Source organism: Camellia sinensis, chromosome 9 (assembly GCF_055761805.1).
Source record: "Camellia sinensis isolate YWXY chromosome 9, ASM5576180v1, whole genome shotgun sequence".
In the NCBI taxonomy this organism is placed as follows: Eukaryota; Viridiplantae; Streptophyta; class Magnoliopsida; order Ericales; family Theaceae; genus Camellia; species Camellia sinensis.
This window is the reverse complement of record NC_138969.1, coordinates 87,333,682-87,477,860: the sequence shown is the minus strand read 5'-3', so window position 1 is coordinate 87,477,860 and position 144,179 is coordinate 87,333,682. Positions and strand designations below refer to the sequence as shown.

Sequence of the window (144,179 nt, the reverse complement as noted above, 5' to 3'; positions counted from 1 at the left end):
AAGAATGGTAAAATGAGGGTATGCATTAATTTTAGAAACTTAAATCTAGCAACTCCAAAAGATGAGTATCATATGCCCTTGGTTATGTGTTTTTTCTTTTCGTTGGTCCCTCTCCAACTTTGGGGTGCTAGCAAATGATAGGATGATCTCTTTGGTGCCAACCTAGTTGGGATCAATTTGCTCATTGTGATGCGTTGCACTCCCATGCCCTTTATTGATGTATTTAACTTGTTTCATTGTACTTGTTTGTTCATCAATAAAGTTTTATTTTGCCGATCAAAAAAAAAAAAAAAAAAAAAAAAAAAAAAAAAAAAAAAAATATGCCTATAGTAGATTTGCTAGTAGACAGTTCAGCAGGGCATCAAATTTTATCAATGATGGATGGGCACTCTGGTTATAACCAAATCTGCATTGCAGAGGAGGATGTTCACAAAACAGCATTCAGATGTCCTGGAAATATTGGCACCTTCGAATGGGTTAAAATGTCATTTGGTCTGATGAATACTGGGGTTACATATCAGAGGACTATGAACACTATCTTTCACGACCTCATTGGAGGGTATTTAGAGTGTTATATTGATGATATTGTAGTTAGATCCCAATCCATGGAGGAGCATTTGTTTCACTTAGAAGCAGCTTTCGAAAGAATGAGAAAGTTCAAGTTGAAACTCAATCCTCTTAAGTGTGCTTTTGGCGTATCATCTGGAAATTTCTTAGGCTATGTAGTACACAAGAAAGGAATACAGATTAACCAAAATAAAGCCAAAGCCATCATTGAAGCCAGACCCCCATCAAGTAAGAAGGAATTACAAAAGTTCCTTGGACAGGTTAATTTTCTTCGAAGATTCATTTCTAACATTGCAGGGAAAACTAAAGTATTTTCTTCCTTGTTGAGGTTAAGAGAGGAAGAGGAATTTGTATGGACAGCAGAACATCAAATTGCTTTCGAAGAAATCAAAGCCTACTTGGCTAACCCTCCAGTGCTAATGCCACCAAAGGGCGATAAGCCCTTGAAGTTGTACATAACTGCAGTAGAAGATTCATTGGGAGCTTTCTTAGCCCAAGACAATGAAGAAGGCAGGGAGCAAGCTGTTTATTACCGTAGTAGGTTTTTAAATTCTTGTGAATGTAAATATTCAGCTGTAGAAAAGCTGTGCCTTGCATTGTATTTTGCTGCAATGAAATTAAGCTATTATCTTTTGCCTACAACTGTCTTGGTAATTGCAACCACAGATTTGGTTAAGTGTATGTTATCTAGACCTATATTGAGGGGAAGAATTGGCAAATGTGTATTAGCCTTGTCAAAATTTCATTTAGAATATGTTCCCCAAAAGGCAGTGAAATGACAAGTTTTAGCCAATTTTTTAGCAGACCATCCATCTCAAACAGAAAGCCAAGAGATAATGGAACTTGGTATGGCTAGTGTTGAGCCATGGCAAATGTGGTTCGATGGATCGAAAGCCAATGGCCTAACTGAAATTGGTATAGTGATTAAGTCACCATAAGGAATAGAAACCACACATGGTTTCAGAGTGGATGAAATTACTTGTTCTAATAATCAAGCTGAATATGAGGCCTTAATAGTGGGATTAGAAATTCTTATTGGATTACAAGTTCATGCAGTTAACATATTTGGAGATTCTCAATTGGTGATTAACCAAGTGAAAGGGATTTAAATGTCAAAGTATAAGCATGTTGCCATACTACGTTGTTGCATTACATCTGCTTTCTCAATTTCAAATAGCAAATTTAACTCATGTTCCAAGATTCTTGAATAATAGAGCTAATGATGTGGCTCAGAAAGCTTTGAATTTCAAGATGAGGGATAATACTCAAAGGGACATAAGCCAAACAACATACCAGAAATCTATACCACCCTTAAATAAAAGGAATGTGGTCCTGGAAGTCAATCATAATGACTTATAGGAACAAGATTGGAGGCATCCAATAATGCAGTACTTGGCTGGCCCATCCTCGAGGGCCAGCAGAAAAATTAAATTGCAATCTCTGCAATACATCATATATAGCAATGCTCTCTACAAAAGGAGGGGAGATGGTTTATTGCTGGAATGTTTAGGCCCAAAAGAAGCATTAACAGCTATGAATGAGGTTCATGAAAGCATCTGTGGTGCTCATCAGCCTGGTGTGAAAATGAGATGGTTGCTTCGAAGGCATTCCTATTATTGGCCAACTATCCTTAAAGACTGCATAGAATATGCAAGGGGTTGCCAGGCATGTCAAAAGAATGGCACAATAAGGTATGTACCCATAACTGACCTGCATGCAGTAGTAAAGCGTTGGCCATTCAGAAGATGGGCCATGGATATGATGGGGAAAATACACCCACCCTCTTCGAAGCATCATTGTTTCATTGTAGTGGCTACTGATTACTTCACCAAGTGGGTCGAAGCTAAGCCATACAAGGCTGTAGACTAGACTGAGGTCATTGGATTCATCAAGGATTTAATCCATAGGTTTGGCATCCCACAAACTATAACTGTTGATAATGTGACTGTGTTCGATGGAAAAATGGTGAAGTCTTTTGTGGCAGAGTTTGGAATTAGCTTTGTTAATTCCATCCCCTATTATGCACAAGCCAACGGCCAGGCTAAATCATTCAATAAGTCCTTAAAGAAAGGAATACAAAAGGTTGTGGAAGGCAATCCTAGGGATTGGCATAACTTATTGTTGGATGTATTGTGGGCTTATAGAACTTCCCCAAGGTCAAGCACAGGAGTTACTCCTTATGCCTTGGTGTATGGGCATGATGCTGTGTTGCCTATGGAAATTAATGTTAAGTCTTTGAGGGTAAGATGCCAAGACCAGCTAGATCCTGAGCAATACCATCAGAGTATGTGCTTGGAATTAGAAAGAATAGATGAAGCCAGAATTCTAGCATTAAATAGCATTCTTTTTCAAAAGAAGAAAGCAGCCAAAAATTACAATAAGAAAGTCAAACACATTAGCTTCGATAAAGGTGATTTGGTATGGAAGACAATACTCCCAATAGGAGTTAAAAGCCATAAGTTTGGTAAATGGTCACCTAACTGGGAAGGACCATATCAAATTCATAGAGTCCTGCCTTTCAGAGCATACCATTTAAGAAATTTGAATAGATACATACATCCCAAAAAGATTAATGGCAGATATTTGAAGCCTTATTTTCCAACTATTTGGGAAACACAAGGAATAGAATAAATGTCAAGCGGAAGAGCACAAGAGTACTCAAATGATAAATCAGAATTTATTTTTTCATACAGAGTTGAGTACATTTTGCCATAAATTGGCCCAAAAATCATTACAATGTCTTAATTGTTCTTTTATAACAGATTTTCTATTGTTAAATGATGAAAACAACTGAATAGTTGCAGTCATTTCTCCCTTTCGATCGGCCAATCCTTGGTTGGTGATTTGCAATTTGGTGTCAGTTCGGATTAAGGCATGGTTCACTGCAGATAGCTCCTCCTCAAGTTGAGCTTTCCTTTCCAGTAGTTGAGTTCGAAAATAGGAGACAGAGGAATGTTGTTCCTTTAGCCCTGAGACTTCAGCATGTACTGTGGAAACAAAGCTCTGGTATCTCACTAATTTCTCCTATGTAGCCTTGGCAGCATGGCAAATTTTGATGTAGAAGTCGATGGTAGCTGCTGCCTGAGATAGATGATTCGAGACATTCATGCCGGACTGCTCAGCAACTTTGCAGCACTGAAGGAACCCATTTCTTATTATAGGCCTTTGTAAAGCCTCAAAAGGGATCCTCGAAAAAGAGATTAATAATTCTAGGCAGGTGTCTAACTCCATTAGGGGTTCAGAAGGCTTGCTACTGGAGGAAGATGAGCTTTCAAGAATTTCTAGCAAGGAGTTAGCCAAGACTAATGGCTCAGCTTCATCATTGGCTATTGGAGAGGTAGAGGGTATGTCGAATAGACTAGCTAGTCTTGCTTCAAAGGTATCTACCTCATCCGAAGACATGAGGGGCGCAGAGAGAGCTGTGGTGGAAGGCACAGAGGACTGCATAGGGATAGGAGAAATGGGTAGAGTATCTTCAGCAGTTTCTATGGTCCTAGCCACCAATAAGTCAAGGGAAGAGGGGCTGGAACAAGGCAGAGGCAATAAACCATGGGTTGGAGAGCTATCAATACCCTTTATAGGAGAATCAACTGCCATCAGAGATAGAGTAGCAGTTGGAATTTCCTTGGAACAAAGAGGAAGAGCAAGGTTCGAAAGAGAACCGAATTGAGGTGGGTCAAAGGTTAGATGGGGAAGATATGGAGTCAAACCAAAAAAAAGAAATTTAGGAATGCTTGGTCTCAAGGAGGGTACATCAAATGCAGGCTTGGGAAGTGGAAGGATGATTTGAATAGTCCTCACGTTCTGCAGCTGATCAACCTGAACTGAAACTGAGGAAGTCCTCATTGGAAGAATAGGCTTAGTAGTTATTGCTGCAAAAGAAACAAATGTAAAGTAATGTCAAGTTTCAATACCAAAATTTGACAAGGAAAAACAGCAAAAGCATAAAAGAAATTACTTGTTTCAGAAGTGTTGGCAATGATAGGAGAGCTACGAAGGGAGTAATGTTCGGCAATTTGTTGCCTTCTTGCAGTTTCCCTTTGTAATGCATCAGCAGTAGCAACTTCGTCTCTCAGAAATTGTTACTGTCGTCTTTTCTCAGCTCTCTCCAAGACAATTATGGCCTTAGAATGCTCTTGTTCTACTGCCTTAACAGCTACTTCATGAACAGGGTCTTCGACCAACTCAGAAGGAGAGACAATCATCTTATTTCTCTTTTTTCTATGTACTAATGTCTCATGAGTGGGATCTTCAATCGAAAGAGAGATAATCATCTGTTCCCTCTTTCTCCTCTGTAATGGCAGTTCCTATTCTTTCTCAACCTCTTCCTCTTCAACCTGGGATTCGGATTCCTCAGGGGTGAGTATCAGCTTCATTTTCCTTTTCTGCTTTTGTTTGTCCTTGAGAGTAGCTAGGATTTCAGCCTTCTTAGGAGATTCTTCTTGTGGAGACCCTGCACCAAGAGGTATGAATGTAAAAGAAACAAACAAAAGAGTCTAAGGGGAAACCTGAAAATACTTACCCCTCTTTGAAGCAGCTCTGGTAACTCTAGCAGGAGAGGATGAGGCTACATGAGCAGTTTTGGCAGCTGTGGAAAAAGAGGAGATGCTCTCAACTGTTGTTGATTTGACCTTCGAAGGCACTCCTAACCCTATCAGTAAGTCATGACGGTGTACGGATAGGCGCACTTCCATATTGGTTGTCCACCAGTTTTGAAATCTTTTCAGAGCTAGGCCAGAAGGGAGAAAGGGGATAAATTTGAACTCGCTCATTTCTTTCAACAGTTTGAATGTTGCTTCTCCCAGTTTTGATTTGGGTATTCTCAGGTCTCTGGTTGTAAGATGGACATTCGAGAGACTGCAGAGTGGAATGGGAATCCCCTGAGTTAACCCAAATTGCCTGGCAAATTGAGAAGGACAATACACCTCAGCTATACACTTATAAGCTTGAGGGTTTAAAGTGCCAATGAACAGCTCTCTTATCAGCAAAATAGAAGCCCACATGCCTTTGTGGGGTGGAGAAGAGCACTCTTTACTAGCTAAAAATGTTTGTAGCCAAGCAGGTCCTTTGTTGTCATCAAAGCGGCAGAAGAAGGTAGCAGGTGGAGAAATAGGAAGTTGGTGAAAAAAGGTGAAGTAGTAGGCAAAGGAGGCATGATAAAGAACAACTCTGGCATATTTTTCCCCATAAGTGCTAGGGTCTTGAACAAGGAATCTTAAGCATTTAGGATGCAAATCAGTGAAGTAAGCAAAGAGCCAGAGTTGGAGCACCCAAAGGGGACCCCCTTGGTTCACATGAAGAGGTTTCTCGCAAAATTGGGAACATGCTCTATACACATGGCCTAAGAGATAAGGAGCCAGGGCTGTGCGTTTTTTCAAAACAAGTGCCTTCGCAAGTGGAGCAAACTCAGGCATAATCCTCTGAGATAATGTACAAAAGAGAAATTTGCACAACCAGTACAAAATGAAGGAAAAAAGTTCTCTATCTCTTATGGGACCTATCCTTTTATTCTCGGCCTTTACAAAATCACTGTAAGAGGAGTTTAAGGGTCGAAGGGAGAACTTGACAGAAAGGTCTGGGTAGCTGGGAGTGAAGGGAGAGCCAATGGGTGAAAGCACTAAAAGATGACAAATATCAAGAATGGTGGGGGCCATCATGCCACACCGAAATTGGAAAAAATTGAAAGCCATGTTCCAAAAACAAAGAGCAGCGGGAATCAAGAAAGGGTCTTCAGGAATAATAAACCTGGAAAGACGGAGGGCATCGAGAATACAGAGCTCTTACAAGTCGTCTTCTCGCACAGGTACAACTCTATCATACCATTCTTCCCATTCAGCTCTCAATGTCGGCCAGTAGCGATGAGGTCGGGTCACCCTCCAATTTCCCCAGTCAAGCCCTCCTTCATAGAGAAGAAAATGGTCCTCCAGACGAGGGTATAAAGCTGGAAGTTGAGTAGGAGCCTCTCGAAAGATGGGACCCAAGACGTATTCTTGTTTGTTGCTATGACGAGGAACGAAGAGGCGGGCGTTTATGGCGCTTGACTCATTAGATGTTAACTTGGCGATCTCTTCATCAATACATCTTTTCAAAGCCATGGTTGGGCTTATACGATCACCAGCATGCACTTTCAAAGAAGAAGAGTCCATTGGTAGCAAGTAGTAAGGAAAAGGTAAGGAAGAGGGGGTTAACAGAGGAAAAGGGTTTGTGTTTTAAGCGAGCGAGTGATTTCAGAGCACGAAATGAAAAGGGTTTTAAAAGAAAAACCTTTGTGTCCGGAAGATATGTCGCGTAATTCGTTAAGTACTAAAAGTACAAACACGAAGAGCTTCCTCCAATATTGATACTTTTTGAGGGAAAAACACATCCCAGATGTTGAAGCCAGCTTCGAAATATAGTATTTGGCTTCGAAACCAAATTTTGGCACCAAAAGTAAAATAATAAACGGCTTCGAAACTAAAGAGCCAGCTTCGAAGTACATTTCATACTTATGGATGAAAGAATGCTCAAGTATTAGTTTACTTCGAAGAAATTAAAGACCTGTTTTAGGTTTCTCAAGGAAAGTAATGTCCTTCGAAGCAAGACTTGAGATCGCTTAAGGATGGGAATTGCTGTTCGAAACATCAAAACCAATAATTGGTTTGTATTTAAGAAAGATTCTCTTTCTAGACTAAAACAGTGCAGCCCTAAAAAGGAGCTTTCATATTTTTAAAAGTATGGATTGTTATTCTAGGGAAAAATGGCCAATTTAAAACTGATTGATCATACTGAACATGACCATATGTTGGTTATGATCGAAATAAACTTTAAAGGATAGGACTGTCGAATTCGAAGTACTGATTCTAAATGAAAATCAGCAAAAATTGTCAACTATCATTCCATAAATTGGAGAAGTTCATGTTAGTTTTTAGTGTTTCATTTTAAGCAATTGAGTCCAGATTCAAAGGATAAGGTTGTTCAGTTCGAAGCCCTGAATTTGCTTTTAAAGACAAATGGAGACAAGATCAAATAATGACAAATAAAGAAAAAAAGTCTTGGTGGTATTAAAACAAGAGCAATTACATCGAATGACCCTATTTGGGTACAAACTTAAGCTCATAAAAATAGGGAATGGAATAAATAACAAGATCATGAAATTTACTCCAATTATGATCAATGAATTTCTGTTCTTTCTTTATTCTATCATCTATTTCTTCTAACATTAGCTGCATGAGTTGATGTGCTCTCATTTCGTAAAAGAGCTCTTCAGCCTTTATTTCGAATGCTGTTTCTCTCAATCCTTGTTCCAATTCATCTATATCCAAGTCATCCCAGTACGCAGAATCTTTATTCTTGAAATCATTAAATTCTTCAATGAAGTTCTCTGCTTTGTACTGGGCATGAACTCGAAGGGACGAGAGTTAGTCTAAAGATTGTATCGCAGCCATGGAGGTCCGATGCCGGTGGAGAAGAAATGGAAGTTGGTCCAAAAACATGTGAAGCTCTGCTTGGGTGAGGGGATTGAAGACATGACCCTGAGTCAGAATATCACAAGCCCATCGAAGGTTCTTGAAAGAAACTTTGTCCTCAAGAACATTGAAGGGCAAATGGGAGAAAGCCGCGAGCAGAAGTTGAGCTTGCTTCCGCTCAACTGGAGTAGGGGAAGGTGGAGGCTTGTAAGGTGGAAAGATCTTATTTGCGGAGAGGGCAAGCCTCAATCTCTCTGTCCAGCAAGGATTTGGTGGAGGGGAAGATGTAGATGCTTCTATTTCAGGAAATGGAACAAGGGTAGAAGGAACAAGGGCATTAATATAATTGAGCCAGACAGAAGAACAAATCTTTGCCTTCTGCGCTAAGAATGATGGATGGTACCCTTGTGCCTCTTCTAGGCGTCGGGCGGCATGCACTATCTTTGTAGATATGGAGGATGTATACCATGCCACAAGCAGATTCTCTTCCAAACTGCGTCGATGGTCAATGGGCAGGTAGAGATAGACCACCGAGTTTCGCGCATAAGAAGGGAACTCTAAGGGATCAGTAAATTTGACAAAGTGATGGTTGATTCGTTCCCTCAAATCACAGGCCTCAGGTTTTGACCAGCTTGTCCAGTCAGAAGCCCAGAATTGGAAGAAGTCGCAGCTTTGTCCCATGCAGAGGGTTGTGAATAAGAACTTCCCATGTCCACATTTGCAACTTTCTGAATCAAAGGATTGAGAGCAGTTTGTTCATAGTCCAAGGGTGAGTCAGAAGAAGAACTTCCCGTGTCCATATTTGTGAGTTTCTGAATTGAAGGATTAAGGGCAATATGTTCGAAGTCCAAGGGTTGATAATTTGCAAAGGCATCCATGACCTGAATATATAAAGGTGGGTAAAGGTGGCTAATTAATGCATGAAGGTTCTTTCGAGGAAGAATAGCATCATCATATGACTTTTCGTGTGCTCGATCAATGGAGGGAAAAATTGATTCGGCCATAAAAAATGTATCAGTCTGTTCGAATATTAAGGTGGTAGGGGTGTTCAAAAGATCGAAGGAGAGTTTAATGTAGATGATGAATGACAGTTGCATTTTTGGGAGAATGTAAAATCCATGCACGTTCTAAGACGTAGGAAAGAGACCTTAATCCACTAATATCACTAAGTATTGGGTATATTAGTGCGGGGGATAATATTGGCTACATATTTTGTACATGCCAGTTACAATTCGACGCGTGGCAAAATAAGGGTAATATGGGAAGACTATTTAAGTCTTCAATCCTGATCGTACACATGGCAATTAGTATTGGTTATTACGAGATCTGAGTAGCAGTGGATCAACAAAGAGATGCAAGGTGATGTGGCTTCAACAGTTACTCACATTTCAAATTCAAATTGAAGAGGGAAGCCTAACTACAAGTAATGGCGTAATGGAGCTAATCTTGAGGCAACATGATCAGCAATCATGGAGGAGCAGTTCAACGGTTAGAAATGCAGTTCGACAGTCATCCTTGAGCAATATAAATAGCTGAGAAGGCTCCAGAAAAAGCCCCCAGACTCAGATCCAAAAAACCAGTCTTATTTTACTTTACTTAGTTTCTTTCCCCAATTTTACATTTCATATTCTTTACATTCTAGTACTTTAAATTCCTGCACTGCACTTCATTCATAGGAGTAGTTTCAAGTAGATTGTCATTATAAACCTCTACGAGGCTGAGTTTGAATCATTATAAGTTTTTCATTCTAATGAAATGCTTCAGTTGTTCTTTATTTGATTGACATTTTGCTTAATTCTCCTAAATCAAGCCACCAGTAAAAGTCCTCTTCATTAAGGCTGAGAGAACTAAAGCACAATCGTCTGATAATTGGTTGGCAATTAAATTTCTGTAAGGACTGATTGATCCTTGCTGGCACGCTCGCAATGACAAAAATAACCTTCGAAAGCCAAAAAGCCAACAGATACATTTGATCCTAAATTTTGCATCTTGTTCCAAATAAAGACATTCAAAAATGTTTCTTTGCAAACAGCCCATTTCAAGAGCAAAATTATCATACAACTTATTTTGTGTTGGTTAACTTGTATGCTATTTGTAATGTAATGGCTTCTTTTTTTTTTTAATGAATAATGTTGGAACTTTCTTTGTTATAAAGTTCTGATTTGTTTGATTTCAGAATCTATTTTCAAAAAAATTTCCTAAGAAACTTAAAATTAAATTGGTGAAAAAAAAATTTAAAAACACATCATTTTTATGTAGTTTTATCTTTTGGGAGGGTAGAAATAATTTTTTTAAATAATTTTTTTTTATATTTATTTTCCTTAAATTAGTTTCTATTTTTTCAAGAGTTAAATATGGCGACAACTTTGATATCATTATTAAAAAAATCCATTAAATCAAAAAATATAAAACTAAAAATATTTCATGTATTAAACATATCATTAGACATTACAGTCTAATAACCATCTATTACATAATAACTATCCAAAAAATTAACAAAAACAATTACCCATCACATGATCATTATCTAAAACAAACTAAAAATTAATTTGGTAAAAAAATAAAAATATAAAAGAATTACCATTTTTATATAATTTTATCTTTGGCGGATAGAAATAATTTTTAAAAAATCAAAAATATTTTTTTAACATTTGTTTTCGTCAAACTAGTTTATATTTTATGAAATTGATGACTTTGTCCTTGGAATAGAGCAACAATGTTTTCAATTGTCCTTATTTGGAATGTAATTCAAAATCTATGATCAAATGTATCACAATTGAATTATCGAGGACTAAAATGATACAAATCCCAAATTACAGAGACTGTTAGTGCAATTTTCCATAGAGATGCTAACCTACTACACTAGTACATATTATTATCATGCACATACTATGCCTTCTCTATTCGCATCAATTAGATATGGTTCCCTATCATTCCCCTCAAGCACAAGGGTAGAGCAACAACCTTGAGCTTGGAAGTAAGAAAAGTAAACTGTGCAGTGGTCAATGACTTGGTGAAAATGTCAGCGAACTGGTCAGAAGTGGGATAAGCATTGTAACAACCCTCATACTGTTTACCGATTAATGACTGATTGATTACTGATAATCACCGATTACTGTTAAACGGAACTGATAATAACTGATAACTGACTGAGAATTGAACTGATTAAAGTACTGAACTGACTGACCGAAATTGAAACTGAATTGAGTGAATACATCTGTTTGAATTGCATTTTATCTGTTGACTGTTTGTTTGATCTGTTCATGTTTTATGTTTAAACTATTAATTGAAGGCCTTATCGGCGGCCGAACCGGAAATGGGTTAGTGTATTATGATCGTCATATTTAATATGATTTTATGGTATAATTATCTGAAAACTGATTAGGTATGATTAAATTAGATTAAATATTGATCAATTGCAGAGTTGGCCTTATTTACCGAACTACCCCTAGTGGACCACTATCTCGCATACACACTTGAGCCTTATACATTGAATCAAACATTTCTTTGGCCTATTTGTGAGACCCTTAGCCGACCATAGAGAGAGAGAGACTTGAGGAGTTGAGTTCATCTCAATATTGCTTGGAAATTGAAGAATTGTTGAAGGGTAGATTGCATATTTGAGCTCCCTTCTTGAACTACAAGACTAAAGGTAGCTCCATTGTCTTCTTGTTCATGTTTTAAGTTGATTCTTGCATGGTTCATGTCATATTGATGGAGTGTAGAGCCAAAACATGGTTTAGATGTTGAATTGTGGCTTAATTGTTGCATGCATGTACATATATTGAAGTTTTGAGGTTGTAGTCCACGTTTCCTCACATGCATGTCCATCTTTTGGTCATACTCCATGAGTTCATCTTGTTTTTGAAGGTTTGAGCTCTTTTGAAACAGCATTAAAGCTTTGAAAATGATTTAAGATCATGCATGTTTGCATGTTCTCCATGTTCTTGGAAAATGGTTTGAAATTGGATTTGAATTAAACACCCTTGGGCTTTGATTTCTCAAATTGAGCTTTGAACCATGTTATTCTATGTGTTTATAAATGTTTTCTGGAAATTCAGCCCAAGAGGATCGGTTTTGATGCATTTAAACTTGAGTTTGAGCTTGGAGGTGCAATCTGGGTTTTCCAGATTTCGCACTTCCGCTCGAGCGGGGAAGTTACGCTCGAGCGTGGAATCCGAGCAACCAGCATCTCTCTGCACTGTTTTACAGTCCGCTCGAGCGGAGGATCGGGCGCTCGAGCGGAGTCATGTCTCAAGCTCGAGCGGGCGTCGAGCGGAGATTTCACCCATCCAGTACTTTTACAGTACGCTCGAGCGGGAAAGTTTACGCTCGAGCGTGTACCTTTATTGCATGACCGCTCGAGCGGGGAAACTTGTGCTCGAGCGGGACTCTGTTTTTCTGAAAATGCTTTTAAGTGTACATCTTTGCATCCTCATCCCATTCTAGGCATTCTTAGGCATAGTTTAAGGCATCTTGTTGAGGATATAGATGTAGAACACACCGGAGCATTAGGGATTAAGTTATTACCGTTCCCAATTGTGTGGCTTAGTGTGTTCAATCTGTTAACTGTGTAGGGTTGGCGACTGGGGAGACACGCTCTAGCATACTGTAGCCCGAACTCTGTGAGTAACAATTGTGTAAAGATATGTTCAAATGATTATCTTCTGAATACTGAACTGAACTGTTTACTGAACTGATATTGTTTACTGAATGAATGTATGTCCTATCTTCTGAACTGTATTGTGGCATCCTTAGCACCTACTGTTTACTGTTATAGAGATCTCTGTCGGTTCCCTCGTGGAACCACTACTGTTTACTGACTGATGGCCATCATTACTGTTCGGTCTTTAAGACCTACTGTTTACTGCTATGCTAATGGATGTACCACATATGATTGAATAACTGTTCTGACTGAAAGACTGAAGTATTGTTTAATGAACTGATTTCATTATTGTAAGGACATTTCATTCATAACCCCTTTACGCATTATGTTATTCACTGGGCTTTAGCTCACTGTTTGTATATATATGTAGGTGCTCAACCACCAGATCGGAGCTAGGAGCGTGGGTTAGACTCCAGTTTTGTCAGGCCAGCCTTTGTGCCTCACTGCGAGGTTCCGAGTTGCCATGCTATGGCTTTGGGGTGTCTTGTTTTTCCTCCGTCTGTCTCCATACTGTTTGGATTACTGTATAGACTGTTAACTGCTAACTGTACTGTTATCAAGGGATTAGGTCCCTGTACTGTGTGACTGTAAATTTTGTGTAGACTGTACTGTTTGTATATGTGGTTTGTATATGTGAATGCATGAAAAATCTTTTTGGCATACAGACTGACACAGCTCAATGGACACTATTCATTTACTGTATTGGCTTCCGCCAGGCCCTGTACTCTGTTTTACTGTACTACTGTTCTGCAGGCCTTTGGTAATCTCGGATTACTGGCCGGTTACGGTGCTAAACCCATAGGGCCGGGTTTGGGTCGTGACAAGCATACTACTCCTCCTACAGTTACAACTACTCCTGCAATTACAAATACATCTCCAGTTGTTCCAGTTAGTTAGCTGCAGTTACGTAGATAGTTAGTTTGTTATATCTGTTGTAACTCTGTGTGTATAAATATCTGTAATAGTTGATTGAATGAAATAAGAAAGATGAGTTCATATTCTTGTTATGGTATCAAAGCCATTTAAGTTCTCACGAGCAAACACAAGAAAACAGTGGAAGATTTATCTTCATCATCTTCATCACTATCTTTACCATCAAGTCTTACTCTCTTAATCTCAAACTTCAGTTGATTGGTTATAGTGAAGTTTGATTCTACAAACTTTCTCATCTGGAAAAACCAGATGCAAAATGTTCTTCGAGCAACCAATTTTCTTAGTTTTGTAACTGGATCTGTTTCATGTCCATTTCCAAATGTTCTTTGATTCATCTGGTAAAACCATTCCAAATCTTGAATTCGAGAAATGGCAGATCATCGATGCTCATCTCCTCAGTTGCATTACTACAGCGTTTTCTCCTTCTGTGTTCTCTTTTGTTCTTTACCTTCATCATTGTTCTAAGGTTTGGACTGCAATTGAGAAGAGATTCACTTCTCTTTTTCGATCATACATTCATTAACTCAAACACAAACTTTAGAGCCTTACAAAGAAAGGATTTACAATGGAAGAGTATCTTCAACAGATCAGAGAAATCTCAGATCAATTAAGTCTTGCATCTTTGATTGTTGATGATGAAGATTTGGTTCTTCTTACTTTGAATGGTCTACCTGAAGAATATGATGCATTCAAAACCATCATTCGTGCTAGAGCTGAAGCCATTATAATGGCAGATTTGTCTGCTCTGTTATGTTCTGAAGCCATACATATGGAAAACAAGGTCAAACAAGCTCTTAGAGATGCAACTGCTGCCTATACTGCAACCAAGGCATCTGAGTCTGGTCCTTCATCTTCACATTTTTCTCAACATAGAGGTCACTCTGTATCCAATCGAGGTCGCCATCATCAGTTTCATGGTTCTCGAGGTCGTAGATATCGTGATGGTAGTCGATCATATCGTAATGACAGAGGCAGAGGTAGATCTGGAAATTTCTTTTCTGCTGGTTCAGGTTATCAAATCTGTGGTGTTCTTGGTCATAGTGCCCTTAACTGTTGGTACAGAATGGATCTAAATTATCAATCTTACCATTACACAACCTCTTTTCCTAATTCTTCTCCATCTGTTCGAGCATATGCTACATTGACACCTTCTGCTTCTTCTTTCATTCCTACCACTACTCCTTGGTATTTTAATTTGACTACTACAAGTCATATCACTAATGACTTAAGCAACCTTCAGGTCTACCATCCTTATCAAGGCATAGATCAGGTTATAGTAGGCAATAGTCAGATCCTACCTATTCATCACATTGGTAAGGGTCTCTTGCCTACACCTCAGTGCTCTCTTTATCTCAATGATATGCTTCATGTTTCTCATATTTCTTCAAATCTTTTATCTGTTCATAAGCTTACTAAGGAAAATAATTGTTCAATTACATTTGATGCTAACTCTTTTGTCATTCAGGACAAAATTTCGAACTAGGTTCGACATAAAGGCTCTAATCATCATGGACTTTACTAGTTTGCATCCTCTTCTTCTTCTCATCATCCTCAAGCTTGCATTGCTCACTCTCCTTCTCAAGTCTCTACGTCTACTTGGCATCAAAGACTTGGCCATCCTTTTTCTCTGAAAATGCAGCATATTGTCAAACATTTACCTATTGTAATAAAAAATAATAGTGCTAAATTTTCATGCACTCCTTGTAATGTTGCTAAGATCCATAGACTACCTTTTAAACTTTTTACTACTACTGTTACTAGGCCCTTTTCTCTTGTTCATAGTGATGTATGGGGCCCCTTTCATGCTTCTACTTTTGGATTTAAATACTATCTATTGTTTGTAGATGACTTTACTCGATTTACTTGGATTTACCTTTTGCATGTCAAAAGTGAAGTTTTTTCCACTTTCCTTTCTTTTAAAGCTTATGTTGAAACTTAGTTTGCTACTCCTCTTCAAATCTTAAGAACTGATAATGGTACTGAGTTTGTTAACAAACAAATGGATGCCTATTTGACTCACCATGGTGTTATTCATCAACTTAGCTATCCTTACACTCTTGAGCAAAATGGCATAGCTGAGAGAAAACATCAACATATTACTGAAACTGCCATTGCATTATTATCTCAATCTTCTATGCCTGTTTCTTTTTGGTTTGAGGCTATTGCTGCTGCTATTTTTCTTATTAATAGACTGCCTAGCCTATCTCTTGGCCATAAGTCTCCTTTTGAACTTTTGTTTAACACTGTGCCAGATTATTCTTTCTTCAAGGTGTTTGGGTGTCAATGTTTTCCCTAGTTTCACCCCTATGTTTCTCACAAACTTCAACCTCGATCCACTCCTTGTGTGTTTATTGGTTACCATCCTACTATTAAAGATGCTTAGATCCATTGACAGGCAAAATACATTTGTCTAGGCATGTTTTGTTCATTGAGTCTTGCTTTTCTTTTGCACATATTTCTAACACACCATCTTCTTCTTCTTTCTCTAATCTGTCTTCTTTCTTTTGGCCAGAGTCTGCTTCTTCTCAGCCTATTTCTCCTAATCCTCACTTGACTTCTACTTCTACCGCTCCTATACCTTCATCTATACCTCATTTTGGTCCTTCTACTTCTACTCCTCTACCCACTTCTTCAAGTCTGGACCCTGCTATCTCTACTCCTGCAGTTTCCATACCCGTTTTTTTTGCTCCTACAGTTTCCATACCTGCTATCTTTGCTCCTGCAGTGTCCATACCTATTACTTCCATTTCTATTGATTTGCCTTTAGTTCCTGCTTCCATTTCTCCTTCTTCTCTGTAGAATTTTCATCCTATGGTTACAAGATCTAAAGCAGCTCAAGCTCACTTTTCTCAGACTACTTTTCAACCACCTCTCACTGATCTGTTTCTAACTGAGCCCTTGACTGTTGAGGAGGCTTTCCATTTGGGTTCAGGCCATGAATGAGAAATTTCAGGCTCTCCACACACAGGGTACTTGGGATTTAGTTGCTTTACCTATCTCTAAATCCTCTGTTGGTTGCAAATGGGTTTTTCGCATTAAGAAAAACTCTGATGGCTCTATTGCTTGTTATAAGGCAAGGTTGGTGGCTAAGGGTTATCTTCAACAAGAGGGCATAGATTACCAAGAGACCTTTAGTCCAGTGGCTAAGCAACCTATAATTCGAATTTTACTTTGTTTGGTTCTTCAGAATAACTGGCCTCTTAAACAATTGGACATATCTAATGCATTCCTTCATGGCCACTTGGAAGAAGAAGTTTACATGGATCAACCTCAAGGATACATTGATTCTTCTTATCCTACACATGTATGCAAATTAAAGAAGGCACTTGATGGTTTGAAACAAGCTCCCCGAGCTTGGTATTCTACATTTTCTTCCTTCTTGCTCTCTCAAGGATTTGTTTTCAATCATGCTGATTCCTCTTTGTTTGTCAGAAAAATAGCTACCTCCATCACTATTCTCCTTATATATGTGGATGATATCTTGTTAACTGGGAGTGATTCTATTGTTCTTCATGATCTTGTTCATCAAATGCATTAAGCATTCTCTATGAAAGAATTAGGAGATATCTCTTATTTCTTGGGTATCTTAGTTCATGCTTTTTCTCAGGGTTATTTTTTATCTCAACAGAAGTATGCCTCTGATCTATTGCTCAAAGCTGGCATGGTTGGCCGCAAGCCATGCTCTACTCCTATGGCTTTCAAGCCTGCTCTTTTTGCTGCAAATGACCATCCTTATTCTCAGCCTTCTTTCTATAGAAGCCTAGTTGGTGCACTTCAATATTTAACCATCACCAAACCTAATGTTACCTTGGCTATTAACCAGGCCTGTCAACATATGTATGCCCCTACAATTGGACACTTCTCTTTCGTTAAAAAGCTTCTTCGATATGTGAAAGGCACCCTTACTCAGGGGTTGCAGTTTAGCTCAGGTCCCTTTGTCCTTCATGCCTATTTTGACTCCAACTGGGTTGGCGATTGTGTGGATAGGAGGTCTACCTCAAGGTTTGGTGTTTATCTTGGGTCTAACCTTATTTCTTGGTCTGCTAAGAAGTAGGCCACTGTCTCTAGATCCTCCAATGAAGCCGAACACAAGTCATTAGCCCATATTGCTGCTGAACTATGTTGGATTCAACAGTTGCTCAAAGATATCTTTGTTCTTTGTTGTGATATTCCAGTCCTTTGGTGAGATAATGTGTCTGCAATGGCTCTTGCTTTCAACCCTGTTTTCCACTCTCGCTCCAAACACATCGAAATTGATTGTCATTTTATTTATGAGCATGTTGTGTCTAAACAACTTGCTCTCTGCTATATTCCTACAGCTAATCAAATAGTCGATATCTTTACCAAGCCCCTTTCTTCAGCTCGGTTTCACTATCTTAAAGACAAGTTATTGGTGTTTCCCTATCCCATCAACTTGAGGGGGACTGATAAGCATACTACTCCTCATACAGTTACAACTACTCCTGCAGTTACAAATACACCTCTAGTTGTTCCAATTAGTTAGCAGCAGTTATGTAGTTAGTTAGTTAGTTTGTTAGATTAGTTAGTTAGTTTGTTATATCTATTGTAATTCTGTGTGTATAAATATCTATAATAGTTGACTGAATGAAATAAGAAAGACGAGTTCATATTCTTGTTAAACATGCTTTAGCAACAATTTATGAGTAGACACTTTTTCCCATACAAAATGATAGTCCACTTCTATGTGCTTGGACCTGCTATGAAAAAACACAATTGGCTGCCAAAGAGAAGGCGACGTGCGGTCACATCAAATGATTGGAAGAATGGGTTGTGGAATTCCAAAATTAACAAGGAGCATTTGAAGCCAAGTTAACTCTGTAGCTGTATAAGCCAAGGAACGATATTTTGCCTCAGTGGAGGATCTACAGATAATAGCTTGCTTCTTGAAGGCCCAAGAAATGAGATTATCACCTAGAACAATACAATAACCAGAGGTTGACCTCCTATTTAAGGGACAACCAGTCCAATTGGAATCTGTGTAAGCATGTAACTAAAATGAACTTGGAGTAAAAATAATTCTATGAGAGAGTGTGCCTTGATATATCTCAATAGCCTTTTGACAATAGCAAAATGACCTAAAGTAGGGGAATGCATGTGTTGGCATGCTTAATTAACAACATAGGATAGTTTAGGCCTTGTAATTGTAAGATATTGGAGAGCACCCACAATGCTTCTATACAAATCAAGAGCAGTACAATGCAGAGAATCAGCTTCAAACATAGAAGGCTTAAAGAAATTAGTGTGACACAAGGCTTACAGTCCAGCATGCCTGTCTTGACAAGGAACTTAATAGTATACTTGTGTTGATTAAGGTAAAACCCAAAGGACGTAGGCTAAACAGAGATGCCTAGAAAATAAGAAACATCCCTTAGTTCCTTCATAGAAAAGGCATAGTGGATGTGAGCCAAGAGAGACTGAAGATAGGCTTCATTAGTACTAGTTAGAAGAATATCATCCACATAGATTAGAACATAAGTGACAAAGGAAGAAGCCTTATGAACAAATAATGATGTGTCACAAACACTTTTGGTTAAACCTTGAAAAAGTTGAAATGAGGAAAAAGTAGAGTAGCGTGCCCTGGGTGCTTGGTTCAAACTATAGAGGGCCGTATGTAGCCTAGATACAAGGTGTGGTTGAGATGGATCAATGAACCCAAGTGGTCATTCCATATAGACCTCTTCTTTGGTGTGACCATTTAAAAAGGCATTGGATATATCTAGATGTTTGATAGGCAAGTGATGATGCAAAGCTAAAAAAAGCAAAATCCTACTTGTAGGTTGTTTAACCACATAGCTAAATGTATCCTGAAAATCAACTGCATGTTGTTGTAAAAACCCCTTAGCCATAAGCCTTGCTTTGTGTCTAGCCACTATGCCATCTGAATTTCTTTTGAGTTTGAAGACCCATTTGCAACCAATGGCTTGCTGAGAGCTTGGAAGAGGCACCAAACACCAAGTGCCCTACTATTGGAGAGCAATATATTCCTTCATCATGGCTTGAAACCAAATGGGAGAAGTGAGAGCACTTTAGTAGAAAGAGGCTCAGTAGAGCCATTTGTAGATGGAAGCGAATCAGCTAAAGAACCAGTAGAAGTAGAAAAACAATGAAATATAGTTTTCGACTTAGTTTGCATGGGATGAGTGTTAAGAGATGAAGGTGGAGGAAGAGATAAAACTACATAAATGGAATCAATAGGCATATGGGGGAATGGGAGAAAAAAATGGTTGAGAAGTAATGGGTTGTGAAATAATGGGTTGAGAGGAAACATACTAAACAATAGGAGATGTTAAAGGAATAGAAACCTAGGAAGAGACAGAATTAGACTATGGAGGAGAAAAAGGAGGCCGCACTAGTGGAGGAGAAAAGTCTAGACTGATAGGAGACAAAAGTAGGTTGCACAAATGGGATAGGTCTAGTCTACACAAATGGAGAAGGTATAGGTGTGATCGATGGAGCAGACATAGGTGGCTTAGATGAAGAACTAGAATGACATGGAAAGGGTTGAACAAGACTAATCCAGAAAAAATTCTACAACTGAAAAATAATAAAAGCAGAAGAGATAGAAGAAAAAGAAGCAAAAGGAAAATGTCTTGTCGAAACTTGACATGCCTAGAAAGCACAGCTTTACCTATGATAGGATTGAAACACCTATAACGATTAACACTAGGGTGATATCCCAAAAACACACAAGCAGTAGATTTAGGTGCTAATTTGTGAGAAGTGTGCGGTTTAAGCAATGGATAACAAAGACATCCAAACACCTTTAAGTGTGCACAATCAGGGGGCTTATGAAACAATTTTTGAAATGGAGAACAATTGTTAAGAAGAACACTTGGGAGCCTATTTATCAAGTATGTGGCAGTAGCCACAACATCAAACCAATAGGTAAGAGGGATGGAGGAGAGTAATGGCTGGTGTCAAAGGACATGAATGTTAATGATTAATACCACAAGCATACATAAAGTGTTGCATGGAATGATTAACAAACTCTCCACCTCTATCAGTCCTTCAAATTTTCTGAGGAAAATCAAATTGTCGTTCAACAAAAGCTTTAAATTCCATAAATTTGGTATAAACCTCACTTTTATAAAATAATAATAATAATAATAATAATAATGATAATAATAATAATAATAATAATAATAATAATAATAATAATAATAATAATAATAATAATAATAATAATAGGATATAACCAAATAAAACTACTAGAATCATCAATGAATAGAACATAGTATTTGTAACTAGAAGAGGCACTGTGAAACTGGGCGCCATACATCATTGTGAACTAAAGCTAATGACTGATTTATAATAGAATTAGAAAGTGTAAAGGGAATCGATCACATTTAGCCATAGCACAATCACTACAAGAAAGAGAAGCTTTATTAGAAGACATTAGTAATGGTGTCTAAGAAAATGAAACTTAAAAGAAGAGGGATGCCCTAGTCTTTTGTGCCATATATCAGAAGATGCAGAGGAAGGAGATGTGTGGCTGTGTAAAGCATGATGAGTAGCATGAGATGGATGAACAGGAAATTGGTAAAGATCATTAGCATGTAAACATTTATGTAGAATGGCTTTGGAATTATTGTCCTGAATGGAGAAAGAAGCGTGATCAAATATGATAAAAACAATTATTATCTTTAGTTAGTTGTTGCACAGAAACAAGATTAGTTTAAACTTGAGGCACGTTCAAGACTTTATTTAAACGAAAACAATGATGAGGAGTAGGAAAAATACCTTGACCAAAATCATGAATTGAGAGAGAAGAATCATTACCAATGGTGAATTGGTCACAACCATGATATGGTTGACAAGAGTTGAGTTGATGTAGATCATTGGTGATGAGGCAACAAAATCAAAAAACAATGGAGTAAAACCTTGAGAAGCATTATCAACAAAGAGTTCCTTCTCAACAAGTATTGGAAGCTAGGTATCATATGGGAGACCTTAGAGTGGACTCAGAGAATTATCTACTGAGGCAAGCCCCGATACAGTCGTCATATTGCCGTTTTCAAGATTGAGGTAATTTTGCTTTTCGCCTACACCTTTGAGACGATGGGCAGAGCGCATGTTCGTAAAAGACACACTTTCTTTCCGGCATTAGTATGAGAACATTCTATCATTGTTAAGTATCAAGGTACAATACACTGTCTGTTGATTGAAGCCTTGATCCACTTTTGGTATAGGAATACCGCATGTTTTCGTTTTGGGAATTTCGAGCTTACACCTACCTTCGAAGAATTCTCCCAACTCTTGGACCTCCCGCATGATCGCAACAAGTTGGTACAGTCGTTTACACTAGGGAGGAAAAACAACCTAAGTTGTATTCTGGTATGCTCCTGCTTAGAACTTACTCTAGGGCTTGAGGGATCGCCTAGCAAATGCTCGTTAAACTTCATGAAGGCCACAAAAGCACTAGATTAATGAGGATTAGAAGTAACAGATTGATGGTGAGAAAATGAGTTGGTGAGGAGTAGAGGAAGGTCGAAACTGAGGATCCAACCGATGCAAATAATCAAAAGTTGAATAATTATTTTTGCCACAAATTTGACAAATAGTACCGAAGCTAGATCTGTCTCTGCTTTGAGATTTGCCTCGAAAGTTAAGAGAGCTACCTTGAGCAAGTCGATTTCCTCGATTATAAACCCTAGATTCATACCTTGAGGAACCTCTACTATGTTGATATGCTTGAAATCCTTTAGACGAATTAGAATCTTTCATTGTTGCATAAGCAACAGTTAAATTAGAAACTCACTTCAATTTCCTCTCTATATGAACAGCCTCTGAGCAAAGATAGAAAAAAGCTCTTCCACAAAAACTTTTTCTGAACAAGTATGAATAGCAATCTTCACAGAATCATATTCACTAGATAAGCCATTTAGTGTGATGAGCACTATATTTTCATCATCAACAAATGAAGAAGCAATACTCAGTTGATCAATAATACTGTTAATACGACTCAAATACACTTTCATAGTGTTGAATTTCTTTGAAATTTAAGTCAATTTTATTCTTAAATTGATGAATATGAGACCTTGAAAGCGATGTGAAACGCTTTTCGAGTGATTGCCATGCCTGAGAACTTGTATAAAGATGCATAATAGAGGTGAAGATTGCAGGTGAAAGCATAGCTGTGATACATCTAAAAAGATGTGCATCCAACATTTTCCATAGAATTGCTTTAGGATCCTAGATTTCTATTTTGGAAGTTGAATCTTGAATCATCTTGTTAGGGCAAACTTGCGAGCCATCGACAATCTTCATCAATTCTGTTGCTCGAAGGATATTATGCATTTGATTCTTGCAAATTAATAAATTTATGCTTTCTAATTTCACTGTGACAATAGAGTTAAGATTAGAGATCAACATCCTTAGATTGAGAGGGATCGTTGGAGTAGAAGATGATGAAGAGGACGCCATTGAAGGATTGCTCATTGGAGCTTCAATCTGCTCTGATACCATGAGAGATTATTGGATCAATTCAAAATGTTTTATTAAAAAGAAATTGAAGGATTACAACCCCTAACCATTCTAACTAATCTAACAACTCAGCTGACTAATCAGTTACAATAGAGATGCTAACCTACTCCACTAGTACATATTATTATCATGCATCTACCATGCCTTCTCTATTTACATTAGTTAGATCACAAATATCAGCCATCTATACTTATCACTTTTTTGTTTAAATATCCAACTATTTGTTCAAATATTATTTATTTGTATATGTGTCACCTATTTATTCACCTATTTATTAATGTCACCTATTTATGCATCTTATCACTATTAATTGTCATCGCCAACCATCACTATTTGTTCAAATATTATTTATCCGTATATGTGTCACCTATTTATTCACATATTTAGTTAATGTCACCTATTTATGCATCTTGTCACTACTACTTGTCGTCACCGACCATAGCTGCTGGTGACTTTTTTGGCGCCAATGATTTTTTAACACATATCCTTATCACAAAAAAATGATTAAACTTTCGACTAAATAACATATGATTCCATACAAATGGACTTTTCATCAATTAACCGTTTATTTCATATATATTTGAGTGTATATAGAAATAAAGATTCAAAGTTCCTTGTAATAAAAGTTGGGCTATGGAAAAGTGCCGAAGAATTTCTTATGTTGTGTTTCCATACCAAATCCACAGTCACTATAATATATAAGAATTTTATAATTTTTTTTTTTTGTCTCTAAAAATAAATTTTATTACAAAAATATTTAGAGACTAATTTCAGAGACAATCATTAAAAGATCGTTGTGAAAAAAAAAAAAAAAAAAACTTTTAGGGACAAAATTTTGAAAATGTCACTAATAAAGCACTTTTAGGGACAAACTAACTAGGTCCCAAAAATGTTTATTTTTTAAGATAAAACTTTTGGTCCCAAAAAGTTAGTAATTCATCATTAAATGTCCAATTTTATCGTTAAAAATAAAATAATAACACTTTTGGTAACAAAAATATTTTGTTTCTAAAAAATAATAATATCCCTAACTTTTTTTTTTTCTCTAAAACCTTAATTTTTTATAATAAATTTTACAAACCCAAAAACTTTGCTTGAAATTTGTCCAAAAAAATCCAATGTGGCTTAGATGTTTTAGATGCATTCAAAAGTTAAATCTCACCATACATTAATTTTATGAGTCTTAACTTCAATTATGGGACCGTAGCCTTTTTTTTCTTTTTTTTCTTGATACCTCACACATGGTGAAAACAATGAGAGACCTAAATGGTTGAAAATCAATGAACTTGAAAGAGGGTATAAAACCCGAGCAATCAATTAAATTCACATGCCCATTAAAAGAAGGCACATTAATAGAGATAAGTATAGATTAGATGGTCACCTTTGCGTTCATATTTAAGGGTACTTAAATCTTAACACCAACTTAACCTTTTGGATTGCACTCTCACTAGCTCTATCACTACAAGAAAAAATATATTAGGCGGCTAAATTTTTAGTCTTCAAAAGTCAATTTTTAGTTGTCAAAAGTCAGTTTTTAAATTTTCCCAACTAAATTTTTTAGTCGCCGATTTGGTCGCTGGAAAACGGTCGGAAAAGGTATTGGCGACAAAAAAATTTTTAGTCGCCAAAAAGTAAGTATTTACCAACCAAAACTTTGGTCATCAATAGTCAATTATATTTTTTAAATTATGCATTTGGCGACTAAATTTTTAGTTGCCAATAGTAAATTATATTTTTTAAAATTATACATTTACTGACTAATGTTTTAGTCGCCAATACTCAAGGAATCGGTGACCAAACAAATTTAGTCGCCAAAAGCACATTCCAAAAAAAAAAAAATGCACCTTGCTCTTGTGAAAATTTGAACCATCAACCTCCTACACCATAAACCCTATACAATACACTCCTTCCACTACACCTCCATAACATCATGTGATTATATATGCAACATATATTATTTATAGAGTACTTAGACCTGTATTAATATCAAAGTATATGTATAAACATAATTATTTTTTATTGAACATAATTTATATAAAAATAAATTATTTAGTAAAAAAAAAGGACACCGCTTTTGGCGACTAAATATAATTTTAGTCGCCAATTCGATACTTTTGGCTACTAATTATTTTTTAGTCGTTAAAAAAAAGTTCCCGCGCTAAAATTACCACTTTTGGCGACTAAACTTCTTTTTAGTCGCCAAAAAGCCTCACTTTCGGCTACTAAACATATTTTTAGTCGCCGAATGCTTCACTTTTGGCTACTAATTTTTTTTTAGCCGCCAAAGGGCCTTTCTTTTGGCTACTAAAATTTTTTTAATCTGTAAAAGCCTCACTTTTGGCAACCAAACACATTTTTAGTCGCCGAATGCCTCACTTTTGGCTACTAAATTTTTTTAGTCGCCAAAAGGCCTTGCTTTTGGCTACTAAAATTGTTTTAGTCGCTAAAAGTCATATATCCACGACCAAATAGATTTTTAGTCGCCAAAACCTATACTTTTGGCTATTAAATTTTTTTAGTTGCCGAAAATCACCACTTTTGGCTACTAATGCATTTTTAGTTGCCAAATGCTATACTTTCAGCGACGAAATGTGATTTTTTAGTCGCCAATAGTGCTTTTTCTTATAGTGTATCTTTTCTAATCAGTCTCTTTTCTTTTGGGACAATGTTATTGTACTCTAATACTATGTTGGGGTTGGTAAGGTTAGTTATGATGTTATTTGTACTTCCCTTTTTTATTGATGTAAGTGCTTGCATGTTTTTTACTTTCTTCATCAATAAAGTTTATTTTTGCTGATTAAAAAAAAATACTATGATTGATTGAGGGATTTGAAAAGATATTTAGAAAGAGAAAAAAAAAGTGTGTGAAACTAAGTGAAATGTAAATATATTTTATTCACATTTCACCAAATTTTTTCTTTTTTATTTCCAAATCACTTCTCAAATTCTCCGACCAAACTGACTTTTCAAATGACGTGGCAATCAATTACAATATCTGAAAGAATTTTCTTTCTTATATATATATATATATATATATATATATATTTTTAAATTTTTGCTAATAAAGGGTTTAAAAAGTAGGTGTACAAAATCGATTGGTATACCATTTTCCTTTCTTTTAAATGAAGAAAAGCGTTGAGGGCATAATGGTCATTTGAACGAATTTTTTGCTTTCTTGAAAAGGTGGGCAGTGTAAAATAATCTATATATAGGGATTGGAGAGGGAGCAGAAGAAGATGAGAAACCAACCAAGGCAATTAAAACGAATTAAGAGGTAAGTGCCAATTCCTAAATTGTCAAGGCAAAGCAACCTATAACCTCTAGCCCAACAAAAACAAAAATCAAACAAGCAAAGAAAGGAATTTACTACATTACACATATACATTCATAGAGATTCTATATATACTCTTGCATATCTTTCTATCTTCTCCCTTCTCTCTTCTCTCTTCCCCCTTCTCTCTCAGTTAGGAATATATCAAGTTCTCTCTCTCTCTCTCTCTCTCTCTCTCTCTCTCTCTCTCTCTTCATGGCAACGTTTTTTGGAAGAATCGCCTTCTTACATGCCCTTCTTGTATTTTCTTTCTCTTTATCAGGTACCTTTCTTTATCATGTGTTTGGGCTTAAAGACCAATTTTCATTTTTATACTTTTTTAAATAAATTTTCAATGTACACTAATGTTGATCTTATTCTGTGAATCTATTGATTGTTGTTTGACAGGTTATGGTTTTCTACGAGGAGTTGAATCCCTTGGCATCAACTATGGTCAAGTTGGCAACAATTTACCACCGCCAGAGAGAGTTCTTGAGCTTTTACAATCCTTTAAGCTCACAAAAGCAAGAATTTACGACACCAATCCCCAAATTTTAACCGCATTCTCCAATTCTGGTATTGAACTTATCGTAACGGTTGAGAATCAAATTTTAGGTGAGCTAAGGGATCCACAACAAGCTCTTCAATGGGTAAGTACCCGAATAAAGCCATATTTTCCGGCCACCAGGATCACCGGAATTGCGGTGGGCAACGAGGTCTTCACTGGCGGTGACATGACAATAATGGCTAACCTTTTGCCAGCTATGGTCAGCATTCATGGCGCCTTGGTTCGACTAGGACTTGATCCATATATTCAAGTCTCTACCCCGAGTTCCCTAGCTGTGCTCTCGGAGTCATATCCACCTTCGGCGGGTTGTTTCACGAGCGAGCTAGCCGGAATTATGCCACAATATTTGCAGTTCTTGGCAAATACAAAAGCACCTTTTTGGATCAATGCATACCCATATTTTGCTTACAATGATGACCCAAATGGGATATCTTTAAACTATGCCCTACTTAACCCTAACTCAGGAATGATTGACCCTTACACCAAACTACACTATGACAACATGCTATATGCTCAAGTTGATGCAGTTATATTTGCTGCTGCTAGAATGGGTTTTGGAGGGTTAGAAGTTAGGGTGTCGGAGACCGGGTGGCCGTCAAAAGGTGACACAAATGAAGTCGGTGCAACCATAGAGAATGCGGCGATATATAACCGGAATTTGTTGAGAAGGCAATTGGCAAAGGAAGGAACACCTTTGAGGCCTAACAATAGACTAGAGGTTTATTTGTTTGCTTTGTTCAATGAGGACTTGAAGCCTGGACCGACTTCAGAGAGGAACTATGGTCTGTTTCAACCTGATGAAACCATGGTCTACAATGTAGGACTTTCAGCTTTGTCGAGCACTTCGTCGACCTCTTCAGCGACTTCTTCAGCTACCATTTCTCTAACCTCCTCAGCCACCCAGGTAACACCATAGGTTTTATCCCCCTTTTTCTTCAAAAAAAAAGGAAAAAATCCTTCTAGTTTATACCACACTATATATTAATAAAATTTGGTGGGCAATGGTAAAAAGGTGGACAGAGGAAAATGTGTAAAGTGTACATCAATGCAATTTTTATTATTGTATATGACATTGTGTTAAATTGGTAACTGATTTATTGAAATGTAGCTCATAGTTATGTTATGGTATTGCAGCGCCACCTATATATTACAGATATTGATTATATTAATCTGGTATTTACTTTTATTCTCTCTCTCTCTCTCTCTCTCTCTCTCTCTACCTCTCTGTGTTTGGGGGTTCTCACTCGGAAGCAGGTAGCAAAGATTGGATATCGAAGCTTGGTGTATTGGATGTTTGTGTATTTGGTGGCATTCCAAGTACTTATAAGAAGACCATTTTAAGCAAATGGGGTTTATGTAACAGTAAGCATATGAACACATAAATTTTTTTGGAAAGTGTTCGGAACCCTGTGCTACTTCCATTGCATTCATTTTAAATGGATCCATATTCCATTAAGATGAATAATGAAACGGTACCACATTCTGAATTTTTTTTTTTTTTTAAAATTACGAGTTTATAATATTATTGGGTATGTTGTACTGTTAAAACAGATTATAGATTATAATCTAACAGATTATAGATTATGACTTTAATCGGAAGTTGTTAATCTGTTCGGTGTAACTATTAGATTATATATTTAAGTTGCTGAGTAATGTTTGTTAAATAAGCTGTGAAGTAACTTTTTCAATTCACTTTTATTTTTTGTTATTCACTACTTGTTTACATTTCTCATAAATGATAATAATAATAATCTATAGTCTATTTGGGCCTTTTTTTTATTTAAAAAAAAAAATCTAAGAATACAATCGTAAATTAATATGTCCACCACAGAAGTTGATAATCAGAAACAGGAGATTAGTTTCTCATAATCAACTTTTTTGAGTTAAAATAAATTATTTAAAATAAATTTAACCAAACAATCGAAAATAATATATTTTTTAAAATTAAAAATTATAAGTCCACACAAACAACCTGTGTAAAGTGATTCTTGGAAATGTAAATGGGGTTGTCCTTTCAGAGCAAGGATTCTCTAGAGTGATTTTTTCCTAAAGTTTCCTAGAGTGCTACATTGTGTGGTTGAGATTTACTGGCAAGTCACATCAATTTTTCTGATGTGACTTGCCAGTAAATCTCAACCACACAATATAGTACTTTAGAAAACTTTAGAGAAATTTCACTCTAGAGGATCCTTGGTGGTCCTTTCACGCCTTCTATTTTGCATTTCAGAAACATGCAAAACTTGAGACCCTTGGGAAGATAAACAAAGAAAAAAATATCTCAATGAAAGGTTACCCCAAAAAACTTCCCCTACCTTTGATGGATATGTGACATTGAGCTTTACTCCCAACTTTAAGGAATCAATATTGTGCAATCATCAAATCAAATGGATAGAATTTCATCAATCTATGCCACAAATGAATCCAACAGTGTCAAGCCATTGATCAGGGGACGAGGATGAACTTATTTTGGGCAAAGAGAGAAGGGACGAAACCACTATGCAAATATTTTTTAATGTATGTGTATGCATAATATGTAAGTTATTTTCACATGAATAGAGAATAGTGAGATCATGTTCCAGAAAAAAAATAGTGAGATCAATCTTGTAAGGCTGCTCTCATTGGGACAAACGAAAGGTCCCTACTTTTGGACGTGGATTCCATAACTCTTCCTATATATTTAAGACATTTCTCAAGTATTGATTGCTTTCTTCCTATTCTCTCTTTCTCTCTAACCGTATATATGATAAATGTGACAATAAAGTCTAGAATAATTTTAGAGATAATGTAAACAAAAGTCCAAAAGTTTAGGCTTTGTTTGGTTTCTTTATTTTTCTTATATATCTTCAAACGGACAATATGTGCGGTCAAGCTTTATTCCCTTCCCCATAACCGTCAGCATAGCCCACTGCCATTCCTTTCTGAAAGAAGCTTTAGATTTTCTCTACATAAAAGAAATGAAATTCATGTAGTCTCGTCCTTACTCATATTTATGAGTAGTGTTACTTTAATTTAAAAGTTAAATTTAATAATATGACAGTTTATTAGAATATCGAAAATAATTTTTTTTCGGATAATTATTTAGTAATTTCGGAATATAAACGTGTGATATTTCATAATATTATGATTGTTAGAAAAATTGGGTAGGCGAAGTATTGTGTTGAGTGATTGAGAAATATGAGTGTGCATATTGAATGATAATTGGTTAAGGAGTTCAGACACGTATTATTCTGGGAATATTTAATAATTTCCCCTTTTTCTCTTATGTGTTGTTGTAATCATCAATCAATTATCATTTTTATACATCACTGAATTTTAAAAATAGGTCTAGAGAGTGAGCTTTTATATCATTCTTCTATATTTAGTTAGTGTAAATTACACTCTCCTTTTTTGGGTTTGAGAAAAACAAAATTAATTCCATATTTTTGACATAATTATATTGTCTTCCCTTGAGATTTTAATTCACATGACAATTAGTTTTTTTTTCATCAACTAATTTATAAGTTATATGAATAAAAAAAAATGATATTACTGAAATATATATTTATTTTGTTATTTCAGACTAACTGTATTTATTTATTAATTAATAAAAAAATACAAATAAAAGTGAGTGTAATTTTTTCATTTATTTATGTAAGATAAGAGATTCTTGGTGGTGTAGCAATATCACATGACATCAGCCAACACGGTGCACATGCAGAACAACAATTATCATAGACCCCACATAAAGAATTTGTATACAATGTAACATGGTCTTCTTTGAACCCTTTCTGATAGAAAACATGTCGAAGTGTGTAGATTGTTGTTTTAGCTCGGCGCTTTGGTTCCTTTTAGCCACCATATGACATGTTCTAGTGGAGTATATCAAATTCAGCCCCATTTACACGTATACTAGCATGTGCATGTGTTTCTTTCATAATTTGGATAAAAAAATTCAATTACAATGATGATACCACATTTATCGGGACCTTTTTCAAAATAAATCTTTATTGATAGAGACATACAAAATATGATAGAGTAAATCAATAAAGAGGAGTTCAGAACTACATAAATATTGGCACTTATTAAGTAAGTATAATAAATTATTATGTAAGAATAATAGGCAGTCGTTGTTGTCTCTTTTAAATTTTGATTCTATTATTATTATTATCTGAAGAAATTATAAATAAATTAAAAAAAAAAAGGATATTTTGGCTAAAACTGTTTTCTTGCCCTTTTTTTTTTCTTTTTTTTCTTTTTTTTTTTTTTAAGCGAAAAGGACAATTCAAACATTTTAATTCGTAAACTCCCCCAAGAAGATGCATATCCCTCATGAATGACAAACAAATTTATTTTCATTTTTGTATGGACAATCCTGCCCTTAATAATTAGTTTTATATTTTAAATTTTAAAATGACATAACTTTTGATTTATATATTTGTTTTTAATAAAATTAATATTTTAAAAATTATCTTATCAAGATTTATGAAAAAAATATCCACATTGGCTATGAAATTATTAAAAAAAATAATAATTTTTTTTTGCTGTCGAACCTGACATCACAATAAAAATTTATTATGATTCACAATAAAATTTTATCCTGATTTGAGTTTTGTTTAGTGACAATCTATTTATAAATGACTCTAGAAGTTTACTTTGGCCAAAAGCTCCCTTGTTTATTAACAATTATAGTGACTACAGTATTTAGTGATGATGGTATTTTTTTGTCATGTGGATCTAAACATTTTCTACAAAGTTTCGAAGCTTGCATTTTAAACATTAAAGTGTTATACTTTTTCAGTACATTGAGCAAGGACAAAGTGGAAATGAGTGGAACCAATGAGAATTCTCGGGAAAAAAAAAAGAAAAAAAAAACTTGTTTTCCCCTTTAAAAAAAATTGTCTGGGCAAAGATTTTTTGTTTAGCCAAACGATTTTTTGTTTAGCCAAACAATTTTTTGTTTGCCCAGATGATTTGTATGGGAAACAGAGTAGTTTTGGGAAAGTTTGCTCCCATGCACGTGGGTAAGGCCACCTGTTCATTTTTCAGATATTTTCTATTTCGAATTTTATAAATATCATCTCTCCACTTCATTTTCAAGGGTTGGAAAATCATTTCAAAGGCTTAGAGCAAAAACCACCTTGAACCCAAACGCTCTTCACTATTACACCTCTCTCTTCACTGATACACCATCCAAATTCCATTAAAGCTAATATTTGAAGCTTTTCTCTGAGATTTCAAAACATATTAAAAAAGCTTGAGGGTGCTAGGAAGAAAGTTTGATAATCAAGAAGCTCACCTTCTTTCAAGACGTGAAGTTTGAACTATTCTCATCTTCTCTCTCTTTTTCTTCATTTATAAACTTTGTATCTCACTGTTAGCTTGTTGTAATTATGTGATGGGTCCTCATGGATGTGGAGAGAACTAGGATATAGCCACCCATCCATTGAGTTGATTATTCTCTTCACTTTCTTACACTTTTGCACACTTTTCTTACTTTCTAGTGCTATAATTCATTGGTGTGGTACATAGATGTGTTAATTGAAACCTTATGAATGTGGAGGGAGTTAGAAAGTGTACAAGTTTGATTATGTAGCATAGTTTCTTTCATTTTCATACACTTAAATATTACCTATCTCATCATTCAGGCATGTTGACTCGTATGCTTCGATCCATACTCAATTTAATGAGTAGTTGTGATTATTACATGGAGTTAGTTGGATGATTCTTGAGATTTAGTGTTGAGAGAGTTGTTGGCTTTCATTTTTGTTGTTGTTTTCTTGGAAGTAAAACAAGAAGTTTTGTGTCAAATGCCTTAAGGCTCCCTTCTCAATCATTTGTGAATATGGAAAATGGTAGAAGCACCATTGTTTCATGAACATTGAGGAGTTTTTAATGGTCCTTGATGAATTTGATGCTTTAAAGTTTCCACTAAAAACTGGTGTGCATTAATCTACGCTCTCAAACTAATAGCATGGATTTGGGTACTATAACTTTCCCTTATTCACAAATAGATGATTGTAGATTCTCATTTATTTCTTGGGCTTAAATTTCTTCTAACTCTAATCTCTATTTCATTTGACAAACTGTTGTAAATGTCCTGTTGTATATAGTCATTTGTGCTGTTAAATAAGGGTTGAGGCCTATCTATCCATTTCTTGAATGTTTTGTGCAAGAGGAAGGAATAGAAAGGATGAGTACCCCTTAGAAGATGTGTTTTAGTTCTATTTTGGATCAGTTGCACCAAATAGAGTTTCTATCAGATATTATGCACAACTGGCCCCCTTTCTATTCGGCCGGATGGCTTTATGTATAGCCAGATGAATTTCTCAAAGGAAAATAGGTCAGTTTCTGGGGAGTGCTCTCCTAGGCATTTTGTGGTTGCTGTTTAAATTTTGCTATTTATTTTATTATGATTTGTTAGATTCAGCTTTAATTTGGCTGAATCAATTCATTGTTGTAATAACTTCTCCAACCCCACATCTTTTTCTTTTCTTAGTCATTCAGTTGTTGTAATAATCCTCTCTCCCACTGTCTTTCTTTTCCATTCAATTGTTATAATAACTTCTAACGCCACGCCTTTCTATCCATTTTATTTCTACGTTTTCGATATATGCTGCATCATGTTTTATTTATCATACTCATGCCTTGCATTCATTCTTCATGTATTTAAATTTGGCTGATTTGCATCTGTGGGCTTATCATTTACTATGTGACTTCGTGCACTACCTCATGCCTTGAGATGATTCGCATATCATAAATTTAATAGTCGAATCTATAGTTGCATTTTTGTTTATGTATTGCATTAGTTATTTGTATATAAGATCATGCATATGTTTATAGGATATTATTTTTGGCTTGCCATAGACAAAAACTAGGTGAGCATAACTTTAGCATCTCATTGTCTAAGCATCCTACCATGTGCTACTTGTTTATCTAGAATATCTGTATGAATGCTAGTGGATAGAGATTATGTAGCTTGAGTTGGAGTGTTATTGATGGCTAGGTGTGTGAACTCAATTTTCTTTGAGTTGTACAAAAAGGTTTTTTTTTTTTTTTTTTTTTTTTTTTTTTTTTTTTTTTTTTTTTAAATGCATGAAACCAAAGCATCCCAAAATAAGCAACATGATCTATACTTAATTGATTCACATAATAATTTTTAGCATTATTACATAATCAGAATATGAGCATATGGTGTCTATAAAACTCATATCATGGTTTAGTATAGGTTGATCTTTTGATCGGGTGAGCGGAGATGCTCAATTCATGACCTTCCACCCTCATACTTAAGGTTCCAAACCGAGATATCTTTGGTTAGACGAACAGTGGCCTTTGGCATAAGTCATGAGTTTTCTAATTTCTCCAAAAGATTAGGTGGCGACTCTAAGATCTGGTGACGTAGTCTATTTCTGACATATTTTGCAATAAATGAATTTTCTATAAAGTTGCCATATTTGGACTCTCATTTTTTGTTTCACACTACACTAGTGATATCATATCAAAAATCGGGAATCTAAACTGTCAGGTGTGCTCTGGTACCCTTGGGACACCTATACCCACTCTCATGCATTAAATTAACTTTAATGGCCTCGTTTGGGAACATGTTATTTAAGTAATATTTTGATTTTTTACGAAAAGAGGTATAGAAAAGTAAATCACACTTTCATTAATTTTGAATATTTGCTAAAAACTGACAATTAAAAATTAGTTAAATGCATAAATGATCACCTCCCTTATAATTTTGAAAAGGGAGCTTTATTAATAAGTTCGATTTAGGAGATTTATACTCCAGTTAGTCCTGTCTAAAATCTTATGTCCTAGTAATTCCTATTTATTTTTCATGGACACATTTTCCTCCAATGTTACTATGTAATTAACTTATTGAAAACAATACCGTACATTGATATTGCATCATAGGTTGGGAATGTGAATTTCGAAATTGGCGTATTTTCGATGATCAAACTTTGATGAGGCAACATTCTAGGGGAACAAAATCTACTAGATATCTTATGAGATTCTTTGCATTTTTGGAAAACAGAAGGTTTTATAGTTTAAGCATTTTCACACCACTACTGAAAGACGAACAAGGTTAGACAATCGTGTGTTAAGACGGAGAGGTGAGCCCCTGAAGTGGATTTTTTGTACATTGACGCTGAGAAATGTCAAGGAAGCTAAAGTGTAATATTTATGATTCCGATGGGTTATTTATGAACTTTGTTTCCGGATTTCATATGTGTGTAAGTGATGAATACATGAATTCATGTGAGTTGTTGTACTTATAACACGATTGTATGTTATACATGATGTCAACCTAATTCATAATTAGCATTTGATTTGTCGGGTTGTATCATGCATGGAGTGTGATGTGGTGTGTATTCTGCTTGGCTCAATGATTTTTTTTTTTTTGGTCCTATGCTAATGTATGGACACATTTAGGTAAATGTAAATTGTTAGTGACGTCAGTTGATACACTGTTAATGTATAGACGCATTCACACACCATAGTTAATGTGACATTGAACTCAAGTTGTTAGGGCAGTTGGGATTTCTGGAAAAATGTTATGGTGCAGGGTGATGTTCAGGAACAAATATATTTTGTTATGGTTGGTTATAAATTTTTGAAGTGGTTTGTATGATGGTTTTCGATGGGTTGCTGTTAGCTTTATTTTTTGTTTTAACAGAGGTTTGAATTACTAGCACATCAATTCGTGTGAATCGCCGGGTGTAGACACCCCATTTTGATCGCCGGTAAGACTTAGACGCTTTATTCTGAGCACTCGATGATGAAAGTTACGTTGTCAATGGTTCGAATTCTCAACAAAGGAATCCAGTTTTTAGCTCTAAAAAATCTCAACCTTTCGCACCCAAGCTATTTCTCTATCTATATACCACAAAAATCCATTGTTTAGCGCCATGCCAACTACTCTAAGCCTGAAACAGAGGTACAGGGGAGCCACATTGGGGCTCGATCGTGCCTTTTGGGCGAGAAACACTCTTCTGGGTGGGAATCTGCCAGCTGTCTATTTTTGAAGATATTTGTGACCTATTTGGCTCAAATTCTATAAATTCGAGCATATATTTCTGTTTTAAGGGTTAGAAAAATTTCAAAGTAGCAAAAACACCTTTGAGAGCCCTTTCTTCCTTTACAAGCTAGCTTTGTGATATTATATCATCCATGAACTATATCTATACATCATATACACCCTTAGAGCTGAACCTTAGAGCTTTGGTTAAGCCTTGAGAATCATAATTCAACCTCGAGAGTGCTCCACAATCAAGTTTCGTTTACAACCAAAGCTTGCTCTCTTCAAGAGGTATAAGCTTGTCACATTTTTCCTTGATTTCATTAAAATCTGTCTCTATCTATTTCCTGTGTTTTTGTCCTATTTTGGATCCATTCCAAGTGTTGGAACTTGGGGTTGAATAGCTACCAAAGGTAGAGAGGCCTAACACCCTTTCTTGCACCTTATTTCATAGCGCATTCCCTTTGTTTTACCACTATTCTCTTTGGCTTTCCCATTGATTTTCAGAGTTTGAAAGAGCTAAAAAACATGGTTTAGAAGTCTTAAAAGTGGAGGGGTTAGGCACCTCTCCTTGCTCTTGTTTACTAGTTTTGTAGCTCCTTGTCCTTACCTATCTTTTTGTGCTCTTTTACCTACTATTTTTTTTTTAAAAAATGTTTTAGGGGCTTTGTAGAGCTATTTTAATTCATTTAATTAGTTTATGCTTTGAATACTTTGCTTGTTGTGTTGTACATTCTCATGGCTTCGGTTGTTTAGGCCTTAGACTTCGAGTCATTTGAGTTGATAGCTTTCTTTACTTAGTTTCTATGTAAAGAGTTCCATTTTTGGTAATAATCAACTTCGCATAATCATTTTTGTGCCCTCCCTCATTTCTTGGTTTTCTTTGTTTAAGAGTTATTTCAAGTGATTAATTATTATTCGAGACATGAGAAAGAGACCTCCTATGCTTAATGGCTTAATCTTTTTGGAGGTTCATCGTCAACGCATAGTCTTTCTTTCATGCTAAAGATCATTTCTCGTTTGACATTTCTCTTCATTTAGTGTACTTAAATATCACTTTGGGACGAAATGATTAAAGAATGAAAAGGTAAGTAAAAAATGACTAAGAAAATTGGCTTAAAATCAATGATACCAACACGAAGAACATGAATAAAATTGGTTGAATTCGGCCAAACGTTATGACGAGCCCATCGCGTCAAGAATCATCATATATTAATTCATGATATTTTGATGAATTTTGAGGCGTGTCTACCTACTTCTTTGAGGTAACTACATGATAGGAGGGAGGGGTGGTTGCCTTTCATTGCATTTATTAACTTTTGTCCAAACGTGCTCGAAATCATCAAGCAATCAACTTGTTACCATTGATAGTTTTGGAATCGAATCCGTTTTTCTCTTGAGTTTTCTTATGACAAGGAAGAGAAGAACGGACAAACAGGGCTTAGAAAGGCTCTATCTACACTATTTTCACCTTAGAGCACAAAAATATTTTTTTTGCATGAAAATAGGGCACAGCCGGCCTTGTTTAGACTCGGCCGAGCCTCATTGGGGGTCGGCCCGGCTCCAATGTTTGGTAAATAGATCACTTTTGGTAGAAACATGGGGCAGTGGCTAAGGGTGAAACAAAGCAAGTGCATAGAGGGCAGACAAAGCAGTTTCTGCAAACGGCCTTCATTGACGCGCATATGATCCTTGTGCGTCTTCTTTTGTTTTATTATTATTATTGTAATTGTTGTTCATAATAATGTTGTAATTACTTTTCATGGTATTGTTGTAATTATTATTATTGTTTATTATATTATTATAATTATTATTGTCATAATGTCTTGTTGTAATAAATTAGATAGTTAGTTTGTTTAGTATTCATTCGGTGTTGTAATAGCTAGTTTTAATTCAGACCCTCTTGCGTGAGGGAAAATATGTAATAGCTGTATTTATCTTCCAACCCTCATTTCTTTCTCCCTTTTATTTACCTGCTTCTAATGGTAGCATCATATTTACTTAGCATTTTCCATGACTTGCATAGATTCGTTTTACACGCATAAAGGTTCGGCTCATCATTCTAACCAAAGTCAATTTCAAATTCTTTATTTGAATACGTGATTTATCCCATGTTTTGAATTGAATCAAATGCCATGCTAGTAGCTGAACTTGTTATTTACATAATGCGTGCATTGCATTTGTCATATTACATTTCTTAAGAGCATGCATTTCTTCTAATTATTTTACTTTAATGTAGCTTGCCTTAGAGTACTAGGTGAGCATTTCTTGCTTTAGCATATTTCATTGTATATTTGTGTTTCCGTATTAAGCATGCTTTCCATAAGGCTAAATGCTTAAATGATATTCATGTTTGAATGCCTCGGATGAAGGCATTTTTACTTAAGTTGGAATAAATTGATTAAATGTAAATACGAGCTCGCTTTTTCAAATGACATGTATTCAAAACACTTTTCCAAAACAAACATAAAATCAATGCATTCCAAATTTTGTGACTTGGTCTATACTTGTGTGCATCACTTAGTAAAATTAGCCTAATAACCGGAACAAGAGCATATAATGTGAATACAAATCACATCATGATTAGTAAATGCCGATCTTTGATTGGGTGAGTGAAGTGCTCAATTAATGACCTTCCCCTCTCATACCTAAGTTCTCGAGCCGAGACACTTTGGTGATAACAGAGTAATGGCCTTTGGCACAAGTCATGGGTTTCCTAAATTTTCCAAAAATATATAGGTGGTGACTTTGAAATCTACAACGCAGTCCATTTTTTGGCATCTTTTGATTCAAACTTGATTTTCTAAAATGGGTTGCCGCATTTGGACTCTTTTTTGTTTATCCATCTCACATTGCACTTGTGAAACCAAATTCAAAACCATGGGAGTCCGAACTGTAGAGCTAATCGTATCCGAAAAGGGCACGAAAAGCAAGCTATAGTTTCGGGCGACTCCACTGGGGATTTATAGAACTTGACTTGAACTTCATGATGTGAACTTTTATCTACATATATATGTCCTTTGCATTGCATTTGCATTGGTTCTCTTAAGTTACTGTGTTTTCCATTTGTTATTCCTAGATGGCTTGCCGGAGGTTTGCCTAAAAAGCTTGCCAAAAGGCTAGCTGGTCGTGGGCTCTACCATGTTGGTAACACAACCGTTGGATTCGGATTATCGTTGTACCGCTAGATCCTGCTTTTACTTCTCGGTATTAGGTGTGAGAGGTATATTAGGTAATCTTGCTAAGGTACCCTTTTGGACCAATTGGCCTAGTGCATATAGTACGCTCTAGTAACCTTTCAAACTAGGGCATGATGCTCTACCACTTTTCAGGATGTTGTGATACCGCTTGTTGAAATAGTAAAGTTGTAGATCACCCCAAAGCTAGGACAGTGAAACCCTAACCTCTCGTAAGGGTGTTTTGAATGCCTTTTTGTGCAAAATGTGAAATCTTTGGAAATATGTGATGCAATCCTAGGAGAGTCTTAATCTTGAGGCAATTCCTTTTAACCTTGAGGGTCATATTAGAATCAAAATTTGGGTCAAAATCCAAGGGTTTGTGTTTGATATGGTGGAAAAATATCATAACCAGAACCAGGGCCAAAAATTATGTCTTACTTTGTTTTGACCAGCATACCCGGTATCCCAATCTGATGGAGCATTTGTTTTTAATGCTAGGTTTGACTGAGCCAAAGAAGGAGCCATACTCAACTCAGCAAAGGCCCAGTCTATCCAATCCCAGGAAAAAAAAAAAAAAAAAACCACTTAGCAAAGGTCTAGTCTATCTGATCCCCAAAGGCCAACTTAGAAAAGATCCATCCAATGCCAAAAGACCCATTCTAAAAAAGCCCAATCCAGTCAAACCCGTCTAGACTAATCTAGTTCAGATACGTCAAGTATAACCGGGTTGAAATCCTTGTTAGTCAGCTCTCAGCTTACACCTATCCATTTCCCCAATTGCCAACTCAGTAGACCCATGATGGCTCAGAGTCTAGAAGAAGTTATGGCCATGATAACAACACTAAGCCAGGGAATTGCCATGCAGGATGAGACCATTGTTGAAATACAATGCCCATCTAGGGCATCTACCACACATCCAGTCCCGGGCCCCCAGCCGAACTTTAACCAACCTCCGCCAGCTGAAGATTTGCAAGGCCCAAATCCTCGAAAAGGGTTGGCTCAAGCTTGAGTTTTCAAACCCATGGTACAGCCTAATGAGGGGCCTTTTTCCCTTGATATTAATGATCTCAACCCGACCTTGTTAAATATTGCTAACCTTGAGAAACAATTCAAAAAGGCACAGGAAATTAACTCCATTCTCGACATTGAGGATGGGTACACCGAGGCTACTGTAAGGCTCCCAAACAGATTCAAAATGCCACACATTGGCTGTTTTGACAGGTCTGGAGATCCTATGGTACATATCCGGCTTTTCTTGGATGTCCAGAAACCGATGGGTCTGACTAAACCTCAAAAACTCTCTCTGTATGGAAGAATCCTATCGGGTATAGCAGCCACTTGGTACGCCAAGTTAGAGGATGAAGTAAAGCAGAACTGGGAAGATTTGGCTGAGACATTTGTCAATCAGTATTTTTACAATACCTAAATTGAAATGACCACCCAAGAGCTTGAAGTCACCCACCAGAATCCTAAAGAACCTTTTGTGGAATTTGTTGCAAGATGGAGAGCAAAGGCAGCACAAATGACAGATTGACCTTCTGAGAAGGACCAAGTGCGGATAATGGTGCTGAACCTTGAGCCTGATATGTTACCACTACAACAAATTTGGGATTTAAAGACGAAACAAATTTGTTCCAAAATGTATATATTTCGTCACCCAAACTAATTACGACGAACATTTTTTGTCACTCGTTTTGTCTCCAAAGGGTCGTCGCTAAAGGGTCTTAGAGACGAAAAAAAAATTCGTCATTGAAAATGATAAATTTGTGACGAATTTTTTTGTCTCCAATACACTTTGTTGGGAACATACTTGTAAGTAATTAGCGACAAAATATTTTGTCATTAAAGAAGAAATTAGAGACAAAAGTATTTCGTCATAAATATAAGAAATAGAGACGAAATAATCTTGTCACGTTTAATATAAACGAAGACGAAAATTTTTTGTCAAAGAAGCTACCAATAGAGACAAAAACAAATTCATCATTAAAAATGATAAATTTGTGACGAATTTTTTTGTCTCCAATACACTCTGTTGGGAGCATACTTGCAAGTAATTAGCGACAAAATATTTTGTCATTAAAGAAGAAATTAGAGACAAAAGTATTTTGTCATAAATATAAGAAATAGAGACAAAATAATTTTGTCACGTTTAATATAAACGAAGACAAAAAAAATTTGTCAAAGAAGCTACCTATAGAGACAAAAACAAATTCATCATTAAAAATGATAAATTTGTGACGAATTTTTTTTGTCTCCAATACACTCTGTTGGGAACATACTTATAAGTAATTAGCGACAAAATATTTTGTCATTAAAGGAGAAATTAGAGACAAAAGTATTTTGTCATAAATATAAGAAATGGAGACAAAATAATTTTGTCACGTTTAATATAAACGAAGACGAAAATTTTTTGTCAAAGAAGCTACCAATAGAGATAAAAACAAATTCATCATTAAAAATGATGAAATAATGTCAAAAAAAATTCATCACACATTGAGGGTAATAGTGACAAAATGTGACAATATTTTTTGTCATGACAAATTCATTTAGCGACGAAATAAAGAATTTATGACAAAATTAATCATCCACCTAAGCCAAATAAGAGACAAAAAAAACCTTCTTTAGGGATGGAAAATTTTGTCAATAATTTCATAATATTTTTTTCCACATTATATACCTATTTGATCAAAATCTAAATTTTAGTTCAACAAATATGACCCTGTTCATGTTGAAACCTGTTGAATATAACAATTCCATCACAACTTAACCTAACCTGTTATCAACACATTTACGAATTAACAAAATGAAAATATCCATTCATCATTACAAATAACTTCATCCTGATATAATAAAATAGTGAAATATCCACAAAATATCCAAAAGTTATAACTTGTTCAATTCCACCAAAAATCCAACAATAACTAGTGTAACTCCAAAAAGTATGTGTATCCTTATCAAACAAAAATGAACATTCAAACAAATTACATCATTGTTGCACGTCAAAAATGCCACCCCAATCCAATCTGCAAAAAAATAAATTAAAAGTTTTAGTAATTAATCAATTATACAAAAGATTAAAAGCATTAGTAACTCATCAATTTACAATTAGATCAATTATACAATTTATCCCTGTAACAGACTTTTTTTTAGATTATGAGAACAAAAAATTAATTTTAAGGCTAATTCACAAATGGTGCATCCCATTAATGTGCCGTAAGTTCATACAACTTATATTGGTCCCTCCTAAGGTGTTTCTATTGGTTCTTGTACAAATCTATAATTGTGTGATAATTTAGCATTTCGACAGCCTTTTTTCAAGCTTTAAGTATAGAGAAAAAAATATATTTTTTAGACTAATTCACAATTTATACATCATGTGCACCTGTACAAATTGGATGTCATATGCATGTTTCCATTTACTTCCTAATTCTTCAAACATGTATTCTTTTATAAAATTTGTTATATTAAAGTTAATATACTTTACCAAGAAGTATGCCCACTTGTGGATGAGTCCCCTCCACTTCCAAAGTGTCCAGTGAATCCATTGGTCCTCAAAAAGTTGACAACATCAGCCATTATCTCCCCTTGCTTCTTCTTACCCTCTTCAAGATCTTCTATTTTATTGTTCTGCATTTGTATTTGTTCCTTTTGTGTCTCTATTTGCATCTCAAGGCGCTTCACATAATCATTTGTTTCATCATATATGGTAGTGGCTCTCCTAATAGAGGATGAAGGTCTCATGCCAAGTCCCTTCACATAGCCAGACCTTGGCTTTAGGACTTTGATTGATAGCTCTTCTGCAGTCAAAGGGGTTGATCCCAATTGTGAGAGGTGATCAGCCTGTGTCTGTATCATATTTTCCTATCAAATATAAAAAAATTAAATAATTATTAGAAAATTAAATAAGATTATAACAAATAGTATTCTAAAATTTTGTTAATAAAAATTGCAATATATACTCACATAATTACACTGAGCTTGAGATGAGATCCACTCATGTGTTTTCTCATTATAGTGCGTTTCCTTGTACAACTCTGCTAGATCAGGTAGCATCTTCTTTTCTCGTGCCTAATTCGATAGACCAAATATTCAATAAATAAAGCTAAGAATCTAATATAATTCTGAAAGTGCAAGGATACGTACCAGTTTTTCTACTCTAGCAGGGATTGACCTAGAACCACACCTATGTTTTGTATACATCCTTTCTCTGTTCGCGATGTTGGCCTTTGATTGTTCCTATAAGGAAGAATGACCAATATAACAATGAAATGTATCATTAGTAAGACAAATATGTTGGCTTTTGATTGTTCCTGTAAGGAATAATGAACCAATATAACAATGAAATGTATCACTAGTAAAACAAATTTAATGGTTGATAATAAAGAAATTGCATTGTTCCTCTCTATCATTTTCCTATATATCATTTCAACTTAAAAGATATTTCAAATTATTCACTAGTTTCATTCAATTCTGTGAAAAATAGATTAGAGGATGGGCGAAAAAAAAAACGAGTAATTTACACCGTTCACAAATAGGGGGCATATAAGCATGGGCAAGATAGATTGTGAAAAAATCCATTTACATTTCACAAGATGTGGAACAATTACTGATACCAAACTCATAACCCTTTCTTTCTTCCGCAACTTTATCAAATCTAAAGTTCTGTCTCAATACCCTATATTAGTTACTTAGCTAGTTGCTTACCATTATCATGAAACTTCAAACCAAACCCAAGAACAAACAGAAAATTAATACAATCATAGAAACTGAAATCTTAGTTCTTTATTCTATGATGTGAAAGATGCACTTTAACAAACCATAAATCAATCTCCTATTATGCGAGCCTTCCAATCCATGTTTAATAGTTTCCCTTTCTCATTTTTCCACTTATTTGGTTTTTATTATGTTCCACTTACATGCCTAGAAGATAAAGGGAAACGAATACATATGGAATTTCACAGCAAATTGATTGTGTTCTTTCTAGTTGTTTTATAATCTCTCCCTATTCTAATCAAATTCTTTCTTCGCTAATATAATAAAAAAGATGAAAATGTTACCAGAAATTCTTTAGTGTTCCACTTTTTATCAATAAGATCTATCCACTTGGTAGGATCGACATTCTTTGGTGGGTGGTTTCTTGCATACTTCTCCCCTTTAGCCTCCTTCAGCTCCATGAATTGTTTGTGCAGCCTATAGGTATGGTTACTCAATCTCCGACCAAATTTTGTGTTCATTGCCTTCTCTATATCAACAGGGTCTCCTTGTAAATCAAATTGATCCTGCAAAAAATAGATAAGTCATAGATAATTCTTATAAAAAATAAAATAATTACAATAAAATAATTAAGATTTCTAACCTATTATAAAAATGAGTAATATCTCCTATAAGTAGACAACGAACTTACATTCAAGCGTTGAAACATCGCCTCCTTAACGGAGGCATCAACATACTTCCACCTACGAACACTTGGATTTGGTAAACGAGTTCGCACTTCTACACCAATCTTTGAGGCTAGTTTTGAGGCATAGTCCCCTACCGGTGCATGAAATTCTGGAGGGATAGGCACGCTAAGCTTTCCATCTTTATCAACAAGGCCTTGAACCTCTTTGCCTTGAGTCGTGCCACGAGCACGCTTAGCAGCTGATATTGTGAAGCCATAATATTGAAATAGTATGTGAACAAATTTAATTAAGATCTCAAATCAATGTAAATAAAGAGTGTGTCTTACCAATAGTATTACCAGCAGTCACCTCAAGTTGAGGCTCCACATTGAGAGGTGGTGGCGGATTGCTAGTCACCTCAGGACGTGAAGAGGTATCCCCCTCTTCTAATGCGTGGGTCAATACCTCATGATGAGATTGTGAATGGGCTCTCGATGGTATCTCTAACAGCTGAATAACATAATAAAATATGAATATATGTACAAAGATATACATGTCTATGTGTGTATGAATTGAAAGTAACAAGAAAGAATATATTTCACAATGCATAAATGTATAGTACCTCATGCTCAAACGAATCATAGGTTTCAGTGTCACTGCCATCTTCAGCCTCTGACGGTCGATAATCATCGTCATTTTCCTCAATTGATATTTGTTTTTCCTTCCTCAATTTCTTATGTTGAACCGTAGCCTTCAAACAAGTTGTTATATTCTTCACTCCTAGAGCATTCATTCTCTCACGGTTTTTATTAATATTCTTCATTCTTTGTTTCTCATAGTTCGTTACCTTCTTAGTTGCGGTACTTGGTTTGGTCAATTGCTTTTTTTTTAGTGTCCATTTTGCCCAACTATAAAGCATAATTGAACATTTTTTTGGTGGATACGCATAATTGAACATTAGATGTAAAGAAAAGACAATTATATATTTCTATACATAAAGCATAAAGCAACAACAATCTCAACAAGTGGATATGTCATATAGGCTCTAAATCATTGAAATATGGCTAGAGTGATATGGATGATTTTTGTTTTTACCATTTACTTATCATAGAACAAATTAATTACAAAGCCATCAGACACACAATATGACCAATCAATGATAAACCTACATAACAGTGGATGAACCCCACAACTGAAATTCAACTACATTAATTAAGAACAATGTTCATATAGAAGTGCAAAATAACTACAAATCCTAGTCTACATCAAGATCCATATCGTAATCCACATCAGGTTCGTCACACTCTTCATTTTGTTTGTCAGCTCTATTCTGTATCATTGTTTCATCAGATGACCTAACCCTTGTAACAACTTCTACTTCAACACCATCTCTATAACATTGAACATTAGGGCCGATGTCAATTGGAACAACATCGGTAATATTTTCTTGTTGGAACACATCGTTTTCTTCTGGTTCATGTAATGATTCTCCATCACCTACCTCTGGTACATCAAAGACACCCCTATGTTGCACTCGTTGAACGACTTGCCAAGGTTGTCCCCATTTGGTATCATTTAGGTAAAAGACTTGCTTAACCTGTCTAGGCAAGATGAAAGGGTCGTGTTGATACCACCGACTTGTGACATCAATACTTGTGCAATAATCATCGGTTCGCAATGTTCTACTTCGACCTGTGTTTCCTGTGTTGTACCATTCACACTGGAACAATATAACTTTGTTATGACACATGTACTCCAATTCCCAAACATTGCACAAGTGACCATAAAATTCATGCGTCACTCCCTCATGATCCCCTTCCGTAAGCACACCACTATTCTGACTCTTACAGCGATTGTCTACTTCTCTTGTACGAAACCGTACGCCATTGATTATGCAACCTGAGTACTCTTTTACTAGCAAATTTGGGCCATTTGCTAACGACCATAAATCATTGGTTGCTTCTGGTGACTTTTCTTCTCTCAATATATTTATCTACATTCACATATAACGTACATTAAGATAGTAAAAATAAATTAATAAATGATCAAATCTTATACAAATTTTTAATCATGTCTTAAAATTGAAAATGCCTTACCTGCTCTTTGAACCACTTGGGAAACTCTTGTTGTATACGGGTTATGCCTTGGTCAGATGGAGTCCGTATTAGATTTTTGTGTATCCTACTCAAAAGAATGTGATTATTATGCACTGTTAACTACATTAACAAAGCTAAGAATACACATATTTAAATGAAAAACATACTCTAGATACTTCTCTATCTCGAGGCTATTGTTCAACAAGAACCAATGAGCCATATCACGATATTCTTGTGACATATCAGCATCTCTTGTGATTAGGCCAATAGGACGTGTAGTTTCTGTGAATACAGTTAACCCTTTGTGACGTTCGCCACGATCTTGATTTCATTCGGGTCGATTATGCACTGTTTCGATCCCATCAACATACATTGAACAAAAAGTAATGCACTCTTTGACAATGTAAGCCTCTGCGATTGAACCTTCTGGTCGAGCTCGGTTTGTAACAAACTTTTTTAAAGCTCCAAGAAACCTTGAAAAGAGAATTAGTTAAGAGCAAGGTTACACATACAACATATAATTATGAATCTTTCAATTTAACAATTACCTTTCAATCCAGTACATCCATCGATATTGCACCGGTCCTCCAAGAATAGCCTCACGCGGCAAGTGAACGGCCAAGTGAACCATCACATCAAAGAAGGCTGGAGGAAATATCTTTTCAAGCTTGCATAATATGTGTACTATACGTTCCTCTAATTTCTCAAGTTCATTACGGCGCAGTGTCCTTGAGCACAAATCCTAGAAAAAGCTACCTAACTCAAATAGTGTTTTACTAATCTCTTTGTCTACGTAACCACGCATCCCAATTGGAAGAATCCGTTGTATGAGTACATGGCAGTCATGACTTTTCAAGCCTGTCAATTTACCATTTCTCGCATTCACTGATCTTGATATGTTTGCAGCATAGCCATCCGGATACTTCACTGATTTCAAGAATTCAAAGAAACCCTCCCTCTCTTCAGGGGTCAAAGAAAAGATTGCCCTAGGTTTGACATAAGTTCCATCAGGACGACGTGTTAACCACAACTCTTTCCTTATACCCATATCTTCCAAGTCCATCCGTGCTTTGTCGGTGTCTTTGTTCTTTCCATCAATGCCTAACATAGTTCCAAAGGTATTTTCACTAAAATTCTTCTCGACGTGCATAACATCAATGTTGTGTCGAAGCTTCCGTTTCTTCCAGTATGGTAACTCATACAAGATGCTTACCTTTGTCCAATTTGGTGCCTGACGGAGTCTTTTCTTATTTCTTGGATGCTTCCCATATGTGACATCTATCACTCTATCCAATTGCTCTAATATCTTTTCCACTGGTAACTTTAAAGATCTCTTTCGCTTCTCATGCTTACCATTGTAAGCCTTACTCTTTCGCCTTTCGGGGTGGTTTTGAGGCAAGTAGCATCGATGGTTAGTGTATGCAGTCTTACCTTTCAAGGATTGAAAATATGGTTCATCATTGCAAGTGTAGCAAGAATAATGACCCTTTGTTCTCCACCCAGATATGTCACCAAATGCGGGCCAATCGTGTATAGTCCACATCAAAGCTGCACGCATCTGGAAAGACTCACCAGTTACGGCATCGTAAGATAATGCACCATTTTCCCACAACTCATTCAACTCATCCACCAGAGGTCTCATGTAGACATCAATATCGATCCCTGGTTGTGATTCTTCAGGAATAAGTAGTGACATCATAAGAAAGGGATCTTTCATAACCAACCAAGGTGGCAAGTTATAAGGAATGAGTACTACAGGCCATAAACTATACGAGTTGCTCATGTTCCCAAAAGGATTGAACCCATCAACAGCCAACCCTAGCCTCACATTTCGAGGCTCTAGGGCAAACTGAGGATGTTGCATATCAAATTCCTTCCATTCATCACTATCAGCGGGATGTCTCAATACTCCGTCATCTATACGTTTCTCCTTGTGCCATCTCATGTCCTCAACAGTCTTTCTTGACATGTACAATCTTTTCAACCTTGGTGTTAATGGGAAGTACCGCAACACCTTATGGGGAATCTTCTTACCCTTGCCACGATTGATCTTGTATCTGGATGCCTTACATTTTGGACATTTATCTAACCTTGCATTTTCCTTCCAAAATAGTACACAATCATTTAAACAAGCATCAATTAACTCATATGACAAGCCCAAATCACGAAGTATTTTCTTAGCTTCATAAAATGACTTTGGAACCAAATTATCTTTTGGTAAAAGTTTTGTTAAAAACTCCAATAGTGTGTTAACCGACTTATTGCTCCAGTGGTTTGTTACCTTCATATTAAGCAGCTCGATGACAAACTTCAACAAAGTGTAGTTTGTGCAACCTAAGTACACCTCACGTTTGGCATCATTCAATAGTTTATCAAACGTTTGTACTTCCTCATTTTGGGGTGCATCGTTGGGTTCTCCTCTTATTCGATCTTCCACTAAGGCATCAATACCACCTAAAACCTCATCTTCATCAATTGCCATTTCATGATGAGCCTCATTTGATACACGTGGTTCCCCGTACTCATGCCAAATAGTGTACGTTTGCATAATCCCATATTGAAGCAAATGAATTTGCACATTTCGAAGATTTTGGGAATAATAGTTCACACAGTTCAAACATGGGCACGGAATTTTACCTTCCTGGTCAACAACTGCCATTGCAAATTTGATAAATGATGTCACTCCATCAATAAATGGCTAACTCATCCTTCCATCAGGTGTCTTACCCAATGCAATCCAACTCTTGTCCATGTCTGATCACAAATGAAAGATCAAGTTTTTTTTAGTTTGTTTATGTCATAAAACGCATCATGTGTACTATTAACCTATTTCATTTAGGAATGCACAATGTGTATCATACAAAGAAAATCATATGACGTTGTCTATCTCTAATCTTTCCTTAGTTCTCCAAGTATATAACATAGATTGAGATGGAACATATTTAAGTAGTAAAGTTGCAAAGTACAATGTAGACTAATGTATTTTCAAATTGTTTGAATTTGGCCAAAATAGAACAGATTATGAACCAGACATCCTAACAGATTATGTACCAGACCACTTAGAGCAGCTACTACTGTCCAAATACCTTGATCAAAGTATATCAAATTAGCTTTCACTTGACTCATGACTAGTTCTCTCTAAATCTACAAAATACCTTGATAAAAATTTGCCACAAATTTAGAGAGTTTCATTTCCCATTACTGATCAACTAGCATATCACCCGTGCTATGCACGGATTATGTTTACAATTATCTATATATGTGAACTAGTAGTAACCTTCACATAATTGCATGGTTAGTCAAGAATGAAAGAACCTTCAAATTTGGAGTAGATACAGGGATTCTTGAGCAGCATGTGATTTTAATCAGTATGAGTAGATGGGAGTATTATGGGAAAGGATAGAGTAGAAAAAAAAATGGTTCCTGACAAGTTTACAACATTAGTACATTAAAAGGAATAAAAGAAAATTTGCTCATTTAGGAAACCAGTTGTTTTTGAAGAAATAAAAAGAATCTTAGTTGATTGGACTGTTTATAGAGGCAATATTGATTATGGTGTGTAACTGTGGCTTCAGATTTCTCTAATAACGATATAATTGGAAAAGAAGATAATCGGGCACAATATTATTTGTTCTTCCTTTCATTTCTTCTATTTTCTTATTTTTATTGCCTTCGTTTTAAAGAGAAGGTGAACTTAGAGTTACTAATTCTTTCCTCTATCCATCCATTAAGTTTTTAGGAGAGATCTTTGTACACACTACTTAACTTATCATGTAACAACATCACACTTGATATGTTCTTTAGTAACTCTAAGTTCAAACCAAGCCATGGAATTATTTATCTTCACTTTGACTTGTACACTAACAACCACATGTTCTCTACCTTTTGTCGTCTTCCATGGTAATTTTCTAATTTTTCTCTATATTTTTTCATCATTTTTTATTATGTAGTCATTAGGTAGCTACTTTGTCCTTTGTTAGTGCTCTACTCCCACTATGCTCAATTTGGTTCAATTAATTTACTGTTTGATGTTTAAGTGCTTTTACCAAGTTGGTTTGTGGAATGTAACAGTTTGGTTGTTTTGGATTGTGGCTTTATGAAATTTTCTATACCCTTATTTGTTGTGCTAAAAGCTTAAATTTTTAGGACTATTAGCATTAATACGAACACGGAAATTGCTTTCAAGTCACTACTTAATTCATGACCTGTTTGGTAATGTTGTGTGTTTAAGGTTGGTTGGTTGTTCTCAAATTTTGTCTTCCTTAAGTTAGTGATTTTTGTTATTTTTGTCATTTTTTGTTATATTGAGCATATGTGCGTATGTGCATTTTCTTAATTTGAGCATATGTTCATGATTTGACAAAAATGGATCAGAGAAGATAAAGATCACCACTCCTAGGCCCAATGTTGAAATAGAAGTTGAGATTAGATTTTTCATTTCCCCCTGTTTTTGTCCCATGGCCATCTCTATATTTGATACCACATATAAGTTAGTTTTGCAACATCCTCCTCCTCTCAAATCTGTTATGATGTTGCATTTGTTTGTCATACAACCTATTTGGGGTGAGGATGGGTAAAGTATGATGGGACATGTTTAGGTTTGGGGTGGGAGTGTAAAGTTGATCTGGATCTTTTTTCTTTCTTAGATTTTTTGGATGATGTAATTGGTTAGGCAAGTTTTGTTTCCTTCTATTGGTTGTTTTGTTTTAGTTGCATCATCTTTATGCTTTTTCTATAAAATTTATTATTTATCAAAAAAATATCTCGTCGTCACTTTGTTGATGCAGGTGCTCGTCCATCTTGCCTTTTTTGTGCATTGATTGCATGCAACCCCTGACTATCGCTATTATCCTCTTTTGTCAGTTGGGCCGTTTGTTTCAAATGCTTGAAGGTCTTGGTACACAGATAGAGAAAGATGTATTGTTGGATAAGTATAGGAAGCCTGTATTGAATTCTGTATTTATGGAGGAATGGTCTAGTCTTACAAAGAATTTTTTGAAGGCTCTTCCTTACTCTCTTACTTCAAGTCAGTTAACTGCTGTTTCAAAGATTATTTGGGATCTCAAGCGGCCAGTTCCCATGAATCGACTTTTGCAGGTATTGGATTTATATTTTTTTCCCTTAACATACTGTTGTTCTTTAATTTGTATCTCATATCTAATCAATTGTTGTTCTTTAATTTATATCCTTCTTGCTTGTCCATATGAGAGAGGGAGGGTGTTAGATAGCTTGATATATATTGGACATTTCCTAACAACTTAAAATTTTGAGAGAATTGGTAATCTAAGACAGTGAACTTATATTCATCCTAATTTCTTTACCCCATTTAGCATAGACACATTCACATAACTAGGCACCCACACCCACCCATTTGTCACCCTACCCCATACACACATGCACACGAACTCATTCATAGAGATAAGTCAACTATACAACATTGTTACACCATCGGTTTGGGTAAAATCCTTGCAACTACTTCGACCTTATATGTCTCTACCATATCATATATTCTTTATTTGATGGATAAGACATAGGGGGATTTGGTTGGAAAGAGATGTAAGATTTATTTTGTCACTTACCCAAAAACAATTTATTATTTGTCTTCCTTTTAGCCTTCAGTGACATCTTCTTTTAAGGGAATCTCTTTGTTTTGATTATCTCAATCGTTTTTTTCTCAGGGAGATGTTGGTTGTGGGAAGACTGTGGTAGCTTTTTTGGCATGTATGGAGGTTATTGGTGCAGGTTATCATGTAGGCCATGTAAAGTTTTCATTATTGATATTGGATAGTAGTGATTGACTTCAATTATGAGATTTCAGAGTCTAATTTGTTTGTTTGATAATTGATTTCTCAGCATGGTGTTTAGTCTCAACATTTGCTCCATACGTAATCTTACAGAATTAAAAGTGATTGTTAGATTACTTTGTTTATTTGTAGGCAGCTTTCATGGTTCCAACTGAGTTGCTTGCTGTCCAGCACTATGAGCACTTTCTTAATTTGAGCATATGTTCATGATTAAATCTCTTTAAATAATATATATAAAAATATATATATTGAGCATATGTGCATTTAAAATATATATAAAAAATATTTTTATATATAAAAAATTATATATTCTATGCCAATAATATATATTTATATATATATAAAATTATGAGAGAATAACTTAAAACAAAACAGAGCATCACATATTATAAACAAAACAAACCAAACTGCTGATTCATCTCTACAATGAACAAAACAGAGCATCACATATTATATATTCTTTCCTAGGTAAACAAGCAATCTCTATCATCTCTCTCCACTGATTCATCTTCTTCTCTCTCTCTCTCTCTCTCTCTCTCACTGATTCAGCAATTGGGTTTCTCTCAATCCCACTTCCCTCTTCCATATTTTTACTCCATGACTGCACCACCATTTGTTGCCGAATCAAAAACTTGTCGACTTGAATCTGCATTGCCATTCGCTCCATGCTTCTACGATTCATATTTTTGCTTCCTTTATCTTCTTTCTTCCTCTTTGCTATTTGATTTTTCATGGTGCATTCTCTCATACTGTATTTTATATATATTTAATCTTTTCCAAATCATTGTATATATTTGTCAAATCTTTTCTAAATCCCAAAACCGTAACAATCGCACTGAATCGCACCAAACCGTATAGACCAGTTTGGTGCGGTTTATATGTGTATCTTGGTCTGTTCGGTTCACATAATTACAAAACCGAATAAATCGGTTCGACCCAAAACTGGGAAAAAAATTGGCCAAATGGTGAACAATGAATATACAAACTCTACAAGCAGAATGAAATAGATATCAAGCAGAATGAAAAAACAAAATTGCAGATTCATTGTACATGTTGATAAACCAAAAAACTCTACAATGAACAATGAACAATGAACAAGCAGAATGAAAGGGTACCGTGAGAGCCTCTTCCAGTCAGATTGTGGAAGAATGCTTCAGCAAAGAGCTGATCCCTCAGCCGTGGGTTGCAACAGTAAGCACACCAGAGGAAGAGCAGAGGAAGTTTGATGGTCTTGAAGATCACAGCCTTTCAACTTGATGGTCTTGACACAGCCTTTCAACTTCTCAGCCGATCCCTCACAATCCTTTTTTGAGGAAGTTTTTTTTGGTCTACAATGGCCCAACTTCTTAGCCTTTCAACTTCTCAGCTTTCAATTTTATTTGGTTTCATTTTTTGAAAATGATTTGGAGTTATTTTTTTTTTTAGATACACTTAATTTAAATATACTTAATTATCTTTTTTTGAGTCACATTATATATCTATTTTTCTATACATATTTTTGTAAAAGTAAAAAAGTATAGTTATTTAGCACTTCCGAAACTACCAGTAAGTTGATATTAAAAAAATTTCCTTTTTATAATGGCATAAATAATTTATATATGATTTTTTTGAAATTATTTTTAATTTAATAAAATATTAAATAGAATAAAAACAAATTTCTTACAAAATAAAAGTATTTGAATAAAAAAGGGGTTTTTTTTAGGGTCCCTGATATTAAAATTTCATAGTATAAAGGACATTTAATATTTTCATAATGTCTAAGGTCCCTCAAAATTGAACTAGAGAAATTTCAGTCCAGAGAAATTCCAGCCCAGAGAAATTTCAGCCTAGAGAAAATTCGGTCCAGAGAATTTCTCTCCAGAGAAAATTTGATCCAGAGAAATTCTCTGGATTCCAGTCTAGAGATTTTCTCTGGATTTTCAGAGAATTTCTCTGGTTTTTGCAAGAATTTCTCTGGATTTAAAAAAAGAAAAAAGGCCTGAGATTGTGTGCTTGAGAGTCAAACAAAGTGGGTTGTTGGTGGTGGAAGAGAGGTGGTGGTGGTTGTGGAGGAGGCAGTTGTGGGTGGTTGGAGATGGAGCCAAAACTGTGGTTCAAGAAAGAAAAGATTGACTCAGTCCATGAATCATAATCTTCATCTCCACCACTTGAAGATTGCATATTCACACTGTTTCCAGAATCCATTTGCTACCAAAAAAGTGATATAAAAGATGATATATTAAATAAATAAATAAATAAATAAATAAATAAAGGGTCCAAACATGCTGAGAGATGGTTGTAGTTCCAAAAAAAGAAGAGAATCTGAGAGAGAGCACAGAGAAAATTCACACAGTGATCACAACCAGAGAAATTTCATACAACCAGAGAAAATTCATACAACTAGAGAAATTTCATACAGCCAGAGAAAATTCACAAAGTGATCATAGGCAAAGAAAATTTATACAGTCAGAGAAAATTCACAAAATTACAAACAATGATCACAACTAGAGAAAATTCACAAAGTGATCATAGGCAAAGAAAATTTATACAGCCAGAGAAAATTCACAAAATTACAAATAATGATCTCAACTAGAAAACATTCACACAGTTCCCACATTCAGAAAAAATACACATAATCCAGAGAAAATTTAATTTGATTTGCTCACAGTATATCTATATTTGTATATATGAACATATCTCAATCTCTCCTCCATTTTGTTTTCAATTCCACATTTTCTTTTCTTCTAGAAAATTTCCCTACAAAGATGTGTGGTTTGATTGATCTCAATGTTGTCGATGATGACGACGACTCTCTTCCTCGTCTTCCTCCGCTACCACATCCAAAGAAAATTCACAAAATTACATGTAGAGAATTTCTCTGGGTTCAAACCAGAGAAAATTGAAATTTCTCTGAGTTTGAAGACAATCAACAGAATCATAAATTGAATCATAGAATATAGTGAAAAGAATTAATTGGCATATCCACTATGGGAAAGTTATATGATTCTGTTATAGCATATGTAGCTAGGCTTTCATGGATTGTATGAAATGGAGCTAATGTTTTTCTTGAACTGAAGAAGGTCCAATGATGGGTTTTCAAGAACAACTATAAATAAATAAAAAATTTATTAACTAGAAACAATGATAGATTATCAAAATTGACTGTCAAGTCTGCACAAATCTAGTCCTATTTAGTAACCATTAATCTAATTTGCTTTAAATTCAAACCTCACCAGATTTATTTATTTTTAAAATTAAACTTGATTCATGCATCCTACAGGGAAGTTAAAGAGTAGAAGATGAATATGCATGTTTCTATACACGTTTCAAGTGACATTTCTAGAACAATTGTAGAGTTCTCCATTCATGTATGAATTAAATATCTAGTATTGGAGATATGTAAGCATTATAAAATCAGACACAAATTTTTTTGAGAGAGCACATAGAAATCCAGAGAAAATTAAAATTTCTCTGGTTTTGGACTAAGGATACAACAAGTTTGTAAATATAGTAGTAGGACAGTAAATGAACTTGTGTTTGAATGCATAGTTGAGTTCTGCCATGTGGCCAGACCAAACAAACCAGGTAAAGAAAATAGTGAAAAAATGATATAGTAGTAGGACAGTAAATGAACTTGTGTTTGAATGCATAGTTGAGTACTGCCATGTGGCCAGACCAAACAAACCAGGTGAAGAAAATAGTGAAAAAATGAACTAAAATAATATATGTTGCTGAAATTTCTTGGAGAGTAATTCATATTTATGTTTAACAACCTGGGCAAGATGACCCAAATTCGCAGTCGGCGCATTCACAACAAGGCATTCAAGCTCAGTAGCAGCCTAGAGATCGACATTGTCGATCCCAACACCAGCCCTTCCCACCACCTTCAATCGGCCATTCACAGCCTCAAAAACCTCCCTCGTCACTTTCGTTCCACTCCTCACGATCAACGCATCGAACTGCGAGATCTTCGCGCACAAATCTTCGGGAGAGAGATCATTGAGACACTCAACGTTGCCGAAGCTTCAAAGGAGCTTGAGACCGGCCTCTTCGAAGAGATCAGATGTTCCATGCTTTTCAATCCAGCTCCACCGCCATTGAAGCTATATATATATATATATATATGTGTGTGTGTGTATGTATTCTAGAGAGAGAGAGAGAGAGAGAGAGAGAGAGAGAAGTGGGAAGCCGAGGTTCTAGGGTTTCGGAGAGAGAGAGAGAGAGAGAGAGAGAGAGAGAGAGGGGAAGTGCTGCTCTGCAGTAGAGAAGGAGAGACAAAGAGTCAAATTTCTCTGATATATGTTTAGGGACCTTAGACATCAAAAAATAATTTTATGGATCTCTTCCATTACGAAAAGTGGGAGAGGGACCCTAGACTAATTTTCCCAATAAAAAAAGGTAAGAAATTTAAAATTTAAATATGGTATTTTCATTTAATCTGAAAATAATTCTAGATGAACAATAAATTATCACCTATAACCCTTTTTTTTATAAATAAAAAAGTTTAACAAACTAAAAAAATCAACATTTCTTTCTAATTTATTTTAGCAAAACTAACTTTTTAACAATTTGAGCCAAAGATATTCTTATTCTTTATTTTAATTTTTTTAATTGACAATTGAAATTAAAAAAAAAAAAACAAAATCCACCATGTTTGGTAAGTACTAAAAAAGTTATGTTTTGTTCTTTTGTGAAAAAAAAATTATATTAAAAAATATTATTGTTCAAGTCCTTATAGTTTAGAAGGACATAATTTTTTTTTATAAAATTTAAAACCAAAAAAAAGAAAAAAATTTAATAGCAATTAATAATTTGAACGCGTGTATTTAAAACAACTTATATTTAGACCAATAATATTATGATACATTATTATGACACGTGTGAATATTGATCTCATTCTAATTGTAGTAATATATTTTGAAGAAGAATTTAAATTTAAAATTTTATTGTATAATTTAATAAAGGATGCAAAATTTTATCACAGTTAAATTTTTTATGCAAATTATGAAAACAAAAAAGATTGAAATTAAAATTTAAGTCTCACAATTTTTTCACAATTTATTTATTATTTTTTTAATTTATCACAAATTTATTCATGTAACTTTAAACCCCCCTTGCTAGAATTGCAAACTTAGGTGAGCTCAACCCAAGCACCTTGAGCCGAGCTTAAAATTTTTTAAAGATTGAATAACATAGTTTTTAATTAAGTGAGAACCTATGCAGAAATTCAAAAATTCAAATTAAATTTGAGTGGATTTGGGCAGAACCACCAAATAACTTGAGCAACCAAAACGAAATTATATATATAAATATATGAATTATTTGCTAATTTATTTTTTAAAATAATAAATTAGATTAATTAAAAATTTAATATTAACGAATAAAAGAAAAAGCAATATACTTGAGATTTCCAATAGAATTTTTATTGAAAATATACCTTATAGAAAGGGATCATCGAATAAAAGGTTGTTTGAAAAGTGTCATATTAGCTCACTTTTTTTTTTATAATATTTTTATCTTTTTTTGGTCACATCACATCTCTACTTTTCTACACAGCATTTCGTAAAAAGTAAAAAAAATATATACTTAATTATCTTTTTGGGTCACATTATATCTCTACTTTTCTATAAATATTTTTATAAAAAGTAAAAAAGTATGCTTATTTGACACTTCCCAAACTACCACTAAGTTGATGTTAAAAAAATTTACTTTTTATAATGGCATACATAATTTAAATATGATTTTTTAGAAATTCTTTTTAATTTAAAATTACAATAAAATATTAAATAGAATAAAAACAAATTTCTTACAAAATAAAAGTATTTGAATAAAAAAAAGGTAAGGAGGAAATTTAATAATTTGAACACATGTATTTAACATAAATTATATTTAGACCAATAATATTATGACACGTGTAAATATTGAACTCATTCTAATCGTAGTAATATAATTTGAAGAAGAATTCACATTTGAAATTTTATTTTATAATTTAATAAAGGATTCAAAATTTAAGGAATGAATATTGATCTCATTCCAATTATAGTAACATAATTTAAGTAAAAATCCAAATTTGAAATTTTATTTTCAGAATATAAAATTAATTTATAAACCAACCATATTGTAACACGTATTAACAAAAAATTAAACAAAATGAAAAAAAAAATGAAAAAAAAAATTACAACTTTCAACCTTAATGAAATGACAATATTTTGAAATTATAATAGTATATAGATAAATCATGGAATATATCATTATTTAAAACTTATGTATTGTGGGATAAATGATTATAATTTTCAATTTAAATTAATAAAATACTTTCCATATTTAGTGCCCCTCAAATTTGAATTTTGAAATGGATTGGTGTACTTTCTATTTTTTATTTTATATATTTGATATACTTTCCATTTGAAAGTCATAAATTATGAGATATTAATTAATTAATTAATATTATTATTTATTTATTTTGCTTGAATGAAAGCTATAGAGGATTTTTTTAATTATTTAAAATCAAAAAATTAGAAATTTTAGTTTGAAATATTGAAACTCCCACAAGACTTGTGGTTACAAACCCTATTTTACTTATCTATACTTCTATACTATATATTAAGTAAAAGGGGATTTTTAACCCCAAGCCTTGTGAGAGCTCCAATCTCCCAATATAAATTTTCTGATTTTCTGATTTAAAAAAAAAAACCTTAACATTTATTAACTTCTCCTAACCCCTAAGTCTTACCCTCATAATAACACTTTAATGCATTAAGAACAAATATAAAAAAAAAAATCTTTGAAATCCAAAAAGGCTTGTGGGTTGGGAGAAGTCAACAAATACTCAGCTTTTTTTTTTAAATCAAAAAATTTAAAAATTAAGATTGGTTTATAAAAATAATTTAACAATCCCATTAATAATCATAGTGTATAGGAGAAGTTGAAAAGGGTGTAATTTTGCTTGAATGAAAGCTATAGAGGATTTTTTTAATTATTTAAAATCAAAAAATTAGAAATTTTAGTTTGAGATATTGAAGCTACCACAAGACTTGTGGTTATAAACCCCATTTTACTTATATATATACTAGCATATCACCCGTGCTATGCACGGATTGTATTTACAATTATCTATATATGTGAATTGTGATTTTTAAGTGTCTTTTTTTTAAATGTCTTCTTTTTTTTCTTTTTTTCTATTATATTAAAGTTTAATATTTTGATAATAATCATATGTGTTAGACTTTTTAAGAAATTAAATGTCTTTTTTTATTATTATATTATATTAAAGTTTAATATTTTGATAATAATCATATGTATTGGACTTTTCAAGAAAATTTTTTTATACTTGTTTTTAATGCATTAAAGTGTTATTATGAGGGATAATAATCATATGTGTTGAGACTTTTCAAGGAATTCATGTGTTGGATTTCAAATAATTTTTTTTATGCTTATTCTTAATGCATTAAAGTGTTATTATGAGGGTAAGACTTGAGGGTTGGGAGAAGTTAATAAATGTTAAGTTTTTTTTTTTTTTAAATCAAAAAATCAAGAAATTTAGATTGGGAGATTGGAGCTCTCACAAGACTTGGGGTTAAAAATCCCTTTTTGCTTAATATATAGTATAGATATAGATTTAATAAGAATTCATATTTTTTTTAGATATATTTTTTAATATACAAATTATTTTTTATAAAAATAATTTAACAATCCCATCACTAGCTGAAAAGGGTGTAGGAGTAGGTATGAGAAAAGTCAAAAAGTAACTTGGGAGAAGTCAATAAATGCTGAGTTCTTTTTTTTTTTAAATCAAAATTTTAAAAAATTAAGATTGGGATATTGGAGCTCCCACAAGGCTTGTAAGTTAAAAACTCCATTTTTCTTATATAATACTAGCCCAACACCCGTGCTATGCACGGGATAATTATAGATATTTATATTTTTTTATATTGTTTTTAATATATAAATTATGTTTTTTAATATTTTTTATAAAAATAATTTAACAATTTGATCACTAACCATAATATACATGAGAAGTTGAAAAGGGTACTGCAGTAACTATACACGAATTGTATCTATAATTATTTGTATGAGGGAATTTTAAATGCTGATCAGGAGATTTTGACCAATCAATAAATGCAGACATGTGAAAAGACATGTGGATTGAAAAAAGTTAATAAATGCTGATCAGGGGATTTTGATCAAATCAATAAATGCTGAGTTTTTTTTTAAATAAAAAATAAAAAATTTAGAAAATTCAGATTGGAATATTGAAGCTCCCACAGACCTTGGGGGTTAAAAACCCCCTTTTGCTTAACACAGAATAATTATAAATATTTATATTTGTATTAGATTTTTTTTAATATATAAATTATGTTTTTTAAGATTTTTTATAAAAATAATTTAACAATCTTATCACTAAGTATAGTGTATGAGAGAAGTTAAAAATGGTACTGCAGTAACTATACACGGATTGTATCTATAATTATTTGTATGAGGGGATTTCAAATACTGATCAGGGGATTGTATCAATAAATGCAGGCATGTGAAAAAACATGTGGATTGAAAAAAATTAATAAATGTTGATCAGGGGATTTTGACCAAATCAATAAATGTTGAGTTTTTCTTTTTTTAATAAAAAATATAAAAAATTCAGATTCGGATATTGAAACTCCCACAGGTCTTGGGGGTTAAAAACCCCTTTTTACTTAATATATAGTATAGATATAGATAGATAGATAGATATAGATATAGATAATATAATATAGATAGATAGATGTGTTGAAATTTTCAAGAAAATTTATTTATGTTAGTTTTTAATGCATTAAAGTTTAATTATGAGGGGGTTTTGAACAAATCTCCCAAAAGGTATGGGGATTGGAAGAAATTAATAAATGCTAAGGTTTTTTTTTTTAAATCAAAAAATTAAAAAATTAGAATTGGGATATTGGAGCTCCCACAAGCCTTGGGGGTTAAAACCCCCTTTTGCTTAATATATAGTATAGAGTAGCATATCACCCGTGCTATGCACAGATTGTGTTTACAATTATCTATATATGTGAATTGCGATTTTTAAATGTCTTCTTTTTTTTTTCTTTTTTTTTAAATGTCTTCTTTGTTTCCTTTTTTATATTATATTAAAGTTTAATATTTTGATAATAATCATATGTGTTAGACTTTTCGAGGAATTAAATGTCTTTTTTTTATTATTATATTATATTAAAGTTTAATATTTTGATAATAATCATATGTGTTGGACTTTTCAAGAATTTTTTTTTTATGCTTGTTCTTAATGCATGAAAGTGCTATTATGAGGGATAATAATCCTAAGACTTTTCAAGGAATTCATATGTTGGATTTCAAAGAATTTTTTATGTTTGTTCTTAATGCATTAAAGAGTTATTATGAGGGTAAGACTTGGGGGTTGAGAGAAGTTAATAAATGCTAAGGTTTTTTTTTTTTAAATAAAAAAAATCAGGAAATTTAGATTGGGAGATTGGAGCTCCCGCATGGCTTGGGGTTAAAAACCTCATTTTGCATAATATATAGGATAGATAGATAGATAGATAGATAGATAGATAGATAGATAGATATAGACATATAGATAGATAGATAGATAGATAGATAGATAGATAGATATAGATATGGCACATACCATTTATATGACACAAGGACCAAAGTACCGGGACAATTGCTGCAATTTGCCCTCATCTAAATTAAAGGGATTTAAAAAGTAAAAAAAAAAATTATAATATTAAAAAATGTTCACTAAAAAAATATAGATTAAAAATTAAAAATTAATTATTGAAAACTCCATACTAAACAAGGTAATGTTTTCTATTAATTTTGAAAATTAAAAAATTATTATTAATTTTTCCTCTGTTTTTTTTCTCACAAAAAATTATTATTATTTTTTTTTTGTGGAGAGGGGTTTTGACTTGCGATTTTTCTAAAATGAGTTTTCTAGACGGAAAGGGTAGAATTGGTTCAGACAATGAGAAAAGTGCTTATGCAAGGGGCGCCTTCACTATGAGAAAGAATAGTCGGTTTTGCATAGGGTGCCTTCTTGGATAATAGCTTCAATACTGGCATGCATGAAGGGCTTAAGTGTGAGACATATGAGAGGGGCTTTAGTGCGAAAATAAAAGAAATGGTTTACAGAGTGTCTTCTTGCTTCACGACTTTAATACTTGTGAGAGAGGAGTAGGCTCAAGTGTGAGAGAGAAATGAGGGTTTCTAGGAAGTGTCTTCTTGGGTCGCGACTTGAGTGTCCGTTCACATGAAAATGAGTGATAAAGGTCAGAGTGTGTCTCTTGGGGTGACGGTTTCAGTGCTCTGAAACACAAAACCATAGCATTTTAATAAAGAGAAATAATTAGTGATAAAATATTTTTGTCTCCTTAAATACAAGAACAAAGAATTTATTATTGGTGACGAAATATTTTTGTCTTCCACAATATAACCTTATGAGACGAAAAATATATTCATCGCGCAATCAATCAGAATTTATTAGTGACGAAATATTTTCATCTCCCACAACTTATTCTTCCAAGACAAAAATATATTTGTCGCCCATTTAATAGAAAGATGAAACGGCATCGTTTGCATGATGGAGTGTTTATTGGTGATGAAATATTTTCGTCTTCCATAACTTATCATTCCTAGACAAAAATATATTTGTCGCCTAATAAATAGAAATATGCAATGACATTGTTTAATAGGTAGGGAATTTATTGGTGACGAATTACGTTCGTCGCAAAAAATATATATATTTTGTGACAAAAATGTTCGTCTCCAATGAGCTAAAATAATTTGCGCCAATGCAAATGAAATTGGCGCCTGAATTTTGCAGACGAAATTTTTTTTCGTCTCCTATACGTTTGAGAAAAATTAAAACAAACGACAAAATTAATATTTTGTCATCTTTGGGTTAAATTTTAAGTCACCAAGCTAAAATAATTTGCGCCAATGCAAATGAAATTGGAGCCTGAATTTTGCAGACGAAATTTTTTTTCGTCTCCTATACGTTTGAGAAAAATTAAAACAAACGACAAAATTAATATTTTGTCATCTTTGGGTTAAATTTTAAGTCACCAAATTTTGTCACAATAGTCTAGATTTCTTGTATTTTGTTTCCTTGTTTAATTATTATTATTATTATTTTTTTCTTTTTGTGGGGAGGGGTTTACTATGAGAAAGAATAGTAGCTTTGCACAAAATGTCTTCTTGGATAACAATGTTTGCATGCACAAACGGCTTAAATGTGAGAGAGAATAGAGAACTTCAGTGCGAAATAGAAGAGATGGTTTATAGAGATTGTTTTCTCGAGTCACAGCTTCAATACTTGTGAGAGAGGAGACTCAAGTACGAGAGAGAAATGAGGATTTGTAGAGGGTGTCTTTTCGGGTCACGACTTTAGTATTTGTGTGTGTGTGAAAGTAAGTGATTAAGGTAAGAGCATCTCTTAGTTTCTGACGACATTTTAATAAAGAGAAATAATTAGTGAGAAAATATTTTCATCTCAAACTCATATGTTCATTGCCTAATCAACAAAAATACAAAAACAATGTTGTGTGGAGATGGAGAATTTATTGGTGATGAAATATTTTCGTCTCCTTCAACTTAACCTTATGAGACGAAAATATATTTGTCGCACAATCAATCAAAATGCAACACGACACATGGAGAATTTATTAGTAACGAAATATTTTCGTCTCCCAAAACATATCCTTCCGAGACAAAAATATATTTGTCGCCTAATTAACAAAAAGATAAAACAAGCATGAAGGGTTTATTGGTGATGAAATATTTTCGTCTTCCATAACTTATCCTTCCCAGACAAAAAATATATTTGTCACCAAATAAATAAAAAAATGAAACGACATCGTCTAATAAGTTTGGAATTTATTGGTGACGAATTCCTTTTGTCGCAAAAAACTTTAAATTTTGTGACAAAAATGTTCGTCTCCAATGAGCTAAAATAATTGGCGCCAACAAGAAAAAAAATTGGTGCCTCTTTTTTTTCTGACAAATTTATTTTTTCGTCTCCTATAGTTTTGAAAACAATTAAAAGAAACAACAAAAGTAATATTTGGTCATGTTTGGGTTACATTCTAAAACGAAAATAAATTTTATCACCAAATTTTAAAAATTAATTATTGAAAACTCCATACTAAACAAGGTAATGTTTTCTATTAATTTTGAAAATTACCAATTTTTTATTATTTGTTTCTCTGTATTTTTTCTCACAAAAAAAAAAAAAATAGCTACATTAATTATCTTCTTTTTTTTTTTTTGTTGGAGAGAGGTTTTGGCCTTCGATTTTTCTGAAATGGGTGTTCTAGACGGAAAGGGTAGAGTTGGTTCAGACAATGAGAAAAAGTGCTTGCGTTCAGGAGGGGCCTTCACTGTGAGAAAGAATAGTGGGTTTGCATAGGGTGCCTTCTTGGATAATAGCTTCAATGTTGGCATACACAAAGGGCTTAAGTGTGAGACAGAAGAGATAGGCTTTAGCGCGAAATAGAAGAAATGGTTTACAGAGTGTCTTCTTGAGTCACGACTTTAGTAGACTCAAGTGCGAGAGAGAAATGGGGGTTTGTAGAAAGTGTTTTCTTGGGTCACGACTTCAAGGTCCTTGTACATGAAAATGAGTGATAAGCATCAGAGTGTATCTCTTGGGGTCACAGTTCCAATGCTTTGAAACACAAAACCACGGCATTTTAATAAAGAAAAATGATTACTGATAAAATATTTTTGTATCCTTCAATACCAGAACAAAGAATTTATTATTGGTGATGAAATATTTTTGTCTTCCACAACTTAACCTTATAAGACGAAAAATATATTCGTCACGCAATCAATTAGAATTTATTAGTGACGAAATATTTTCGTCTCCCACAACTTATTCATCTGAAACAAAAATATATTTGTCACCTATTTAATAGAAAGATGAAATGGCATTGTCTGCATGATGGAGTGTTTATTGGTGACGAAATATTTTCGTCTTCCATAACTTATCCGTCGCAGACAAAAATATATTTGTCACCTAATAAATGGAAATATGCAACGACATCGTTTAATATGTATGGAATTTATTGGCGACGAATTATGTTCGTCACAAAAAAAATTATATTTTGTGACAAAAATGTTTGTCTCCAATGAGCTAAAATAATTCGCGCCAATGCAAATGAAATTGGTGCCTCATTTTTGCACACGAAATTTTGTTTTCGTCTCCTATACTTTTGAGAAAAATTAAAACAAACGACAAAATTAATATTTCGTCATCTTTGGGTTAAATTTTAAGACAAAAAAAATTTCGTCACCAAATTTTGTCACAATAGCCTAGATTTCTTGTATTTTTTATTGATTTTAAGCATTTGGTGATGAAATTTGGTTTTCCTCTCTAAAAATAATACATTTGGAGACGAAATTATTTCCACCCTAAAATTTTTTACAATGGTGACGACAAATTTCGTCTCCAAAATGGCGCCAAATCTTCCACCAAATTTTCCAAGGGCGGGAAATTGTTTTGTGACGAAAAATAAAATTTAGAGACGAATAAAATTTTTGTCACCTATTGTTTTATTTGATTTTAAGCATTTGGTGATGAAATTTGGTTTTCGTCTCTGAAAATAATATAATTGGAGGCGAAATCTTATTTTCATCACTAAAACATGCATATTTGGAGACTAAATATTTTTTCGTCACGCGTTTTCGTCACCATAGACCTTTTTTGTTGTATTGTACAAAAGTTAATAGTCACTCCACTATTCACTTTCAAATTTTTGCATGAATTAGGGGTTCAGATTAAGAGCGCATTTAACAAAGGGATTATTCCTAGAACAGGCGAACCAACAAGGAGGGTGCTTTTGGGAGTACCAATGCTGGCAGTAGCACTATTCCCAAACCCACTGAAATCAATACCGCTACTACCAATCCCAAAATTGCCAACCCTTTTGCCAATACTAACCCACAAACAGCCGGCCCAACCCGAGCTCGAGGTAGAACTTTCACCTCCTTCCATATGAGCCTAACCAGCGCACTAAAAGCCTTGATGGAAAAAGGGTATCTCAAACCCCTTTATCCCCAACCTCTTCCTAACCCACTCTCTACTAGACATAACCCCACCAAATACTGTTCGTACCATCAACAACACGGTCATGGCACTGATCGTTGCTATCGCCTTCGTTACGAGGTTCAAAATCTCATTGACAACCAGACGATAACTCCACCTCAAGAACCCAGTGTTGCCACCAACCCACTTCCCATCCATGACCAAGTACCTCATCCTCACCTTAACCTCATCCATACACTACCTCCTACCTCCGACCCTAGTATATATATCACCCTTCATTCCAAGAAGCACGGACTTATGTATGATGAATGCACTTGAATCCCAATCATCTCAAACCCTAAAACTTAACAACAACCCAATTCCAGTCCAACCTACACCAAAGAGTCCAACTCAACCTATTCATTAAGGCCAAGTTGGGTCGAATGCACTGTAGGCACCAATGGCCGAACCCGCTACTCTTGAGTTGTTGAGCATGATTGAAGATCTTCAGAGAACTATGGTAGATTTAGCCTTTGGGGTCTTGGCTTCATCATCGACCACATCATATGCCAAAAGGTTCACGTCAAAAAGCTCCTCAATCTTGGGGCAAGCTGTAATTGGAAAGGGCCAACCCAAAGCTATCTCAAGTCTGAGTGATGACATATCAACAACAAATGGGCTTCGCTTCGATATAGCCACCCAATCCCTTGGCAAGCTGAAACAAGTGGCAAGAACAAGGCCGGGACAAGTATCGATCCCTATGTACATCTTCGGTGGGCTATTGAGACTTTGAAGGTCAAAGGGTTGAACAAAAAGCAAGTGCTCGCAGTTGTTGCAAAGACTGTGGATGACACTTTGATCATTCAGGTTAAGAGCATTTTGAATTAGGGGGCAGACAATGAAAAGGGACGCTTTACTAGAAACACCCATCCTGATTCCAGTCCCAAGCCCATGAATACCCAGCCAACACCCGCCAACCCATTTGCTAATATTTCTAAAACAGATGCTTCCTCCTCCCAAAATGAGCCTTCACCCATCTCCATATGAGCCCAACCCTCACCTTAAAGGTATTGATGGAGAAGGGGTATCTCAAACCACTCAATCCTCGACCTCTCCCTAATCCTCTCCCGCCTAGACATGACCCTACCCAATATTGCACATTCCATTAACAGTACGGTCACCATACTAACTGTTGCTTTCACTTTCTCCATGAAATTCAAGACTTGATTGATAATAAGGTTAGCACCTCTACCAAATCCCAAAAGCTATCAATAAACCTCTCCCTGACCACAATAGATTACCACCCCATAACATAAATCCCATCCTTGACTTGCCAATAACCAACCTTGACCCTAGCCAGTATGGTCAAAAGGATGTATGGGGACAACCGCGGTAATCGTGAGGCTCGATCGGTGAGATTCAGTTTGAAAGTCTGAAATCAATCCTACTGGGTATGGATGTTAGTATTGCTAATTGAAAGCAGGTTTGGACTCTCCCGTGAGCTACTTGAAGTTGTTTTTGAAATCTGCAGATAGACTTGGAGAGTAAAAACCCTTTTTGTCTCAAAAGTATTGATTTTATTTTGAGTTATTTTCTTATAAATAGTTGAGTTGTGTATCGAGTTGTGAGTTTTATTTTCCTTGTCTTTTCTTGCATTGTTGTGTCAGTTGAGTCTTTTCCTTTGAGTCACTCTCGCATACCCTCAAGTCTTCGCTGTTTTCAATAAGCAAGCGGGAGTCAAATTTCTGCTCATTTTGTTGTGCCTACAATAATGCATGTGTGGCCTTTTAAAAAATTGAAAAACTTTGAATTTATTTTTTGAATGAGATTCCGTTAATAAGCTCGAGTGTTGAGAAAGATCCCCCAAATGGTTTGAGTGGATTCTAAATTATCGGTTAAACTGTTTCTTTTGAAAACTTGCGAAGATAGGTTCAGAATTGTGCGTGGTATTCTACACTGTCCTAGGGCTTTTCTTCACCTTGGCGATCATTTTGGCAAGCACAAGACAGCTTTCAGACTTCGCGATCATAAAATTTCTCCCTCTGGTGTTTTTATTATTTCAAAAAGAAATGGTTAAAATAAACCAAAAAGGAAAAACAAAAAGAAAGGAAAAAGGGAAAAAGAAAAGAAAAAAAGAAAAGGGAAAAAAGAAAAAGAAGGAAAAAAGAAAAGAAAAAGAAAAGGAAAAAAAGTCAACCATCAAGCCAGGGGTATTCATTGGAATGAAATCCAATCAACTGTGAGGAATGAAACTTTTGTTCGAATCTGGGAAGGCCAATGGGAGGAAGTACCACATTGTGAGAAGAACCAACTTTGAAAATGAAGCCAAAGAAAGGAAGAAGACATGCATAAGGAATGGAGAACCAAGCTTAAATCAAGGTGAAGCCAATTCCCGTGTCACAACAAGGATGACTATTGATCAAATTCACCACAAAAGTTGTAACGATATCCTTGAGAGGCTCGCTAGGCTTAAAACCCGAAAGGGAGACCTAGGCAAAAGTTAGAGCATGAAAAATGAGAAATCAAATAAATAGAGCTCGTAAGGTTGAAAACCCGAACCGGCAACTTTGGCAAAAGTTAGAGCGCAAAAGGACAGTGTCAACACCCGAGTGCACCTTAGTCATGAACTACGTTGACCTGATTCCCATTCTTGGGATACGTAGGCAACTTCATCTTGAAGTGCGGTCTCAACCATATCCATCTCATCCATCTCAACCCAATCACCTTGCCCAATTCACCTTATCAGCTTTGCATCAATCCATGAGCTACACCGATTATTGTGCATATCACATATTTGCGTTGGGTAAGGAAGAACTAGCTTAAATCAACAAGTGGAGCAATTTTCAATACTCAAACTTATCAGTAGAATCTCTAACTTGAGCAACAAAAAGGAATCGAAACTCGGGTTTTGCAAAATTAATTTCTAAAGGGAGCATAAGTAATACTAGGGGCATTATGAATGATCAGTCACCTTGAGTCTTTTTCTGCTTTTGAGTCAGTTGTGAGTTTTGTTGTGTCGTGCCCAATATTTGTCTCAGTCTGCGCTCTTCATCGAGTCACCATAATGTGTCTGTTGCTCAAAGTCCAATAGAGTGGCATGTTCAAAATTCCATACACAAAAGTTCTCTCCAAGCTCGAAAACAAGTCCATGTGTGGAGTTCATAAACAAACTGGGAGTGCCCATACGAGGGGCCTCGCATTCATGATCATTGCAAAGTGTATGTGAGGAATCTATCACTATTTTGGAGGGACTGGAGTAAGTTCTCAACATGTTGGAACAGAAGAGAAGCATGAGTCTAATTGGTTGGCAACTGTTCCAGGATCTAATGATCCCCATCACACGTGCCTGCATAATGTTGAAAAAGGTGGCCAGTGACTGGACACTAGGGTCAAGTTTCAGTACATCTAATCGAGCCATTTATTGAATAAAGGGCATGAACCCAACCGGTGGCCAATGACTGGACACTAGGGGCAATCTTCAGTACATCTGATCGGGCCATCAATTGAACAAGGGGCAAGAATCCAACCTTCCTAACCTTTCGCTCAAAGCCATTTGTTGGAAACTTTTCGCTAGATTAGGGTGAGCTCATCCCCATGATGATTCTGATATGATTCATCTTTCGAAAGTTGTCTCTAACCATTTCAAAACTCTCTTGGGATTGCTATCTTCCCTTTGATTAATATGTGTGCTTTGCATTGTGCATGCATGCTCATACACTCTGGTTGTTTTGAACTGCGTGATTGGTTGCTTTTGCTCTTGACTTTGTTCTGTACTTAATAGAGTTTCGTTGGGTTACCTCATTTGGTGTTTTTCACTTACATTTCAATAAGTTGTGGCAAGTTGCCCTACATTCATTGTATAAGGTACATGATGCATTACTCTGAGTACTGCTCATTTCCCTTTACATACCATGCATCTTTCACTTTGTATCGCACTGTTTTGTGCATTTACCTTGTCTTGCACTATCATGTGCAGTTTGTTTCTCACTGTTTTCTTCACCTTGTTCGCACTATTTTGTGCACTTTATATCGTACAGTTTTGTGCACCTTAAGTTCACACTGTTTTGTGCACCTTGCATCGCACTGTTTTGTGCATTCATTTTGTATCGCACTGTTTTGTGCAACTTGCGTTCGCACTGTTTTGTGCACTTTGTATCGCACTGCTTTGTGCATTCTCCTTGTATCGCACTGGTTTGTGCATTCTCCTTGTATCGCACTTGTGACACCCCGATTCTACACCATTGGTTGCAGTCAAGGGAGAGTCACTAATGAGTCCTATGGTCAATAACCAGTAAGATCCCAGATCGCCGGAGGAGTCAAATTAGCCTCCCTTCTAAGTCCAGCTTTCTTAGGCAACGCACTACCCTTTTGACAGATCTTAAAAGGTATTGACACAAGGTCTCATAAGTAACGATAAGGTTCATACATAGAATATAGATACATAACAATCAATATATATAACTCAGAAGATGGTTCCATTACATTACATTCCAGAAGAAAGCTTCAGTCTTCAAATGAGTCTTTACAAAACATCCAAAAAGAAACTTCTAATTTTTCTAGGATAACCAAAAGTCCTCGAAAGTTTCGGGCTCGTCATCTCCAGCTATGAGTTCCGCTTCGTCACCTGGCATGATACGCCGTGAGCTTTGAATGCCCAGTAAACACACGCACACACCCTACCCCTTTTTCCCAGTCCAATACACAATCACAAAATATAACATCAAGCAGTAAAGCATGATATTCCAATAAATAAATAAATCAATAAATAAATAAATAGTTAAGTTAAATGTCAGTAAACTAGAAATCCCCCAAAGAGATTCCGTCCTCCCAACCACAAGAATCGGACGCGGATTATTCGGTATGCCCCCTCTTTTGCTGCTTTGTTGCAGAACTAACCTCGGATGCCTACCAACGGTTATATACCGTGTAGCGCCAACCGCAGGGCCTCAAAAGAGATGGTAAAAATAGGGCCTTGCCCGAATCCCTCCTTACACCAAACCACCTACGGTCCGAATACAACCGCTCCGTTCAAGGGTTCCGAAAACCACTTGCGCAAGACTTTAACTTTTAAATAGGGAACGCATCCCAACATACCATATACCACATATTCTCATCTTTTCATTACTCAAATGTTTGAAAACCCAATACCCACCCAATTAGGTTTCCCGTTGAATTAAGTGTTTTAAGTCAAGGTTAGTCCAACTAAACGATAAAATAAAATTCACATAAGCATGCCTCCTCAAGATAAGAAGATAATTAACATAACATACCCATACAACATTATGCCAAGATATGATAATAGGCCATTAAACATTTTCATGAATACAAGGGTAAAAAACATCCAAACATGACAAATTTCCAGATTTAACATCACATGAAGGTTAATATGGAAGGACTACTTAGGTTCATCCACCGGACTCGGTTTTCCTATGGTTCGTAGAGAATTTGATCTAGTTCCTAGAATATTTTTTGGAAATAGGATTGCTTTTCCCAATTTTAAGTTATTTAGAAAATAGTCCAGCACTGTTCTAGAATCTGTCCAGAATCTGCCCAAATCTGTCGACTGTTACGAAAACTTGATTTTCTTGCAAATCACTCAATGTTTTTCGATGAAACCAATTTTAGTTGAAAGATAACTCCTTAAGGAAGGTTTTGACATAAAATATAGGTTCAGAATATTTTTTTACATTTTTCTGGAATTTCGAAAAGTTGACTGAAAAAAACAGGTTTTAAGGTGGAATGCCCAAAACAAGGAAATTTATAAAAAAGGGGGTTCCACCATGGGAAAGTTTCATATCTTTTGTGAAGAAAATATGCTAACTATCACATGTTTAACTCAGAAAATTTGTTTGAAAGGGTACCCTTGCAAAGTTGAGAGATTTGTACAAAAAGAAGATGGTTTGTACCAAAATGAGGAAAATACAAGAGAGATGGAAACAATACTCAAATCTTGGTAATTTTAACATAAGAACATGATAATAACATATCTGAAACATCACTTAAAATCTTTAAAAGAACATGCATTAGAAAAGAAAATGAAGAGAAGGTTGTGTTGGTGGCTTACCTTCTAGCTTTGCACAAGAAACTCTCTTCTTCTTCCCTCTCCTCCTCTAGACTTCTCTTCCTTGCTCTCCTCCCTCTCTCTAACCAAAATGTGTGTGTGAGTGAGTGTGTTGTGTGTATGTTTGCAAGCTAGGGAGGGTGTGGTATATATAGGCAAATTTGGGGTAAAAGGACATAAAACCCTTTAGTTGGAATTGGATGGAAAGTTAGGATTTTGCTTGAATTCTAAAGGAATGGAAGGGACTTAGGAGGTGTGTTCCATTGGTTTAGGCCACCTCTAGTTGTAATAAAACTAATTCTTGGATTTTGTATCCTAGGTAGGTCACTAGGTTGTATTTCTCTAGGATTTCATAATCATAATCTTAGAAAATTGGCTCCTCTCTCCCTTCCCTAGGAGGGCCGGCCTTGGGGAAGTGTGTTGGGTGACTATTTTATTAATTTTGGTCCTAGGCACATCCCTCAAGGTGTATATACACACACACACATATATATATATATATATAGCAAGATTGATGGCATACCAAGGTACAAGATATAAGTACTATTTTGGGCAAGTTTTGAAATAATATAAAAAAAAATGAGGGCTTGAAGTTAACTACATGTAACCTAGGTAGAATTAAATTAGGTTAGGGAATTTCTGTTTTGATAAAATAAAAAAAATAAAAAAAAAAGTAATTTGCTAATCGACAAGATTCATATTAATTCAAGTAAACGAGGGCTTTAAGAAAATAATTCATCATTAGGGTCTTAAAAGTAAATACATATTTTAGGGGCCTTACAACCTATCCCCCTTAAAACAATTTCGTCCCCGAAATTCAGCTACATACTGCCTTCGAAAAGCTCGGGGTAATTTGCCTTTACCCAATCCTGGCACTCCCAAGTAGATTCTTCAATTCCCCGATGACGCCATAGCACTTTCACCAAGTGAACCGTCTTGCCTCTGAGGTTCTTCTCTCGACTGTCCTGTATTGCTACCGGTCCTTCTTTAAATGTAACATCCTTGTCAAGGCTGATATCTTCCCATTTGAGGACGTGTGACGGGTCAACGATGTATTTTCTCAACATAGATACATGGAAGACGCTGTGTATCCCTGCTAACTGCGGGGGTAGAGGTAGTCTATATGCTACTTCGCCCGCTCTCTCCAATACCTTGAAAGGTCCAATATATCGTGGTGACAACTTCCCCTTTCTCCCAAAACGTACGACTCCACGCTTGGGTTGCACCTTTAGGAAAACGTGGTTGCCTACTTCAAACATCAACGGTCTCCTCCTCCTGTCTGCATAATTCTTCTGACGGTCTTAAGCAGTCTTCAACCGTTGTCGGATCAATTTGACCTTCTCAGTAGTTTCTAGGACAAGTTCGGGTCCTACCAGATTTGCGTCACCCACTTCCGTCCAACAAATCGGCGATCTACAAGGTCGTCCGTATAATGCTTCAAAGGGTGCCATACCGATGCTAGCTTGGAAGCTGTTGTTGTAGGCGAATTCAATTAGGGGTAGGTGTCGTTCCCAACTTCCTTGAAAATCCATTACGCAAGCTCTCAACATATCCTCGAGCATCTGGATAGTGCGTTCAGATTGTCCGTCTGTCTGTGGATGAAAGGCGGTGCTAAAACATAACTCAATACCAAGAGCTTCCTGCAGGCTTTCCCAAAATTGAGAGGTGAATCGTGGATCACGATCTGACACAATAGATACCAGAATTCCATGTAGTCGAATGATTTCCCCAATGTAGAGTCTGCACATAGACTCTAAGGTGTCGGTCATCTTATAGGGTAAGAAATGTGCTGACTTGGTAAGACGGTCCACTAGCATCGCGCCCTCTAGGTGACTTAGGCAACCCTGTCACAAAATCCATCGTCACATACTCCCACTTCCATTCGGCTATTGGTAGAGGTTGTAACATTCCTCCTGGTTTCTGATGTTCCGCTTTCACTTGTTGGCATGTCAAACATTTTGTTACAAATTTAGCCACTTCCTTCTTTATCCCATTCCACCAATATTGCCTCTTCAAATCTTGGTACATTTTTGTTCCTCCTGGATGTACCGCAAATGTAGAATGATGACATTCCTTCAGTACCTTTTCTCTAAGTAACTCGTCACTAGGTACAAACAATCTACCTTGGTACCTTAAACTCCCATCGGGGTGAATTACCCAATCGGGCATGGGCTCTCCTGATTCCAGACATCCCTTGATGTAGGCTACCTCTTGATCGTGCTTCTGGGCCTCCATGACCTCATTCATTAACTTAGGCATCACCTTCTGTGCACTCAGACATGCTTTTGTATCTTGAGATTCTACTTGGATCCTGAACTCACCGAGTGTCTTAACCATATCCCATTCTTTGACGGGGATCTTAGCCATCATCCCTCTGCTCTTACGACTTAGAGCATCTGCTACTACATTGGCCTAATGAATCCTCTCTCGAGCAATTCCTGTAGTTGTGTTTTCAATTCTCGTAGTACTGCTGGTGCCATACGATACGGAGCCATGGATATTGGGGTAGTTCCATGCTGCAACTCGATGCTGAAGTTTACTTCCCGAGTTGGCGGCAATCCTGGTAATTCCATAGGAAATACATCTACATAATCGCATACTACGTGCGAAAGTTCTATTTCTCCTTGGCCCTCCTCATTTAGAATCAGACTTGCTATCCTACTCGCAAGTTAATCGTGCCACTGCGTCTGATGTTTTGTTGACGCCATGGGGTCTTGTCTATCCCCCTTAAACTGGAAACGTGTTCCATCTTGTGTATGAGCTACTACTTTCTTCTGCCGATAGTCGATCACCCCTCGGTGGGTGGACAACCAGTCCATGCCCAAGATGATATCGAAGTCCGACATTTCCATAACACGAAGGTCGCAAGTTAAGCGTAGGTTCGACATCCCTATCTTACAGTCTATACATATCAATCCTACCCGAATGCATCCTCCTATAGGTGACATTACACTTAGGATAGTTTCTAAAGGTTCACATTCAAGTTCTAATGACTTAGCACAAGCAGAGGATATAAAAGAATGTAATGCACCGGTATCAAATAAAACATGCACCCAAGAATTGTATAGTACTAAATTACCCTCGATTACAGATGGGTCCGCTTCTTCCTCTTGTAAGGCAAAGACTCTGCCGGTTGCCTTCTGGTTGCTCCTTTCTGGTCCCTCATGAAGTTGGGTTTTCTTTCCACAAGCTCCAAATCCTCTTGGATTCTACCTCCTTTCATTCTGAAGTCAATGTTGTGCCGATTATTTCCACAAAGATGGTAAGACTCCTCCAAAATTTGATTCTTGATAGGGTTCGAGATTTTAGCCACAGTTACTAGTCCATTCTTAAGGTTTTGATTTCCTGGTACTACATTTCTATTGTTGCTTGCAAGCTCATGTTATTACTTGTCTCGAAGTATGGTCCACCATTTGTTTTTCTTTGAATGGGGTGAGGCGTAAGTCAAATTCTAACTACAGAGGCAATTCCTAATCTTAAGTTAGAGTTTAATTATCCTAGGGTGTTCACACAGCACAACTTCATATACATAGTAATAATTACGAGATTCCTAAAATTGGATTGAAGTGGAGATGAAGAATACGAAACAGTTATGGTGATAACATCAGGATTAACTGAAATATGGATGAATGGTATGATGTTATGGTTTCGAACTTCAATGTGATCAAGGTTATAGATGTAGTGACTAAACTAGATATTTAACTTGAAACTGCGTTGGCCATTCGCATTTCAAATTGAATATCAAGATTTATCGCCAAGTAAAGAAAATGAGATTATTTACAAGAAGTCTTGGGCTAAATAAAATAATCAAGGGTCAAAGGAGGTCGAATTTACAAACAGTAGTATATAAAACAGGACCAGATGGACAAGACTTAATCTTGGAAAAGGATGACATTGAATAAAGGTTATGAATACAAGATGAGGGTATGACAATCGATAGAAGATGCATAGAACTAATAGTACCCCATACTGCGCGATCTGAGGCCTCACTCAAAGTTAAAACCATTTCACGATCCTGAAGTAGGTCCTCACGAGTTGATGTTGGGGTGCCCGAAATTCGAAGAAATTCCCTAAGATAGGTCAAGAAAGATTCTAACTTAGTCAGGGCAAGGTAGTCTCTAACTGCAAGTCGAAACGCGTGGGTAAGGGTTGAACCTAGGCTCTGATACCATATTGTGACGCCCCGATTCTACACCATTGGTTGCAGTCAAGGGAGAGTCACTAATGAGTCCTATGGTCAATAACCAGTAAGGTCCCAGATCGCCGGAGGAGTCAAATTAGCCTCCCTTCTAAGTCCAGCTTTCTTAGGCAGCGCACTACCCTTTTAACAGATCTTAAAAGGTATTGACACAAGGTCTCATAAGTAACGATAAGGTTCATAAATAGAATATAGATACATAACAATCAATATATATAACTCAGAAGATGGTTCCATTACATTACATTCCAGAAGAAAGCTTCAGTCTTCAAATGAGTCTTTACAAAACATCCAAAAAGAAACTTCTAATTTTTCTAGGATAACCAAAAGTCTTCGAAAGTTTCGGGCTCGTCATCTCCAGCTATGAGTTCCGCTTCGTCACCTGGCATGATACGCCGTGAGCTTTGAATTCCCAGTAAACACACGGCACACACCCTACCCTTTTTTCCCAGTCCAATACACAATCACAAAATATAACATCAAGCAGTAAAGCATGATATTCCAATAAATAAATCAATAAATAAATAAATAGTTAAGTTAGATGTCAGTAAACTAGAAATCCCCCAAAGAGATTCCGTCCTCCCAACCACAAGAATCGGACGCGGATTATTCGGTATGCCCCCTCTTTTGTTGCTTTGTTGCAGAACTAACCTCGGATGCCTACCAACGGTTATATACCATGTAGCGCCAACCGCAGGGCCTCAAAAGAGACGGTAAAAATAGGGCCTTGCCCGAATCCCTCCTTACACCAAACCACCTACGGTCCGAATACAACCGCTCCGTTCAAGGGTTCCGAAAACCACTTGCGCAAGACTTTAACTTTTAAATAGGGAACGCATCCCAACATACCATATACCACATATTCGCATCTTTTCATTACTCAAATGTTTGAAAACCCAATACCCACCCAATTAGGTTTCCCGTTGAATTAAGTGTTTTAAGTCAAGGTTAGTCCAACTAAACGATAAAATAAAATTCACATAAGCATGCCTCCTCAAGATAAGAAGATAATTAACATAACATACCCATACAACATTATGCCAAGATATGATAATAGGCCATTAAACATTTTCATGAATACAAGGGTATAAAACATCCAAACATGACAAATTTCCAGATTTAACATCATAAGAAGGCTAATATGGAAGGACAAATTAGGTTCATCCACCGGACTCGGTTTTCCTATGGTTCGTAGAGAATTTGATCTAGTTCCTAGAACATTTTTCGGAAATGGGATTGCTTTTCCCGATTTTAAGTTATTTAGAAAATAGCCCAGCACTGTTCTAGAATCTGTCCAGAATCTGCCCAGATCTGTCGACTGTTATAAAAACTTGATTTTCTTGCAAATCACTCAATTTTTTTTGATGAAACCAATTTTAGTTGAAATCTAAATCCTTAAGGAAGGTTTTGACATAAAATAGAGGTTCAGAATATTTTTGTACATTTTTTTGGAATGTTTGAAAGTTGACTGAAAAAAACAGGTTTTAAGGTGGAATGCCCAAAACAAGGAAATTTATAAAAAAAGGGGTTCCACCATGGGAAAGTTTCATTTCTTTTGTGAAGAAAATATGCTAACTATCACATGTTTAACTCAGAAAATTTGTTTGAAAGAGTACCCTTGCAAAGTTGAGAGATTTGTACAAAAAGAAGATGGTTTGTACCAAAATGAGGAAAATAAAAGAGAGATGGAAACAATACTCAAATCTTGGTATTTTTAACATAAGAACATGATAATAACAGATCTAAAACATCACTTAACATCTTTAAAAGAACATGCATTAGAAAAGAAAATGAAGAGAAGGTTGTGTTGGTGACTTACCTTCTAGCTTTGCACAAGAAACTCTCTTATTCTTCCCTCTCCTCCTCTAGACTTCTCTTCCTTGCTCTCCTCCCTCTCTCTAACCAAAATGTGTGTGTGAGTGAGTGTGTTGTGCGTATGTTTGCAAGCTAGGGAGGGTGTGGTATATATAGGCAAATTTGGGGTAAAAGGACATAAAAGCCCTTTAGTTGGAATTGGATGGAAAGTTAGGATTTTGCTTGAATTCTAAAGGAATGGAAGGGACTTAGGAGGTGTGTTCCATTGGTTTAGGCCACCTCTAGTTGTAATAAAACTAATTCTTGGATTTTGTATCCTAGGTTGGTCACTAGGTTGTATTTCTCTAGGATTTCATAATCATAATCTTAGAAAATTGGCTCCTCTCTCCCTTCCCTAGGAGGGCCGGCCTTGGGGAAGTGTGTTGGGTGACTATTTTATTAATTTTGGTCCTAGGCACATCCCTCAAGGTGTATATACACACACACACACACACATATATATATATATATATAGAAAGATTGATGGCATACCAAGGTACAAGATATAAGTACTATTTTGGGCAAGTTTTGAAATATTATAAAAAAAAATGAGGGCTTGAAGTTAACTACATGTAACCTAGGTAGAATTAAATTAGGTTAGGGAATTTCTGTTTTGATAAAATAAAAAAAATAAAAAAATAGTAATTTGCTAATCGACAAGATTCATATTAATTCAAGTAAACGAGGGCTTTAAGAAAATAATTCATCATTAGGGTCTTAAAAGTAAATACATATTTTAGGGGCCTTACAGCACTGCTTTGTGCATTCTCCTTGTATCGCACTGTTTTGTGCATTCACCTTGTATAGCACTGTTTTGTGCATTGACTTGGTATCATATTTTTTTTGTGCATTTACCTTGCATCGCTTTGTTTTGTGCATTCACCTTGTATCGCACTATTTTGTGCACCCTGCATTCATCTTTTATCGCACTGTTTTGTGCACCTTGCATCGCACTAGTTTGTGCATTCACCTATATTGCACTGTATTGTGCACCCACATAGCACTGTTTTGTGCATTCATTCACCCTCCATCGCACTTGTGCACCTCACCCACACTATCTTGTGCACTCACTGGGTGTAGGAAACCTTAAATCCTCTAAAGATGCAATTCCTTTAATGTTAGTCGTGCCCAAACAGCTTCAGGCGGTCTGGTATAGCCACCTGACTGTGTTTGTAGTAAGTTCCTTGGAGATCAACTGAGACGGTGGAAACTAGAGTTCAAATGGCTGAGGCCTAGAACGCAACGGTTTAGAATTTCTGAGACTAAAGTCTAGTTTAAATACCTAGAGGTGTATCCTCAGCTTGAAATCTGTATGGCAGCCCCATAGGTTGAGGTTGCTTGTATACGCCTTAATTCTAGAAACTTAACTAACCTAGTCTGTCATCCTATTGGAGAATAAGGGAAGTTGCAAATATAACTAGGGAGAAAAGTAGTACCCGTGGTTTGGAAGCGCAAGATGAAGGAAGAAGTCTTCAAACAAAGAAGAAGAGGAAGATCCCTAGCAACATAAGGTGAGATATCGCCAATTGCCCATGTAAGGTACTTTCACTTCCTAACTACTACATCGTATCTATTATCTAGTACCTTTATCACATTGCATATAGCTTTTATCACATGCATCTACTCCATTATCTATTACATCCATTACATCATACCATTTTATTGCCTGTATCCTTTCCATGTTAAGCTTAGTTTGGCATGTGCTCACACATTTCCCGCGTTAAAGCATAGCTCTGCATGTATACGTGCCTATTCCACCAAGAATTGTGGTTTGAAGGTTTCAGCACCTTTTCTGTGTTAGACGTGGTTTGTTTTGTGTCCATGCCTTTTCTATGTAAGACGTAGTTCAGCCTGCACCTTTTATTCACTTCATTGCATCCATTGCATTTTACTTTGTCTTGTTATATTCAGCATTTAGGATCCTTATCTTTCCCCAGCAGATCATTCCTCACTTATATCATACCACCCAATCACTTGTGTTCTTTCTGTAAAAGACATAGTTTTGCATGTGCTCGCACCCCTTTCATGTTAAAACATGGTTTTGTTATGTGTAAGCACCCATGCTGCGCTGAGACCAATATTGAGGGTGTAGGCACTTAGCCTGTGTTAGGCGTCGTTCGGTTGTGCCCACTTCTTTTCTATTTAAAGCATAGTTTGATTTGTATCTCCATTTCTTTATGGTATTCGTGTGTTTTGCACTACTCGTGGTTTAGATTGTTGCACTGCATTGTATATCATTTGTATCATGCCCCTAAACTATGCATGGTTTGATTCCTTGCAAAGGGATACGTAGGCAACTTTCGAGTTCAACCAACTGCATCTGCATTTTCTTTGTTTGCCTAAGTCTTACGGCCTCGTCCAAATGGGTCGTCTTCAGAATTTGACATTCACTCACGCCACTTCATGACTATTCGAGCTCTATCAAAGAACGGCAACTGTAGACACCCCATTTTGACTTCCTGTAAGACTTGGGTGCTTTATTCTAAGCACTCGAAGATGAAAGTTACGTTGTCAATGGTTCGAATTCTCAATGAAGGAATCCGATTTTTAGCTCTAAAAAATCTCAACCTTCCATACCCAGGCTATTTCTATACCGATATACCACAAAAATCCATTGTTTAGTGCCATGCCAATCTACTCTGAGCTTAAAATAGAGATACATGGGAGCCACATTGGGGCCAAGCCGTGCCTCATTTGGGACCAGCCGTGGCCATTTGGGGTCGACCGTGTCTTTTGGGCGAGAAACATTGTTCTGGGCAAGAATCTGCCAGCTGTCTATTTTTGAAGATATTTGTGACCTATTTGGCTAAAATTCTATAAATATGAGCATATATTTCTATTTTGAGGGTTAGGAAAATTTCAAAGAAGCAAAAACACCTTTGAGAGCCCCTTCTTCTTTTGCAAGCTAGCTTTGTGATATTATATCATCCTTGAATTATATCTATACATTATATGCACCCTTAGAGTTGAACCTTGGAGCTTTTGTTGAGCCTTCAGAATCATAATTCAACCTTGGGAGTGCTCTAGGATCAAGTTTGGCTTACAACCAAAGCTTGTTGTCTTCAAGAGGTATAAGCTTGTCACTTTTTCCTTGCTTTCATTACAATCTCTCTCTATCTATTTCTTGTGTTTTTGTGTTATTTTGGATATCCATTCCAAGTGTTGGAACTTGGGGTTGAATAGCTACCAAAGGTAGAGAGGCTTGACACCCTTTCTTACACCTTATTTCATAGCTCATTCCCTCTGTTTTACCACTATTTTCTTTGGCTTTCACACTGATTTTCAAAATTTAAAGGCCTGAAAAACATGGTTTAGAAGTCTCAAAAGTGGAGGGGTTAGCCACCTCTCCTTGCTCTTGTTTACTAGTTTTGAATCTTCTTGTCCTTACCTATCTTTATGTACTCTTTTAGCTACTTTTTTTTAAAAAGTTTTACAGGTTGTTTAGGGCTGTTTTAATTCATTTAATTCGTTTATATTTTGAATACTTTTCTTGTTGTGTTGTACGTCCTCATGGCTTTGGTTGTTTAGGCCTTAGACACCGAATCATTCGAGTTGATAGCTTTCTTTACTTAGTTTCTGTGTAAAGAGTTCCATTTTTGGTAATAATCAACTTCGCATAATCATTTCTATGCCCTCCCTCCTTTCTTGGTTTTCTTTGTTTGAGAGTTGCTTCAAGCGATTGATTATTATTCGAGGCATGAGAAAGAGACATGTTATGCTCAATTTAATCTCTTCAAAGGTTCATCGTCAACGCATAGTCTCTCTTTCATGCTAAAGATCACTTATCGTTTGACATTTCTCTTCATTTAGTGTACTTAAATATCACTTTAGGACAAAATGATTAAAGAATGGAAAGGTAAGTCAAAAATGACTAATAAAATTGGCTTAAAATCAATGATACCAACACGAAGAAGATGAATAAAATTGGTTGAATTCGGCCGGACGTTATGTCGAGTTCATCACGTCAAGAGTCATCATATATTAATTCATGATATTTTGATGAATTTTCAGGCGTATCTACCACCTTCTTTGAGCTAACTTCATGATAGGAGGGAGGGGTGGTTGTCTTTCATTGCATTTATTTAATTTTGTCCAAACGTGCTTGAAATCATCAAGCAATCAACTTGCTACCATTGATGGTTTTGGAATCGAATTCGTTCTTCTCTTGAGTTTCCCTGTAACAGAGAAGAGAAGAAAGGACAAACAGGACTTAGAAAGGCTCTGTTTGCACTGTTTTCACCTCAGAGCACAAAAATATTTTTTTTGCATGAAAATAGGGCATGATCAGCCTTGTTTAGACTTGGTCGGGCCTCATTGGGGGCCGGGCCGGCTCCAATGTTTGGTAAATAGATCACTTTTGGCAGAAACAGAGGGTAGTGGCTGAGGGTGAAACATAGAAAGTGCATAGAGGGCAGACAGAGCAGTTTCTACAAATGGCCTTCATTGACGCACATATGATCCTTGTGCATCTTCTTTTGTTTTATTATTATTGTTCATAATAATGTTGTAATTACTTTTCATGTTATTGTTGTAATTATTATTATTGTTTATTATATTGTTGCAATTATTATTGTCATAATGTCTTGTTATAATAAATTAGATAGTTAGTTTGTTTGGTATTCATTCGATGTTGTAATAGCTAGTTTTAATTCGAACCTTCTTACATGAGGGAAAAATATGTAATGATTGTGTATGTCTTCCAACCCCCATTTCTTTCTCCCTTTTATTTACCCGCTTATAATGGTAGCATCATATTTACTTAGCATTTTCCATGACTTGTATCCACTCGTCTTACACGTATAAGGGTTCGGCTCATCATTTTAACCAATGTCAATTTCAAATTCTTTGCTCGAATACATGATTTATCCCATGTTTTGAATTGAATCAAATGCCATGCTAGTAGCGAAACTTGTTATTTACATAATGCGTACATTACATTAGTCATATTGCATTATTTAAGAGCATGCATTTCTTTTAATTATTTTACTTTAATGCGGCTTGCCTTGGAGTACTAGGCGAACATTTCTTACTTTAGCATATTTCATTGTATGTTTGTGTTGCCGTATCGAGTATGCTTTCCATGAGGCTAAATGCTTAAATGATATTCCCATTTGAATGCCGATGTAGACCGCCCCAAGGGCTCCCAGCGCTCCGCGCTGCGAGGGCGCGAGATTCCGGTTTGCTCTCTTAGCTACTACAGTTCGGACTCAATGTCACGGTTCTTAATCTGATCTCACAAAGTGCAATGTAAGATTAATAAATCACGAAAGAGTCCAAATCTGGCAAATTGTTTTGGAAATTTGATTTTTATAAAGAAGTGCCAAACATGGACTGTTTTGCCAGATACAGAGTCGCCACCTAAATATTTTGTTTTGGGGGGAAATTTAGGAAACCCTGACTCGTGCCTAAGGCCACGTGTCCGTCATCACCAAAGTTGCCTCAGCTCGGGAACTTGGGTACGAGAGGAGAAGGTCATGCAATGAGTACCCCCCGCTCGCCTGATCAAAGATCGGCCTGTACTAAGCATGATATTTTATTTTTAAAAACACAGGTGTTCTTATTCCAGTTAATTAGCTAATCTTACTACGTGATGCGCACATCATACAAGTATAAACTAGATCGCCTAATTTGGAACAAAACATTGCATGTTTGTTTGTTAAAATGGTTTGAAGTTTGCTACTCGCAAGTAGGCTAAATCAGGGATTTCAATGAATTGTTCCAATTCAAGCAATCCAACCTTCACCCACAGGCATTCAGGCAGTTATATCAAATAAGCAGTTAGCCTCATGGCAAGCATGCTTTTATGGCAGCATTAACACACATGTAGTATGCTAAAGCATAAACACTCACAGTGTACTCTGAGCCAAAACAGAGAACTAGTTAGAAATCATGCATGATCCTAATTCATGTTAAGATGGCTAATGTAACACATGCGAAATGTAGTTTAAAATAGGCTCGGCTATCTAGAATGTCATGTGAAATACAACTCGGTACATGTGTTCAAAATGGAATTGAAATAAAATGCAGTTAGTATGATGCGCCGAGCCCGGTGCATGCAATACAGATGAATGGATGCACCCATGCAATCATAAGGTATACTAATCGAAACATGCCCTAAAACTAACCATCATAAGCGGTTAAGTAAAATGGAGAAAGAAATGGAGGTTAGAAGACACGCATCACACACACGCACGCTTATTACAACAATGTGTCCTCTCGAGGGAGGGACTGAATAAAGAGCTAACTAGCTAATCTAAGCTAATTAAACTAATTATTACATCACAACGAATCTAATTAACTAATCCTAGTTAACTAACTATTACAAAATAATTAAGCAGCTAAACGCATTAACTACTTAAATTACATAACCAAAGCATAAACTAGCAAAGCAAATTAGCTAAGTAAAGCAGTAAACAGAGGTGCCCTCAGAGGGAAGAAAGCATGCAAGCCCGGCCGCCTCGTTCGAAAATCCAATGCGATGCCCCGATTTGCCTCTGTTTTCATTTGTTCTCAGAACCTTGCACCAAGCTCCAGAAGGCTTGAACTCCACCATGGGAACCTGTGGGAGGGTGGCCGACCACCTGTCTTTGCTGTGAACCAGAAAAAGTGGTCGACCAGCAGGTTTTTCTGGCTGACTAACCAGTTGTTGCTGCCAAACTCCAGTTTTCTGCAACAAAGAGCAAGAAAGGGCATGACAATGTATTTGCAAGATATGTGTGCACAACCACCCTCCCTATCATGTTATAAGCTCAAGGGAGTGTGGTTCTCAACCCTCGGGCCACCAATCGCGCATTTCAATGCATGATGGCCGAGAAGCCAAATTGCACAATTCAATATTGAAATGAATGCACAAGTAAACACATAAGCCTAAAACTCTATCATGTATGATCAAAAGCGTCGGCGATTGAGAATTGCGGCACGTTTCATCACTTTAAGTATGAAATGTCCCTCGTTCCTCGTGTTTGGACTAACACCTATTCCAAACAGAATGCAACAAACTCAAGCATGCAAACATGCAATGCAACTTAAGCATGTAAACATGGAATGCAACATGAACAACCTAACAAGGCTAATGGCATGCACAATGCACAATGCTAATGCATGCATATTCAATGTAAGACCACATAAGCATGCAACCATATGAACGACAACTAGCATGCACAATGCAAATGAACATAGCATACACAAATGCAATGAACAATATGGCATACTCAATGCAATATGATCATGGCATACACAGTGCAAATCAAGAACATGGCATTCGCAATGCAAACAATGACATAACATGCACGATGCGATGTAACATGGTATACACAATGCCCAATGGGCTTAAACCGAATGTGGGTAGACCTCAGCCATGCCCAAATCAGTGGCCATAACACTAAAATAAAGGCACAAAATACAAAGCATGCATGCACAATGCATTGGCCATACAAGTAGGCCTAAGAGCACAACCCTCAAGAAGGTTAAAGGAGTGACAAATGCAGAAGTGTAACAACACTAAATGCACTGAAATTAAGTAAGAAATGATGCCAAATCATTCAAACAAAGTAGGCATAGCATGCAAAGGTCCTTAAAGCATGAAGCTAGTAAAGAGGACTACAAATGAGGCATGCAATACATGGCACAAATGCATGAACCAAACATGGACAGAGCTGAAATAGGTCAAGACAATGACCAAAACATGCTAAGTTAGGGGCTCAAAGGTCAAGACATGCAAGCATACAAGCTAGGCCATAAGCAAGGCAATAATGCACAACCCCTTTAAGCACTTAAAATCATGAAAGAAGTGGGAACACAGTCATGCTACATGCTCTGGAATGAAGTATTAAATGATGCCAAATCATCTAGATAACTCAAAGATAGCATGCATGAGTCATCAAAACACAAAGCTAGCAAGGCCAATTGCACTACAACTATACAAAGCATGGAGCATATGGCAAAGGCAACCCAAAATAGTCTTAGAACATGTCACGATGATACTAAAACATGTATGGAAGGAAGCCAAAACAAGCTAGCATGAAGGGCATAAGGCATGATGCATACAAGGCAAATAAGGTGGATTACACTACACCTATTAAGACCAAGCATGGGATGACGTAACCAACAAAAATCAGAGTTATATCATGGCAAAATAACCCCAAAAATACATTGAAATGATGGCTCGCAAGCTAAGGCATGAAAGCATACGCAATGATTCATGTTAAGTCATAAAGGGGCAAACCCTCCAACGCATTGAATAGATGAAAGATGTGAATGTATGACCATGAAACATGCACTAAAATCATATTATAAATGATGCCAAATCATTCAAATAGGTGAAGCAAGGCATGCTAGTGGACTTGATACACAAAGCTAACAAGCTAAAATGCACAATAGCTATACAAAGCATGGCATGCATGACCAAAACAACATAAATCAGAGCTAGAGCATGGTAAAACATGGACAAAAGCTTCTTAGATTTAAGCCAAAAGAATGCTACAATGACATGTTAACAGCATGATGCATGTTAGGCTATTTCATGGAATTGCACTACAAGTGCATGGAGCATGCAAAGGCCAACCAAACCAAACCTTAACAGAGGTATGACATGACAAAACATCACCAAAAACATGTTGAAATGGACTCAACATAAGCTAGAAAGACATGCTACTTTATGAAGCATACAAGACTAGTTTATGAAATTCACACTACAAGTGTATGCGGCATGCAATAGCCAACTAAAACAACCCAAAACAGATCTAAGGTATGTTAAAAACAACACCAAAAACCTACTGAGATGGCCCCAAAACAAGCTAGAAAGACATGCTCAAACATGAGGCACACAAAGCTAGTTTGTAAGATTTACACTACAAGTGTATATGACATGCATGGAATGACCAAACCAAGTCAAAATAGATCTGAGGCATGCTGAAATAACCCCAAATATATGCTAACAACAAGCCAACACAAGTTTAACAAACATGCTCAAACATGAGGCATATGAAGCAAGTATACAAAACACAAGGAGACGGGATGACCCTCTCCTATTAGGGACTTCAAAACCACCTTTCCACAACTGAAAATCCTCTAGATTTTAGTGGTAGAAAGGTCATGCAAAAGCTACAACAAGAGCCAAAAGGGGTAGCTCAAAACAAGGCCTAACAAGGCCTAAGAGGGGGTGGACCACCCCCAATGCAAAAGTGACCTTAAACAAACTTCACAATGATTGAAAAATAGAACTTTTTGTAGTTTAAAGTCAAGCCCAAAACAGCATGCAAGTAGGGCTAAAAGCTTAAGCAAAAATGGAGGTTTAAAAGGTTAAAAGCTCACCTTTGAAGACCACCTTTAAAGCTGCAACTCCAGCAGCTTCTCTGAGTTCAAACCAGTCCAGAAACTCCAAAAACAACTTCAAGGGACCTCAGCTGCTAGAGTATGGTGTTTGAGTGTGTGTTTGTGTACAAAAGTGAGACAAAAAGACACTTTTAGGCACAAAACAAGAACAAACAAAGAAATATAGAGACACGTGTATATTTATCACTCAAGCCTCAAAATTCTAAACCTAGAGGAGGGAGGAGGTGGTTCTCTCTTATAGAGAACAAAAGGTAAAGCTTCTTGAGGAAGCTAAGGGTTCAAGGCCATCCCTCCATACACGTGTATGGAGGATGGTTTCAGTGCCCTCCAACTGTGCTAGCTAGAGGAAAATATCTCCAAAAATGTGGCAAAAAGCAGCCGACCACTTGAAGTGGTCGGCCAGCTACTTATAGTGGTCGGTCGACCACCATAAGTGGTCTCCCAAGACAAAAACTGGTCGGCCAAGGTGGGAGAGAGTCTAGAGCATGGAAACAATGCAGTGGTGTGATGGCCGACCAGAAAAGATGGCCTAAAGACCAAGGAGACAAGCTGTCAGACCAAAAAACTGGCTGACGGGAAGAAAAGTGGTCTCCAAGGGGAAATACTGGTCTCCCACCCTTGTACCACTTTCCAAACAAGGAAAACAAGGTTTGTACCAAAAACAAACCAAAACGGATGCAAGACGAAAGTTCAGGAGGCAAAGTGCGCAACTGGGAGCCTCGAAAACTAGCTAACAGGCACCAAAAGTGGTTCACGACCACAAAAGTGGTCTCCCAAACCACAGTGGCCCTCTAGGCCAAGGAAACAAGGTGTGGTTCAAAAACCACGCCAAACGGAGAATGTTAAGCGGTCCCGAGACAAGGCGCACGGCCGAAGGCTCTGAAAATCGGAAACTAGTCTCCAAGCGAGAAAAGTGGTCTACGGCCACAAAGAGGTGGTCTACTAGACCACTCCCTCCCTCCAGGGAAGAGAAAGCAAAAAGAGTTTGGAGGCCCGAAGGCAAGACTCTCTGCCAAAACTCCGAAACCTCTGAACGAGCACAACATGCACAATCACCGAATGCTCAATCGACGACTTCTGAATCTTAAGGTCAGTCAAAAATGGGGTGTCTACAATTGCTCCTCTTTGACAGAACTCGAAAGTCATAAGTGACGGGAGTGAATGTTAAAGCCCAGAGACTACCCATTTTTGACAAGGCCAAAGACTTAGACAAACATGCAAGATAACAAAGAGATGCGCCCGTAGGCTGGGGCAGGATGCAAATGACATGCACAATGCCGAACATAACTTATGGTCATGCAAAGAAAGCTGTAACGATGCAAATATGCACAGTAAATGCAATCGTTTAAGTAAACAAATACAAATCAAACTACATTACATGCAGAAAGGATGTAAGAGAATTATACAATTCTCGCTACGTCTCACGTGGAGAACATACAATACCGTCTGGTTCGTCTGGTCGCGCCAGCTTCAAATGAACCGTACATACAATATCGTCTGGTCGCACCAGCCCCAAATAAATCGTACATACAATATCGTGCCCGCATAAGAAAGAAACTTAACAGGTACAATATAGTTAGCAACACATGTTCAACGCTATATCAAATGCAGACACATATGATGCCGATGGAAACGTGCATAGCAATGCAAGTGAAAAGTGCGTGACAATGCAAGCAAAGTGTGGGTGCATGACAATGCTAGTGAAACGTGCATAACAATGCAAGTAGTGTGCATAACAATGCAGGCGAAACGTGTGTGACAACGCGCGTGAAGAGTGCATGACAATGCAGGTGGAAGGGGTGCATGACAATGTAGCCTAAGTATGACACATAACAATGCGGAAAGGGGTGCATGACAAAGCAACCTAAGTGTGACGTATAACAATGCGGAAGGGGAGCATGACAATGCAATCTAAGTGTGACGCATAACAATGCGGATGGGAGGGGACGCATAACAATGCGAATGGGAGGGGTGCATGACAATGCAACCTAAGTGTGACGCATAACAATGCGGATGGGAGGGGTGCACGATAATGCAACCTAAGTGTGACGCATAACAATGCGGACAGGGGTGCATGACAATGCAACCTAAGTGTGACGCATAACAATGCGGATGAGAGGGGTGCATGACAATGCAACCTAAGTGTGACGCATAACAATGCGGAAAGGGGTGCATGACAATCGAACCTAAGTGTGACGCATAACAATGCGGTAAAGAGGTGTATGACAATGCAATGCATTAACAAGTGCAGGTAAGGTGCGCAAGATAGTGCGAATGATGCAATGCACTAACAAGTGCAGGTGAGGTGCGCAAGATAGTGCGATGAAATGCATGCACAACGCAAGTAAGGTGAACAAAACAGTGCGATGCGCAAAATAGTGCGATAAAATGCATGCAAAATGCAAGTAAGCTGCATAAAACAATGCGATGCGCAAAATAGCGCAATAAAAGGGATGCACAATGCAAGTAAGGTGCACAAAACAGTGCGATGCAATAGATAACACAGTAGATGTAAAGGGGGACACAATCCAACCGTGCTGGAATCATGAGAGAAGGAAAAACAACCAATCAGGCGTGTACACAACGCAACCTGAGATAAATTCCAAACACGCTAAAACCGTGTAAGGAAAGGGACACTCAAACCACACTGAAATCGTGAGAGGAGGTCCAAAACAACCACCCAGGTGCGTACACGACGCAACCTGAGATAAATTCCAAACACACTGAAATCGTGTGAGGAAAGGGACACTCAAACCACGCTGAAATCTTGAGAGGAGGTCCAAAACAACCCAACCAGGCGCGCACACAACGCAACCTGAGATAAATTCCAAATACGCCGAAATCGTGTGAGGAAAGGGACATTCAAACCACGCTGAAATCGTGAGAGGAGGCCCAAAACAACCCACCCAGGTGTGTGCACGACACAACCTGAGATAAATTCCAAACACGCTGAAATCGTGTGAGGAAAGGGACACTCAAACCACACTAAAATCATGAGAAGAGGTCCAATACCACCTGCTCAGGCGCATACACGACGCAACCTGAGATAAATTCCAAACACCCCGAAATCGTGTGAGGAAAGGGACAATCAAACCACGCTAAAATCGTGAGAGGAGGTCCAAAACAACCCGTCCAGGCGCGTACACGACGTAACCAGAGAGAAATTTCAAACACGCTAAAATCGTTAGAGGAAAAGAACACTCAAACCACGCTGAAATCATGAGAAGAGGTCCAAAACAACCCGCCCAGGCACGTACACGACGCAACTTGAGATAAAATCCAAACACGCCGAAATCGTGTGAGGAAAGGGACACCAAAACCACGCTGAAATCGTGGGAGGAGGTGCAAAACAACCCGTCCAGGTGTGTGCACGACGCAACCTAAGATAAATTCCAAACACACTGAAATTGTGCGAGGAAAGGGACACTCAAACAACGCTGAAATCGTGAAAGGAGGTCCAAACAACCCGCCCAAGCGTGTACACGACACAACCTGAAATAAATTCCAAACACGCCGAAATCGTATGAGAAAAGGGACACTCAAACCACGCTGAAATCGTGAGAGGAGGTCCAAAACAACCCGCCCAGGCGCGTACACGACACAACCTGAGATAAATTCCAAACACGCCGAAATCGTGTGAGGAAAGGGACACTCAAACCACGCTGAAAACGTGAGAGGAGGTCCAAAACAACCCGCCCAGGCGCGTACACGGCGTAACCTGAGATAAATTCCAAACACGCCGAAATCGTGTGAGGAAAGGGACACTCAAACCACGCTGAAATCGTGAGAGGAGGTCCAAAACAACCCGTCCAGGCGCGTACACGACGGAACTTGACATAAATTCCAAACACGCTAAAATCGTGTGAGGAGGTCCAAAACGACCCGCCCAGGCGCGTAGACGACGCAACCTGAGATAAATTCCAAACACGCCGAAATCGTGTGAGGAAAGGGACACTCAAACCACGCTGAAATCTTGAGAAGAGGTCCAAAACAACCCGCCCAGGCGCGTACACAACGCAGCCTGAGATAAATTCCAAACACGCAAAAATCGTGTGAGGAAAAGGACACTCAAACCACGTTGAAATCTTGAGAGGAGGTCCAAAATAACCCGCCCGGGTGTGTGCACGACACAACCTGAGATAAATTCTAAACACGTTGAAATCGTGTGAGGAAAGGGACATTCAAACCACACTAAAATCGTGAGAGGAGGTCCAATACAACTTGCCCAGGCGCGTACACGACGCATCCTGAGACAAATTCCAAACACGCCGAAATCGTGTGAGGAAAGGGACAATTAAACCACGCTAAAATCGTGAGAGGAGGTCCAAAACAAGTCGCCCAGGCGCGTACACAACGTAACCTGAGAGAAATCTCAAACACGCTAAAATCGTGCGAGGAAAGGAACACTCAATCCACGCTGAAATCGTGAGAGGAGGTCCAAAACAACCCGCCCAGCCGCGTACATGACGCAACCTGAGATAAATTCAAAACACGGCGAAATCGCGTGAGGAAAGGGACAGTCAAACCACGCTGAAATCGTGAGAGGAGGTCCAAAACAACCCGCCCAAGCGCGTACACGACGCAACCTGAGATAAATTCCAAACACGCTAAAATGGTGTGAGGAGGTCCAAAACGACCCACCCAGGCGCGTAGACGACGCAACCTGAGATAAATTCCAAACACGCCAAAATCGTGTGAGGAAAGGGACACTCAAACCACGTTGAAATCTTGAGAAGAGGTCCAAAACAACCCGCCCAGGCGCGTACATAACGCAGCCTAAGATAAATTCCAAACACGCCGAAATCGTGTGAGGAAAGGGACACTCAAACCACGCTGAAATCTTGAGAGGAGGTCCAAAACAACCCGCCCAGGTGTGTGCACGACACAACTTGAGATAAATTCCAAATACGCTGAAATCGTGTAAGGAAAGGGACACTCAAACCACACTAAAATCTTGAGAGGAGGTCCAATACAACCTGCCCAGGCGCGTACACGACGCATCCTGAGATAAATTCCAAACACGCCGAAATCGTGTGAGGAAAGGGACAATCAAACCACGCTAAAATCGTGAGAGGAGGTCCAAAACAACCCGCCCAGGCGCGTACACGACGTAACCTGAGAGAAATTTCAAACACGCTAAAATCGTGCGAGGAAAAGAACACTCAAACCACGCTGAAATCGTGAGAGGAGGTCCAAAACAACCCGCCCAGGCACGTACATAACGCAACCTGAGATAAGTTCTAAACACGCTGAAATCGTGTGAGGAAAGGGCGCTCAAACGACGCTGAAATCGTGAGAGGAGGTGCAAAACAACCCGTCCAGGTGTGTGCACGACGCAACCTGAGATAAATTAAAAACACACTGAAATTGTGCGAGGAAAGGGACACTCAAACCACGCTGAAGTCGTGAGAGGAGGTCCAAAACAACCCGCCCAAGCGTGTACACGACGCAACCTGAGATAAATTCCAAACACGCCGAAATCATGCGAGGAACGGGACACTCAAACTGCGCTAAAATCGTGAGAGGAGGTCCAAAACAACCTGCCCTGGCGCTTACACGACGCAACATGAGATAAATTCCAAACACGCCGAAATCGTGTGAGGAAAGGGACACTCAAACCATGCTGAAATCGTGAGAGAAGGTCCAAAACAACCCGCCCAAGCGCGTACACGACGCAATCTCAGATAAATTCCAAACACGCCGAAATCGTATGAGGAAAGGGACACTCAAACCACGCTGAAATCGTGAGAGGAGGTCCAAAACAACCCGCCCAGGCGCGTACACGACGCAACCTGAGATAAATTCCAAACGCGCTAAAATCGTGTGAGAAGGTCCAAAATGACTCGCCCAGGCACGTAGACGACGCAACCTGAGATAAATTCCAAACATGCCGAAATCGTGTGTGGAAAGGAACACTCAAACTACGCCGAAATCTTGAGAGGAGGTCCAAAATAACCTGTCCAGGCGCGTACACAACGCAACCTGAGATAAATTCCAAACACGCCGAAATCGTGTAAGGAAAAGGACACTCAAACCACGCTGAAATCGTGAGAGGAGTTCCAAAACAACCCGCCCAAGTGTGTGCACGACACAACCTGAGATAAATTCCAAGCACGCTGAAATTGTGTGAGGAAAGGGTCACTCGAACCACGCTGAAATCGTGAGAGGAGGTCCAAAACAACCCGCCTAGGCGCGTACACGACGCAACCTGTGTTAAATTCCAAACACGCTAAAATCGTGTGAGGAGGTCCAAAACGACCCGCCCAGGCGGTAGACGACGCCACCTGAGATAAATTCCAAACACGCCGAAATCGTGTGTGGAAAGGGACACTCAAACCACGCTTAAATCTTGGGAGGAGGTCCAAAACAACCCGTCCAGGCGCGTACACAACGCAACCTGAGATAAATTCCAAACACGCCGAAATCGTGTGAGGAAAAGGACACTCAAACCACGCTGAAATCGTGAGAGGAGGTCCAAAACAACCCGCCCAGGTGCGTGCACGACACAACCTGAAATAAATTCCAAACACGCCAAAATCGTGTGAGGAAAGGGACAATCAAACCACGCTAAAATCGTGAGAGGAGGTCCAAAACAACCCGCCCAGGCGCGTACACGACGTAACCTGAGAGAAATTTCAAACACGCTAAAATCGTGCGAGGAAAGGAACACTCAAACCACGCTGAAATCGTGAGAGGAGGTCCAAAACAACCCGCCCAGGCACGTACATAACGCAACCTGAGATAAATTCCAGACACGCCGAAATCGTGTGAGGAAAGGGCACTCAAACCACGCTGAAATCGTGACAAGAGGTGCAAATCAACACGTCCAGGTGTGTGCACGACGCAACCTGAGATAAATTCCAAACACACTGAAATTGTGCGAGGAAAGGGACACTCAAACCACGCTGAAGTCGTGAGAGGTGGTCCGAAACAACCCGGCCAGGCGTGTACACAACGCAACCTGAGATAAATTCCAAACACGCCGAAATCGTGTGAGGAAAGGGACACTCAAACTACGCTGAAATCGTGAGAGGAGGTCCAAAACAACACGCCCAGGCGCATACACGACGCAACCTGAGATAAATTCCAAACACGCCGATATCGTGTGGGGAAAGGGACACTCAAACCACGCTGAAATCTTGAGAAGAGGTCCAAAACAACCCGCCCAGGCGCGTACACAACGCCGCCTGAGATAAATTCCAAACACGCAAAAATCGTGTGAGGAAAAGGACACTCAAACCACGTTGAAATCTTGAGAGGAGGTCCAAAATAACCCGCCCGGGTGTGTGCACGACACAACCTGAGATAAATTCTAAACACGTTGAAATCGTGTGAGGAAAGGGACATTCAAACCACACTAAAATCGTGAGAGGAGGTCCAATACAACTTGCCCAGGCGCGTACACGACGCATCCTGAGACAAATTCCAAACACGCCGAAATCGTGTGAGGAAAGGGACAATTAAACCACGCTAAAATCGTGAGAGGAGGTCCAAAACAAGTCGCCCAGGCGCGTACACAACGTAACCTGAGAGAAATCTCAAACACGCTAAAATCGTGCGAGGAAAGGAACACTCGATCCACGCTGAAATCGTGAGAGGAGGTCCAAAACAACCCGCCCAGCCGCGTACATGACGCAACCTGAGATAAATTCAAAACACGGCGAAATCGCGTGAGGAAAGGGACAGTCAAACCACGCTGAAATCGTGAGAGGAGGTCCAAAACAACCCGCCCAAGCGCGTACACGACGCAACCTGAGATAAATTCCAAACACGCTAAAATGGTGTGAGGAGGTCCAAAACGACCCACCCAGGCGCGTAGACGACGCAACCTGAGATAAATTCCAAACACGCCAAAATCGTGTGAGGAAAGGGACACTCAAACCACGTTGAAATCTTGAGAAGAGGTCCAAAACAACCCGCCCAGGCGCGTACATAACGCAGCCTAAGATAAATTCCAAACACGCCGAAATCGTGTGAGGAAAGGGACACTCAAACCACGCTGAAATCTTGAGAGGAGGTCCAAAACAACCCGCCCAGGTGTGTGCACGACACAACTTGAGATAAATTCCAAATACGCTGAAATCGTGTAAGGAAAGGGACACTCAAACCACACTAAAATCTTGAGAGGAGGTCCAATACAACCTGCCCAGGCGCGTACACGACGCATCCTGAGATAAATTCCAAACACGCCGAAATCGTGTGAGGAAAGGGACAATCAAACCACGCTAAAATCGTGAGAGGAGGTCCAAAACAACCCGCCCAGGCGCGTACACGACGTAACCTGAGAGAAATTTCAAACACGCTAAAATCGTGCGAGGAAAAGAACACTCAAACCACGCTGAAATCGTGAGAGGAGGTCCAAAACAACCCGCCCAGGCACGTACATAACGCAACCTGAGATAAGTTCTAAACACGCTGAAATCGTGTGAGGAAAGGGCGCTCAAACGACGCTGAAATCGTGAGAGGAGGTGCAAAACAACCCGTCCAGGTGTGTGCACGACGCAACCTGAGATAAATTAAAAACACACTGAAATTGTGCGAGGAAAGGGACACTCAAACCACGCTGAAGTCGTGAGAGGAGGTCCAAAACAACCCGCCCAAGCGTGTACACGACGCAACCTGAGATAAATTCCAAACACGCCGAAATCATGCGAGGAAAGGGACACTCAAACTGCGCTAAAATCGTGAGAGGAGGTCCAAAACAACCTGCCCTGGCGCTTACACGACGCAACATGAGATAAATTCCAAACACGCCGAAATCGTGTGAGGAAAGGGACACTCAAACCATGCTGAAATCGTGAGAGAAGGTCCAAAACAACCCGCCCAGGCGCGTACACGACGCAATCTCAGATAAATTCCAAACACGCCGAAATCGTATGAGGAAAGGGACACTCAAACCACGCTGAAATCGTGAGAGGAGGTCCAAAACAACCCGCCCAGGCGCGTACACGACGCAACCTGAGATAAATTCCAAACGCGCTAAAATCGTGTGAGAAGGTCCAAAATGACTCGCCCAGGCACGTAGACGACGCAACCTGAGATAAATTCCAAACATGCCGAAATCGTGTGTGGAAAGGAACACTCAAACTACGCCGAAATCTTGAGAGGAGGTCCAAAATAACCTGTCCAGGCGCGTACACAACGCAACCTGAGATAAATTCCAAACACGCCGAAATCGTGTAAGGAAAAGGACACTCAAACCACGCTGAAATCGTGAGAGGAGTTCCAAAACAACCCGCCCAAGTGTGTGCACGACACAACCTGAGATAAATTCCAAGCACGCTGAAATTGTGTGAGGAAAGGGTCACTCGAACCACGCTGAAATCGTGAGAGGAGGTCCAAAACAACCCGCCTAGGCGCGTACACGACGCAACCTGTGTTAAATTCCAAACACGCTAAAATCGTGTGAGGAGGTCCAAAACGACCCGCCCAGGCGGTAGACGACGCCACCTGAGATAAATTCCAAACACGCCGAAATCGTGTGTGGAAAGGGACACTCAAACCACGCTTAAATCTTGGGAGGAGGTCCAAAACAACCCGTCCAGGCGCGTACACAACGCAACCTGAGATAAATTCCAAACACGCCGAAATCGTGTGAGGAAAAGGACACTCAAACCACGCTGAAATCGTGAGAGGAGGTCCAAAACAACCCGCCCAGGTGCGTGCACGACACAACCTGAAATAAATTCCAAACACGCCAAAATCGTGTGAGGAAAGGGACAATCAAACCACGCTAAAATCGTGAGAGGAGGTCCAAAACAACCCGCCCAGGCGCGTACACGACGTAACCTGAGAGAAATTTCAAACACGCTAAAATCGTGCGAGGAAAGGAACACTCAAACCACGCTGAAATCGTGAGAGGAGGTCCAAAACAACCCGCCCAGGCACGTACATAACGCAACCTGAGATAAATTCCAGACACGCCGAAATCGTGTGAGGAAAGGGCACTCAAACCACGCTGAAATCGTGACAAGAGGTGCAAATCAACACGTCCAGGTGTGTGCACGACGCAACCTGAGATAAATTCCAAACACACTGAAATTGTGCGAGGAAAGGGACACTCAAACCACGCTGAAGTCGTGAGAGGTGGTCCGAAACAACCCGGCCAGGCGTGTACACAACGCAACCTGAGATAAATTCCAAACACGCCGAAATCGTGTGAGGAAAGGGACACTCAAACTACGCTGAAATCGTGAGAGGAGGTCCAAAACAACACGCCCAGGCGCATACACGACGCAACCTGAGATAAATTCCAAACACGCCGAAATCGTGTGGGGAAAGGGACACTCAAACCACGCTGAAATCTTGAGAAGAGGTCCAAAACAACCCGCCCAGGCGCGTACACAACGCCGCCTGAGATAAATTCCAAACACGCAAAAATCGTGTGAGGAAAAGGACACTCAAACCACATTGAAATCTTGAGAGGAGGTCCAAAATAACCCGCCCGGGTGTGTGCACGACACAACCTGAGATAAATTCTAAACACGTTGAAATCGTGTGAGGAAAGGGACATTCAAACCACACTAAAATCGTGAGAGGAGGTCCAATACAACTTGCCCAGGCGCGTACACGACGCATCCTGAGACAAATTCCAAACACGCCGAAATCGTGTGAGGAAAGGGACAATTAAACCACGCTAAAATCGTGAGAGGAGGTCCAAAACAAGTCGCCCAGGCGCGTACACAACGTAACCTGAGAGAAATCTCAAACACGCTAAAATCGTGCGAGGAAAGGAACACTCAATCCACGCTGAAATCGTGAGAGGAGGTCCAAAACAACCCGCCCAGCCGCGTACATGACGCAACCTGAGATAAATTCAAAACACGGCGAAATCGCGTGAGGAAAGGGACAGTCAAACCACGCTGAAATCGTGAGAGGAGGTCCAAAACAACCCGCCCAAGCGCGTACACGACGCAACCTGAGATAAATTCCAAACACGCTAAAATGGTGTGAGGAGGTCCAAAACGACCCACCCAGGCGCGTAGACGACGCAACCTGAGATAAATTCCAAACACGCCAAAATCGTGTGAGGAAAGGGACACTCAAACCACGTTGAAATCTTGAGAAGAGGTCCAAAACAACCCGCCCAGGCGCGTACATAACGCAGCCTAAGATAAATTCCAAACACGCCGAAATCGTGTGAGGAAAGGGACACTCAAACCACGCTGAAATCTTGAGAGGAGGTCCAAAACAACCCGCCCAGGTGTGTGCACGACACAACTTGAGATAAATTCCAAATACGCTGAAATCGTGTAAGGAAAGGGACACTCAAACCACACTAAAATCTTGAGAGGAGGTCCAATACAACCTGCCCAGGCGCGTACACGACGCATCCTGAGATAAATTCCAAACACGCCGAAATCGTGTGAGGAAAGGGACAATCAAACCACGCTAAAATCGTGAGAGGAGGTCCAAAACAACCCGCCCAGGCGCGTACACGACGTAACCTGAGAGAAATTTCAAACACGCTAAAATCGTGCGAGGAAAAGAACACTCAAACCACGCTGAAATCGTGAGAGGAGGTCCAAAACAACCCGCCCAGGCACGTACATAACGCAACCTGAGATAAGTTCTAAACACGCTGAAATCGTGTGAGGAAAGGGCGCTCAAACGACGCTGAAATCGTGAGAGGAGGTGCAAAACAACCCGTCCAGGTGTGTGCACGACGCAACCTGAGATAAATTAAAAACACACTGAAATTGTGCGAGGAAAGGGACACTCAAACCACGCTGAAGTCGTGAGAGGAGGTCCAAAACAACCCGCCCAAGCGTGTACACGACACAACCTGAGATAAATTCCAAACACGCCGAAATCATGCGAGGAAAGGGACACTCAAACTGCGCTGAAATCGTGAGAGGAGGTCCAAAACAACCTGCCCTGGCGCTTACACGACGCAACATGAGATAAATTCCAAACACGCCGAAATCGTGTGAGGAAAGGGACACTCAAACCATGCTGAAATCGTGAGAGAAGGTCCAAAACAACCCGCCCAGGCGCGTACACGACGCAATCTCAGATAAATTCCAAACACGCCGAAATCGTATGAGGAAAGGGACACTCAAACCACGCTGAAATCGTGAGAGGAGGTCCAAAACAACCCGCCCAGGCGCGTACACGACGCAACCTGAGATAAATTCCAAACGCGCTGAAATCGTGTGAGAAGGTCCAAAATGACTCGCCCAGGCGCGTAGACGACGCAACCTGAGATAAATTCCAAACATGCCGAAATCGTGTGTGGAAAGGAACACTCAAACTACGCTGAAATCTTGAGAGGAGGTCCAAAATAACCTGTCCAGGCGCGTACACAACGCAACCTGAGATAAATTCCAAACACGCCGAAATCGTGTAAGGAAAAGGACACTCAAACCACGCTGAAATCGTGAGAGGAGTTCCAAAACAACCCGCCCAAGTGTGTGCACGACACAACCTGAGATAAATTCCAAGCACGCTGAAATTGTGTGAGGAAAGGGTCACTCGAACCACGCTGAAATCGTGAGAGGAGGTCCAAAACAACCCGCCTAGGCGCGTACACGACGCAACCTGTGTTAAATTCCAAACACGCTAAAATCGTGTGAGGAGGTCCAAAACGACCCGCCCAGGCGGTAGACGACGCCACCTGAGATAAATTCCAAACACGCCGAAATCGTGTGTGGAAAGGGACACTCAAACCACGCTTAAATCTTGGGAGGAGGTCCAAAACAACCCGTCCAGGCGCGTACACAACGCAACCTGAGATAAATTCCAAACACGCCGAAATCGTGTGAGGAAAAGGACACTCAAACCACGCTGAAATCGTGAGAGGAGGTCCAAAACAACCCGCCCAGGTGCGTGCACGACACAACCTGAAATAAATTCCAAACACGCCAAAATCGTGTGAGGAAAGGGACAATCAAACCACGCTAAAATCGTGAGAGGAGGTCCAAAACAACCCGCCCAGGCGCGTACACGACGTAACCTGAGAGAAATTTCAAACACGCTAAAATCGTGCGAGGAAAGGAACACTCAAACCACGCTGAAATCGTGAGAGGAGGTCCAAAACAACCCGCCCAGGCACGTACATAACGCAACCTGAGATAAATTCCAGACACGCCGAAATCGTGTGAGGAAAGGGCACTCAAACCACGCTGAAATCGTGACAAGAGGTGCAAATCAACACGTCCAGGTGTGTGCACGACGCAACCTGAGATAAATTCCAAACACACTGAAATTGTGCGAGGAAAGGGACACTCAAACCACGCTGAAGTCGTGAGAGGTGGTCCGAAACAACCCGGCCAGGCGTGTACACAACGCAACCTGAGATAAATTCCAAACACGCCGAAATCGTGTGAGGAAAGGGACACTCAAACTACGCTGAAATCGTGAGAGGAGGTCCAAAACAACACGCCCAGGCGCATACACGACGCAACCTGAGATAAATTCCAAACACGCCGAAATCGTGTGAGGAAAGGGACACTCAAACCATGCTGAAATCGTGAGAGGAGGACCAAAACAACCCGCCCAGGCGCGTACACGACGCAACCTGAGATAAATTCCAAACACACTGAAATCGTATGAGGAAAGGGACACTCAAACCATGCTGAAATCGTGAGAGGAGGACCAAAACAACCCGCCCAGGCGCGTACACGACGCAACCTGAGATAAATTCCAAACACACTGAAATCGTATGAGGAAAGGGACACTCAAACCATGCTGAAATCGTGAGAGGAGGTCCAAAACAACCCGCCCAGGCGCGTACACGACGCAACCTGAGATAAATTCCAAACACACTGAAATCGTATGAGGAAAGGGACACTCAAACCACGCTGAAATCGTGAAAGGAGGTCCAAAATAACCCGTGCAGGCGCGTACACGACGTAACTTGAGATAAATTCCAAACACGCTAAAATCGTGTGAGGAGGTCCAAAACGACCCGCCCAGGCGCGTAGACGACGCAACCTGAGATAAATTCCAAACACGCCGAAATCGTGTGACGAAAAGGACACTCAAACCACGCCGAAATCGTGAGAGGAGGTCCAAAACAACCCGCCCAGGTGTGTGCACGACACAACCTGAGATAAATTCCAAACACGCCGAAATCGTGCGAGAAAAAGGACAATCAAACCACGCTAAAATCATGAGAGGAGGTCCAAAACAACCCGCCCAGGCGCGTACACGACGTAACCTGAGAGAAATTTCAAACACGCTAAAATCGTGCGACGAAAGGAACACTCAAACCACGCTGAAATCGTGAGAGGAGGTCCAAAACAACCCGCCCAGGCACGTACATAACGCAACCTGAGATAAATTCCAAACACACTGAAATTGTGCGAGGAAAGGGACACTCAAACCACGCTGAAGTCGTGAGAGGTGGTCCGAAACAACCCGGCCAGGCGTGTACACAACGCAACCTGAGATAAATTCCAAACACGCCGAAATCGTGTGAGGAAAGGGACACTCAAACTACGTTGAAATCGTGAGAGGAGGTCCAAAACAACACGCCCAGGCGCATACACGACGCAACCTGAGATAAATTCCAAACACGCCGAAATCGTGTGAGGAAAGGGACACTCAAACCACGCTGAAATCTTGAGAAGAGGTCCAAAACAACCCGCCCAGGCGCGTACACAACGCCGCCTGAGATAAATTCCAAACACGCAAAAATCGTGTGAGGAAAAGGACACTCAAACCACGTTGAAATCTTGAGAGGAGGTCCAAAATAACCCGCCCGGGTGTGTGCACGACACAACCTGAGATAAATTCTAAACACGTTGAAATCGTGTGAGGAAAGGGACATTCAAACCACACTAAAATCGTGAGAGGAGGTCCAATACAACTTGCCCAGGCGCGTACACGACGCATCCTGAGACAAATTCCAAACACGCCGAAATCGTGTGAGGAAAGGGACAATTAAACCACGCTAAAATCGTGAGAGGAGGTCCAAAACAAGTCGCCCCGGCGCGTACACAACGTAACCTGAGAGAAATCTCAAACACGCTAAAATCGTGCGAGGAAAGGAACACTCAATCCACGCTGAAATCGTGAGAGGAGGTCCAAAACAACCCGCCCAGCCGCGTACATGACGCAACCTGAGATAAATTCAAAACACGGCGAAATCGCGTGAGGAAAGGGACACTCAAACCATGCTGAAATCGTGAGAGGAGGTCCAAAACAACCCGCCCAAGCGCGTACACGACGCAACCTGAGATAAATTCCAAACACGCTAAAATGGTGTGAGGAGGTCCAAAACGACCCACCCAGGCGCGTAGACGACGCAACCTGAGATAAATTCCAAACACGCCAAAATCGTGTGAGGAAAGGGACACTCAAACCACGTTGAAATCTTGAGAAGAGGTCCAAAACAACCCGCCCAGGCGCGTACATAACGCAGCCTAAGATAAATTCCAAACACGCCGAAATCGTGTGAGGAAAGGGACACTCAAACCACGCTGAAATCTTGAGAGGAGGTCCAAAACAACCCGCCCAGGTGTGTGCACGACACAACTTGAGATAAATTCCAAATACGCTGAAATCGTGTAAGGAAAGGGACACTCAAACCACACTAAAATCTTCAGAGGAGGTCCAATACAACCTGCCCAGGCGCGTACACGACGCATCCTGAGATAAATTCCAAACACGCCGAAATCGTGTGAGGAAAGGGACAATCAAACCACGCTAAAATCGTGAGAGGAGGTCCAAAACAACCTGCCCAGGCGCGTACACGACGTAACCTGAGAGAAATTTCAAACACGCTAAAATCGTGCGAGGAAAAGAACACTCAAACCACGCTGAAATCGTGAGAGGAGGTCCAAAACAACCCGCCCAGGCACGTACATAACGCAACCTGAGATAAGTTCTAAACACGCTGAAATCGTGTGAGGAAAGGGCGCTCAAACGACGTTGAAATCGTGAGAGGAGGTGCAAAACAACCCGTCCAGGTGTGTGCACGACGCAACCTGATATAAATTAAAAACACACTGAAATTGTGCGAGGAAAGGGACACTCAAACCACGCTGAAGTCGTGAGAGGAGGTCCAAAACAACCCGCCCAAGCGTGTACACGACGCAACCTGAGATAAATTCCAAACACGCCGAAATCATGCGAGGAAAGGGACACTAAAACTGCGCTGAAATCGTGAGAGGAGGTCCAAAACAACCTGCCCTGGCGCTTACATGACGCAACATGAGATAAATTCCAAACACGCCGAAATCGTGTGAGGAAAGGGACACTCAAACCATGCTGAAATCGTGAGAGAAGGTCCAAAACAACCCACCCAGGCGCGTACACGACGCAATCTCAGATAAATTCCAAACACGCCGAAATCGTATGAGGAAAGGGACACTCAAACCACGCTGAAATCGTGAGAGGAGGTCCAAAACAACCCGCCCAGGCGCGTACACGACGCAACCTGAGATAAATTCCAAACGCGCTGAAATCGTGTGAGAAGGTCCAAAATGACTCGCCCAGGCGCGTAGACGACGCAACCTGAGATAAATTCCAAACATGCCGAAATCGTGTGTGGAAAGGAACACTCAAACTACGCTGAAATCTTGAGAGGAGGTCCAAAATAACCTGTCCAGGCGCGTACACAACGCAACATGAGATAAATTCCAAACACGCCGAAATCGTGTAAGGAAAAGGACACTCAAACCACGCTGAAATCGTGAGAGGAGTTCCAAAACAACCCGCCCAAGTGTGTGCACGACACAACCTGAGATAAATTCCAAGCACGCTGAAATTGTGTGAGGAAAGGGTCACTCGAACCACGCTGAAATCGTGAGAGGAGGTCCAAAACAACCCGCCTAGGCGCGTACACGACGCAACCTGTGTTAAATTCCAAACACGCTAAAATCGTGTGAGGAGGTCCAAAACGACCCGCCCAGGCGGTAGACGACGCCACCTGAGATAAATTCCAAACACGCCGAAATCGTGTGTGGAAAGGGACACTCAAACCACGCTTAAATCTTGGGAGGAGGTCCAAAACAACCCGTCCAGGCGCGTACACAACGCAACCTGAGATAAATTCCAAACACGCCGAAATCGTGTGAGGAAAAGGACACTCAAACCACGCTGAAATCGTGAGAGGAGGTCCAAAACAACCCGCCCAGGTGCGTGCACGACACAACCTGAAATAAATTCCAAACACGCCAAAATCGTGTGAGGAAAGGGACAATCAAACCACGCTAAAATCGTGAGAGGAGGTCCAAAACAACCCGCCCAGGCGCGTACACGACGTAACCTGAGAGAAATTTCAAACACGCTAAAATCGTGCGAGGAAAGGAACACTCAAACCATGCTGAAATCGTGAGAGGAGGTCCAAAACAACCCGCCCAGGCACGTACATAACGCAACCTGAGATAAATTCCAGACACGCCGAAATCGTGTGAGGAAAGGGCACTCAAACCACGCTGAAATCGTGACAAGAGGTGCAAATCAACACGTCCAGGTGTGTGCACGACGCAACCTGAGATAAATTCCAAACACACTGAAATTGTGCGAGGAAAGGGACACTCAAACCACGCTGAAGTCGTGAGAGGTGGTCCGAAACAACCCGGCCAGGCGTGTACACAACGCAACCTGAGATAAATTCCAAACACGCCGAAATCGTGTGAGGAAAGGGACACTCAAACTACGCTGAAATCGTGAGAGGAGGTCCAAAACAACACGCCCAGGCGCATACACGATGCAACCTGAGATAAATTCCAAACACGCCGAAATCGTGTGAGGAAAGGGACACTCAAACCATGCTGAAATCGTGAGAGGAGGACCAAAACAACCCGCCCAGGCGCGTACACGACGCAACCTGAGATAAATTCCAAACACACTGAAATCGTATGAGGAAAGGGACACTCAAACCATGCTGAAATCGTGAGAGGAGGACCAAAACAACCCGCCCAGGCGCGTACACGACGCAACCTGAGATAAATTCCAAACACATTGAAATCGTATGAGGAAAGGGACACTCAAACCATGCTGAAATCGTGAGAGGAGGTCCAAAACAACCCGCCCAGGCGCGTACACGACACAACCTGAGATAAATTCCAAACACACTGAAATCGTATGAGGAAAGGGACACTCAAACCACGCTGAAATCGTGAAAGGAGGTCCAAAATAACCCGTCCAGGCGCGTACACGACGTAACTTGAGATAAATTCCAAACACGCTAAAATCGTGTGAGGAGGTCCAAAACGACCCGCCCAGGCGCGTAGACGACGCAACCTGAGATAAATTCCAAACACGCCGAAATCGTGTGACGAAAAGGACACTCAAACCACGCCGAAATCGTGAGAGGAGGTCCAAAACAACCCGCCCAGGTGTGTGCACGACACAACCTGAGATAAATTCCAAACACGCCGAAATCGTGCGAGAAAAGGGACAATCAAACCACGCTAAAATCATGAGAGGAGGTCCAAAACAACCCGCCCAGGCGCGTACACGACGTAACCTGAGAGAAATTTCAAACACGCTAAAATCGTGCGACGAAAGGAACACTCAAACCACGCTGAAATCGTGAGAGGAGGTCCAAAACAACCCGCCCAGGCACGTACATAACGCAACCTGAGATAAATTCCAAACACGCCGAAATCGTGTGAGGAAAGGGCACTCAAACCACGCTGAAATCGTGAGAGGAGGTGCAAAACAACCTGTCCAGGTGTGCGCACGACGCAACCTGAGATAAATTCCAAACACACTGAAATTGTGCGAGGAAAGGGACACTCAAACCACGCTGAGGTCGTGAGAGGAGGTCCAAAACAACCCGCCCAGGCGTGTACACGATGCAACCTAAGATAAATTCCAAAGATGCCGAAATCGTGTGAGGAAAGGGACACTCAAACTACGTTGAAATCGTGAGAGGAGGTCCAAAACAACACGCGCAGGTGCACACACGACGCAACCTGAGATAAATTCCAAACACGCCGAAATCGTGTGAGGAAAGGGACGCTCAAACCATGCTGAAATCGTGAGAGGAGGTCCAAAACAACCCGCCCAGGCGCCTACACGACGCAACCTGAGATAAATTCCAAACACGCTGAAATCGTCTGAGGAAAGGGACACTCAAACCACGCTGAAATCGTGAGAGGAGGTCCAAAACAACCCATCCAGGCGCGTACACGACGCAACCTGAGATAAATTCCAAACAAGCTAAAATCGTGTGAGAAGGTCCAAAACGACCCGTCCAAGCGCGTAGACGACGCAACCTGAGATAAATTCCAAACACGCCGATATCGTGTATGGAAAGGGACACTCAAACCACGCTGAAATCTTGAGAGGAGGTCCAAAACAACCCGTCCAGGAGCGTACACAACGCAACCTGAGATAAATTCCAAAGACGCCGAAATCGTGTGAGGAAAAGGACACTCAAACCACGCTAAAATTGTGAGAGGAGGTCCAAAACAACCCGCCCAGGTGTGTGCACGACACAACCTGAGATAAATTCCAAACACGCTGAAATCGTGTGAGGAAAGGGACACTGAAAGCACACTAAAATCGTGAGAGGAGGTCCAATACAACCTGCCCAGGCTCGTACACGACGCAACCTGAGATAAATTCCAAACACGCCGAAATCGTGTGAGGAAATGGACAATCAAACCACGCTAAAATCGTGAGAGGAGGTCCAAAACAACCCACCCAGGCGCGTACACGACGTAACCTGTGAGAAGTTTCAAACACGCTAAAATCGTGCGAGGAAAGGAACACTCAAACCACGCTGAAATCATGAGAGGAGGTCCAAAACAACCCGCCCAGGCACATACACGACGCAACTTGAGATGAATTCCAAACACGCCAAAATCGTGTGAGAAAAGGGACACTCAAACCACGTTGAAATCGTGAGAGGAGGTCCAAAACAACCCGCCCCGCCCCGGCGCGTACACGACACAACTTGAGATAAATTCCAAACACGCCGAAATCGTGTGAGGAAAGGGACACTCAAACCATGCTGAAATCGTGAGAGGAGGTCTAAAACGACCCGCCCAGGCGCGTACACGACGCAACCTGAGATAAATTCCAAACACGCCGAAATCGTGTGAGGAAAGGGACACTCAAACCACGCTGAAATCGTGAGAGGAGGTCTAAAACAACCCGCCCAAGCGCATACACGACGCAACCTGAGATAAATTCCAAACACACTGAAATCGTGTGAGGAGGTCCAAAACGACCCGCCCAGGCGCGTAGACGACGCAACCTGAGATAAATTCCAAACACGCCGAAATCGTGTGAGGAAAAAGACACTCAAACCACGCTGAAATCGTGAGAGGAGGTCCAAAACAACCCGCCCAGGCGCATACACGACGTAACCTGAGATAAATTTCAAACACGCCGAAATCGTGTGAGGAAAGGGACACTCAAACCACGCTGAAATCGTAAGAGCAGGTCCAAAACAACCCGTCCAGACGCGTACATGACGCAACCTGAGATAAATTCCAAACACGCTAAAATCGTGTGAGGAAAGGGACACTTAAACCACGTTGAATTCGTGAGAGGAGGTCCAAAACAACCCGCCTAGGCGCGTACATGACGCAACCTGAGATAAATTTCAAACACGCTAAAATCGTGTGAGGAAAAGGACACTCAAACCACGCTGAAATTTTGAGAGGAGGTCTAAAACAACCCGCCCAAGCACGTACATGACGCAACCTGAGATAAATTCTAAACAGGCTAAAATCGTGTGAGGAAAGGGACACTCAAACCACGTTGAAATCGTAAGAAGAGGTCCAAAACAAACCGCCCTGGTGTGTGCACGACACAACCTAAAATAAATTCTAAACACGCTGAAATCGTGTGAGGAAAGGGAGAGAGGGAGAAACATAGGGACATATCCCCGTGTTTCAGAAAGAAGGAGAAACATAGGACATATCCCCGTGTTTCAGAATGAAGGAGAAACATAACAATGCAACAAGTGGTGAGGCATACCTCTCAGCGTATCACACGCGAGAGAGGAAAGTGAAACCTCTCAGCGTATCACACGCCAGAGAGGTAAGGGAAAACCTCTCAACGTATCACATGCGAGAGAGGAAAGAGAAAACCTCTCAGCGTATCACACGTGAGAGAGGAAAGGGAAAAACCTCCCAGCGTATCACACGCGAGAGAAGAAAGAGAAAACCTCGTAGCGTGTCACACGTGAGAGAGGAAAGAGAAAATCTCTCAGCGTATCACACGCAAAAGAGGAAAGGGTAAACCTCTCAGCGTATCACACACGAGAGAGGAAAGGGAAAAACCTCCCAGTGTATCACATGTGAGAGAAGAAAGAGAAAACCTCTTAGCATATCACACCCGAGAGAGGAAGGGTAGGTCCAAACGCATGCCAAATGCGAGAGGAGAAAGCTATCCAAAAGCGTGCCCAACGCGAGAGGAGAAAGGGGATTCAAACGCGCGCCAAACGCGAGAGGAGAAAGCTATCCAAACGCGTGCCAAATGCGAGAGGAGAAAGGGTAGCAATCAAACTGAACCGGAACTTCTCTGAATGAGCAGTACATACAATACCGTGCATGAATGAGAAAGAAACTTGATAGGTACAATGCAATACAATGCATGATGTTTAGGGAATGCAACAAACAAACATAGCGGCGCTTTAAAAGAAAAGCACCTCACGAAGTGAGTGGCGGCGAACCGCTCTACTCCGACGGGGATCGCCCCTTGTGTTCCTCAAACACTTGCAGTACAAGGGTTCTGAAATACTGACAAGGAGCAACATCTGCTTGGGAAACTACGGATGCCGCTTTTCTTCCTGATCATACTCACAACTTTCCCTATTCTTCAACTGGGTGACAGGCTAGGTTGGATTAGTATCCAGAACTGAGGAGCATACCCGCTACCTCAACCTATGGGGCTTCTATACAGATTTCAAGCTAAGGATATACCCCTGGGTATTTAAACCAGACTTTAGTCTCAGAAATCCCAAACCTTTGAGTTCTAGGCATCTGCCATTCGAACTCTAGTTTCCATCGTCGTAGTTGATCTCCTAGGAACTCATTGTAAACATAGCCAAGATGCCTTTAACAGGAATTGGTACTCAGGGAGAGCACTTCTGATCACCATTCTGGCATTAAAACAATCAACACAATACTCAGTTCACTTTGAACACATAGCTTGTACAGCATATTGCTCATTCTGAACACATAGCTCATATAGCAGCACTCAGTTTACGTTGATCACAAAGCTCATACAGCACACTGCTTATTCTGAACACGCAGTTCATAACACAGTACTCGGTTTATTTGGCACACGGCTCATACAGCACATTGCTCATTCTCAACACACAGTTCATAACACAATACTCGGTTTATTTGGCACACAGCTCATTTTGAACACACAGCTCATTCTGAACATACGGGATGTAGTGACGAAACTTGTAGAAGTTGAAACAAACTCAGATGCTCCAAATTTTTCCTCTTTTCTTTTGCTTCGTAGTCCGAAACCCATGTAGCTTCAGATAGGTCCTGGTTTTACTATTCTCGTATGATACAGACACCCCATTTTTGACCGACCTTAAGACTCAGATGTCATTGATTGAGTGCTCGGTCATTGTCCATGTTGTGCTCGTTTCGAGGTTTCGAGGTTCTTGGCTGAGAGCCTCATCTCCGGACCTCGGGACTCTTTGTACTTTGACTCGGTCTACGGACTAAGTCTTGTTTTCTCTTCCCAAAGGGAGGAAGAGGTCTTATAGACCATCTCTCAGTGGTCATAGGCTACTTTTCGTGGTTGTAGGCCACTATTCCCGTTTGGAGACTTCTTTCCAGTTTTCAGAGCCGTCGGCCGCGCGCCTCAGCTCGAAACCGTTTAACATTCTCCGTTTGGCGCGGTTTTTGGAACACACCTTGTTTCCTCTGTCTAGAGGGACACTGTGGTCCGGGAGACCACTTTTATGGTCGGGGAGACCACTTTTGTGGTCGTACGCCAGTTTTGATGCTCAACAGCCAGTTTTTTAGGCACCCGGCCGTGCGCTTTGTCCCCCCGAACTCTCGTTTTGCATCCGTGTTGGTTCATTTTTGGCATAAACCTTGTTTTCCTTGTTTGGGAGGTGGTACAAGGGTGGGAGACCACCTTTTCTCCTTGGAGACCAGTTTCTCCCCGCCAGTCGGTTTTCTTATCGGGAAGCTGGTTTTCTTGGTCTTTGTGCCACATTTGCTGGTCTCTCACCACACCACTAGCTTGCTTTCAAAGTGGAGACCAGCATTTGTCCTGGCCGACCAATTTTTATCTGGGAGACCACTTGACCTGGTCGGCCGACCAGGGGAAGTGGTCGGCTGACCACCTTGTTTGGTCGGCTAGCCTTTGCTTGGCCTTCCTACCACTGAAATCCAGTGGATTTTCAGTGGTGAGAATGTGGCTTTGAGGGCCTAAATCAGAGAGGGGTGACCCTCTCTCTTGTTGTCTTGTTTACTAGCATTTTTGGCCTACCAAAGGAGCATATGTTTATACCATTTGGAGGCCTAGTTCAGGCACTTTTTGGTGACTTATAGGACCCGCCTAGGCTCTGACCATGGCTGGTTTGGTCCCCTTTTGCTTGCTTTTTGCATGTGTAGAGTAATCCCTTTCATGGCTTATCAAAGGAGCATGTCATTCTTGCATGTAAGGGTCTTGTTTCAGCGGGTTTCTGGCCATCATTTGGCATGCCATGATTCTATTTTTGGCTGGTTTGGTAGCCTCTCATATGCTTCACATGCTTGTAGTGTAAATCATGTTCACTAGCTTATAATGCATGTTGTTTTGGCCCTCTATGCTAGCATATTTTGGCCATGCTCCAAACTGATTTTGTTCATATTTTGGGCTTCCTTGGCTTTATTTTGAGGTCCCTTGGTCAAATGATGCTTTCCATGTATGGTTGTAGTGTAATAGCCTTGCTTAGCCTTGAGTTTTGAACCCCCTTGCATGTTTAACTTGAGGTGTTTGCATGTTTTAGCATCATTGAGCATGATATTTCAGAGCTTATAGGGGTGCTACACTTCCATATTTTCCATGCTTTAAGTGCTCTTTATAGTTGTGCATTTATGCCCTATTTGCGAGCCATTGCATGAGCTTCACTTTTGTGCCTTTCAAGCCATCATCCCAACCCATTTTGCTATTGTTTTGGGCCTTCATAGGGTCTGTTTGGGGTTGGTTTCATCATTTGAGCATCGTTTTGCCTGCCTATAGTGTAATGCACTTCACTAGTTTCAATGCTTGACCCATTCAACATGCGTTGTGTGAGTTGTTTGCATGATTCGGAGTCATTTTGGAGTCATGTTATATGCCATTTCAGAGCTGGAATTTATGCCATTATACTCCATGTTTAGTCCTTTCAATGCATGTGCAAAGTTGTGTTTTTGTGCCTTAGGCTCGGGGCCATTGTATTGTGCGTGTTGGCATGACTTTTGGAGTCTTGTTTTCATCATGTTTGGCCACTGATTTGGGTGTGGCTGAGGTCCATTCATTTTGGTTTAAGTCCATTTTGGATCGAGTATGCCATTGTATTCCATAGCATTGAGTATGCCACGTTGTCGCATGATTGATCATTGCATTGTGCATGCCTTGTTCATCTCATTGTGTATGTTAGTTCTTAGGTGCATTGTGTATGCTAAGTACCACGTGCATTGAGTATGCCATTGTTAGTTCATAGCATTATGTATGCTAGTTGCATGTTTGCATGTCATCCTTTGCATGTTTGCATCACTTGGTTGCATAGCATTAGGATTGTATGCTAGAGTTGCATTTGTGCATGCCATGCTTGTTGCATTGTGTTCGGGATAGGAGTTAGTCTGAACACAGGAAATGAGGGACGTCTCATACTCAAAGTGACGAAATGTGCCTCGATTCTCAGTCGCCGATACTCTTGACTACACAGGATGGAGTTTAGGCATTGATGTGTTCACATATGCATTCATTTGTGCAATTCAGTTCCTCAGCCATCAGCATCGAGATGCGTGATTGGTAGCTCGAGGATCGAAACCTACACTCCCTTGAATTTGTACAATGATGACGAGAGTGGTCATGCACACATATGTTGAAAATACCTTGCCATGCCTTTCTCTTGCTCCTTGTTGTAGAAAACCAGAAACCAGAGGCAGAAACTGGTCAGCCGACCAGCTTTTCTGGCAGTCCGACCACCCCTTTTGGTTTCTCCCATAGAAGGTGATCGGCAGGTGGTCTCCAAGGCCAATAGCTGGTCGGCAGCCTTCCCACAGATTCCCAAGGTGGAGTTTCAGCCTTTTGGAGCCTTGTGCAGCGTTCTGAGGTCAATTGCAAACAAAGGCAAGCCGGGGGAATCACGATGGATTTCCCGACAAGGCGACTCGAGCATGCATGCATCCTTTACCATTCAAGGTAGAGCTGAGGTAGTCCACATTCATGTAGTTTGCATGCTAGTTTAATTGCTTACTTAATTAGTTTGTTAATTAATTAGAGTTGTGTAATAATTAGCTGCAATTTATTATTCATTTTGGCTGTGTAATAACTAGCTTAATTAGATTAGCTTAGATTGGCTAGTTGGTGTTGTATTATTTATTCGGACCCTCCGTCGAGAGGGCCAACTATTGTAATAAGTGTGCTTGTGTGTGATGCATGTCTTCCAACCCCACGTCTTTCTCCCTTTTATTTACCAACTTATGATGGTTAGTTTTAGGGCATGTTTCAATTAGCATCCTTATGCTCACATGATTGCATCCATTCATCTGTCTTGCATGCACCGGGCTTGGTGCATCATACTAACTGCATTGTATTTCAATTCCAAGTTGAATACATGTTATCTGTAGCATCTCATACGTCATCTTAGAATAGCCGAGCCTATCTTAGTTGCATTTCACATGTGTTGCATTAGTCATCTTAACATGAACTAGGATCATGCATTGATTACTAACTAGTTTCTGTTCTGGCTTGGAGTACTCGGTGAGTGTTTATGCTTTAGCATCCTTGCATGTGTGTGAGTGACTGCCATGATAGCATGCTTGCCATAAGGCTAATTGCTTATGTGATATACCTGCTTGAATGCCTGTGGGTGAAGGTTGGATTATTTAAATTGGAACAATTCATCGATTGCGAGTTTTAAGCCCACTTGAGAGTGGCAAATCACCATGTTTTCTACGCCCACTTGAGGGTGGCAAAATCCGCATTTTAGCCTACTTGCGAGTAGCAAACCACTTTAAAAAAAAAAACATGAGATGTTCTGTTCCAACTTAGACGATCCAGTCTATACTTATATGTTGTGCGCATCACGTAGCAATTCTAGGCTAATAAACCTGAATAAGAGCACATATGTTTTCAAAAACAAGATATCATGTTTAGTAGTGGCCGATCTTTGATCGGGAGAGCGGGGGTGCTCATTGCATGACCTTCCCCAATCGTACCCAAGTTCCCGAGCTGAGACAACTTTGGTGATGACGGACATGTCCCCTTAGGCACGAGTCAGGGTTTCCTAAATTCCCCCAAAATAAAATTTTTAGGTGGTGACTCTGTATCTGGCAAAGCAGTCCATGTTTGGCACTTCTTTCTAAAAATCAGTTTTTAAAAATGATTTGCCGGATTTGGACTCTTTGGTGATTTATCAATCTCGTATTGCACTTTGCAAGATCAGATTAAGAACCGTGACATTGAGTCCGAACTGTAGTGAAGCCCAATGAACAAAACGGGATTTTCCCGGAACGTTCGGGCGCGTCTACTCATGACCCGGGTTGAACCCTGCAATTTTATGAAAGAAAGAAACCTATTTAGCACAAATGTAGAGAACAGCACGGCACTCTGAGCACAAAACGATTTTTTTTTTTTTTGAAATTGAAATGAGTTCTCGACCGGGTATTGAGCCTACGACTGAACACAGCGCACCACAACTCAACAAAGGAAAACAAAAGGTAAACAACCTAAACACATTGAGAAACACTTGAAACGACTCAAAACAAGAATCGAGACAAACAAAACAACAGACACGACACTCAGACGTATTCCAACAGTGGGAGACCTCTCAGTTCATGAAGAGCCAGTTTCTCTGGGTATTGTTTCCCACCCTTTTCTTATTTGTGATTCTCACATCCCTCGGCCCTCAGGCTCTGTTTTTCTGAAAAAGCCCTTTCCTCGCTTTTCTCTTAGCGCACATTTCTATATTCTTCAATCTCTCATTTTTTATCCCTCCCCTGGGTGGTCGATGGATAAACAAGAAGTTGCGGGCTCATGCCCCTCGCATTCTACTAGATTCTCATTCTTCTACGCACAACACTGAACTTTCTCACATAAGGGTTGTGCTACAACTGGGTGTGTAGCAAATCTGCAGCTGACATCGGTTGATGACGCCCTTAGCCAGTATGGATGTGATCAAACCTTTTCGGATAAGGGAGTGGAATATCCTGCTCCCTTTCTAGTTCGTGCTTCGCACTTGACTTGATACCTCACTGCTTGGAGGATGAGAGAGCTTTCAGCCCTTTGTTATTTGCTTCAGGCGTGCCCTTTTCTGGCAGGCAGAGTGCCTTTTCTGGCAAGTAGAGTGCCCTTTCTGGCAAGTATGTTGACAATGGGAAAAAGACAGAACACCTGACTCAACTGTGCCCCTAGTTCATCATTTTGACCATTTTTGTTTTTTTTTTTTGCTTTCTACTAAAACAATTTTGACCAACATGAAAGTTAGATTAACATGCTTGTTCAATTTGCTGATTCAAAATCATGCCAGTTAGGTTATGAGCACTGAAAATTTTCCTTTTTAGGTCCAAGAAAATGGTCCAATCTTGGAAAAATAGAATAATTTTCAAGAGAATTAGTCAACCTCAGTAAAAATTCTCAAAAACTATTTTTGCAAATGGCCACTGCTCAACCAACACGAAATTTACTCTTGAGATGCGCAACCTCAGATCCAAAACTATGGAAAATTGCCCCTTGTCTGGAGGACACTGTACAACAACGGAAAGTTGCCCCTTGTTTGAATAACACCGCAGCACACTGTAACCAGTTCTCATAACGAAGGTCACAACTGAACTCATTACATGGACACCATCGATTTGGAAGTGTTTATGGATGGACTTTAGAACGAAGTTGCCTACATATCCCAAACATGGGAATCAGGCCTTACGTAGTTCGGGTTAAGGTACACTCGGGTATTAACCTCTTCTTTTACGCTCTAACTTTTGCCAAGGCCGCCTTTCCGGGTTTTCAACCTTGCGAGCTATGTTTTTCTTTTCTTTTCATTTCTTTTCTTCTTCTTTTTCATCTTTTCTTTTTTCAATCTTTGCATTTTTTCTTTTTTTTTTTGTTCTTTTTTTCTTCTTTTTACTTGCTCTAACTTTTGCCTGGGTCGCCCTTCTGGGTTTTCGGCCCAGCGAGCCTCTCAAGGGTAAAAAGTGTAACTTTGTCCATGTCAAATGGTTTGAGATCTCGAAGCCATCTGAATCCAGGAGAGTGGCTGCTGTTCGCTGATGATGTAAGAGTCCATCCAATGGGGGCTGAATTTGCCCCTAGTGTTGCAGATAAGAGCTCAATTATCCTTCAGCAATACTTTCTTCTTTTCTGCCTTCTGGGATTTGGCATTCTTGCCGATCTTCATTGGCTTGAGAAATGTCCCGATTTTTGACTCTTCGAGCACATCGGACTTTTTTGCCCCTAGTTCGAGGGGTGCTTCTTATCTAGCTTTGCGAGCTTCCTTTGACGACGTCTGACCTTCTTGATTTGACTTTGTTGCCACTAATTTATGGGCTGCCTCAAATATGGCCACACAGGTCTCACATTATGGTTGACCATTGAACATTCTAAATCCAAGTTCAAGGTCTAAAAGTAAAGGGGTCGAGTCTCGAGGCTGAGAGCGATCCTAAGCTGCATAATCTCAAGAGCGATTCCACACAGGTCTTCGCAGGACAGCGCAAAACATTTTTTGAAATCTTTTAAGAAAGCGACTAGTCACTCACGTGGAAGACAATGTAGAACCAATCTAGATGAAACCAGGATCCTTCTCGGTACTCACATTAACAAGCATGATCTCAATCATTAAGGGCTTAGCACACCTCTCTTTCTCTCAGTTAATCAAATTTTTGCAAAACCCGAGGAATTCCTTCCTCTTTGTTTTCACCACAGTGTTAGAAAAAAGTTCTGAAAAACTCAGGTCAATGCAATAATTTCAAGGCACAAAAGAGCAGGTGAAATGCACTGTCGTTTCATCCAAATTTTCTGGCACAACTGGCTCAAAGCAAGAACAAGCACAAAAGCATGAAAACCATTGTTGTTTCATTCAGATCTTCTGGTGTAACTGGCCCCACGGTAGAAACAGACTCAAAAGAGTGTAAAAGACAAACACAAAAACAAGGAAGTGATGTCCGAGGTAACACTCTCGAATCACCCGACTCCTATACAACAAGACTGACTCGATATAACAAGACAGACCCCAAACAAAAAGACTAACTCAAAACAAAGAGATTGACTCAAAACAACACAACAGAACTGACTAAATACCCAAGCCAAAACGTAAAATACACAACATTCACAAATGCTCAAAATAGTGCGTGACATACGCTATATCTGGAGTAAACTGAACGCCGCTCGCAGGTGGTTCATCCCCCGATCACATACTCGTACTATCCCCTAAGTTCCCTGATCCAGTGACAATAGACTTTGCTGAGCTTGGTGGGATGATGACCCCATTGTCAAACAAATCCTGTACTTCGTGGCGAAGACGGAAGCAATTGTCGGTGCTATGACCGATTTGTTGATGGTAGGCACAGTATTGGGTAGCATCATGACCGGGTGGAAGACAACTAGGGAGAGGCCGAGGCTCGAGGGGTTTGAGATGCCCCTTTTCAGCAAGGATTTGAAAAGCCTTGGATAAAGGCATATAAAAGGCGTGGAAGACCCTATGACCTCGGGGTAGATACTTCGAGGTTTGTGGATTTTTGCTAGCCGCACTAGCAAAGGGGTCAGCAGGTGCTGACATGGTTTTCTGATCTCTTTCGAGTGTAGGGTTATAGCTAGCAGGATCGTTTCTGGTACGACAGCCCTTCTCCCGATTTTCCCATTGACTCAAACAGCCCTCGATTTGAGTGACGAAAGTGTCATCCACAGTTTTTGTAGCAACTGTGAGCACTTGCTGTTTGTTCAGCCCTTCGGCTTTCAAAGCCTCAACAGCCCACAGGAGTTGTTCACAGGGATCACTGCCTGCCTCTACCTTGTTCTTACCACTCGCCTCAGCTTGGTCGAAGGTTTGGGTTGCTACATCAGTGCAAAGCCCAGTTGTTGCCGACATGTCATTGCCCAAGTTTGGGATGGCTTCAGGTTGGCTGAGTTCAATTACTATTCGCCCCAAGAGTGGGGGCTCTTCTGGCATGAAATTCCCAGCATATGACGTGGTCGATGGCGAAGCCGATAGGCCAAAGGCTAGATCAGCCACAGTCCTCTGAAGATCGCCGATCATTCCCATCAGCTCAAAAGTAATGGGCTCACGGGTTTGAAATGATTGGGGTTGCAAGACTGGATGTGTGGTAGGTGCCTTAGATGGGCGTTGCATTTCAGCATCGGTCTCACCCTGCATGGTGATTCCCTGGTTTAATGCCGCTGCCATGACCACAATTTCTTCTGAACTCTGCATCATCATGAGTCTGCTGAACGGAATAGAGGTGATGTGACTAGTGACTAATAGATCAGATGAACTGGTGAGCCCTGACTGGCCTTTCTCTGCCTTGCCACAGCGAAGGAAAACATTGGCTGCTCTGAACTGAATCTCTGACCTGACAAAGTCTATCAGCAAAGGTCCAATGCACCCGGGGGATATCGGAGCCTTCTCAAGCTATAGTTCCACGACTACCTTGCAAAAGAGAAAACAGACAGCATCTCAGCCCAATTTCGCTGGAACAGATATGAGCCAAGTTGAATGAATGCACTCTTTACTGAATTCTGCCTGTAAACTGATACCCTCAGGTAAAACTGATTCCCCCAAAATACTGATGCCCTCAAGCCTGATACCCAGTCTTGCAAATGATACATGCAACCTGTAGAGGCACACTCTGACAGTACATAGCAAGCAAATAAGAGCCAAAACACCCCTATGGAGAGGTAGGGTTTCCCTGTCCTATTTTGTTAGGAGCTAGGGTTTCACTAGCACGGAGCGGTTTCAAACAACCTACAACCGGGTAAACAACCTGTCCTAGTTTGGAATAGTCACTACGAATTCCGATATGCACTAGGTCGAATGGTCAAACAGGGTGCCCCGACAACAATCGGGGTTTGTGTTCCCATCGTGGCAGAGCCCATAACCGGTCTACCTTATGGCATGCAGCCTCAGGCAAACCGTTCAGGAATAGCAGATGGCAAACATGGTGTCCAAGGCGCACCAATGCAAATGCAATGCAAAGAGACACATAAGTGTAGACAAAACAAGATATCATGAGTTCGAGTCAAGCTCTCTAATTACCCAGCAGAGTCGCCAGAAACTGTAGACTGCCCCGAGCGCTCCCGGCGCTCCGCGCTGCGAGGGCGCGAGATTCCGATTTCCTTTCTTAGCTACTACAGTTCGGACTCAATATCACGGTTCTTAATCTGATCTCACAAAGTGCAATGTAAGAATGATAAATCACCAAAGAGTTCAAATCCGGCAAATCGTTTTGGAAAACTGATTTTTGTAAAGAACTGTCAAACATGGACTGCTTTGCCAAATACCGAGTCGCCACCTAAATATTTTGTTTTGTGGGAAATTTAGGAAACCCTGACTCGTGCCTAAGGCCAGGTGTCCGTCATTACCAAAGTTGCATCGGTTCGGGAACTTGGGTAGGAGAGGGGAAGGTCATGCAATGAGCACCCCCGCTCGCCCGATCAAAGATCGGCCTGTACTAAGTATGATATTTTGTTTTTGAAAACACATGTGTTCTTATTCTGGTTAATTAGCTAATCTTACTACGTGATGTGCATAATATACAAGTATAGACTAGATCATCTAATTTGGAACAAAACATTACATGTTTGTTTGTTAAAATGGTTTGAAGTTTGCTACTCGCAAGTAGGCTAAATCGGGGATTTCAATGAATTGTTCCAATTCAAGCAATCCAACCTTCACCCACAGGCATTCAGGCAGTTATATCAAATAAGCAGTTAGCCTCATGGCAAGCATGCTTTCATGGCAACATCAACACACATGCAGTATGCTAAAGCGTATACACTCACAATGTACTCCGAGCCAAAACAGAGAACTAGTTAGAAATCATGCATGATCCTAGTTCATGTTAAGATGGCTAATGCAACACATGCGAAATGCAGTTTAAAATAGGCTCAACTATCTAGAATGTCAAGTGAAATGCAACTTGGTACATGTGTTCAAATTGGAATTGAAATACAATGCAGTTAGTATGATGCGCCGAGCTCGGTGCATGCAATACAGATGAATGGATGCACGCATGCAAGCATAAGGTATACTAATCGAAACATGCTCTAAAACTAACCATCATAAGCGGTTAAGTAAAAGGGAGAAAGAAATGGAGATTGGAAGACATGCATCACATACACGCACGCTTATTACAACAATGTGCCCTCTCGAGGAAGGGACCGAATAAAGAGCTAACTAGCCAATCTAAGCTAATTAAACTAATTATTACATCACAACGAAGCTAATTAACTAATCATAGTTAACTAACTATTACAAAACAATTAAGCAGCTAAACGCAATAACTACTTAAATTACATAACCAAAGCATAAACTAGCTAAGCAAATTAGCTAAGTAAAGCAGTAAACAGAGGTGCCCTCAGTGGAAAGAAAGCATGCATGCCCCGTCGCCTCGTTCAGAAATCCAATGTGATGCCCCGATTTGCCTCTGTTTTCATTTGTTCTCAGAACCTTGCACCAAGCTCCAGAAGGCTTGAACTCCACCATGGGAACCTGTGGGAGGGTGGCCGACCACCTAGGGGTGTCACCAGCCATGGCCGACCACCTGTCTTTGCTGTGAACCAGAAAAAGTGGTCGGCCAGCTAGTTTTTCTGGCTGGCCGACCAGTTATTGCTGCCAAACTCCAGTTTTCTGCAGAGAGCAAGAAAGGGCATGGCAATGTATTTGCAAGATATGTGTGTACAACCACCCTTCCTATCATTTCATAAGCTCAAGGGAGTGTGGTTCTCGACCCTCGGGCCACCAATCGCGCATTTCAATGCATGATGGCCGAGAAGCCAAATTGCACAATTCAATATTGAAATGAATGCACAAGTAAACACATAAGCCTAAAACTCTATCATGTATGATCAAGAGCGTCGGCGACCGAGAATTGAGGCACGTTTCATCACTTTAAGTATGAAATGTCCCTCGTTCCTCATGTTTAGACTAACACCTATTCCAAACAGAATGCAACAAATTCAAGCATGCAAACATGCAATGCAACTTAAGCATGTAAACATGGAATGCAACATGAACAACCTAACAAGGCTAATGGCATGCGGAATGCACAATGCTAATGCATGCATATTCAATGCAAGACAACATAAGCATGCAACCATATGAACGACAACTAGCATGCACAATGCAAATGAACATAGCATACACAAATGCAATGAACAATATGGCATACTCAATGCAATGACTATCATGGCATACTCAATGCAATATGACCATGGCATACACAATGCGAATCAAGAACATGGCATTCGCAATGCAAACAATGACATAACATGCACGATGCGATGTAACATGGCATACACAATGCTCAATGGGCTTAAACCGAATGTGGGTTGACCTCAGTCATGCCCAAATCAGTGGTCATAACACCAAAATAAAGGTACAAAATACAAAGCATGCATGCACAATGCATTGGCTATACAAGTAGGCCTAAGAGCATAACCCTCAAGAAGGCTCAAGGAGTGACAAATGCAGAAGTGTAACAACACTAAATGCACTAAAATTAAGTAAGAAATGATGCCAAATCATTCAAACAAAGCAGGCATAGCATGCAAAGGTCCTTAAAACATGAAGCTAGTAAAGAGGACTACAAAGGAGGCATGCAATACATGGCACAAATGCATGAACCAAACATGGACAGAGCTGAAATAGGTCAAGACAATGACCAAAACATGCTAAGTTAGGGGCTCAAAGGTCAAGGCATGCAAGCATACAAGCTAGGCCATAAGCAAGGCAATAATGCACAACCCTTTTAATCACTTAAATCATGAAAGAAGTGGGAACACGGTCATGCTACATGCTCTGAAATGAAGTATTAAATGATGCCAAATCATCTAAATAGCTCAAAGATAGCATGCATGAGCCATCAAAACACAAAGCTAGCAAGGCTAATTGCACTACAACTATACAAAGCATGGAGCATATGGCAAAGGCAACCCAAAACAGTCCTAGAACATATCAAGATGATACTAAAACATGTATGGAAGGAAGCCAAAACAAGCTAGCATGAAGGGCATAAGGCATGATGCATACAAGGCAAATAAGGTGGATTACACTACACATATTAAGACCGAGCATGGGATGACTTAACCAACAAAAATCAGTGTTATATCATGGCAAAATAACCCCAAAAATACATTGAAATGATGGCTCGCAAGCTAAGGCATGAAAGCATACGCAATGATTCATGTTAAGGCATAAAGGGGCAAACCCTTCAACGCATTGAATAGATGAAAGATGTGAATGCATGACCATGAAACATGCACTAAAATCATATTACACATGGTGCCAAATCATTCAAGTAGGTCAAGCAAGGCATGCTAGTGGACTTGATACACAAAGCTAACCAGCTAAAATGCACAATAGCTATACAAAGCATGGCATGCATGACCAAGACAACATAAATCAGACTGAGGTATGACATGACAAAACATTACCAAAAACATGTTGAAATGGACTCAACATAAGCTAGGAAGACATGCTACTTCATGAAGCATACAAGACTAGTTTATGAAATTTACACTACAAGTGTATAAGGCATGCAAGAGCCATCTAAACCAACCCAAAACAGATCTAAGGTATGTTAAAAACAACACCAAAAACCCACTGAGATGGCCCCAAAATAAGCTAGAAAGACATGCTCAGACATGAGGCACACAAAGCTAGTTTGTAAGATTTACACTACAAGTGTATAAGGCATGCATGGAATGACCAAACCAAGTCAAAATAGATCTGAGGCATGCTAAAATAACCCCAAGTATATGCTAACAACAAGCCAATACAAGCTTAACAAACGTGCTCAAACATGAGGCATATGAAGCAAGTATACAAAACACAAGGAGAGGGGACACTCTCCTATTAGGGACTTCAAAACCACCTTTCCGCCACTGAAAATCCTCTAGATTTTAGTGGTAGAAAGGTCATGCAAAGGCTACAACAAGAGCCAAAAGGGGTGGCTCAAAACAAGGCCTAACAAGGCCTAAGAGGGGGTGGACCACCCCCAATGCAAAGGTGACCTTAAACAAACTTCACAAGGACTAAAAAATAGAACTTTTTGTAGTTTAAAGTCAAGCCCAAAACAGTATGGAAGTAGGGCTAAAAGCTTAAGAAAAAATGGGGGTTTAAAAGGTTAAAAGCTCACCCTTGAAGACCACTTTTAAAGTTGCAACTCCAGCAGCTTCTCTGAGTTCAAACCAGTCCAAGAACTCCAAAAACAACTTCAAGGGACCTCAGCTCCAAGAGTATGGTGTTTGAGTGTGTGTTTGTGTACAAAAGTGAGACAAAAAGACACTTTTAGGCACAAAAGAAGAACAAACAAGGAAATATAGAGACAAGTGTGTATCTATCACTCAAGCCTCACAATTCTGAACCTAGAGGAGGGATGAGGTGGTTCTCTCTTATACAGAACAAAAGGTAAAGCTTCTTGAGGAAGCTAAGGGTTCAAGTGTATGGAGGATGGTTTCAATGCCTTCCAGCTATGCTAGCTGGAGGACAATATCTCCAAAAATGTGACAAAAAGCTGCCAACCACTTGAAATGGTCGGCCAGTTACTTATAGTGGTCGACCGACCACCATAAGTGGTCTCCCAAGACAAAAATTGGTCGGCCAAGGTGGGAGAGAGTCTAGAGCATAGAAACAAGGCAGTGGTTTGGTGGCCGACCAGAAAAGATGGCCCATAGACCAAGGAGGCCAGTTGTCACACCAGAAAACTGGCTGGTTGGAAGAAAAGTGATCTCCAAGGGGAAATACTGGTCTCCCACCCTTGTACCATTTTCCAAACAAGGCAAACAAGGTTTGTACCAAAAACAAACCAAAACGGATGCAAGACGAAAGTTCGGGAGGAAAAGCGCGCAACCGGGAGCCTCAAAAATTAGCTGAAAAGCACCAAAAGTGGTTCATGATCACAAAAGTGGTCTCCCAAACCACAGTGGCCCTCTAGGCCAAGGAAACAAGGTGTGGTTCAAAAACCACGCCAAACGGAGAACGTTAAGCGGTCTCGAGACAAGGCGTGCGGCCGAAGGCTCTGAAAATCAGAAACTAGTCTCCAAGCGAGAAAAGTGGTCTACGACCACAAAGAGGTGGTCTTCCAAACTAGTCCCTCCCTCCAGGGAAGAGAAACAAGGTTTAGTCCGCAAACCGAGCCAAAGCACAAAGAGTTCGGAGGCCCGAAGGCAAGACTCTCAGCCAAAACGCTGAAACCTCTGAACGAGCACAACATGCACAATCACCAAATGCTCAATCAATGACGTTTGAGTCTTAAGTTCAGTAAAAAATGGGGTGTCTACAGCCGGTAGATGAAGGCCTTTTTCCTTAAGTTGGAATAAATTGATTAAATGTAAATACGAGCTCACTTTTTCAAGTGACATGTATTCAAAACACTTTTTCAAAACGAACATAAAATCAATGCATTTCATATTTTGTGACTTGGTCTATACTTGTGTGCATCACTTAGTAAAATTAGCCTAATAACCGGAACAAGAGCATATAATGTAAACAAAAATCACATTAAATTAGTAAAGGCCGATCTTTGATCGAGTGAGTGGAGTTCTCAATTAATGACCTTCCCCTCTCATACCTAAGTTCCCGAGCCGAGACGCTTTGGTGATGACGGACTAATGGCCTTTGGCACGAGTCATGGGTTTCTTAAATTTTCTAAAAATATTTTGGTGGTGACTCCGAAATCTGGCAATGCAGTCCATTTTTTGGCATCTTTTGATTCAAACTTGATTTTCTAAAATGGTTTGCCTTCTTTGGACTCTTTTGTGTTTCTCCATTTCATATTGCACTTGGGAAACTAGATTCAGAACCACGAGAGTTCGAACTATAGGGCTATTTGTATCCGACAGGAGCACGAAAAATGAGCTACACTGGGCTAATAACGTGTCAATATGTTACGTAGGTGGTTCAAAATTCACTATTGACATTTGGTTAGCTAGGTTTTGATAAGCACAAATGGAGTGTGCCTTAGTGTGTATTCTGGTTGTCCGCCATGTTAAACTTCATTGTATGTTGTAATGTAGCCTTGTCTCAATTTTTTTTCTTTTTTCTTTTCTTTTTTTTTTTCAATTTTATTGTGATGTTAATGTGTGGATACATTAACATTTGACTTTTCGGGTTCTACTACGCATGGAATATGGTGTGGTGTGTATTCTATTTCGCTCAATGATTTTTATTTTTATTTTTTTGTTTTTGGTTCAATGTTAATGTATGGGCACATTTAGGTGAATGTAAACTGTTAGTTAAGTCAACTAATGCACTGTTAATGTATGGACACATTCACACATCACATTTAATATGACATTGGACTAAAGTTGTTTAGACTTTGGGTTTCTGGAAAATGGATATGGTGCAGGGTGATGTTTAGGAATAAATATATTTTGTTATGCTTGGGTTATAAATTTTTGACGTGGTTGGTATGATAGTTTCCAATGGGTTGTTGTTGGCTTTGTTTTCTATTTTGATAGAGGTGTGAATTATTAGTACATTAATTCGTTTGAATTGTTGGGCTAATAGCATATCAGTATGTTGCATACGAGGTTTAAAATTCACTATTGACATTTGTTTAGTTGGGTTTTGATAAGCACAAATGGAATGTAGTTTCGTGTGTATTATGGTTGTCCACCATGTTGAATTTCGTTGCATGTTAGAATGTAGTCTTGGCTTAATGTATTTTTTTCATCATGATGCCAATGTATGGACACATTTAGACGAATGTGAACTGTTGGTCTAGTCAGTATGTGTGAATGTAAATGCAAATTAGGACTTATGAATGTGACTACTAAGTTGGAACACCATCACTCCTACCCTCATCTGCCCTTTAGCGTACACAACCGATTTGAACACACTACCCATCACGATTTTAGGAAACCACATTCGATTCACACATATTGTGAACTTGCATAACTACATGTGAATGTCAAAAATCATGATGGCTGGTGATTAATGTGACACATATTCAACCACAATCATCTCTAACCTCAATCTAACCCTAACACATACAACATAGGTGACCAAAATACCTAAAACATTTCAATAAGCACCTATCAAGCCTTTCCAAAGAAGCCTAAGAACACACATAATAATAATAATAATTTAAAAAAATAATCAACAACATACCTGATCGCCCACCTCGATACATTATGCAACTTGAACAAGAAACCAACAAAAACTCAGATCTTCATCGATCATCCACCATATTCACATCCGTTTAAGCAACGTTTTGAAATTCAAAATACCGCGATCAATTAGAGAAGCTGAAATGAAACACCCCACGAGTTGCACTATGGATATCTACTTTTCCAAAATTAGAGACAATCTCGATTTATATGGGACACAAAATATAACGTGCTTAATAGGACCAAAATAGGGGTATAATAATCCACCATTGGCACTTATTTATTACTAATAGGATCTCATGGGATGTATTTCTATTTACACTCTATAAGAAATTTCATAGGATTTTACAATAAACAAGTACCCATAACACGATTTATCGCTAAAAACCCCTTTTGAAAATATATTTTAAGGTTGAAAATCATTTAAAAAAACTCAGGTTTATTTTGGAAATTTAATCCAGATAGTCCATTGAAGTTTTGAGAGCATTATTGTATTAAAAATGTCATTGTTACATTATTAGAAAACACTCAAGGAATCTTAGGACTGGTGAAAATGGGGTGTCTACACCTCTCCTTATTCTTATCATCATCCTCTTCCTTTTTTTTTTTTTTTTTTTTTTTTTCAGCACCAGATTTGAAGATATGGTGATAGTAGTAATTTGGTGGAGATGGACATTATTTTTGCTAGAAAATGGTCTGAGAAATGTTACCGGAGGTCAGAGGTAACGGGCGGCACGAGAATCACAAGTGGTGGCTGGAGGTCAGAGGTCGCCTCTAGTAGTTAGAAATGCTAACTAGAGATAGTTGTTTGTGGTGAGAGTCACAGCAGTGGTCTTTCTGGTTGAGGTGATGAAGGTGGTGAGTGAAAGTATAATATTCCCAACATTTATCTAGAGCCAAACACCCCCCTAAGTTAAACTCCACTTAGGATATCTAAACCCAACTCTAAATTTGATTGATGGTGTGACGAAACACCACCTTTCAACTCGGAAAAAAAATGAAAATTTTTATTTCATTTTGTCTTCATTCTTCTCTCTCTACCTTTCTTTCATTTTCCCCTACTTTCTTGGTAGCCAACGACCCCACCTTTGCTCCACCCTTACACCACCACCTCAACTCACCATCTCCACCACTGCTGCCCATCTTATCTCCTATACACCCCATTTAGACCACCCTTATAACTTGGGCGCTTCATTCTAAACCCGATGATTAAATGTTACGATGTGCAATCTTTCAAATCTTCAGCAAAAGAATTCGGTTTCGAGCTTCAAACCCAAACCTTGCACCCCATTTGGACCAAAACCTATTTTTCTAGCCTGACCACTCAAAGAACATCAAGACCAAAAGTTGACCGGCAAGCCACATTTTTGGGCTGGCTGTACATCCTCTTGACTGGCCGGCCATGTTTAGCAAAGCAAATATTTTTGCAGCAGTAGGCTACTCCCATGCATGGGATTTGGCCAGTTGTTCTCTTTTGAAGATATTTCCAACGTGAGAAGTTGAAATTCTATAAACACAACAGCTCCCCTCAGAGTTTAGGGATAGAAAACTTATTGAGCAAGCATTCCCAAAGGCATACAAAGCATTATCTACCCTCTTGAATATAGATACACTATAGATGCACCATTGAATCTTGAATTCGAAGCTTTTGGCTAAAGTTTTGATACTGATTTCAGATACTTGAGAGTGTTTGGAATGAAGTTTGTGAATCAAGAAGCTCTTCCTCTTTTCAAGAAGTTCATCGTTGAACTCTTTTCATTATCTATTCTTTTATTCCCTTGTTCTTCATCCTCTGTTTTAAACACTGATTTTCAAAGTTGTTTGAGGCTTAGAAATGTGATTTAAACCTTGTTGGAGGTAGAAGGGTTAGCCAACCTTCCATAGGCGTATCCGTAGTTGTGCTCTCTTTGTTTTCTCCACGCTTTTGCTCATTTTTCTTCAAATTTAGATTGATTTCAGCACTGTTTTAGTTATTTTTTGTATGAATATGGATTGTATATATGTGTTTAAAGCTTTAAATAGATAGCTTAATTCTTAGGTCTATCTCTCTTCTTTAAAGTTATTGTAAGCTCTTTTCTAGTTCCATCTTTGAAGCATGGAAATGGATGTCTCATCTATATTCCATGAGTAGGAAGACGAGCATACAACAACTCTTTATAGCTTTCATTCATTTTCATTTTGATTTTGCTTTGAAGCAATATGAGAGCTCTTTCATTGGAAGTATTAGAGACTCGCTTCTAGTTCCTTTTGAAGCATGGAAATGGATTTCAATTCATGTTCCATGCATAAGAACAATAGTCTCTAATTGCTTGCCTCAATGATGTAATCTCTCGTTAATAAGTTTCTTTTTAAAAAATGGCTTTCTCTAAACCTATTCTCTCCAAATTTGTGTACTCACTTACTCTTATTTTCTATAAGATATAGTAGGTTTCAGCCATCTCTTTGAATACTTCTTCCTAATTAGCCTTAGTTTTGTATCCATTGAACATTTTGTCTCGTTGCTTCATAAATCATCATCTAAATACCCTTGGGATGTTTGATGATTTGCGAAGAAAACCTATTCTCTCCTCTAAAATGTTCATGACAGGAGGGAACAGGAAGGATGGACATCCTTTAGAAACCCTTTGTTTTTGCTCTATTCCAGTTTTGTTGCAACAGGTCTTTCTCCAGAAGTAGTGGCCGGCCGACCACCATCTTGTATGACCGACCAGTTCATCAGGCTGGCTGACCACCTTGTTTGTACGGCAATGGTGGTTTTTCAGCAAAACAGAGCAGATCCTGAGGTCCAAAACATAATTGTTTTCTAACTGTGAACAGGGCAATTTTTGGCAGCAAGCAAAGAGGTTTCCAGATGATGTTCTTGCTTGTGCACATACGATTCTTCGCGTCTTATTCAATTTCTTTAGATTAGTTGCTTTGAAATTTGTGTTTTGTAATAATTAGTTGATTAGGCCATTCGGACCCTCTTGTGAAGAGGGCAAATCTGTAACACTTGATATATGTCTTCCAACCTCCATTTCTTTCTCTCTTTTATTTACATGCTTATTGTGGTTGTACAAAACATTATGTTTCTGTTTCATATCGTTTCCATGCCTTGTATCCATTTTTGCATGCATTAAGATTTGGTTCATCATACTTGATGTCGTTATCATTTCCTACTTGATTATGTGCACTACCTCATGCTTTGAGTTAATTCACACATCATGTTAGTAGCCGAATCTAGTAGTTACATTTTTGCATGCGTTGCATTTAGCCATTTTGTATATCAGGATCATGCATTTTGTCTAACTATCTTCTTTTCTTTGGCTTGCCATGGTTAAGTACTCGATGAGCATTTTTTGCTTTTAGCATATTATATGTGTGCTTGTGTTTACCATGTTGAGCATACTACCATGAGACTACATGCTTACTTGAAATAATTCTATGACTGCCTGTTGATGGAAGATATATTCCTTACATTGGAATGACTTTGATTGTTGCATATATTAGCTCATTTTTTTTTCCCATTGAGCTGCACATATTCTAAACTCTTTCAAAATGGCATAAGATCAAAGCAATCCAAAGTAAGCGACGTGGTGCATACTTGTTTGCTTCACATAGTAATGTTAGTATATTAAATAATCAGAACATGAGCATATAATGTCTATAAGATTCATATCATGATTTAGTAGAGGCCGATCTTTGATCGAGTGAGTGGGGTGCTCAATTCATGACCTTCCCTTCTTAGACCTAAGTTCCTAAACCAAGGCAACTTTGGTTATGACGGACAAGTGGCCTTTGGCATGAGTCACGGGTTTCTTAATTCTCCCAAAAATATTAGGTAGCAACTCTGAAATCTAGCAATGCAGTCTATGTTTGGCATTTCTTGTGATTAGTGGATTTTTCTAGGATTTGCCAGATTTGGACTCTCATTTTCTTTTGTTTCACATTCGACTCGTGAAACCAAGTTCAAAACCATGGAAGTCCGAACTGTGGGGAATCGCATCCAATGAGACTAAACCTCTCCGAGAAGCGTGAAAAACTAGCTACACGTCTCCGAAAAAAGCTCCGGTTGGCCACTCATTCCCTCTCTTCGAAAATAGTACAAAAGAAGTTCCAACTCTAAATTTTTCTTAACCTCTTGAAGGATCAAAGCTTGAGGTTTCTTTTCTTGAGGGATTAGAGGCTTTTAATTGATAAGAATCTCTCTAAAATGTTGTAGACACTCCATTTTTGACCGACCTCAAGACTCGGCTGTGCTTGCAGGTACATCCAGCCACAAGTTCAATTGCTTGTCGGGTATTCGACTTTCGCGGTGGAACGTCACAGGTTCGAGCTTTCCAGACCCTGTATCCTCTCTGCCCCATTCTTGGACCATGACTGGGTCCTTTTAGAATGTGTTTCATGGTGTACTGTCGGCCACCTTTTGGCCCTGTCGACCTTTTCTTTGTTGCTGCCAGCCATTGATTGAGCCTGCCGGCCATCCCTGATGGCCGACAGCACCTCTGTCTCAGCAGGTTTCACTCTAGATCTTTTGAGCCAGCTGGAATCTTTTTATCTACCATCCATACACGTGTATGGAGGGATGAAGCTCTTGCCAAGCTTCTTGAAGAAGCTTTGCATTGCTTTTCTTCTATATAAGGAGGGTGCCTCTCTCCTTAGCAGAGGTTCAGCATTTTGAGAAGAAATATCTCTCTCTCTCTATATATATATATATATATTGTTGTTCATTGGTGCCTTGAAGTCCATTTTCCTTGCACTTTTACACTACAACACTTAGAGATACACCACCATCTTTGGGTTGAGGTTCTTGGGAGGATTTCTTGAGCTCTGAAAGTGAGGTTTTACCCCCTGAAGTTGTTGGTTTCAAAGTTGATCCTCAAGGGTGAGTTTCTTCCCCTTTTCAGCACTTTTTTGTACCTCATTTTGGCCATCCTTGCATATTGTTTTAGGCCTTTCTTTCAACTAAAAAAAGTCTTGTATTTAAGTGCTTTTGAAGTTTATTTAAGGTCCTTTGGCTATTGAGGGTCTTCAACCCTCTTGTTGGCCTTGTTTTGAGCCATGCCTTAAGGCCTCTGAGCTAGCCTTGGTTTGGCCTTCTAACCACTGAAATCCAGTGGATTTTCAGTGGTAGGAATGTGGTTTTAAGGCCTTAAATCAGAGGGGGTGGCCCCTCTCTTTTGGTTTTTGTTTGCTTGCATTTTCGGCCTTCCAAAGGAGCATGCCTCTCTGTACTTTTGAGGCTTGGTTCAGGCCCTTTTTTTGTGACTTTTGTGACCTGCCTTGGCTCTGTCCATGGTTGGTTTGGTCACCTATTGCATGCATCTTGTATGTGTAGTGTAATCCCATTTGTAGCTCATCAAAGTAGCATTTTGCCTAGCTTGTGTTGAGTCCATTTCAGTAGATTTTTGGTGATGTTTTACCATGCCTTAGATCTATTTTGGGTTGGTTTTGTCACTCCATGCATTGTCACTCCATGCATGTGCAATACACTTGTGGCATGTTTGATTGGGTAGATTAGAGCATGGGATTAGAATTATTAATCTGTGGGTCCAATTATCCTATATTTGTTTTAACATTTTGGTTTAGGATTATTAATCCAATGAATAATTAATCCAACATATTTATAGGATTATTAGTAATGGGGTAGGGGTAGGATTATTAATCCAATGGATATTAATTCAATTGGATAGTGAATACCACACTAATTTAATAGGATTATTAATACTTCACTATTAATTTTGTGAATCAAACATGACCTTGTAGTGTAAATCTCATAAACTAGCTTTATATGCTTCTTACTTTAGCATGTCATCCTAACTTATGTTCAGTCCCTTTCAGCATGCATTTGGTCATCATTTGGCATGTCATGACTCTATCTTTTACTGGTTTGGTCGTATTTTGCATGCTCCATATACTTGTAGAACAAATCTTGCTTACTAGCATTATGTGCATGATGCTTTGACTCATCATCCTAGCATATTTTGGCTTTACTCCAGCATGATTTTGTTCTTATTTTGAGGTGTTTTAACACCATTTTGGGCTTCCATGGCCATATCACTCATGCTTTGTATAGCTATAGTGTAAATGCTTAAGCTAGTCTTGGGTTTTGAAGCCCCTACCATGCCATACCTGTGATGTTTGCATGCTTTTCCATCATTCTAAATGTTATTTCAGTCCATGAAATGTAGTCATACACTTGCATTTGACATGCTTTTAATGCCTTGGAGGCTTGGCTCTTTATGCCTCAGGGATGGACTTTTGTGCGTGCCAGTAAGCCTATGCCTTTGGCTCATCATATCAGTGCATTTTTGGTCTTTTTATACCATGATGTAACTCTGTTTTATGTTGTCCAAGTCATGCCATGTTTGGTTTCAATAGGTGTAGTGCGTTGTCTCTTTTGTAGCCTTGCATGCTCCATGTTTTTGGCCTTGTGTTTTAGCTTGTGTTGGCTAGCTTCGAGCTTGTTTTTGGTCTTGTTTGGACCTACCTTGGGACTGTTTTAGGTTCCCTTAGCCCTTTGGAGCTTGCCTTGCATGGTCATGGCCTAAATCCCTTTGTTAGTTTTGAGCTTTGAGCTTTCTAACATGCTATGCTTGCATTGTTTAGTTGATTTGGCATCAATTTACATGAGATTTCAGAGGATGTAGTATTGTCATACTTCCATGCTTGTCACTCTTTGAGTGTGCTTAAGAGTTGCATCTTTGTGCCTTAATCCTTGAGCCAATTGGCATGCATGTTTGCCTTGCCTTTTCATGCTTCTCATGCTATCAATTCATCACTATTGGCTGCTGATTTTAGGTATGGCTGAGGCCTATCCATCTTTAGTGTAAGTCCATCTTACCATGTTGTCACATGCTTGCCCCACTTCGTATGTTGTTGCATACTTGTCCGCCTTCACATGCCTTGCATGTTTGTGTGTTCATGTTGCATTTTATTATGTTGTTCAAGGTTGTTACCTCACATCATGCTTATATGCATGTTACATGCTTGTCTTGCATATTGTTGTATGCTTACTCTACCTTTGCATGATGTCGCATGCTAGTTCCATTACATGTTGTTGCATGTTTATTACACTGCATTTTGCATGCTTAAGTCATATTGCTTGATTACATGTTTAAGTTAGCATTGTGTATGCCATCCTTGCATTGCATTGTTATTTGGATTAAGTATTAATCCGAGCACGAGAAACGAGGGACGTTTCATACTTCAAGTGATGAAACGTATCTCAATTCTCGGTCGCCGACGCTCTTGATGATCCATGATAGAGTTTTAGGCTTTATGTGTTTATTTGTGCATTCATTTCATATTGATTTGCACAAGTTGGATCTTTGGCCATCATGCATCGGGATGCGTGATTTATGGTCGTGGATCCGAGTATGCCTCTCCCTTGATGTTTCGAGGTAATATGGGGTGGCATAGTGCGTACATACCCTTGGGAGACTCTCCATTTTCTCTATTTTGTGCTCTACTGCAGCTTGGTGTCCCAGCACATCAATGGCCGGCAGTGCTCTACAGATTGCCGGCACTCCTCATCCTTGGCCGGCATACATTCATTCTTGGCCGGCAGATGGTCGGCAGCATCTCCCCATGGTCGGCAGGCCACTGATGCACTTCCCAGCATGTTTTTGGTAAGGTTCAGCAGGAATTTCTTGAGGACACCCAGCAGACAGAGCCTCTAGAGAGCAACCAGAGAGCTTACCGGGACAGGAATCGAGCATGCATGTTCGTCTCCTTCAACTTGCCGGGGCAGCATTGTTTAATTGCTTGCTTGTTAGTTAGCATCAATTTGTAATAATTAATTAATTTGTTAATTGGTTAATTGTTGTAATAATTAGTTGTAGCTAGTTATTCATTTGGTTTTGTAATAATTAATTAGCTTGTTAGTTAGTTAATTAGCTGGCATGTATTATTCATTCGGAGCCTCTGTCGAGAGGGCGAGCTTTGTAATAAGTGTGTGTGCGTGTGTGCATATCTTCCAATCCCCATTTCTTTCTCCCTTTTACTTACCTACTTTTGATGGTTAGTTTTAGGGCATGTTTCAATTAGCATACTTATGCTTTGCACGTTTGCATCCATTCATCTGCCTAGCATCCTTATGATTTGCATGTTTGCATACATTCATGTATCTTGCATGCACCAGGCTCAGCGCATCATACTAACTGCATTGTATTTCAATTCCAAGTTGAATACATGTATCAATTGTTGCACCTCATATGCCATCTTAGAATAGCCGAGCCTATTTTTAGTTGCATTTTGTATGCGTTGCATTAGCCATCTTAATATGAACTTGGATCATGCATTGATTACTAACTGGTTCTCTGTTTTGGCTTGGAGTACACTGTGAGTGTTTACGCTTTAGCATACTGCATGTGCGTGAATGTTGCCATGACAGCATGCTTTCCATGAGGCTAACTGCTTATGTGATATAACTGCCTACTTGAATTGGAACGATTCATTGAAATCCGTGTTTTAGCCTACTTACGAGTAGTAAACTTCAAACCATTTTCCAAACAAACGGATATGCGATGCTTTGTTCCAAATTAGGCGATCTAGTCTATACTTGTTTTGCTATGCCCATCACGTAGTAAGATTAGCTAATTAACCGAAATAAGAACACATGTGTTTTCAAAAATGAGATATCATGTTTAGTACAGGTCGATCTTTGATCGGCCGAGCGGGGGTGCTCATAGCTGACCTTCCCCAATTGTACCCAAGTTCCCGAGCCGAGGCAACTTTGGTGATGACGGACACGAGGCCTTAGGCGCGAGTCAGGGTTTCCTTAATTTCCCCAAAATAAAATATTTAGGTGGCGACTCTATATCTGGCGAAGCAATCCATGTTTGGTACTTCTTTCTTAAAAATCAGTTTTCCAAAACGATTTGCCAGATTTGGACTCTTTGGTGATTTATCAATCTCGCATCGCACATTGTGAGATCAGATTAAGAACCGTGACAATTTGAGTCCGAACTGTAGCATGAGGCCCTCGGGTGCGTCTACAGTTTCTGGCGACTCTGCTGGGGATTTAGAGAACTTGACTCGAACTCATGATATCATGTTTTGACTACACTTATGTGTCTCTTTGCATTGCATTTGCATTGGTGCGCCTAAGACACCGTGTTTGCAGTATGCTATTCCTGAATAGTTTGCTGGAGGCTCGCTTCGAGAAGCGTGCCATAAGGCTGACTGGTTGCGAGCTTTGCCACGATGGGAACACAAACCCCGATTTTTACCAGGGCACCCTTTTTGACCATTCGACCTAGTGCATATCGGAATCCATAGTGACTATTCCAAACTTGGACAGGTTGCTTACTTGATTTTAGGTTGTTTAAAACCGCTGTATGCGTAGTGAAACCCTAGCTCCTGACAAAATAGGACAGGGAAACCCTACCCCAACGTAGGGGTGTTTTGGCTCTCATTTTCTTTCTATGTGCTTTTAGAGTGTACTTCTACAGGAATGCACGTATCAGCTTGCAAGTCTGGGTATCAAGCCTGCGAGCATCAATATCAGTATTTTGAGAATCAGTAATTTTGGGGCAATAATTCGGGGAACAGTGATCAGTAGTCGGATACAGTTATTCAGCTATGCTTATGCCTGTTCTGGTGAAATTGGGCTGAGATGCTACCTGTTTTCTCTTTCAAGGGGGTTTAGAGATTCAGTTCAGAATAGCCAGTGTTCTCCTCTGCTGAGGCAAAACAGGAAAAGACTTACCGGTTCATCAGATCCGTCAGTCACCAGTTACACCACCTCTGTCCAGTTCAGTAGACTTATGACGGCCCAAAATTCAGAGGAAATTATAGTTATGGCAGCCACACTAAACCAAGGAATCATCTTGTAAGGTGAGACCGACGTTGAAGTACCACACCCGCCCAGGTCGCCTGCCGCACATCCGATCTGGGAACCCTAGTTATTTCAAACCCGTGAGCCCACCACCTTTGAGCTGATAGGAATGATTGGCGACCTTCAAAGATCTGTGGCTGATCTCGCCTACGGAATGTCCGCCCCGCCGCCAACCACATTGTATGCCGGGAACTTCATACCGTCGGAGCCCCCGCTACTGGGGCGAATTGTAATTGAGCTCAGCCAACCTGAAGTTGTCTCAAGCTCCGGCAATGACATGTCAACGACAATGGGGCTTCGCACTGAAGTAGCAACCCAAACCTTCTACCAAGCTAAGGCTAGTGGAAAGAACAAGGTGAAGGTGGACACTAACCCCTATGAACAACTCCAGCAGGCTGTTGAGGCTCTGAAAGCCGGAGGGTTGAATAAGCAGCAAGTACTCGCAGTTGTGGCTAAGACTGTGGATGACACCTTCCCTACTCAGACCGAGGGTAGTTCAAACCAGGGGGAAAATCGGGATAGGAACCGTCGTACCAGAACCGTTCCTTCCAATCCTAACCTTGCACCTGGAAAAGATCAGAAAGCCAAGGCAGCACCGCCGATCCTTTTGCTAGTGTATCTAGCAAAAGTCCGCAAGCCTCGAAGTATCTACCCCGAGGTCGCAGGGTATTCTATGCCCTCTATATGCCTTTGTCTAAGGCGCTTCAGATCCTTGCTGAAAAGGGGCATCTCAAACCTCTCGAGCCTCGGCCTCTCCCTAGTCGTCTTCCAACTGGTCATGACGCTACCCAGTACTGTGCGTACCATCAACAGACCGGTCATACCACTGACAATTGGTTCCATCTTCGCCACGAAGTACAGGATTTGATTGACAACGAGGTCATCCTCCCACCAAACTCAGCAAAGTCTGTCATCACGGAGTTCGTGGACTTCGAGGATAATACAAGTATGTGATCAGGGGTTGGCCCACCTGCGGGCGGTGCTCTGTTTACTGCAGATGTGGCGCTTGGCACGCATTATTTTGAGCATTTGCGAATGCTAAATTTTGTAGTTTCTAACTTGGGTGTTGAGTCAGTTCTATGGTTTTGTTTTCTGTCTGTCTCTTTGTTTTAAGTCAGTCTTTTTGATAAAAGGTCTATCTTGTTGTATCGAGTCAGTCCTGTTGTATAGGAGTCGGGTGATTCCAGGGTTGTTACCTCGGGCATCATTATTTTGTTTTGTGATTGTCTTTTCCCTTTCTTTTGAGTCTGTCTCTGCTGTGGAGCCAGTTGCAACCAGGAAATCCAAACAAAACAGTCGTGGCTGTCATGTTTTTGTGCTTATTTCTACTTTGAGCCTGTTGTGCCAGCAAGTCTAGATTGAAATAGCGGAGCATCTCACCTGTTTTTCTGTGCCTTTAAATTATTGCATTGACCTAAGTTTTTCAAAACTTTTTGAACACTGTGACGAAAACGAAGAGTAAGGAATTTCTCTGGATTTGCAAAAATTTGATCAATTGAGAGAAAGGGAGGCATGCTAAGCCCTTAATGAATGAAATCATGTTTGTTAATGTGAGTACTGAGAATGATCCTGGCTTGATCCAGATTGGTTCTACATTGTTTTCAGCGCGAGTGATTTGTCACTTTCTTAAAGGATTTCAAAAAATGTTTTGCGCGGTCCTGCGAAGACCTGTGTGGAATCACTCTTGTGATTGTGCAGCCTAAGATCGCTCTTAGACTCGAAACTCGACCCCTTGCTTTCAAACCTTGAACTTGAATTCAGAATATTCAATGGTCAACCACAAGGAGGGCCGTCAGGCTAGATTCGAAGCAGCCCTCGAACTATGGGTAAGAAAAGTCAGATCAAGAAGGTCAGACGTTGTCAAAAGAAGCTTGCAAAGCTGGATGACAAATAGACCCTTGAACTAGGGGCAAAAAATGTCAGATGTGCTCGAACAGTCAAAAATTGGGACATTTCTCAAGCTAATGAAGATCGGCAAGAATGCCAAATCCCATAAGGGAGGAAAGAAGAAAGTATTGTTGAAGGACAATCGAGTTCCTATCCACAATACTAGGGGCAAATTCAGCTCCCCATTGGATGGACTTCTACATCATCAGCGAACAACAGCCACTCTCCTAGATTTAGATGGCTTCGAGATCTCAAAACCATTTGACATGGACAAAGCTACACTTTTACCCTTGAGAGGCTCGCTGAGCCGTAAACCCGGAAGGGCAACCTGGGCAAAAGTTAGAGCAAAAAAAAAAAAAAGATAAAAAAGAACAAAAAAAATGCAAAGAAGAAAAAAGAAATGAAAAATTCTGAACAATGAAAAGAATCGAAAGGAAACGAAAAACAAAGCTCGCAAGGTTGAAAACCCGAAATGGCGGCCTTGGCAAAAGTTAGAGCGTAAAAGGAGAGGTTAATACCCGAGTGTACCTTAACTGAAACTACGTAAGGCTTGATTCTCATGTTTAGGATACGTAGGCAACTTCATTCTAAAGTCCAACCATAAACACTTCCAAATCGATTATGCCCATGTAATGGTCTTGATCATCTTTACCTTCTCTGTATCTGAGAGTTTGGTTGTGATCGTCACTTTGAGGACTGACTACGGTGTGTTGCGGTGCAATTCAAACAAAGGCCAACTTTATGTTGCCATACAGTGCGCTGTAGTGCCATTCAAACAAGGGGCAACTTTCCGTTGCTGTGCAGCGCCCTTTGGAACAAGAGGCAATCTTCCATTGTTATGGGTCTGAGGTTGTGCATCTCAAGATTAGGTTCCATGCTCGTTGAGCAGTGGCCGTTTGCAAAAACAGTTTTTGAGAATTTTTAATGAGTTGACTAATTCTCTCAAAAATTATTCCATTTTTCCAAAACTTGACCATTTCTTGGACCTAAAAAGGAAAATTTTCAGTGCTCATAGCCTGACTTGCATGATTTCAAATCAAAAAATTGAACAAGCATGTTAATCTAACTCTCATGTTGGTCAAAATTGTTTTAGTAGAAAACCAAAACAAAAAATTGTCAAAATGATGAACTAGGGGCACAGTTGAGTCAGGTTTCCTGTCTTTATCCCATCGTCAACATACTTGCCAGAAAGGGCACAGGTGAAGCTGTCAATAAATGGGCTAAAAGCTCTTTTATCCTCCAAGCAACGAGGTATCAAGCCAACTGCAAAGCACAAACTGGAATGGATCAAGATATTCCACTCCCTCATCTGGACAGATCTGATCACGTCCAACCTCCCCAGTAGAGCATCGTCAACCAATGTCAATTGCAGATCTGCTACACATCCAGCCGCATCACAACCCCTCTGTGGGAAAGTTCACTGTTGTGAGTGGAAGAATGAGAATCTGGTAGAATACCAGGGGCAAGAGCCCACAACTTCCTGTTTATTCATCAACCACCCAGGGAAGGGATAAAAAAATTGAGAGATTGAAGAATAGACAGATGTGCGCTAAGAGAAAAAGTGAGAAAAGGGCTTTTTCAAGAAAATAGAGCCTGAGGGCCGAGTGATGTGAGAATCACAAATGAGAAGGGGTAGGAAACAATACCCAGAGAAACAGGCTCCCTGTGCACGTCTGAGTGTCGTGTCTTTTTGTTTTTGTTTTGATTCTTGTTTTGAGTCGTTTCGAGTGTTACTCGATGTGTTTAGGTTGTTTACCTTTTGTTTTCCTTTGTTGAGTCGTGGTGCGCTGTGTTCAGTCATAGGCTCAATACCCTGGTCAAGAACTCATCTCTCAATTTTGTGCTCAGAGTGCTATGCCATTCTCCACATTTGTGCAAAATAGAATTTGTTTTTTTTTTTATTTATAAAACTGTGGGGTTTGACCCAGTTCATGGGAGAACAATAGAACCAGGACCTAACTGAAGCTATATGGGTTCCAGATTGCAAAGCAAAAGAAAAGAGGGAAAATTTGGAGCATTTGAGTTTGTTTCAACTTCTGCAAATTCCGTGATTGTACTCTAGATGTACCTCTTCAGGCCTTGTCAATGCTTCGAAGTATGAGTGTGCCTCTACTCCAAGCTCAAGCCTGCTTCAAAGCCAGAATGGCGATCAAAAGTGCTCTCTCTGAGTATCATTCCCTGTCAGGGGCATCTTAGCTATGTTTGCAATGAGTTCCTAGGAGATCAATTGCGACGGTGGAAACTAGAGTTCAAATGGTTGTTGCCTAGAACGCAAAGGTTCGAGATTTCCGAGACTAAAGTCTGGTTCAAATACCCAGGGGTGTATCCCCGGCTTGAAATCTGTACAGAAGCCCCATAGGTTGAGATAGCATGTTTATACACCTCAATTCTGGATACTGAACCAACCTAGTCTGTCACCCCGTTAGAGAATAGGGAAAGTTGTGAATGTGATTAAGAAGGAAAGCGGCAGCCGTGGCTTCCACACGCAGATGTTGCTACTTGTCAGCATTTCAGAACCTTTGTACTGTGAGTTGAAGGTAAGTGTTCGAAGAACACAAGGAGAGATCCCCGTCAGAGTAGAGCGGTTCATCGTCACTCACCCCGCGAGGTGCTTTCTAAAGCGTCGCTATGTTTGTTTATTACATTCCTCTAGCATCATGCATTGTATTGCATTGTATCTATCAAGTTTCTTTCACATTCATGCACGATATTGTATGTACGATTCATTCAAAGAAGTTCCGTTTAAGATCATTCATTTAGTGTATCAATCACACTTTATTTGCTTTAGTGTATCCATCACACTTCATTTGCTTTAGTGTGTCCATCACACTTCATTTGCTTTAGTGTATCCATCACACTTCATTTGCTCTAGTGTATCAATCACACTTCATTCATTTAGTGTATCAATCACACTTCACTCTCTTCATTTAGTGTATCAATGACACTTCATTCATTTAGTGTATCAATCACACTTCACTCTCTTCATTTAGTGTATCAATCATACTTCATTCATTTAGTGTATCTATCATACTTTGTTCACTTAGTGCATCTATCACACTTCGTGTTCACCAAGTGTATCAATCACAGTCTCTTCATTTTGTGTATCCATCACACTTTCTTCACTTAGTGCATCTATCACACTTTGTGTTCACCTTTTGTGTATCCATCACACTTTGTTCACTAAGTGCATCTATCACACTTCGTGTTCACCTTTAGTGTATCTATCATACTTGTTCACTGAGTGCATCTATCACACTTTGTGTTCACCTTTAGTGTATCTACCATACTTTGTTCACTAAGTGCATCTATCACACTTCGTGTTCACCTAGTGTATCAATCACACTCTCTTCATTTTGTGTACCCATCACACTTTGTTCACTTAGTGCATCTATCACACTTTGTGTTCACCTTTTGTGTATCTATCACACTTTGTTCACTAAGTGCATCTATCACTCTTCGTGTTCACCTTTAGTGTATCTATCATACTTGTTCACTTAGTGCATCTATCACACTTTGTGTTCACCTTTAGTGTATCTATCATACTTGTTCACTTAGTGTATCTATCACACTTCATGTTCACCTTTAGTGTATCTATCATACTTGTTCACTTAGTGCATCTATCACACTTTGTGTTCACCTTTTGTGTATCTACCACACTTTGTTCACTAAATGCATCTATCACACTTTGTGTTCACTTTTTGTGTATCCATCACACTTTGTTCACTAAGTGCACCTATCACATTTTGTGTTCACTTTTTGTGTATCCATCACACTTTGTTCACTTAGTGCATCTATCACACTTTGTGTTCACCTTTCATGTATCTATCACGCACTCACTTTGTGTATCCATCACACTCACTTCACTTTGTGTTCGCTCTTTGTATCTATCACACTACGCTCACCTTGTGTATCTATCACACTATTCTCACTTTGTGTGTCTGTCACACATGCTTGTCCACTTAGTGTATCTATCACACTTCGTTCGCTTTGTGTATCTATTGCACATGTTCGCTAAGATTGCATAATTTTCTTATATCCTTTCTGTTGGAATATGTAGGACTATTATTCACTTGCTTAAAACTGTTGCATTTATTGTATATAATTGCTTCGTTATAGCTCTCTTTGCATAATCATAAGTTATGCTCTTGCATCTTGCATATCATTTGCATTATGCCCCAGCCCACGGGCGCATCTCTACATGCTTATTTTGAATGTCTGCCTGAGTCTTCGGCCTTGTTAAAAATGGGTCGCCTCTGGGCTTTGACACTCACCTCCGTCACTTTGTGACTTTCAAGTTCTGTCAAAGAGGGGCAACTGTAGAGATCCCATTTTTGACCGTCCTTAAGACTCGGTTGTGCTTGCAGGTACATCCAGCCACAAGTTCGATTGCTCGTTGGGTATTTAACTTTTGCGGCGGAACGTCATAGGTTCAAGCTTTCCAGACCCTATATCCTTTCTGCCCCATTCTTGGACCATGACTAGGTCCTTTCAGAATGTGTTTCTTGGTGCACTGCCGGCCACCTTTTGGCGCTGCCGGCCTTCTCTTTGTTGCTGTTGGCCATTGATTGAGCCTGCCGGCCATCAATGAGCCACTGGCCGGCAGCACCCCTGTCTTAGCAGGTTTCACTCCAGATCTTTTGAGCCAGCTGGAATACTTTTATCTGCCCTCCATACACGTGTATGGAGGGATGAAACTCTTGCCAAGCTTCTTGAAGAAGCTTTGCATTGCTTTTCTTCTGTATAAGGAGAGAGCCTCTCTCCTTAGCAGAGGTTCAGCATTTTGGGAAGAAATATATATCTCTCTCTATATATATTGTTGTTCATTTGTGCCTTGAAGTCCATTTTCCTTGTACTTTTACACTACAACACTTAGAGATACACCACCATCTTTGGGTTAAGGTTCTTGGGAGGATTTCTTGAGCTCTGAAAGTGAGGTTTTACCCCTCTGAAGTTGCTGGTTTCGAAATTGATCTTCGAGGGTGAGTTTCTTTCCCTTTTTAGCACTTTTTTGTACCTCATTTTGGCAATCCTTGCATATTGTTTTAGGCATTTCTTTCAACTGAAAAAATTCTTGTATTTAAGTGCTTTTGAAGTTTGTTTAAGGTCCTTTGGCTGTTGAGGGTCTTCAACCGTCTTGTTGGCCTTGTTTGGCCTTGTTTTGAGCCATACCTTAAGGCCTCCGAGCTAGCCTTGGTTTGGCCTTCTAACCACTGAAATCCAGTGGATTTTCAGTGGTAGGCATGTGGTTTTGAGGCCTCAAATCAGAGGGGGTGGCCCACCTCTTTTGGTTTTTGTTTGCTTGCATTTTTGGCCTTCCAAAGGAGCATGCCTCTCTGTACTTTTGAGGCTTGGTTCAGGCCTTTTTTTGTAACTTTTAGGACCTGCCTTGGCTCTGTCCATGGCTGGTTTGATCACTTTTTGCATGCATCTTGTATGTGTAGTGTAATCCTATTTGTAGCTCATCAAAGCAGCATGTTTTCCTAGCTTGTGTTGAGTCCATTTCAGTAGGTTTTTGGTGATGTTTTACCATGCCTTAAATTTGTTTTGGGTTAGTTTCATCACTCCATGCATATGCAATACACTTGTAGTGTAAATCTCATAAACTAGCTTTATATGCTTCTTACTTTAGCATGTCATCCTAGCTTATGTTCAGCCCTTTCAGCAAGTATTTGGTCATCATTTGGCATGTCATGACTCTATCTTTTGCTGGTTTGGTCGTATTTTGCATGCTCCATATACTTGTAGAACAAATCTTGCTTACTAGCTTTATGTGCATGATGCTTTGACTCATCATCCTAGCATATTTTGACTTTGCTCCAGCATGATTTTGTTTTTATTTTGAGGTGTTTTAACACTGTTTTGGCCTACCATGGCCATATCACTCATGCTTTGTATAGCTATAGTGTAAATGCTTAAGCTAGTCTTGGGTTTTGAAGCCCCTACCATGCCGTACCTGTGATGTTTGCATGCTTTGCCACCATTCTAAATGTTATTTCAGTCCATGAAATGTAGCCATACACTTGCATTTGACATGCTCTTAATACCTTGGAGGCTTGGCTCTTTATGCCTCAAGGATGGACTTTTGTGCATGCCATTAAGCCTAAGCCTTTGGCTCATCATATCAGTGCATTTTTGGTCTTGTTATACCATGATGTAACTCT

General features: G+C 39.2%; 4 protein-coding genes across 4 annotated transcripts; 1 reads left to right on the top strand and 3 right to left on the bottom strand.

The window, feature by feature from the left end:
* The first annotated feature begins 26,349 nt into the window (after positions 1–26,349).
* On the top strand, positions 26,350–28,660 carry LOC114300016 (glucan endo-1,3-beta-glucosidase 11). The gene is made up of 3 exons (XM_028244870.2): positions 26,350–26,708; positions 26,834–27,897; positions 28,248–28,660. Exons 1-3 carry the CDS (start codon positions 26,642–26,644, stop codon positions 28,332–28,334), a joined length of 1,218 nt encoding a protein of 405 aa, XP_028100671.2. The 5' UTR covers positions 26,350–26,641; the 3' UTR covers positions 28,335–28,660.
* A 13,332-nt stretch (positions 28,661–41,992) lies between these two features.
* On the bottom strand, positions 41,993–44,763 carry LOC145799137 (uncharacterized). The gene is made up of 6 exons (XM_082888680.1): positions 44,575–44,763; positions 44,228–44,449; positions 43,314–43,406; positions 43,134–43,238; positions 42,655–43,031; positions 41,993–42,193 (listed from the first exon to the last, which is right to left on the bottom strand). Coding segments are annotated over exons 1-6 (816 nt in total). The 5' UTR covers positions 44,593–44,763; the 3' UTR covers positions 41,993–42,192.
* A 1,043-nt stretch (positions 44,764–45,806) lies between these two features.
* LOC145799599 (uncharacterized) lies at positions 45,807–49,306 on the bottom strand. The gene is made up of 4 exons (XM_082889199.1): positions 47,518–49,306; positions 46,815–46,929; positions 46,648–46,732; positions 45,807–46,544 (listed from the first exon to the last, which is right to left on the bottom strand). The coding sequence occupies exons 1-4, from the start codon at positions 49,304–49,306 to the stop codon at positions 45,807–45,809; spliced, it is 2,727 nt and encodes a 908-aa protein (XP_082745325.1).
* Positions 49,307–73,347: 24,041 nt separating this feature from the next.
* LOC145799598 (uncharacterized) lies at positions 73,348–74,893 on the bottom strand. The gene is made up of 3 exons (XM_082889198.1): positions 74,482–74,893; positions 74,062–74,210; positions 73,348–73,677 (listed from the first exon to the last, which is right to left on the bottom strand). The coding sequence occupies exons 1-3, from the start codon at positions 74,891–74,893 to the stop codon at positions 73,348–73,350; spliced, it is 891 nt and encodes a 296-aa protein (XP_082745324.1).
* Positions 74,894–144,179: the final 69,286 nt, after the last annotated feature.

Bases quoted from the DNA above. Each gene is read 5' to 3' on its own strand.
- LOC114300016 (XM_028244870.2), top strand. From the start codon at position 26,642: ATGGCAACGTTTTTTGGAAGAATCGCCTTCTTACATGCCCTTCTTGTA. The intron at 26,709-26,833 runs GTACCTTTCTTT...GTTGTTTGACAG, and splicing joins ATTTTCTTTCTCTTTATCAG to GTTATGGTTTTCTACGAGGA. The intron at 27,898-28,247 runs GTAACACCATAG...ACTCGGAAGCAG, and splicing joins TAACCTCCTCAGCCACCCAG to GTAGCAAAGATTGGATATCG.
- LOC145799137 (XM_082888680.1), bottom strand. The intron at 43,407-44,227 runs GTAACATTTTCA...TCTTCCTTATAG, and splicing joins GGAACACTAAAGAATTTCTG to GAACAATCAAAGGCCAACAT. The intron at 43,032-43,133 runs GTGAGTATATAT...TATATTTGATAG, and splicing joins CTCAAGCTCAGTGTAATTAT to GAAAATATGATACAGACACA.
- LOC145799599 (XM_082889199.1), bottom strand. From the start codon at position 49,306: ATGGCAGTTGTTGACCAGGAAGGTAAAATTCCGTGCCCATGTTTGAAC. The intron at 46,930-47,517 runs GTAAATTGACAG...CTGTATTCACAG, and splicing joins ATCAGTGAATGCGAGAAATG to AAACTACACGTCCTATTGGC. The intron at 46,733-46,814 runs GTATGTTTTTCA...TCTTTTGAGTAG, and splicing joins GAGATAGAGAAGTATCTAGA to GATACACAAAAATCTAATAC.
- LOC145799598 (XM_082889198.1), bottom strand. From the start codon at position 74,893: ATGGCTAAGATCCCCGTCAAAGAATGGGATATGGTTAAGACACTCGGT. The intron at 74,211-74,481 runs GTTTGACATGCC...CTATTGTGTCAG, and splicing joins GGCTAAATTTGTAACAAAAT to ATCGTGATCCACGATTCACC. The intron at 73,678-74,061 runs GTAATGGATTTT...GGACCTTTCAAG, and splicing joins AGGATATGTTGAGAGCTTGC to GTATTGGAGAGAGCGGGCGA.